This window comes from Juglans regia, chromosome 12 (assembly GCF_001411555.2).
Source record: "Juglans regia cultivar Chandler chromosome 12, Walnut 2.0, whole genome shotgun sequence".
NCBI classification, from domain to species: Eukaryota; Viridiplantae; Streptophyta; class Magnoliopsida; order Fagales; family Juglandaceae; genus Juglans; species Juglans regia.
In genome coordinates, this window is record NC_049912.1 from 23,384,437 (window position 1) to 23,524,670 (window position 140,234).

Below are 140,234 nucleotides of genomic sequence, written 5' to 3' on the forward strand. Positions count from 1 at the left end.
GGGACAAGTTGTGATTTCACAAGCAACAATGAGGGAGAATGTTCCGTTAATGCTCCATCTCATTATTCCGGCTGGAAGAAATTATGGAAATTACAGATTCCAAATGTAGTAAAAGTGTTTTCTTGGAGGGCTCTTAAGGATATATGGGCTTCCCACTCTACATAATCTGAAAAAAAAAAAAAAAAAGGTGGCAACAGCACATATGTGTGCAATCTCTGTCAGAATAAACTCGAGGATACAAGTCATTCACTTGTTTTATGTTCTCTGTTGAGGCCCTATTGGAAGAAGCAGTTCGGTTTTCTGGATTTAGATGGTGAGCAAGAAGATTATACAAACTAGTACTTCAGGAAGCTTACAAAAATTCTTCCTCATGGCTTGGGCTTTTTGGCACAGAAGAAATCTGTACTTATATCAAGGAATTATTCAAAGTCCTGCACTCTCTCTAGAACATGCTCTAACTCTCTACAGAGAATGTGATGAATCCCACTCAAGCACTAGCTATGAATTATAAGTGGCATCCCCCTCCAGCTGCAGTGCTAAAATTAAACACTAATGGTGCTATTTTGGCAGATTTATCTTCATCAGGCATTGGTGCGACCTTAAGAGATTCTCATGAAAAAGTATTACTGTCAGCAAGTGGTAGGGAGAATGAGGTACAAGATCCAATTGAAGTTTAATTGCTTGCCATCTTGAGGGGTATGCAGTTATGCATTCCAATGGGTATTTCAGAACTAATTGTGGAATATCATGATTCTCTACTAAGTGTACAAGCAATTCAAAGCATGGAGGAACCTATGTCAATGCAGGGTAACCTGATATATGCTACGGAGGACTTAGGAGACGTTTGGATTCAAAGATGACTTGAGATGAGTTGAGATAGATTGTGAATAGTAATGAGATGAGTTGTGAATAGTAGTGAGATTTGTGAATAATAATGAATAGTAGTGAGATGAGTTGAGATGAGCTGAGATAAGTTGCGAATCCAAACATCTCCTTAATGAAGCAGCTTCCTAAGGTCTCCTTTCAACATACTAATCGATTGTCAAATGGAGCTGCGGATGGGTTGGCTAAGCATGCACGGTTTCAGAGTACTTTAGCAGTTTGGGGGGATCATATCCCTAATCCTATTGCTCAAATTGTTGAGTCTGAAATGGTGTAATCTGTTTTCTGTTTTTTTATTACATAGTTTATGCATATTAGCTATGTAATTTGATTTACAATTTAACTGATGAATATAGTTATGGTTTTCATCCAAAAGAAAAAGTATTCTTACTAGGAAAATATTTGAGTCACAAAATTATTACACAAAAATAAATTCACAAACTGACGTGATTTGATGTGGTACATCAGATTGTAAAGTTACTTTTATTGTAAAGTACTAAATCTAACGAATCTCATAAAGTCACGTTAATGTATGAATTTATTTTTATATAATTTTTTTATATATATAACAGTTCTTCTCTTATAAACGTCCTCAACCCTAATTGCTAGGTAGCTAATAAAAAAAGGATTGTTGTATTGTTGGGCTCTGGCCTGTTATCGGGATATTCATTTGTGGACTGATGTAGGCCTTAGGCCCATAAGGGTATGGGTCAATCCATTTACAGATTAATGAAGAGATCAATTCAGCTTCTACGTTTACCCTATATATGTAAGTGACAATTGGCCCGCTGTGTAGTAAGGTATTTTTAAATATTTTTAGATATTATATGTTCAAGCATTTCATTCTTAAATATCACTCAAATATAAAGTATTTTTTAATTTTAAATCTTCACTTTTTTATCTAATAATTATTCAAAAGTAAAACCCAATACAACTTTGTCGAATAAAAAAAAAACAACACGATATTTTTAAATTTTAAAACAAAAATTATATTAAAAAATTACATTCAAATAATTTTTTAATTTTTTAATATTTTTATTTAATTTTTTCTCTCTTCCAAAACCCAATAAAATATTTTTAACTCAAATCATTTCACTATTATTTACAAACTGTTAATTACTATTCACAAATATTAATTGTGAGATATTCTAAAAGTCAGAACCCATCACTTAGGCTACGTTTGGATGCTGAGATGAATTGAGTTGAGTTGTGAATAGTAGTATTTTGTGAGTCCCATTATGAATAGGTTGAGATGAGTTTAACTTTTTAGGTTGAAATGTATAAAGTATGATGCAATGAGTTTAACTTTTTTTTATGGAAAGTTAAAAAAATAGTGAATCTCATCAATGATTGATTTGAGATGGATTGAATTTGGCTTAACATCAAACACAACCTTAGTCTACTGAAAATTCAAAATAGAAGGAATACATAGTAGTAGACTAGTAGTAGTATATATCCTTTTTGCATTCACAGACACTCTAATAATTTCAAACATACGCGCATGCAATATAAAAATGCAAGCTAATAGATCACAAGTAAGATCATAAGGAAAAGAGAAAAGCTGGTCTGTCCAAGTGCAATGCAAATAGACACATTGCAAAACCCAAACACCCACAACAAATTATTTAATATCTTCAATTAAAAAAAATTTACAAGAATATCGATCAACAATACCCTAAGAGGAAAAGCATACATTTCCTTCGATCTTTTTGTTTTTGGGCATATCTCTCTTTCTGGGCTTCCAAGTAGTAAATGACACGGACAATATTAATAACAATGACAGATACAACTAATTAATAAAAAAAGAGCAACAGGGCATATTGCATGACGGCCTGACCTATCGTTCTAAAAGAAAATCAAAATACAAAAGACATAAATTAAGAATGGCCTAACCAAACATAGACATGATCTCACACTTACTAACAACAAAATAAATAGAGCAGAAAACATTCTCTGAATATTCCTCATTCTATGTTCTCACAGTGCATATTACAGGGAGCCTTGCACCTCTTATATAAACATGAGGGCAGTGAGTGCGTAGTGTAGAAAAATAAAGAAAGACTACAGAAGTTTGTTACAACAAAATCAATGAGAAAAGGAAAGAAAATGTAGAAACTTCTAGAGCTGCTAAGGTGGATTATCCAGCTTGGATTTTTTTGAATATGCATCTTCTTGAATAAGGGTGTCAATCACATAAGACTCAACCTTAAGGTGAAAAATCGATCAGATACTAATGGTTTAGTGAAAACATCTTCTGCTAGTTGATCTTTGTTGCTGCAGAATTGAACTTGAAGGGTTTTTGCTGCTACTCGATCTCTGACAAAGTGAAAGTCCACATCCATATGCTTGGTACGTGAGTGGTGGACATGATTTGAGGTTAAGTATGTGGCTCCTAAGTCATCACACCACAGAACAGGTGGATGGAATAGTGAGAAGCCAAATTCCTTGAGTAAAGTTTGTAACCATACAAGTTCTGCAGTTGTATTGGCCAGAGACTTGTATTCAGTCTCACTGCTTGATAGCTACAGTATGTTGCTTGCGAAAACTCCAAGAAATCAAATGATTACCCAAAAATATACAAAATCCACCTGTAGACCTCCTATCATCAGGGCATCTAGCCCAGCATGCATGAAGAACAAAACTAGATTTTTTTTTTAGAGAAATAAGCCATGATTAATGGTGGACTTGAGATACGTAGGTATTCTTTTTACTGTTGTCCAATGAGTGTTTTTGGGTTCATGCATAAATTGGCTGACTTTATTGACTGCAAAGGAGACATCAGGTCTGGTTAAGGAAAGGTACTAGAGGCTGCCTACAGTGCTCCTAAAAAGTGTAATATCTTCAAAGGAAGGCAAGTCAAATTTGGAGAGTTTGGTTGAGGCAGACATGGGAGAGGAGATTGGATTAGCACCAAGTGTATTGGTTTTCTTTAACAAGTCAGAGATATATTTTCTTTGAGAAATGAGTAAACCATCATTAAGATAATTAAGCTCTAATCCAAGAAAATAAGACAGTAAACCCAAATCTGTGACATGAAAAACTTGACCCGAAGATTCAATTAAATGATCAACAGCAAAGTTAGAGGATGATATAATGATCATGTCATCAACATACACCAAAATGAAGATACAGAGATCACTTTTATGCAAAATAAATAATGATGGATCACCTTTAGAAGCCACAAAACCATAGTCCAGGAGCTTAGCTCCGAGAACCAAGCTATTGGAGCTTGCTTAAGGCCATAAATGGCCTTATTTAATTTGCACACAAAGTTAGGTCGCATAGGATCAATAAATCATTGCAGTTGTTGCATGAACACAATTTCATTAAGGGTACCATGAAGAAAAGCATTATGTATGTCAATTTGTCTAAGACACCAACTTCTAGAAACAACAAGAGATAACATTAAATAGATTTTGAGGGTTTTACCACAGGGCTGAAGGTCTCATTATAGTCAATATCGTGCTGTTGATGGAAACCCTTTGTAACAAGTCGTGCTTTCCTCCTTTCAATGGAGCCATTGGGTCGCAACTTAGTTTAAAAAACCCACCTACAACCAACAATATTAGACACAGAGGAAGGAGGGACAAAGGTCCAGGTGTTTGTTTTTACAAGGGCTTCAAATTCTTTGGTTATGGCAGATTTCCATTCAGGAAATTTTGAGGCGATTATGAAGGAGGATGGTTCGTCAGGATCTAGAGCAATGGAAAGAAAATAGTGGTGTGTTGGATACGGGACAACCTTGTCCTTGGCAATGCGAGGGCGAGAGGAGTTGGTTTGAAAGCGAGTAATGATGGGGAACGAGGAGGAATTAAGAGAGGAGGAGAAGAGGGAGCCTGTGAGGGTGATTCGATGAGTGATCTAGAGGAAGTAAGGGAGTTAGGGTTTTCGTCGAGAGAATTTGGGGAAGAAAATGGTGTATTGTTTGGTTGAGTGTTTAGAACAGGAGATACGGGTGAATTAACAGTGTTTGGTTGTGTGGGCTGAATTTTAGAGAAGGTTATGGGCCTAGGAGAGAAAGAAGGAATGAACTCAGAGGGAGTTGGACGTGAAGGTGCTGGACCAAGTATTGAATTTGGAAAGCAAGGAAGAGATATGGTTGGTGGATTGGGTTGACGATTAGAAAAAGAGTCTATAGTCTTTTGATGTAGAAAATTGGTTTCATTAAAAACATCCTGTGAAATGTAAAGTTGATTTGAATTTTGATCAAGGCATTTGTATCCCTTGTGAGATGGACTATACCCAAGAAAAAGACATGATGTAGAACGAAAACTAAGTTTGTGACGATTATAAGGACGTAAATTAGGTCAACATTCACAACCAAAAACTTTTAAAAAAGAATAATCTGGGGGTTTGTAATAAACCATAAATAAGGTGAACGATTTTGCAAGATTGGTGTGAGGAGTAAATTAATGAGATATACAACGGTTTCAAAAGCATCATCCCAATAAGATAGAGGGAGAGATGCATGAGCTAAGAGTGCAAGACCGGTCTCAACAATATATCGATGTTTTCTCTCAACTAGACCGTTTTGTTGGTGTGTGTGGGGACAAGAAAAACGATGTGTGATGCCAAGAGTTTTGCAAAGGTTCATAAGAGGTCAAAATTCACCCCTATGTCCGTTTGAATGGAGATAATTTTGGAATTAAAAAATCTTTCAGCAAATGAAATAAAAGAAGTGAAAACATTAAGCACATCAAATTTATTTTTGAGTGGAAAGAGCCATGTAAATCTAGTAAAATGATCCACTATTAATAGATAGTATTTAAAACCATTTCTTGAAACAAAAGGGGTCAGGCCCTATACATTAACCCATAAAATATCTAGTGGCTTGACAGATTTTGTAGAGCCCATTTTAAAGGGTAACTGATGGGCCTTGGCCGAAGGACATTGAGAACAAACAAATGAGGGACTTGGGAAATAAGGCAAACATGTGGTGCTCATTATTCGAGCTACGGTTTCAAGAGATGGGTGGCCAAGTCTCTTGTGCCAACAACTCACGGAAGCTTTCTCGCCAATGTATGCTGATGGAGGAGCAGATTTTGAAGAAAATGGGAAATGATAGAGGCCATTGGTCAGCTGATGAGGGGCTTCCCGGTCAAATTGTCCTTTACCAAGAAGTGAGTTGCATGAAATTAAAAAAAGCAAGAATTGTCAACACAAAATTGGAAAACAAAAACCAGATTTTTTGTTATAGTCGGCACATGAAGAAGATTATGAAGTTTAGAAGAAGAAGAAGAAGAAGAAGAATGACGAGAAAGAGAGGAATCACCAATGTTTTGAATCGGTAGACCAGTTCCATTGCCAACCCGTATCTGTTCACTGCCACTATATGGTTCGGATGAGATGTTTAACTGAGATAAATCATGTGTCATATGGTGGGTAGCAGCATTATCTGGGTACCAAGTGGAATCTTGTATAGCCGAAGGTGATGTATAATTGGCAGAGAAAGAACGAGGGGGATCGTATTGGTATGCATGATCAAACCTGAAGTGGCATTAGAGGGCAACATGTCCAGGTTTATTGCAAACCTGACAAGTTGGACGACTTGATTGGTTATGGTAGGTCTGAAAATTGGGGCTGGAATTTTAAGACAACCTTCCTCTGTTTGAAGGGGACCTGCCTTGTCCTCTGCCATGACGGCCTCCATGATAGGAACCCCAGCTTCCACGTTGGTCACGGTGACTTAAGCTAAAGTTGACCGATGGTTCAAAAGGAGTTGACAGAGTTGTGCTTTCAGGCTGTATGACTCAGACGACTTTCATGAATAGGAAGAAGATGGTAAAGCTCATGAGAGGTGACAAGAGCATTTCTAGTAGTTATTGAGGTGACAAAGCTTTCATAGTTTGGACCAAGACCATTTAAGAGGTATGTAACAAACTCTTTATCAGAAATGGGACTATCTATGGCAACAAGGGTATCCACTAACATTTTTATTTTGCTAAAGTAATCAAAAATGGATTCTTCTCCACGACTTAAGTTTGCAAGTTGAAAACGTATTTGGAAATCTTTGGCCTGAGAATGAGAACTAAACATTCTTTCAAGAGAGAGCCAGAGGTCTCGTGATGTTCCTGCAGAAATCACATGAACAATAAGAGATTCACTTAATGATGAAAACAGAATGCTTAAAATAAATTGATCAGTCTGCTGCCATGAGAGATAGGCAGGATTGATCTTTAGAGCAGAGTTTGTTTCAGAGGGAAGCATTTTGGGAGGGGAAGGTTGTGTTCCATCGACAAATGAGTAGAGGTCTTGGCCTCTTAGATAAGTAGAGATCTGCACTTTCCATAGTAGATAGTTTTCAGAGATAAGTTTAAGTGTGATTAGATGGAAAAATGAGGAAGGAATAGAGGTTGATGATGGAGAGCTTTGAGCCATGATGAAAAAGGAAGGAAAAAAAAAAGGAAGAGGATAAGAGAGACTGCTATTCTTAGCAGTTCTGATACCATAACAACAAAATAAAAAGAGCAGAAAACATTCTCTAATATTCCTCATTCTATAATCTCACAGTGCATATTACAAGGAACCTTGCACCTCTTATATATAGACATGAGGGCAGTAAGTGTGTAGTGCAGAAAAATAAAGATAAACTGCAGAATTTTGTTACAACAGAATCAATCAGAAAAGGAAAGAAAATGTAGAAACTTCTAGAGTTGCTGAGGAGGATTATCCAGCTTGGATTTTTGAATCTGCATCTTCTTGAATAAGGTTGATATATACTTACTAACTTTCAATACCCTATCCTGCGCCGCCCATGCATGCTCATAAACTTCCCAATTCCATTCCATGCATATTTGTTCTAGCTACGTACGTGAGTACGCGGTCATGCATGAATCAAAATCCAAGACCCTCAATCTAGTCCTACGTTGATTTTGCGTGCTCCCATGATCAGCATGCATGCAAAAGCAAATCTCTTTGTTCGTTAACTGATCGAGACTCTTCCGTTCAGATAAAGCATACATTGTCGGCCGAGGTATTCCGGCGGATGCGCTCGCTGGCACTACCTTTCTTCCTCGACCCGACAGTCGACCCACCCGTCGGTTGATGATCTCCACCGCAAACGATCTGACATTGACACCCGCATATGTTGCTGAAGCACGAGAACAATCCATTGCCGCTGTCGGTGTTACGCCGCGAGTGTCGATTCTCACTGGACCTTATGCTCGAGAACTCATTGCCCCGGTCGTACACCGGCGGGAGCTCCGTCCGCCACCTCTCCAGCTTCGACTGTAGCCCCTCCACGCTCTCATCCATACTGGGCGCCCCGCCAATGATCGAGCTCCCTTCCTCGTCCAGTCGTTGCACCTTCGCCATCTCCGCCGCAACCTCCGACGGAGAAGGACCCAGTTCAGACTCCGTCAAGAACGCCCTCGTCGACCTGCGTGGGGTGGTGGCATATTCCATCGCCGTCGACCTTCGCGGCGTTGCGTACTCCAATAGCCCGTTGAACTTGTGGAAGGATTTCGCCCGCATGGGCGTAGCGGTAGCACTAGCGCGGGGGTGGACCGGGGTCGCACGTGGATGCTTTGGAGTCGCACGTGCGTGACTGGGAGTCATACGTGGGTGCATGGGAGTTGTGGCTTTTCTCGGGGCCCCGAAATCCAAGTCGAAACCCGATTTCTCAAGAGTGCTCAGTCTCACCTTTGGTTTCTCCACCTCCGACTCAGACGAGTTGTCGATTTCTTTCACGGGGTTTGCGTTTAATACCACCCGTTTCGGCGTCGGATACACATCTGCAGCTACTTCCGACGAGCTGTGCACAGAACTCGGTCTGCCATTACTAGCCTTTTCCCGGCCTTTCTTCGGTGTTGGATCCCATCCAACTTCCGAGCCGCTGATTACCGAGCTTGATCTCCCGTAAGGTTTTGCGAGTTTACCCATGTTTGGAGCTTCCATGCCATAAACTTCGGAGCCACTAATGATGGAGCTGTACTCTATTTTGTTCTTGTTCTTCCTACGCCTTCCGACTTCCGAGCCGCTGATCAACGAACTTGCTTTGGACCATATTTTCTTTTTCTTTGGACCCACTTCAGAGCCGTTGACCATGGAGCTCGAATTTAGATTGGATTTCTGTTGGACCGCCCGAAATTCTGACGTCCGGAGATCTGATGCGATCATGGAGCTGGTGTCACTCTTGGTGCGCCTTATCGAAGGCTTCGAAACTGCCGTCTGAAGAGAACCGTTGCCTTGAAGATGGGAGTCCTCCTCGCCCATCAGATGGCGATATCCCACAGCCCCCGAGGAGTTGAGCTGAGAGTACAACGGCATGCTCCTCATGGAACTGTTGAGAATCCCCACGCCGATATTCAGAATCCCCTGTGGCCGACCCGATGGCCTCCGGACCTGCAGAGCCACGAACCTCATTCCGACCTTTACCTGGTTGTTGTTTTGGTTGTGCGACTGGGGAAGGTTCGGGATGAGATTACCGACGAGGACACGGACGGTGCCCACGTGGACGTCTCGGAACCAGTGGAGGGCGTAAATCTCAATCATGACTGCGGAGGTGTCGGAGTGGAGGAACTCGTCGTCGACGCGGAAGACGAACTTGTCGTTCCAGGTGGGGTTGTTATCGCCCTGAGAGTCCACCCGGGTCGAAAGTTTCCGGTCCGAATGGACCCACGCCACAGCGTACGTCCGCATGGAACGCGATACATTTGCGAGGTCTTGTGCCGATATGAGATTGAGTTCCAGGAGCTGGAACGGTGCTAAAATGGTTGACATAATATATGAGTTATATATATGTACTGTTGAAAAGGATCTCAGAGAAACAAATCAAATATTGTTCTTTGTTGGGCAGGGAATATGAAAGTAGAGAAGGTGTTGGGGTTGCCGTGAGCAGCGGAGTCCGCTCGATCGCCGGCGTCCGATCGAGAGGAAGACGACGACGTCGGCGAGGGAGGGATATTTGATGGGCATGAAATTAAGTCAGGGAGAGAACGTGCATGGCATTTTGAGAGCTGGGAAAAGAGAGAGAGAGAGAGAGAGAGAGGGAGGGAGGCCGATCAATAAGGGTAGCTAAGCGATGAGAATTAATTAGGGGACAGCAGAAAGAACGGAGTTTGGTTGGTTACCATTGACCAGAGAGTTTAATTTGTTTTTTGCTGTTTGATTGGTCGTGAGTCAATTTCCCAACTGCATTATGGTTTGCATTCGAGGGTTGCTTAATTTAGGAAGAGGGTGGTCGGGTTAAGGTCTATATATATTAAGCCACCTAATTCTCATGCAGCAGCCACTGCAACAGATCATTGCTCCCATAAGCGTGAGCAGCACTCAAATATCCTAACAGATCATTTCACAAGGAATCTTCCATGCATGCACAAATGAGGATATATATGGCACTTCTCTCATATCTAGAAGATCATTCTCATATAACCAACTGAGTAATTGTACACCGTATGATCAAAATTGTAATCAGATTGTTCTCCTTGGTATTAAATATGGATTGAAAATGCAATGTAAAAGTGTGAATGAGATATACAAGAAATACGAATGAAAGAGCTTTGCCTCCATTGAGACTTTTCTTCGAATACTTAGTGTGCTTGTTTCTTTAGCTTCTGCCATAAACTCATTAAGGTCTAATCATCTTATTAATTTTTTTTTCATGTTTGGTAACATGAGAGAATGTGGCTGATATAGATCATCTGGTTTTGTTTGGCAAGCATAAAAAAAAAAAAATTGTCTATTTTTGTGAAAAAATAAGGTTAAAAACTTAATATAAAGAATTTCACTACAAGAAAAAAATTTATTTAATTTGTAGCTTGTTATAATATTCTGCGAAAATGATCATTTTTTATCCAAATGAGTCAATTTTCATTGTAAAAGTCATTGTCGTCGCAAATAATTCATCATAACTACCTTTTTTTTTTTTTTTTTGTAGTGTTTATAAGATATCAGTGGGTAGAAATAAACATTTTGTCAATGAATACCTGAATACAAATAAGTTGGTTTAATTTGAAAGTACCAATAATTTATATTATTGAAGAAATCTATATATCATGGTCAGTGAGCTTCGAGTATGTTTCCTCTGTAAAGGAAGATTGAGAAAAAGTTTTCAAAATGGGACACACACACACACACATATATATATATATATATATATATATATATATATATAGGGACTTTATATCTAGCCAATCCAAGAAAAAAAAATGGGGCAGTCCTACTGATCGTAGTTTAAGGTTGCTGTAATATTATGTCTATTTTAAAAAATTAAGAATTTTTTATACGATTCAAGAATTGCCAATTATAAAGGTTGATAATTGAAAGAATATTTTTTTAGTGCTTAAAGTCTTATCTAAATTAAGAAATTAAAGAAAGAAGTATGTTGATGCCATGTTTCGCAGTCCGAGCAACTTCACAATTCCCGTTCAGATCCTACAAGAACAAGAGAAATGGGAGCTCGGGGTGATGAGAAGCACCTCCGATACTTAAGTCAGTGCAAGTTTTTGGGAGTTTAGAAAAGTATATATAGAGACCCTCAAGTCCGGCCGCCCAGGGGGGGTGTCGTGCCATCTACAGGCCTGTCATGCCTGATCGTCGCCACTCCGACCAACCTAGACCCAGGTCGTGGCGTGTTCACCCTGCCCATCATTAAATGTGGCGTGGTTTTGATCTGGCACGCCCACTCTCCATGCCTGCCCGGCCGTCGATAACCTAAGGCAGTGACCACTCCTGCCCTTGCATACACGGCTTGTTGGTTAGTAGAAGTGTCAGGCTTTCTGACTGAGTAGTTTGTATTTCATGCGTGATTCATCACCACTCCTTTATGGACCTCCTGGTCTGGTCTCGCCCTTCAGGACCGATCCCTCCTATCCTTTCATATCGATTCCTTTTTGTCGGGCTATCCCGAGACCCATTGGTGCCTCATGGGCTGGGCCTGCGTGTGTTTCAGCCCAACACGGGGAGCAGCCTCCCTCACAAAGTAAATAGATGAATTAATGGAAAGGAGTTTTAAGTGGGAAAAGTCATTAAAAAAAAATAGTGAATGAATTGATCACCATGTTATAAAATCACAACAATTTATGATCTACTTTTGTAACTTAAAAATGTTAAGCCATCATTGGAGACATCAATTGCAGGAGCATGTGAAATAATTGGATGGTCGGAAAACTTAAAGAGGGAGACCAAACATCTTCAAAATAACTGATAATGCTCGTATCATGTTCCTCTTTTTTCTTTCCTTTTTTAAAAAAAAAAAAAAAAGATCCTGAAGATGTGATATTAAATGTATCAGCGTAGAGAGGAACTTACATGCTCTTGTAGAATATGGTTTTGAGGGAAGCCATGAAATTGCATAATGTTTGAATGTCTAGGATTTTATGATCGGAAAAATGTTGACAAAAGGCTGAAGTTTGTGCTCAGAAAAGCACACTGTGCTGATTTGAAAACCCCTTGGATCTGATCTGCAAACACAGTCACGTTCTCAAGCCGAATTACTGCAAGAAGAGGATACGAAGATGGAATGATGAATATGGAATATGGGATAATTGAGATCAAAACATGCTTTTCAAAGATAAAAATGATGCATAGATCGAATTGTTATTAGGTACTTTGAGATTATGAACACGTCGTATCAAAGTTAAATGCTTATATAAGCAATTTCAACTAACTGCTTGACATGTTAGGATAAGATGGAAGTTTATGAGAATATCTAATAATTTCATATCCTGTACATATTGGAATATTTTAGTACAACACAAAAGGGTCGAGGATAAGCTTAAATGATTAGCATAGAGACCAAACCATCATTCAGAACATCCTTCGTTTAGGAGCCATTCCAACATTTCTACTAACAATGAGAAATACTTCGGAGAAAAATAAAAGAAAAATATAAATAAATCTCATAAAAATAAACTCACAAATTAATATATTTGATATAATACGTTAGATTGTAAAGATAATTAGGTATTATATAAAACCATATAAGTTTATCAGTTTATTTTTATAAAATATTTTTGTCCCACTTCTTTAAAAACCGTCTTAGTGGGCCAATTTCGGATTAATATTGCTATGCACAGTCGCCTCGTACAGACGGCGTGCAGTCGGCTGACGTGGCGTTATGCCACGTCAACTGATTTAAAAAAAAAACAAAAAAAAAAAAAAACAAAACAACGAAGATGAAAAGCAGACTGGGATGAGAAATCATTTTCCCGCTTCGTTTTCGTCCGTGAGCCGTGCGAGACCAGAAGGAGACCAGACAATCGATCCTGCTTCGGCCTTCTTCGTCGTTTTGGTCTGCAGTTGAAATCGAACGTCGTTGGGTGCCCAAAGCTACCCCGGTCTGCGTTGGGCTGGGTCAAGGCGGAGCGCCGTTTGGGCTAACTTGGTGGGCTTCGTTTGGGTCAGGTTCGTGGGCCATCATCCCGGGTCAGATAACTGGGCCAGCTTTTCGGGTCAGCTTCGTGGGTCAGCTTCGTGGGTCGGTTTCGTGGGTCAGCTTCGTGGGTCATCTTCGTCCCCAAACTGTCGCACCGTGGGTCATCTTCATCTGTGAATATGAAATTTTCACTTTGCATTTTGATTAAATGTTTTGGTTTGCTGATAAACAATTAACCATGTTATGATTTAGTTGTTTTTATTCTTCCATTATTGTTGTGATTTAGCTGATTTTTTTCTTCCACAGCTTGGTTTTTTTCATCCAATTCATGTTGTGATTTAGTTGTTTTTTTTTTTCATTGCTGTTGTGATTTATTTAGCTGTTTTTTTCTTCCACAGTTTCCTTTTTTTCTTCCGTTGCCGGTGATTTAGCTGTTTTTTCTTCCACAGCTTGGTTTTTTTCTTCCACAACATATAGTGATTTAGTTAGTTTTTTTTTTTCATGTTGTGATTTAGATTTGATATTGTTAAATACAAGATTTTTGCATTGCATAGAGTTAGATATGTGAAAATTTGTTAGCTGAAAAATTAATTTCCTTGTTAAATATTGTGGTTTAATTATTATGAGAACAAAGGCCCAATGAAATATCGTGTGTTTTTCGTGGAAGATTAGTTCTAGCTGCTAATTTGTTAAATTAACAAATTAAATTAGTCTAGTTTGTTTTTACAGATAAAATGAGATTATTAAAACAAACGAGGCGCGGTTCTTCTATGTTACAACCTAGCTTGAAACACACCACTACAAAATGCATTGACTAAGCCATACTCCAAACTCATAAATTTTTCCATATGACATCAATCTTTTCAATCAAACAACTCAGATTTTTTTTTTCAAGATATTCATAGTCACTAAAATCATAATCCTTGGTGCATACTTCATAAAACGTGTATGGTAATGTGATATGTTCATAGAATGTACTTGACCTAAAGCTTACATTTAAAATAAATAAATAAATAAATTGGGTTGTTAATTAGTTAATTTAATGCATACTTAACTTGCATCAAACGACATTTAAGTGCATTCATATAAAAGGTGACAAATTCCCATTACCTATTGACTGAAGAAATTAGAAGAGTTTGAATTGATTAATATATTTGTATTTGCAAGCATCAAAGATATATAATTTACTCTGTATGCATGGACGTTAATTAATTAGGCCCAATAAATCATGTCTGTCATGTGTAAATCTTATGTGATGCTAAGCAAATTTTGATTAGTTTATTTTTTTCCTTTTAAGAAATATGTACAATATTAGTCTTCACTCTTGGTTGATTAAAGTAATTTTCCTGATAACTTATCAAAGACTGACTTTGGATATTGAACAACTTGTACAGGGTATGGGAAAAGGAGAAGAACACCCATCTCCGTTAACACCATCTAGCTCAAATCCGTCAAACTCAGTATGCTATTTCCAGATTTAAAATTCTTAATTGCGGCTCAATGTTTAAAATCCTAATTAATATTATTATTATTATTTTTATGTTAGGACATCTCTCAAAGCGGTCTACTAAACTATCAACATTACATGCACGGTTACTTTGGACCAGTGCCTGCATGGTCACCAGCTTTCTTGCCATATCCAGATGGAACCAATAATCCAAGCAACATTCAGGTAGTTTTTCAACTTCCTTCTTAATTTTTAGTTATAAGATAATTAATTTTGAAACAAATTAAATGTTTTAATTTTTTTGTTTTAAGCAAAACGTTGGTTACTCATTTCAATTTGGGATGGGACCTTCGAGGCCATTTATCGCTAGAAGCTCTGCAACGAGTACAGAAGTTGGTCAAGAAGATAGACCTGATTGTCTACAAACTGAAGTGCCATGTACTTCTGCTAGAGTAGATGAAGAAATTTTGTTGGATAGATCAGATGAACGGGAAACTGACGATGGCACTACCGGTACACCACAGGTAGTGCCATCGTCAGATGGTGATGATATCATTGAGGAACCAAAATCGGGGATGGAGTTCAATTTGTTTGAAGATTTGTTCAGCTATTATAAGCTTTATGGTAAAAAATGTGGATTTGGGGTGATGACACAAAGGAGTGAAAGGTCAGAGGATCAGAGTGTGAGATATGTGACCCTCGGTTGTGCACGGGGAGGGAAGGCCCGAATTAAGAGTTCTAATCTCGCCAACCCACGTCCGACGGGAAAAACGGACTGTAAGGCAAGAATTAATGCCTTAAGAGTCGAGGGAAAGATGCGGTTGACAACAGTGCACAATACACATAATCATGGCCTCAGCCCAATGAAATCCCGCTTCTTTCGATGTAACAGAGAAGTGAGTGAGTCTGTTAAAAGAGTCCTAGACACAAACGACTTAGCTGGCATCCGATTGAATAAGAGTTACGGATCTCTTGTCGTTGGAGCGGGTGGCTTTGAGAACCTCCCATTTTTGGAAAAGGATTGTCACAATTACATTGACAAAGCACGACATCTACGACTTGGTGCAGGTGGTGCTGGAGCACTTCAAGATTATTTTATGAGGATGCAGTACAAGAATAACGGATTTTTTGCATTGATGGATTTAGACGATGATGGGAGGTTAAAAAATATTTTTTGGGCAGATCCACGTAGTCGGGCAGCCTACCAGTATTTTGGAGATGTAGTTACATTTGACACCATATACCTGACGAATAGGTATGGGATGCCATTTGCACCATTTGTTGGTGTAAACCACCACGGCCAGTCGATTCTTTTGGGAGCTGGGTTGATTTCCAGTGAGGACACGGAGACCTTTACATGGTTATTCCAAACCTGGTTGCAGTGTATGGATGGTATAGCTCCAAAGGCTATTATTACCGATCAAGACAGAGCAATGAAAAATGCAATTGCTATTGTCTTCCCAGAAACTCGACATAGGTTATGCCTATGGCATATACTGAAGAAAGTTCCTGAGAAACTTGGGTCATATGCTGCATATAGAAGTGGGCTGAAAACTCAACTGATGAAATGTGTGTACGACACACAAACTATTGAGGATTTTGAGAAATGTTGGGCCGAGTTTATTAATACATATGACTTAAATGACAATGCATGGTTGAACAGTTTATATGCGGAGCGTGAGAATTGGGTACCAGTTTTCCTGAAAGAGCATTTTTGGGCTGGAATGAGTACAACCCAGCGCAGCGAGAGTATGAATGCTTTTTTTGATGGTTATGTTCATTCAAAGACAAACTTGAAGGAATTTGTCGACCAGTTTGACAACGCGCTGAAGAAGAAAATTGAGAATGAAAATCATGCAGAATTTCAGTCATTTAGCCAGGTCATTCCCTGCATATCTAGATCTCCAATTGAAAAGAAATTCCAAGAGTTGTACACTAACGCAAAATTCAGGGAAGTTCAGCAGCAAGTAATAGGTGTGCTCGATTTGGATCTATCTCTACTTACATCAGATGGTTTAAAGAAGAATTATTTGGCAGAAGATGAAGTTCGTATTGAGGAGTTCACTAAAATGGTTACATATTCAGTGGATTTTAGTGAAGAAGACTGCAATGCTAAGTGTTCATGTGGGTTATTTCAGATGAGGGGGATTCTGTGTAGGCATATTTTGGCCGTATTCAAATCTAACGGTATAAAAACATTGCCACACTGGTACATTCTAGACCGATGGAGGAAGGACATTAAGAGGAGATACACGTTAAACCGCACTAGCTATGATGCAGGGGATAAGAGGCCAAATGGTAATAGATATTCAATTCTGTTGAATATGTGTTATGGGATGATTACATATGCGGCGGATTCTAATGAGCAATTCGAAGATGCAAAGAAGAGGATACAAGAGATGACTGAATGTTATCGAGAGCAAACACGCAACAGATCTTTGACCCAAACAGGTTTAGTCTATTTATCTTCTTTATTGAAGAAAAATTACTTAATTCCTACTTATGAATTCTAAGAAAAAAAAAAGTACTTAATTTCTGTTGTTTTAATGATGTCATACTTAAACATTTCTTTGCCTATAACAGATTCGAATGCTGGTTATATGACAATGGACACAACTACAGTTGCTGGTTCACAACAAGTCAAGAGTCCACTTGTTGTCAGAGGGAAAGGAAGACCCCCATCTCTGAGAAGAGCATCCAGGATGGAGACAAACATACGAAAGGTGAAAGCCAAACAGAAGAAAGCTCAAGCCAGGGGGAAAGCCAAACAGGTGAATGTTTTAACATTGGGATAATTAAAAATAACCGTTTGATTCCTTTAACGTGTGAATGTCTTGTAGTTTTATAATGTAAACTTATAAAAAGTTTTTTTAATTGTTACGTTATTTATTAGGGAGATGAGAGTTCCAATGTTGGAGATACACTAGTCATTGGCAGGCGCAGGAATTTATTTGGGCAATCTGAAGTGGATATCACCAATCCTGAACAAGTACAGGTATCATAAATACATCTATTTATAAGCGAAATAATGATTTTGCCCAAATTCAAATGGTAACTTTTCATCCATTCACAATTTACTAAGTGTTTTGTTATTTATAAACAGACTGTTATAGACAGCTCTGTAATTGACAGTAGTGGAATCCAACACCAACAAACAGTGATGGGTAGCCAAGAAAGTGTAATGTTTCTAAACTTAACACAATTTAATTGTAATATTTAAATGACATTAATATTTTCATATTAATGTTAACAGATTTTTTTGGGGTCGATGGCACACGACCGGACCGCATTTTGATCCACCCTCCAAAGAGCAAGTTAGAACTATGATGCAGGTACATTCCCATGTAATACATTTTTTTTTATTTTATTCAATCAGTATTTGAAATAGCTTGGTTCACAACCATTAAACGACCAATAATTTCTGCTCTTCTTTGATTCAATGGATCCACATATCTAATGCTTGGTTCACGCACATCACATGAGCTTCTTCTTGCTCTTTCCAGATCATACATACTTGAATTTTAGCCCACAAATAGCTTTCACGAACGGGCCAACTTACTGGGTACTCTTATTAATTTTTGGGGAGGTTTTAATATATAGATACCTTTGTTATGGTCTTATTGTTTAAATATGGAAGAAAATAAAGTTGAATTTTGTGATGGATGAACTTTTGGGGGGTTAGCATTTTTGGAGAGGTTTAATTTTTCAATGTGAAGAGCTAGTCCTTGTTCTGAATCTTTTTTAATTTTTATTATATGAAGGGTTCACTGCAGAGCAAGAATCAATGTCCATGGATGTGATACGGAAAGCATTTCAAGCAACAGAAGAGGGTTTTATGTCTCTTGTTACCAAACAATGGTCATTGAAGCCACAAATTGCAGCCGTTGGGTCATGTGCTCTAGTTGGTGTTATTTGTAGTGGAACCCTTTACATTGCCAACCTTGGTGATTCCCGTATAGAGTGGTGAAGGCAACAGGGGAGGTTAATGTATTGATTATGCATGTATAGACCCCGTAAGACAGGAGCTGCATTCTTTGCATCCAGATGACTCACAGATTGTAGTATTGAAGCATAATGTATTGAACCATTTATGCATGCTAAGTGGCATTGACTTGTATTTATTTTGTAAGTATTTTCTACGAAGGAAGGTTTTAATTTAATTGTTGCAGGTTTTTGTAATTATATTGTAAGTAGGAAGGTTGGTGGTACCAGTTTTTGTAACTTTGTTATATTCACATAGCTTCAAAAGAATTGCTATTTCACGGTTATTTATACCTGGGTGTGCAGATATTATTGTTACTTATATTAATATTAGTAGTGAAACAAGAAGTTTGAGTAAGTCCCTAATTGCCATGCCCGAAATTGCCATGCTACAGGTTTCAAACTCAAATGGTCAATTGGATTTGGTTGTTGGCCAACCAGTGCTTGAAATGCTTATTCACGTACATACAATTCAGGTGGCTTTTTCAATTAAATAACTTCTAAGGCCTTATATTAATTATACAAATCTAATTATACAAATTAAATAACTTATAACACCTTAAATAACACTTAACTAATAATTCAGTTTTGATTTACAGCACTAAATAACTAATAACTTATAACACTAACTAACTAATAACACTTAACCTACAACTTCCGAATAAGATGTAACATAAACCACTACCAAAGGTATAAATAGCAAAAAATAACTACAACAACAGCAAAGTACATCCGAGATAACGTGCGTGAACGCCTTAGGGCAGCTTCTCTCTCAAGAAGCACCGACTCCTTTTTCCGGACCTCCTCAGATATTGTATATAGCACCATCTCTATCTTCTTGATGTCATCCACTATCTTAAGGAGCTCAGTTACTTTATTTTCGATATCACTAAGTCTCTTTTGGAGCTCTTCCTCGGTTTTCCTTGACACTTCATTTTTTTTTTCTTCTAGCTCTATGTCTTGCTCACTATCTGCCCACTTGAAATAATTACAGTGTGGTAATCCCTTATATTTGCACAGAAAAACAATTCAAATGTTAGACGTACGTAATATTAATCAATTCAATATACTAATATAAAAAATCAAGTCCTGTAAATACCTTCGTGTTGTACTTTGGACACCCTAAGAAGGGTCGTCCAGGATTTGCCTTAGTATTTGAGTATCTCAAATTAGCTTCCACGTCACAGAAGCATAAGGGCGATGCCAAAGTACGTTTGCCAAAGGATGAAGAAGACAGTGATGATGACGACATTCTAACATAAACCAGAATCACAAATGAAAGGCACACATATCAAAAGACACACATAAAGGGAAGCACTGAAAAAAAAAAGCACGACGCATAGCAAGAATGAACTAGCAGTCACGTCCAACAGTAAAATGAACTGATGGTTGATCGACTAGCATGCATCCATTTATTAATCCAACCAGATCGAACAAAAAGGATCAGATCAAATCAACAAGATATATATTATGCATCTCATTTACTTATAAAAAATATATATATTATGCATCTCATTTATATTATTTTTTCTCACCTTTTTAGCAAGAGTACTGTTTAATGATTTGCATAACTTAGCGACCAAGCTGATGAGAACAATCTTTAATTTGATGATCATAATCAGCATGCATGCATGTAGTCTTGTACAATTATTAGCAAACATGCATGTCAGGAATCTCAAGACATTCATTGCATTTTAGGGGTAGATCATGATCATCAGTACCTACTTTCTTTCGTATATAATTAAAGTTACTCATATATATATATATATATATATATGTATCATGTTTTTATTTCTAATTCACATGCACCAATAATAAAATAATATTAAGTGCGTTGTAGCATCTTAAAACTCATGTCTTTGAATTGGAAATTAATCAAATATGTTGATCGAAATATGCATTCATGGATGGAGGCCAATCATGCATGAATTTCTAAAAATATCATCATGATAATATATATGAGTACTACTTGAATGAATAATTTGTAAAGACCCGTACATCCTATCAAGAATTGTCATTATCATTATTAATTTTCTTATCAAGGGATATAAGTAATAATTTCCTTGAATTTCGAAGTCTAATGTGTCCTACCATGCATGCATGCATATAGACCAAAGAAATTAATGTTTTCTTAAATCAATGACTCCAATACATACATGAAATCCAAATACCACAACAAATTCTAAATATCATGAGAAGCGTAATAAAATATGATCTTAGAACAACAAGAGAAAAAAATTAAACATTAATTACTCCAACAAGCAGGAAGAACTAAAGACCCAAAATAACATCTCTTAGTATTAAAAAAAAGTTGGTGGATATATCCATGCGCAGGATGCTATCTAACAGTCCTATAGACCATTGAGCCAAATCCCATACTCTCCTTACAAGTCATCTTGCACAGAGCTTGAAACTTCTCAAACATTCAAGTGGACAATTTAAGAGCATAACTTGAGATGTTTACCCTATCATGTGTAACTATAGTGCCCATCAGATGCAGTGTCTTACCACAAAGCCAATAACAAGAAACATATTAAGTTTGCACCAACTGTGAGCAATCTATAACACCAGTCAGCATTGCATGAATAAATGTCATGCTCTACCCAAAAAAACATACCAAACTCTTACTTAATATTTTGATATTTGCCAAATAGGATTTTTCTAAACTAAAAACTCGATAAAAAAAAAACATAATACAAAAGGAATTAAAATGATGTGTACTTGCCTTCAACCTGGACCGGACAGGGGCGACTCTCTTCCGTCTTCCTTAATGAGCTGGGTCACGGCTAGGATTTCAAGATGAGGGAAAGGGGCTGATTAGGGTTAGGGTTAGGGTTAGGGTTAGGGGTTGGCTGGGTTAGGGCTAGGGTTTCGGGATGAGGGATATTGGCTAGAGTTAGGGTTTTGGGTTGAAGGGGATGGGCTGGGTTTGGGTTTGGGTTTGGGTTAGGAGGGAGGGAGGAAGGAAGGAATCGGAGTGGAAGGGCTTCGCCTTGCCGCGTCGCAACACAGAGACGAATGGGCTAGAGTGGAAATCAAACCCGATGGGCTTCTGGCGCTGGATCTTCGCCTGGTTGCGCCGCGCCGCGACACAGAGACGATGTGCAACAATGGAAGGGCTTCAACTGGTGGGGTGAGAAACGGAGAGGAAGGGCTGCGATGGGCTACACAGAGACGATGTGCTACAATGGAAGGGCTTCGACTGGTGGGGTGAGAAACGGAGAGGAAGGGCTGTGGTGGGCTTCAACTGGTGGGGTGGGAAACAAAGAGGTTCACGGAGAGAGGAAGGGGGATTGGGTCGAAGACTCTCGAAACACAGAAGGAATTGGAAATGGGGAAATGGGGGGAAATGCAAACGGCGAAAACATGAAAAATTGAAAACGACGCCGTTTTCAATTTTCCACGTCAGCCGTTTGCATGGCGACTGCACGAGGCCGCTTGCAGCTAGAGTTTTTCATTTCCGATATCGTGTCGCTCAAATATCGCTTCAGCAAAAGCGAATCAACTGATAAAAGGGTTGCAAGGTGAAGAGAATAATAATAATGTAAAGACCATAGAAATAATTAATAAATGAATAAATCAATTCAACAAGCTTCAGGATCAGTAAGACAAACAATGCTAGATTCACCGGATTAAGAGCTCAAAACTGCAAACACATTGCCGTTAAATTATAATAATTTCCTGGTAGAGAAAAATTAAGTATCAAGGGACCCTTGGACGAGATATGTGATTCATACTGCAAAACATCTAAACATGGCCGACTCCTGAAAATATCGATATCATAAATTTCCAACCGACAACAGTGAATGTGCGAAGCTGCATGTTTATCGAAACTTCACTCTTCTTGTTCGAAAATTCTAATTAAATGGCTCTTGGGGAATTTGTCCACTTCTTGATACTTGGTGTCCTGGCAACCCCCTCTCTGGCCGGGGACCTGGCCGATAGAAACCATTTCCTCTTGGTTTGTTGTAGTCCCGGTCAACTCCGTCATAACCACTTCCCCTACCAAAATTCCGAGATCCAAAACGCCCCCTGGGTGCCTCTGCTTGGTAGCTAACCCTGCCCCTGCCCCTCCCTGTTCATAAAAGTTTACAATTAACTGATGTTATGTTTAGAGATTGTGATTTGCTGAAAGCAACAAGGCACGAATATTTCTTTTATCAGTGATTATAATTTATACATGCTATGATAAATTTCAAAAATTCTCTTTTTTATCTTTTTATTAGTAACAAAGCACGAATATTTCAAATGTTATTATTTCAGGCTATTATAAATTTACCAAAAGCAAAGCTCAAATGTTTCTTTTTAAAAAGAAAAAAGTAACAAAGCTTGAATATTTCTAAATTACGTTCTAAAGGCCAGGTGAGATACCATCATCAAGATAGTTACACTATGATGCAGAAAAGCATAATATGGCAAGCAAAACTAATGCAAAAGACATTGTCTATTGGCAACAAATTGCAGCTATTTGGATGATGGTCCTTATTTGCCTTATGTGTATTTGGAGGGAAAGAAATGACTGGAACTTCGATGACAAGAATCGTTCCATGGAGGATCTCAAAAGTTTCTTTTTCAAGACTTTATTTCTTTGGACAACAGCTATAGATTTCAATGGGACTTATGTTCATGACTTGCATCTATTTCGGTGATATCCCATATTAACTAATGTGTAGATGGTGTATTGGATGTCACATTCCTTGGGAGGTAGAAATTATTGCTCTTTATAATAACTCCAATGAGGCTCCAATTGTACAATTGACTATTTTTTTGGAATATGGGCCTAGATGTGGCTTGGGCTTACTTGGGGTGTTACAATTTCTTCTTCATCCGACCTAGGCGGTTACTCTTGTATATGTCTTGTGTACTCGAGCTTCACCTAGACATTCATCCTTAATAATATTCTTACTTATAAAAAAAAAGGCCACACCCAAAGTTCACTAGATCACTTGTGATCCACAGAAACTTTTTAGTAAATCACAAAAATCACAGTAAAATTTAAATAGCATGCCCCACCCAAAAAAAAAAAAAAATTGAAATCCTGCAGGTGATGCCAGACACCTCAGGTTTCACCTCATCAAATCTATAGCTCACCATCAGGAATGTAGTATTGATGCAATAATTCATAAATGAAAGGACTTGGGGCCATTTTGAGACATAAGTAGGAAGACAACAAAATACATACTTGTTCCCCGAGATGGAATATTGCTGTTCGGTCTCCGCTCTTCAATGTATACTTGTCGTCCAGCAATTTGAACAGAACCCGCCTACAGACATATAAATCGAATAGACTTTAACACAACAAAAAAGATACACAAATCCAACAAAATTATGGAAATTCCTTATTTTTACAAGTAATAAGATGCATAAAAAATAAAAAAATAAAAAAGAAGAACAAGAACAAAAAAGGGAAATCCCCAAAAACAAAACATCTTTATCTGGAAAATAAAGAATTTTAATCATAGAAATTAAGGATCTTGATATAGATTAGATTAATGAATTTTGGAAGTTTAAGACACTCAAAAAAAAATATATATATATATACACATACATAGTATCTGAAAGCTGATGCAAATTGAGAATTGGAACATCGTCGACCAAGTTGAGAACATGCCAGAACTATGCTCACTTCAGAAGATAAATTTAAAGCTTTTTTTCATGTATAGTATATGAATTCGTGATAAAAAAAAAGTATTATTTATCACGGATTCTCTAAAAATATCCAGACCTTGACAGCATTCTGAACACCAGTCAAATCTTCAAATTCAACAAAGGCATAGCAAACACCAACATCCTGCACATAATAAATATTTTGCTTCATATCATTGATGCTTGTAGGCAATAAAACAGCTGATAAAGATGCAAAGGAGATGAACCTTGCGACTTCTTATGACCACACCCTCATCACTGAGTTTACCAAAATTCTTGAATTCCTCCTCCACTTCAGAAGCAGAAACAGAAGGTGGCAAGTTTCTCACATAAACAGACTTGATTTCGTCTACAAATATCCACACATAAAATCAAATAAATCTCCAAAAATTTTTTTTTTTTTTGGTATAAATGCTGCAAAAATATCACTGAAGGCAATGGCAAACAGATGAGGTCTTATCCAATTTCGCAAGAAAGGAACTTCGAAAAATAATAAGAAAATCTTGGAAGTGCATTTGGAAAAGTAAGGTGCCACCTAAGATTGCTTTCTTTGGATGGACTGTATCTCTTGGGAAAATTTAGACTATGGACAATTTGAGAACTTGTCATAACGGATTGGTGTTATATGTGTAAGAAGAGTGGGGAGTCGGTGGATCACTTTTTACTTCACTGTGAGGTAGAAAGGATGTTATGGGTGGAGATTGTTAATAGAATGGCTATTGCAAGGGTGATGCCCAAAAGGGTGGTTGATTTGTTTGCCTGTTGGCAAAGGAATAGGGTCAATTCACATATTGCGGATGTATGGAGAATGGTTCCTCTATGTATCATGTGATGTCTATGGATTGAAAAGAATGGTTGAAGCTTTGAAGATAAGGAACGTTCTCTAGATGAGCTTAGAAGTTTCTTCTTCCATACTTTATTTCTTTAAGCCTCAGCTCGTGTTTTTAATGGAGCATGCTCAAATGATTTTCTTGTACCATTTTCTAGCTCCTAATTTGTAACTAGGTGTATGTTGTTTGTATACAACCTGTGTACTTGGGCTATGCCTATTTACTAGTTTTAATAAAATGTTATTTTACTTGTAAAAAAAAATAAGAAAATCTGATACTCTTATGCTGTAACGGAAATGCATAATAGGAGTATTAGAAAGCAAACCTTCATCTTCCACCGTGGGTACCTCCTCTGGCACCTCTGCTACAAACCTTTCAAATGTATTTGTTGGCACAACCAATTGCTGAGTGGTGGGCTGTGATGCATGATCCCACTCTGAAGTAAGAGGTGCACTTTTGTTAGCAGAAGGCTGTGAAGCAACTATTTGTGCAGGTTGTCCCTTGGCTACTCGTAACTTCGAAAAAAAAAAGCAAAAACAATCAGTCCCGTGTGGAAATGGATCCTCATAATGAGTATTAAATATATTTAGTACATACAATAGAAGCATAAGTGTGCTTTTGGGGCTCTCCAACAGGTTCCTCGACTGCAGAAGGCAGTTGGTCTACAGCATTCAGAGTATTGTGAAGTAAACCATTTGCCTCTTCCGCAGCATTGTACTCCAGAATGTCTTCAGAATCAGGGACTTGCTGCAATCGTTGATTTGCAAAACTATAATCGTCAACTATACCATTTTCTTTTACTTCTGTAGGAGCCACAAACTCTCTTGCCTGGACTTCGCCACCAAGCAAATAATTGGACACTGCCACAACCATCATTTTAATTCACTCAATTATTGGATGGAGGAAAATTTTCTAGTATCTCTACAAATGAAGGTTACCAAAGCAGTTCCTTATCGGATATTGGTCATGCATACACAATTTTATATTGAACTGTAGCCAGAAACTTTACAATTTAAAGTAAAAACTACAACAAGCAGTATAAGCCTCATTACTAATCATATCTGGCACATCAACAACAACAGAATTCATGGTATTTCATTATCAAATTTTGTGTAAGCATAAAAGCAAGCTCAACATGTATACCTACAGAGATTTCATACAATGATTTTTCTGATACAATCAAAAACTTCTTTCCGTTGTCAATTAATTGAACCATAGGATTGTGATCATTACAACCTAAGACGATGAGAACCCTTCATCCCCACAAATTAGGTAGAGCGACCATTACCTGGATCTGAAATAGCGGTAGGAGCATTTAATTTGGAATCGAGTTTACTCTGGGCTAATAACACTGCCGAATGGTGGTGAATTGGTTCATCATCAACAAAGTGAAAAATGTCATTAAGCACAAAATAGCCTTTTTCCTGAGGCGCAAGGAAAAATGTCTGCACAAAGTTCCTCTTTCCACTGAAATCCTTAATTTGCACTGAACCCGAAACCATCACAAGAACACCTCCATTCCAAGATTCCAGAGAATTTGCCATCTTGATTTCAATTCCAGTATAACCAAGTGACATAGCAAGTGCATGGATTTGCTGCCAAAAGAAATAAAATTAGGCAAAGTAAAATAAGAGCTCTATTAATTGTTCAGCCATAAATGACACAGAAAACAAAAAGGGGGTATCAGAACAGAGAAATAGAATCGCGAGAGAATATAGCCCATTAATATGGAATTGTTATTAAATCAGGGAAACACTAGTGGGAGTAAAAATTATCAGCTACAAAGTCAAGTAAAACTAGTACCATTTAATATCACAGCTTCCAGGAAATTTCAGTACTAACTAATCATTATGATGAATCAATTACTTCAGGAATGAAAGTTGGTAAATGAGTACGTGGCACATTTGAATACAGCCAAACAAAAGCTCTTTAAAAATTAGCAATTTTGTCCCTCTGTTAGCTGGATGCCTGGACCAAATGATAAAACAGGAATTGATGGCATATGGTCATGACATACTATTCTATTTTTCATTGCATGACATATTACTGCTACTAAATGTCCAGAGTTTTCTCGATATTTATATAACCAATGCATTCACCATTGTAAAAGAAAAAAAAATGGTTGGATCAAACATTTGTAGAGTTCATCTCCATAATGCCAACTCCAAGCACCTCAACAGATTAAACGATACCACATAAAGGGACAACATACCCGCATTGGACGTTATCACTGATTCTAAAAATCATGTAACATACCAGGGACTAATTCTAAAAAAATCGAAAGAAAAATAAGATTATAGTTAAACACAAACAACCCAGTAATACCAGTTACAATATATTTCATTCTAAAACAAGAAAGAAAATATAAAACCCAAAATATAAATTGGAAGGAAATGACAAAAAAAAAAAAAAAACAGAGAGCGAGAAAAGAGAACAGTAGAGCATACAAGCATTGCAGTGGCGGTCTCGCGTGTGTTGCCGTCGATACGAAGCATGGTACTGGACTCGGAATAGAACTGGTATACAAAGTCGGGTTGGTGCTGCAAAACCTGGTAGTACTGCCCCACAAAATAGGTCCCCACCTGACCCATTTACCACCGCCATTAGAGAGAGAAGATTAAAACCCAGAGAGAGAGAGAGAGAGAGAGAGAAGGCTAAGAGATAGCAGGTACCTGATTAGCAGTGACCGGAATGGTAAACGGCGAGGCCATTTTCGAAACCCCCAAAAACCCTAAATGAGAAAAAGAAGCAGCTTCCGAATCGGAACCCTAGAAGAAGATCCAATACCCCCTCGCCCCTGAAGATCTGAAACACACACCACCACAAAACAAAACCTTACATGGTATTCTAAGATTGGCAAACAGAGCACGTACAGAAATACAATATCAGTCAATACAAACATAGAGATCTAAGAGATGGCTGTGCTTTAGAGAGAGAGAGAGAAGATTACCTTGAGAGAGAGTGAAAGATATTGGGGAGGATTTTTCTCTCCAGGGGTTGTGCTTTTTGTGCTTTTGCTGGGTTTTGTTGTTCGTGTTATTGTATCCATCTGTACGCACGCCATTTTCTTCTTTTCTTTTTTTACTTTTTTTTTATTATTTTATTTTATTTATTATAAAGTTTCTTTCTTAATTTCTTTTTTCGGTAAGTTTTTATTTATAACTTTGACTACTCTACTACTAGACTAATCATATTCTGTTATTTAAAAATTATTAAAATTAATGGACAATGCTATTCGGACGAGAGAGTGGATTGATGAGTGTAAATTTATTTTTTTATTTTATTTTTTATATTTTTTCTATATTTTTAAAAATACAAATTTATTAATAATTATTTTCTTAATTATTAAATAAAAAAATATAATTGATAAGATTGTCGGTTACAATTCTTAGTTCAAGAAGCATTTTTCAAAATTAATATGTATATAAATCATTTTTATTAAATAATATATTACGATAGGATGAAAGTACCATGTTATTGTATCTTAAAAGGTACTACTAGACTACCGAGATAGTTTGAGAGTTTCTATCAAGAAATACAAAATGCACTTTTTTTTATGGTTTTTCAAGTATTTTTTAAATCACTTTATATATATTTTTTTAAAAAATCATAAATTCATTTAAAAATATTTCCTTAAAAAAAATCAATAGCTTTTATGGGATCTATCCTCAGTGAATGCATCATTTTCTATCATAAAAATATCAAATAAAAATTAAAAATTGAAGAATTTTAAAAGATTACTCATCAAATATATTTTCCTAAATAAAAGGGTGAAGTAATTTGGTACACTTATTTAGAAAATGATCATAAAACAATATGGATACAGAAAATAAAAGCAATCTCTTTAGAAATTTTTTAGGGAATATGAGAATAAGGAAAATATTCTTTATAAAATTAGAAGATTGTCCTATATATTCGAATTTGTGTAATGCTATACCAAAGAAAGACACAGAATTTTGGATGATTTTGATCAAAAGGGAAATCATTGTTTTGGGTGAAAGAGATTTTTATGGAGTTACGTCACAAATCCATGCCTTTTTCCCAACACTCGTGCACGATAATGTTGAATCTTTTTGCATAAGCATATTCACGAACGTTCCACAAAAACTAGCATGCTAATGTGTCTGCTTTGCCAACAACAACGTGACAGAATGCCCAAAAAACAGCTAACAACATTGGACACAAACACTAACCATTGATCATTAGTTTCTTTGGTTTATTTTCATTGATTGCTTGAACTTTGAAGATGTTATATCTTTATTAAGAGTTCTACTATATATAATTACTTTTATGTATTTGTTGTGCACTCAACTGATATGATTGATCAAAATAATTATTTTATGTACTGCACATTAAATTTTTGCTTCGTTAATCATGGGGCCAAAACAAAAGAATTAGGTGTTTAATTTAAAAAGTAATCTCTATCATTCCATAAAGATAGTAGAAGGATAATGAATCCTACTAGTCTTTGCAAAAAAGTAGTACCTGTACCACTCCTTTCTACACGAACTGCCTTTTGTACACGTGTAATTTGTGATGAATACAAGATTATTGGAAGTTGGACGTGACATCATTTTTATTGCAAAAATTTATATATTTTTTTTTTCAATTTTTACTAATTTGCAAGCCTGTCGTATTAGCCATTACAAACGTTGTTTCATGACCATGTGTTTATTACTAACACATTTGTGTCTGCTGTATCCATAACAACATTAAAAAAACCACAATAATCACTGATCAATAGTCTGCTTTTCTCTCCTGACTTTGTTGAAGAGAAGCTTAATTTATTTACCTTTCGTAAATGCTGCTGACCCAACACAAAATTAACATTGGCATTTGGCAATGTTGGGCAGCAGCTAGCAGCACTATTTCCTTGCTTCCATTTAAGCTAGCATATGCTTATTCATATGTAGCTGTGTTTGGTAATCAGACTACTTCACTACTATTCATAAACAATTCACTACTAATATTTACAAAGTATTAACTATTATTTACAGATCATCTCAACATCCAAACGTAACCATTTGTGAATGAAACCCATGTAAAATCAAGCTTAACAATACTTAAGGTTTACAGAGATGGCACAATAATAAGCGAAAATGGGCCCCTCATACTAATTACTATAATAAGATTTCCAATTTCTTAGATACAATACTTGTTTGGCCAGGATAAGGAACCCACAAATGTTCTTATGCAGTTGTTGCTATACAGCCTCATCTGTCATGCATGAGTCGATGATAATGATACTTGGTATTTTTTTATCAGCTATGCAGAACGTGATCACGATTAGCATTAGCACAAACCATCATTTGATTTCACAATCACAGATTCTGATAGCCAAATAGCACATCCTTTTCATTTCTTGAGCACCATTGGACTTGGAAGTTTGATCATTAACCTGCCTTTAATTAATACTCTGCTGTTCATCTTATGATCTTTTTCCTTGAGCCAGGCTTACACGCATTGCTCTTCCTTCTAGCTCCTATGACGCCAACAAATAAATAACAGAGCAATTTGTAACACCAAAATATGAATGTGCAAGAGATTCAGGAAAGATGTGGGGAAAGAGAGACTAATTACCGCTCCATTAAGAGATTCGAGTGCAGCTTCCATCTCTGATTTTGTGGAGTAGCATACAAAACCGTAACCACGCGACCTTCCTGTCTCTCCATCAATCAGAACCCTTGCTCCGACCACATTTCCGTGCTTCTGAAATGCTTGTGTCAAACTCTCCGACGTGACTGACCAGGATAGATTTCCAACAAAAAGCTTATGATCAGTTTCTGGATATAAAGGGTCTTTAGGTTTAGGTTTGTCCGAAAAATTCACCCTCAAGGTTCGGCCCATATATTCCTGTGACAAACAAATTCTTCTGGTGAAACAGAAAGAAAGAAAAAAAAGAAAGAAGAACTGAAACAATCAAATTATTTGTGCCTCAAGAATGGGAGGTTTGGATAGTGAGTTGAGATGAAACGAGACTTGAAAGTTGAATAAAATATTATTAAAATATAGATTTTTAATATTATTTTTGTTTCGAGATTTGAAAAAGTTAGATTGTTTATTACGTTTTATTTAAATAAAAAAGTTGTAATAATTAGATGAGTTGATTATCCAAACAAAGCCTTAATAATACACGGATATATGTATGCATAAAAACACATGAAAAGACACACAATTTCTTACTTTTCCATCCAGATTTTGAAGAACAGCATCACAATCTTCAGCACTACTCATGGTCACAAATGCAAATCCTCTGCTTCTCCCAGTGTACCTGTCATACAGAACCTATAACAATTTGTATCAATCAGTAAGGACATAGTGAAACTAATACATAGGTATCCCAGTGCTGGTGTTATCAAACTAAAACAAGAGAAGAAACAACTGTATGGATTGAGGGTCCTCAGAAGGCATTTGATGAGGACTTGCAGCATTAAATTTCCATCTTGACCAGGTTGAAGTTGAAAACACCAGTTGTCTCAAAAGTTTAAGCTAATAGATAGGGTTATTTAATTATTTAAATTATATCTTAACGTCCTTCTCCAATCCTTGTTGAATATTTAAGAAAATTCCACTCATTCCACTTCACAACCAGAAAACCATGACAGAGATCTATTTACTCCTGTTCTCTTAAAAAGACCAGGAGCAAATCATTGAGATGAGACGAGAGGAATATATATAGCACTTGTTATTGCATGCCACTAGCTTTATATGCAAGAGGGAACCGATCACATTCACAAACTAGTCTCTTTCTCCCGTCATTGCATGCCACTAGCTTTATATATAGCACTTGTTACAGAATGAACAAAAATTCGTTAAGAAACTACTACAGCAGCACTGTATCTATTTTCAAACTGAGGCATGATCTGATTAGGCTAATAAACGAGATAGAACAAGCTTGTTGGGTCCTAAATACTAAGAAAATACGCACGCCGATTACCTCAATTAGCTCTGGGCTTCCAAAGTCCTGAATAATGCCAGCAAGCTGAGCACTGTCCACACTATAAGGCAGATTCCCAAAGTAAAGCTTAGTGTTCACAGGACTTTCAGCCTCTCCATCCAACACTTCCTCTCCCAACCCTTCTTCTAAATCAGCTGTCACTGCCACCTCTTCCTGAGCAACAGCAGCTGAAAACCTCAGAAGCCGCCACTTGCTCGAGATGCCGCAGACTGAAAGCTGTTCGAGCCTGAAAGAACTAGATATGGATGCTAACATGCGGGTTGATGAAATTCTGATTTGAGGAGGGTGAGATGGGCAGTGCTTAGAGCGGATACATTTGAGGGTGTGGAAGGATGAAGAGAAAGATGAGCCCACAGACGAGGCTGCAGTGGCTGCCATGGTTCGGGAACTAAGTTCTTGTACTGAGGTTCGTGGTGGTGGTTTTCTTGGATTGGGGGGGGTTGGGGGGAGTGGAAAGGCTGCATAGATAGTGAGCAACAAGAGCGAGGGATGATGGCAGTCGTGTAAAGCCATGTAAGCTAAGCTGATGTGGGCAAATTGTGTCCAGTGAGGATATATGGGGGGATAAGGTGAGACCAAACTAGATCAGACTTTTATATCTGTAATGGGCTTTTCTGTCAGGGTCTGGCTTACCGGTGGGTCTAATGAAATCCATGAAGGTGTCTTTTTTTAATAAAAAAAAATCATCTTACGTTTTATAATCTTTAGTTACACTTCATAATTAATTATTTTTTTAAGTGACACGTATATAACATCATTTGAAATGTGCTATATTAGCCAATGTGACGATTAGTGACAAAATGTAGAATGAAGAGTAGCGATCCTATTTTTTTTAAATAGTTTTATTATATATAATCACTTTTACGTGCTCTACTGATGTGATTAGCTAAATGAGTTATTTTATATTAAAAAAAGTGACGCAGTCAATCACATTAGTAGAGTGCATAAAAAATACACAAAAATGACTGCACATAGAATTTTTATTTTTTAAAATACATTTTTACCTCTAATTTATCAAATGTTACTCATTGTAAAATTACTTTATTACATTTTTAAACTACCAAGATTTGGAAAAAAAAAAAAAATCTGCTTTCAATTTATCAGATTTTATGCACTCTAAATTGACTATCCATTTTGAATGGAAAGTTAATATTGTGGTGTTTAAAAAGTGTATTGATTTTTTTTTTTAACAAAAAAATAAAAAAAAAGTTTCCCTTCATTGGTGATAATCCTTATGCATGCCAATTGTCAAAGATCTCTATCTCTTTCCCAATCTAAATCCTAGAATTCAGGTAGAAACTTTAGAAAATCTGAGTTCAATATTAAAGATGAGCAACAAGAGCATAGGAGTGAAACATGGTTGCCTATAATTCAACAGAAGAGACAGGTGACAAATGATTCTTGCATTTACCCTTGTATAATCGGATAAGATTTAACTTAAGTTGTATTCAATCTCGAAGTGAGAGCTTACAAGTTTGAATGAATCTCTGTGTATTGAACTTCAAATAATTAAAAAGTGCATCATTTAAATTGACAAGCCCTTTTACTCGCACTATCCTGTGTTAGCAATGGTTTGCTGCATCTGCTAGCAACAATTTCATGCGTAGAATGTAATTGTTTCACATTCGAAGGAACGCCTGTGATTTTCATTACTGCACTTACATTGCCATCCCCAGTAATTAAACAACAGCAAGCCCATATGGACAGTAACCTAATTTTTTACTCAATATGAGCACGAGTAATGCGAGTAATGCTACATACAGTCGTGAAGTGCGCAAGCGATGTGCAATCACTTTGAAAAATAATAGGATCCACTATTAAAAAATTAATTTCTTTTAATGTGAATCTCGTGTTTATTCTTTTTTTTTCAAAGTAATTGTACGGCACTTGCGCACTCACGACTGCAATTATCATTTCTTTATAAGCACAGATTAATCAGTATCAATACTAACTTCTTGGTAAATTTTAATAGAGTTTATGACTATTCACAACAATATTTAGTGAGTATGATATAAATTGTACACTCCTTGGAATTCATACACTGGAATTAAAGGAAAGATTGGGGGGTGGGGGGGAGATTGAAGCTCCTGATGCAGAACTCTGCCTCTCATGTGAAGAAGGAAGAGAGAGAGCATGTTCCATTCTAGAAAGGAAAGAAAACCCATATACGAGTATAAATCACTGAAATATGAGTACTAATCCGCTGGCAACTAATCTAATGGTTCTAAGTTCCCATAGAGCTTGGTTTCACAGTTCTAAGATATTTTTTCTGACTTGGAACTGATAACGCCGACCCTTTCTTTCCTCTAAGGTTGCTCTTACCATCGTCAGCATCCTTGGAAATCCTCGTGTTAAAAGGACTTTCAGCGATGGTGCTCGAGATAGCCTTACAGTGCACATGGCTGCTTTGAACCAAGTTAGGATTCTTCAAAGCTGAAGGTTGCTTCACTTTTTTACTCCTATTCTTGTTTCCAATCGTCACATCATTATCTGATTACAAAATTACCAAATCCTAAGAGTTAAAACTTTTTTCCAATAAGAATATAGACTGCAAGTTCGAATCTTGTCCGTGTGTGTGGATGTTGTGACAGTAAGAAGTGCATTATAATATAAGTGATGCAGTAGTTTCAACTTTTAGATTCAATAAGATAATTCTTTCTCTACCTAATATATACTGATTGCATAAAAATACACATTTTATAACTCAGTTCCATCTGTGAAGAGCGAAACATCCTTTTTTTTTTTTAACCTCGGCTTGTCCATCTAGCCAAAGATTCTTCCCAACATCATGAGTTCATCATTGCATGGAATTCATTGATTATAAAATAAACCAATAGTTTGTTCCAATGAAGTCTTCTTACAAGGTCTCTATCAGTGCAATGAAACAAGAAACCTTCATGATTTTGAGATGTCACTATGCTCTATCAAAATGAAGTAAATGGAAACGTGAATGATTATTATGTGCTGCAACCACAGAAGAATGCATTCTAAAGTTGATTCTGTTTGAACATGGAAGTCATTATGGTGATAACAATCTTCTTGTGCTGCAAACCCAAAGTCTACTAAAATTTTTTAGAAGCTTTCTCCCAATATGGTCAACTCAAAGATTTTATAAAAATAGAATAACGATCATTACAAGAACTGCCAAAAGTAAGATAGTCATCTCCAAATATATTATAAGTTTTCCTACTCTAATATATTTTTTTAACATTTCCTATCATTTCATTTAGGAGTACTTATTCCAATAAGGTCTATATGAAGTTCTTGAGCGCATACCTCAGGGCATTGATCATCACTTAGCCCGATTGCAATAGATAAATAAGAAAAGGAAAACATACGATTATAATGAAATAGTTAAGTGAAATTACCTGGACTAGATAAAATGGCACGTGGACGCAGGATTGAACTGGCCCTATCATTTATTTTATCATCCTTGTCAATTTTCTTATCATTCTTCCCTACTCCTGTTAAGCAAAAGATTCAGATGTCATAACTACGAGATATGTCTATGCAAGAATATACAAGTGATTTTTTTCTCTCCAAAATTTATCAGAGCAAAACAAACCTTCAGATTCAGAAATTGTTGGCATAGGTGCATTCGGTACATAAGAGATTGGAATTTTTGCTACACATAGTGGAGATAAGTCTTCATGCTCCACTTTCAAAAGGAAAAATGGGAGAGGAATGAAACGGATAAGAAGTTAAGGATTACAGAAGTATAAAACCAGCCAATCAGTATACACGAAGGAAATACAGATAAAAAATAATAACATCACCATGGCAATAAATGTTCTTAAATAATAATAACACTGCTGTAATACTGTTGCAGTTGCAAAAGCGAACCCATCTTTTAAAGTCTACAATTATTCGTATCAAGCATCGACCAACCCCATAAATAATCAACAGTTCATCCTGAAATCAGTGTCATTTGAACCAAACAAACTTTTCTTCCAACTTGAAAGGACAACATATCACAAGGATAGATGCATCAAAGCTTCATAACAGGAGTAAACCACAAAAAGATATTCATCAAAACGATCAATCTCCCGATGATAGGTTGCACTCGTCAACCTAATGTTCATTTCATGTGCTCCAAATCTTCAGTCACGCAACAGGGTGTCACTAATCCATAATAAAGCACTCCTGACCTAACAACACATACAGTTTCCTTTTGTAAGACAAATTATTCTGTGATTCTGGTTAAATAGGAGAAGCCCAAGGCATGTTATACACTTGAACATCACAGTTCCTTACAGCCAAAGGTAAAACCTTCTCAAGAATCAAACACTTTAAAAAGAGGAAAAAACTTAGAAATCTCATCATCAGGATGAGGATATATATTGCACTTGCCTTTGGCGTTCTAGAAAAAACAATTTTACTTTTTCCTTGTATTCGAAGTGATTGAGCATTCCAATCTAGCCTAGGACTGAGATGCTGTTGACAGAAAATGAATTTACAGGACCTGTGGCTGTAAGTCACTCAGACCAAGTTCCTTTCCCTGTTTGTTTTCTACTCCCTGCACTACTGATTCTCTGGTAAATTTGCATTGTGTTAAATGAGATGTCAACCAATTAGATCCTTACACATGTCAAGTGAAATAAAAGCTGAACTTGAAGAAGTCATATACATGGAACCACCTGAAGGCTTCACTACAGAAACCACAAGGAATCAAGTGTGTTTACTAAAGAAATCACTTGATGGACTTAAACAATCCCCAAGACAGTGGTATAAAATGTTTGATTCCGACATGATTCAAAATGGTTTAAATAGAAGCAACTATGACAGTTGTGTATATTACAAGCAACATGAAGGAAATCCAATATATCTATTACTATATGTGGATGACATGCTCATTGCTTGTAAGGATAAAAACCAAATTGTTAAAGTCAAATGCACACTGAAATCAGAACTCGAGATGAAGGACTTGGACCCAGCAAAGAGGATTTTGGGAATGGAGATAGTAAGGGAAAGGGAGAAAAGGCTTTTCTACCTATCTCAAAAATTATACATTTCAAAAGTTATCAACAAGTTTGAAATGAATCAAGTAAAAACAGTCAACACTCCTATTGGACACATACTAAACTGTCAGTTACTCAAATACCATAAACAGATGAGGATAAAGAATTTATGAAGAAAATCCCTTATGCTAACATGGTGGGAAGCATCATGTATGCCATGGTATGCACTAGGCCTGATCTAACTTATGCAGTTAGCTTAGTTAGCAGGTTTATGAGCAATCCAGGAAAGCCACATTGGCATGCTATCAAAAGTGTTTTTCAATACTTATCTGGTACAAGGTGTTTGGGGCTAAAATTTGAAGAAAACAAGCAAGTAGGTTCTGAATTATAAGGGTTTGTTGATTCAGATTATGAAGGAAATTTGGATACAAGGAAATCCTTAACTGGTTTTGTGTTCACTATTTTTGGAGGAGGTATCAATTGGAAGGCAAACCTACAGCCAGTGGTAGCCTTATCAACAACTAAGGCTGAATATATTGCTATGACCGAGGTAATAAAAAAGGCTATATGGCTAAAAGGAATATCTCATGAATTAGACATGATTAATGGCAGTGTCACAATTTACTGTGATAAACAGAGCACTATATATCTAGCCAAGAATCATGTTTATCATGAGAGATTCAAACATATAGATGTCAGATTACATTTCGTGAGGGATATCTCATATCCGCTGGGGAGATTGGGGTGGAAAAGGTTCCTACTGAAGATAATCCTTCTGATATGATGACAAAATCATTACCTACAATCAAGTTTAGGCACTGTCTAAGCTTAATTAATATAGGAAATTGTTAAGTACCCATTAGGGGGAACTTGTGGGAACAGCCAAGAGGGAGAAGTCAGCTTACAAGGACTAAATGCTTGCCAAGGTGGAGATTTGTTAAATGAGATGTCAACCAATTAGATCCATACACATGTCAAGTGAAATAAAAGCTTGCAGCCAATGTAAAAACTCGAGAGAAAACAGACTGCTTTGAGGTGGAGGACAAGCTATATAAGAGGTTCTCTGTAATTCATTAAAACACAATGTAATGCAGCAAGTGATACAGGGAGGGAAAAGAGAGAAAACACGAGTGATATTATCTTGTAATACTCTAATATGTACTTTAATGATTTCTGCAATAAAGAAAGGCTCCTAGCTGCTCCTGCCGTGGATGTAGATCATTAGGATTGAACCACGTAATTCTCTTGTGTATTTTTCTATTGCTTTTAATTGTTTAAGTTTTCTGTGGAGTTCTTGGCAATCTTGGCAATATAGTTCAATTCTGCAAACCAATACAGAGGTGACAGAATTATAACACATTGCATTCCCACAAGTGTTAATTTTATTTTTCTTCCCCCAAACATGCCAAAACCCGGGCCCAGTTCAAACGCAGGATGTTTCCAAACAGAATACTAACCACCCAAGTTACCCCCCTCTTTTCTTTCTTTCTTTCTGTAAATTACGCTCGAAATGCAACTTATAGCATAATAACCCAAAATAGCATTTTCAGACGGAACAATTTATTTGATCGATCAATAATTACATACAATCCCGTCTATCTTTGACGAGTACTACTGAGACCGAGCAGATACTGATTTAATCTTTGAAAGCCCATTGAAGAGTTTAATCGAACAAGAAAAAAAAATCAATGACAGTAAAAACTAGAGCAACAGGCTCAATTGATTTAGCAGAAAACACGATAAAACAAACAAGATGATAACTCAAATTTCACCCCGATAATCAATTTTAACATGGAGAGTCTAAAATTCAGGACAACCAAAAATCTGAATCAACCGTGGCAGCAGAACATGTAGTTTAACAAGGTAACCAATCGTAAATATAAAAACCAAAAACTAAAACATGCTTGGAGCAAGAAGTACCTGGAAAACAAGAATCATCATTCAAAGGAAACAAAGAACTTCCCTTAGGATCATCTTGTTCGTTCTGTTCCTTCACCTTCACCTTCGGATACACTTCATGGTCCCCGAAAAAGAAAAACACAAAAAGAGAAGAACCCACTTAAATACACGATTAAAATATCACAACAAACATGGCAAAACCAAGAAAATAAGAACAATGATAAGAAGACGAAGATTAAAACAAAACAAGAAACCACTTCTGTCTTCCATTTCTGTCGTTGCTGAAATTCCGGAGCTTCTTCAGCTATTTTAAGAAAACCATGAAAAGGAGAAGAAAACACGGAAAGTATGTGTTTTGCGATGCAGACGGCCGTAATGTTGGGAACGACTTTTTTTCTACGAGAGTTCGATGGACGTCGGAGCAAAGGGTCGCAAATAGTAAGGAATGTGCAATTGGTTGGGTCAAAAAGTACACTTGGCAAGTCGGTGACTTCTCGGAATCAGATACGCCTCCGAAACGGAACACGTCATGTCAACACCTTTGGCAAGTAGTTCCGTGTCCACTCCAATCCTTTTGACTCCAATTTAGATTTGAGTCGTGGTATACGAGTCTCCGATTGAAAAATTCTTTCTCACTAGTCACCAATTATTTTTTTACATTTTATAAAAAACATATATATATATATATATCTATAAAAAAATACTCATATACCTTATAAAAAAAATTATAGATGTGGGATATAAAAATAAATACTAACTGATATATAGTATTTGATATTAAATAATTTTTTAATATATTTTTAGAGATTTTTTTTAAAAAAAATTCACAAATTTATTTAAAAATACTTCTTTAACAATTAAGTAAAAAAAAAATATAATAAAACATCAATAGGTGACTTGAAAGTTTTTCTCACAAAAAGATTAAAGTCGAATTTAATAACAAAATTTATGATTATAATAAATTAAATTAAATGGAGCCTCTCATCAATACTGCTTATTAGGCCCTCTTTATAAGTCTTTCATAGTTGGAAAATTGAATATGCAGTACTGCCAACAAATTGGTATAGAGCCTAAATTCGATTTACATTTTATTTGCAATATTATTTTTAAACTTTTCTTACAAATTATAAATCAAATCGTACTATATTATTAATCTAAAAGATGTGTCCTCTCACTAAGCCATAAATAAAATATTTCTTACATCATATCTAAAATGTCATTACCAATTATTTTAAATTTTTAACTTTGTTTATTATTATTTAAGAGAATAATGTTTAGTATAAGCTTTAAATGTACCTTGCACAAGACTTTTACAAAAATATGGATCACACCCAGTGGCAGAACTAATAATTTTGTTTAGGGAGCTAACTTTTCTATCACACAAGATGTTTTATGTAAAATAAAAAATATTACAAAATTATAAAATATAATTGTATATAAAATTAAATCTTAATAATTTGTGTAGAAAAATAAAAGGCCAGATCAAAATTATTAACTGAGGTGGCAGTTTGACGTGAGTTTTGTATGGCTTTTCTGGAAAAGTAAAAGAAAAAATTGAAATGGATAATGTCAGAGCTCTAGATGTGTTTTTATATATTTTTTTAAAATTATTTTTTATATTTTTTTAACAATTTTAAATATTTTTAAAAAATAAAAAAAGTCTAGAATATTATTAAAAAATATTTTATTAATCACAAAATAAAATAAAAAATTACTTTTTACTTTTTAATTAAAAAAATGTTTTTAATGATATTGTAAATTTATTTTATTTTTTAAAATTATTAAAAAAATTATATAAAAAATAACCTAAAAATTACATCTAAAAATTCATGTATAGCTCGCAGCGGGAGCCCCAGCGGGAGCCGTAGCATCGTCCAATTGAAATTGCATAGCCAGGACTTTGCGACTTGTCTGATGTCTCTGGGAGGGTTTATTAGAACGACTAGGGCTTTCGGCTGATGTGGCGCAGGTTGAGATTCGCATGGAACGTCCGGCGAGGATTTTCCTCCGCAGTACGGCGGCGTATTGAGGACGAGGGGGATTGGTCTTATTCCTCCGAGTGGTGGGGGGCCGACTCCGACGGTCACACCGTTTTCCGTTCCATTTCCGACAAAGGAAACGGCGTCGTCTCCGTCGTCGCTTACCCTTCCTCTCAACCTGTGAGCTTTTCTCTCTCTCTCTCTCTCTCTGAATTTGTTACCATGGTGCTTAGAGCACTGATGTAAATATTTTCAACGGTACTATTGGTAAATAATATGCAGAGTGATTTGCACTGGCCTGAAATGGAGAGATGGTTACAGCGAAGGCAGATAGAGGTACTTCCGGTATGTGAACGCGGGGGGCGTTTAAGGATACTCGGGTACCAATGGCGGGCGCTTCGTTTTAATGATGATACTCGCCAAAGCACTGCCAAAGTGATGGCTGCTTACCGGGAATCGGAGCCCGGTTCCGTGTGCCTAATGCAGCAGCCACATTGCCTGGCTGTTCCATGTAAATCAAATTCCTCCAACTGATTTTACGCCTTTGTGTGTGTGTGTGTGTGTGCGCGTGCGTGTGTGTTTGTGATATGCTGTTGGAGAACTGCCAGAGAAAGAACGCTGTGAATTGCATCAGGTTGCGTTTAAGTTAGTTCTTTATGTGCTGTATGATGTTAGTGTAACAGGTAGTTCACACCTCGGCATTTTGGGTGGGTGAAATATAGGGCTGAGAGCCACCATTAGCTCGAATAAACATCTATGATCTCGTATGTTGTAGAACTGTTTGGTATTGAGGAAGTTGTTAGAGCATACTTGGGAGGTTTTCAAAGAGGGATAGGGCTAGCTGGAATGCTAAATAGCTTGATAAGTTGATGTTGTAGGAGAACAGAGCGTACTTTAAAGCAATTGATTGAAAAAAATGTGGTAGTGGAACGTTTTGGGGGTTATGTTGGCATCCCTAGCTTTGGAGGATTCTCATGGGAGTCCAATTTTTCTCAACCTTTTGGATGATTTTTTTTTTAAACTTGTAAAGAGAGAAAAGGAAAAAAAACAGTTTCAAGCCAATTATAAGGGACCTTGTAGAGATGGTGTACTTTAAATAAACAAAGTTTCATTTCTGTTCATCCCATCGCATGGCTGATCACTTCAGTACCTGACGGATACCATTTATCTTCTTTTTCTCGTTCTAGCATGTAGATTGTATCTTTTCTGCACATTTTGTTTACATGTAGCATTTATATGTGCACCTTGTTGAACCCTAATCAATGGCACCTATGAAAGCTTTTACTTCCACAAAGATCACGTTTATATTCTCTGGAAAAGTGAAAGGGAAATAGAAGAAACCTATCTGATACATTGGGGGTCAGTAATAGTTTGGATGAGTTAAAGCTATACAGGACCCAGTCTTGGGATATGCTGGGGATCCCTTTTGACTAGTCTTGTCTTGCCTCTTCTTCAAAAAAAAAAAGGCATTCAATTTGAGTGATCACTGATTAAGGTCAAGTCTCTGTTCAACTCCAGAGATCCTTGACTTGGGAATCTTGGGATGCCATAACTATGGGTTTGTTTATCTATTGACACCAACTGTTCAAATACTTTTTTGTGTGAAATGCATGAGCGTTTCTATGTACCAGTTATTGTGCGAGGAGAAACCTCACTTGTAGAAAGTAGTATATGACATTGAATCATATTAGTTTCTTGAATGGGTGCAATTTCTTCTGATGGCAATCATTAGATGTGCCATCTGTTGTTTGGTCTTTAGCTACACTTAAGTAATGGATATCATATTGTCAATGACTCAATATATAACTTATCAAAAATAGATCCGACGCCCCAGTTTGTTATGTTGAAAAAATTTTCAATTGAAGCAGTTGATCCTCACAACAACACTTATTATTTTACTTTATTGTTGTGGATGTTGAGGTAACATCTTGATCTCTGCCGAAGAGGAACAAAAGAGTAACCGTTTGATGTCTGAATGCCATTTTGCAGATCTAAAGAGTATGCTATCAGCTGGGTTGGCTACCATAGCATCCTGTAGTTATGATATAATAGAAAAGGCGGTGCATGGTAAGAAAACTATGAACATCTTATGCATTGGTCATGGAGGGGGAAGCTTACCATTATTTTTGGCTAGTAAAATTAAAGGTGAGAATCTATCACCTAATCATTCTGTATAATTTTCTTCTATTATTATTATAGGTATTTTGAAAGATTTTGAACAATAAGTGACTTTTTACTTCACTGTTCTGGGAGTCAATCATCTGCTTTTCCTTTTTCTAGGAAGATGCGCGATGATTTCTTCACTTATTGTTAGGGGAAATATGGTCATTCTAAGATTTGTAAAATCTTTAAGTCTATTCTTCTGTATGGTATGTGGATAATTTGGTGAGAAAGGAACTGTTGGAGTTTTTAAAGGGTGAACATATGATGATACATGTGTTCTTGAAAACTTTGTGTAATCGGAGGTCTGCATTAAGCATCGTTTATTCCACATCTTTTGTAAAATTTGATGATCTGTTAAATGTTTTACTGTGATTTCTTAGGAGTTATTCTTCATGTACAACTTATGAAAAAAATTCTCATGTACACACACACAGGTGACCTTTCTTGAAAATAGTGAGTATATATCTCTTTCCTCCTTTGCTTTTGGCATCCAATGTTGCTGTAGAGAAAGCTGAAAACTCAGATGCTCCTTTGGAAATGACTTTTGCATTCGCATACTTGTGTTATCTTTTTGGAATGCAATCACTTGCTACAGTAGTATCATGCAACTTCCCTTATAAACAGTTTATTAAACGAAAAACTTCCCTTATAAAACTTGGAATGCCAATCCTAATATGTCTTCCATCTTTCTATGGTTGGCTTTTGGGCAGAAATCTCAATCTTCTTGCCCATATTAGCAAATCTATGTATAATTTAGTGATTTCTTTGTCCAATATCTGATTTTTTTTTTATTGAATTATTGGTTGCTGTTTTGCTAAAACGTTACTTGGAATTCTTGTTCCTGCAGGTGCTTTGATTCACGTGGTTGAAATTGACCCCCTTGTTATCTCAGCCTCAATCAAAGCTATGGGTTTTCCTGCTTTCTCAGTCATGACCCAATCAGGTCAGCGTGTCTTCTCCAAACCTAATGCCATTGATGAAGTTCTGTGGAAAGGCATCCATGAGAAGCTATACCTCTATGAATCAGACGCTGAGAATTTTGTCCTTGACAACAACAATCTATATGATATGATCTTCATTGATGCTTATGATGGTGATGACATCTTCCCTCGCAAGCTGTGGGACCCAAATTCCCCATTTCTAAAAGCTCTCAGTAATCAACTTCACCCGGAACATGGCACTGTTGTGGTGAACCTTCATTCAGATTCTGACCTTCTGAACCCCGATGGTTCTGTTCCATCTGTTCTTGAGCAAATTTTGCCGATGGGGAAGTACGTTTCCAGAATCGCCAGAGCATACAAGGATGTACTGGTAGGAACTGGGAAAGAAGGTTCTGGTTGGGGTTTTACTGTTTCGGTTCCTTGGGTGTGCAATACATCTTTAGTTGTATGCAGAGGTTTACAAAAGAGTGGTGGGCATCTTAACAGGGATTTTTTTATGAACACTATCATATCAAAATCCCTTGAAGTGGAAAATCTTCTGGACTTACCTTTCTCATGCTTGCAGTATATAAAGAGAGGTTTAGTATTAATTGATTGAGCTGTGAACAGCCTTAAGTTATTAGTCTCATCTTGGCATTCTTAGCATACTGCGAATGCCCCCATCTCTCTCTCTCTCTCTCTCTGTGCTAAAAGAATACCATGGTATGCTATCTATCTTACATTCAAAATGAGGTTTTTATTTTGATAGAGAAAGGCCATAGGCTACCAACCTACCAGAATAAAGTCCCCTCTCTAATGCATAAAATCAGGACCTAGAAAAGAAAATAAAAACCAGTAACTTTTCAACCCTATTGACATCTTTTTAAGGGGAAAAAAAGCGTTTGAGCGAATTTATTTTTTTTATTTTTTAAATGAGAACAGATTCTTTAATGTCAAAAATTGGATTGGGAGAAAAGGAAGCTTTAAAACGTCTTTTAATTTTTTTTTTTTTTTTTTGAATTTTCATATCTACAGTGGGAGAGATATTTCAAATGAAAATTTTATATTAAAATACCCAAAAAATTTTGTTTTAAACTTAGGCCGCTCTTGGATGGTAAAATGAAATGAGATAATTTTAATCAATATTTAAATAAAATATTATTTTTAAATATTATTATTATTTAAAAAATTAAAAAAATTAAATTATTTATTATATTTTATATAAAAATTAAAAAAAATAAATAATAATGATAAGATATAAGAAGATAAAATCAGATGAATCCCTCTCTCTTCATACACTGGCAAGGCATTGGCAAAGCAGAGAGTCAAGGCCCCAAAACCCTCTACTCTTGGAATATCCATCCCCCTTATCTTTTCCACGTACACTTGGGGACACTGAAATGACATCGCCGCACGGCGAAAAGCGAGCCTCTACGACGAGCAACGACCAGTCCGTCATTTCTAGGGTCTCACGCAGGGTGTCTCAGTCACCGATCCTCCACCAGACGAAGCGAGCCGCCTCCGACGCCGCTTTCGTGTCCAAGAAGCTGATTCGCAGCACCGGCAGGGCCGCCTGGATTGCCGGTACCACCTTCCTCATCTTGGTTGTCCCGCTCATCATCGAGATGGACCGCGAGCAGCAGCTCAATGACCTTGAGCTCCAGCAGGCCAGCCTCCTCGGCACCTCCAAATGACTCCGCTTCCCTCGCCTCAGGTCAGCTCGGCTAGGAGAGGGGGGATTTCTGGGGTTTAAGTTTTGGAATTGAATGCGACGTGACATTTGCTTTGCAATTTTGAGAATCAGTGTTTGTCATACTTGAGCGATTGTAACTGGATTCTCTTCAATTGCTTTGCCCTTTTTTTTTAATTGGATGCCGCAGTTATTAGGGTCATTCTTCCCTCCTTTTGGTTAATTCGATCTGGTTTGGAACTTTGGTGAATGGTGACTCTATGATATGGCGTTTGGTTGGCGAGAAACCAGAAAAAGAAACATTCCAATCAACATTTTTAAAGGAAATCTTCTTCTGATCCAAATTCCAAATGAGGGACAACATTCTCAGTCTTCCGTAATTCTTAATTTTGCACTATAAATTGTTTCGAAGCAATGGCTTGTTGACAAAAGTTGAACCTTTACAATTGTTCAAATACGATGTTAACTCAGTAAATGGGGAATTGCAGTATGATAGACCTGAGTGTTTTCCATATGATGCTTTTGCGGATTTCTCATGGAAATAGACTATAGATTGGGTTCATCAAATTATTTTATATGCAATTATGCTTAAGACTCTGTTAACAGTTTGTTCTTGCTGATGCTACGTGCTTTGGAGATTTAAAGGTTTTGCTTTTAACACTATTTGAAAGAATTAGGAGTGTCGCATCCTGAAAGAGTTGTATAGAAGTCCTTTGCTTAGTGGTTAAAAGCCAATAACAAGGATAGATACGTTCAGGCAAATGGTGGTATTCTGAGTGTTTTGATTATTTGGGTGAAATTATACCAAAATACGTTTTATTTGTGCTTCACAGCTAGCAGGGCATGCAGACCATTCCAGTGAGGTTTGGATAGCGAGTTGAGATGAGATGAGTTGAAATAAAAGTTAAAAGTTGAATAAAATATTATTAAAATATTATTTTTTAATATTATTATTGTTTTAAAATTTGAAAAAGTTAAATTGTTTATTGCATTTTGTGTGAAAATTTAAAAAAATTGTAATGATTAATTGAGATGAGTTGAAACCATCTTTGTATCCAAACCTATTAACCCCTTAATAATTTTGCTTGAAATTCATTGACTAGGGAATTAGTTAAGATGAAACCCGTTTAACTTTAGTATTATGTAGTTGCTACAGCCACATTTGGATCCAGAGCTCTGAAAGTACTGATTAGTGCCATTTGCTTTTGCAGTATACCTATATGTTATTCCTTTTGATTACATGAAGAATTGCTGTGTTGCATACTTGAATTGTTTTTGCATTCAACTTTATGGCCTAAACACTTTAGAAATGATTTTATGCAATTTATGTAATATCCCATCATCAGTATAAGAAGGTGATGAATAGGGTTTTAAAGAGAAGTTCCTGTTTATAATGATTTCAACAGACTCTAATTATAACATTGATTACTCCATAAAATGCTTTCCTTCAACAAGTGTAACCAGTGACAGTAAGAATTAACACGAGGAACAACATTTCTCTTTGATCAATCATTTGCTACATCCATCAAATGTAAAACTATCCAAGTTTTCATCATCATATATCATACATTTTCTATGAATCACCACTTCGTTAGTTGTTAGAGTTCAAATCTAAAGCATAAATGCCTGATGAACTTAGAACAAGAATGGTAGCAGAGGTACAATTAATTTACAACTCATTTTACTGACTGGGCAATGTGGTAATGTCATATTAAATTGTATTTAAATTTTGAATTCTCAACTGATTTGAATATCAAATTTCCCATAAACACTATACGTATTTTAAAGAGCTATAAAAAAAAGTGGTAATTACGATTTTATCCATATTATCCAGCAAGTAAATTTAGCATTTGATCACAAGTAACCCGAGTCTTTTTATCCATATTATCCATATTAGTGCATGCCGTGGATTCGAGTCTTTTTAATTTGTTGAAATATGTGTGTATTAACTGTGAAGTGTTGATTTTCACACTAATAACGATCAGAGAAATTAGTATTCAATACAACCTAATTGAGTCTAAACCCCAAAATCCAGTTTTTAGCTTCTGATAATAAACCAATGACTGATTAAGGCAATTCAATGCATGAGATGCCAAACTGGTGAAAGTGACTGATTAAGGCAATTCATTTTCAAGATGGGGGCTTCTGTGCAGTGACTTGCTCTAAAAGAATTCAGTATCATTATCAGAACGACTTGTTAAAGACATAGACCATGCGTGGGAGAGAAGGATTGCAACTTTGCTAAAAAGCTGTGAATAAAATAGACAAACCATTAATCTAGAGAAGAGGGCAAAGAGACAAACACCCACATCGCTAGAGGGATCACAAAACAGTCATTCCTACAACTTTCACTTTTGTGAAAATTTTTCTTTGAATTCATGCCCTACTTGCTTTCCTTCTTAACAAATTCTTCCCAAACCGTAAGAACCAAGAATATTAAACCACTTTGCCTCTCTCTCTCTCACTCTCACATATTCACCTCCAAAACCCATTTCCTTTTGACCAAAAACAAAAAATAATGATGTAGAAAGAATCTACCTGGAAAGAACTTTGCCTCTTTGGAACCCCATCTCCTATCAAAAATCTGCACAAAACAACATATTCCAGCTGTATCAGCGTTAGTAGCAGAAAAGATAAAGAAGATCCCCCACATTTTCCACGTACCATCATGTTTTTTCATCAAATTCCTGGCAAAAAGTAGACAAATTACTAGAAATCCCACTCCTGCTGCTCCTCCCAATATTATCGCCACCGTCTTACCTGTACTTCCCTCTGTTTCAGCATTAAAATAAACACACATCCCGCATTTTTAATACTAATAAATTATTAATACTGGACTAAAAACTAAGAAGCCCTGTATACTCATGGATTCATTAGTAGAGAGAGAATGAAAAAGACCCACTAAATAGAGATTACAGAAAGAAAGAGAAAAGTGCCAACTTTACCTGAAGAAGAGGAGGAATAAGATGAGGAGGAAGAGGAGGAGGATGAAGAAGATGATCTCCTGGGAACCCCATTAGGATAGTAATCATAGCTCATAAAGCATTTATGCAGATAGATTTGGCCGGAAATAGAGCTCCCACATTCAACCTGAGCTCTCTGCACAGCGCTCTTCACACACTCCCCACAATCTGTGTTCCCCAAATCCCCCTCACACTGAGCCAACAAATACACGGCTTCGAAGCTAGTAGTGTAGAACCCGTGGCCGCTAACCACGCCGTTTTCCAGCACCTGTAACGCAGCGTCTCTCCTTTCCTCGAACCCACTTCCGGCCACGTTTGTTGCCCCGCAGGTCTTGTAGAGCAACTGGAAGCCTGAAATCTGAGCAAACCCTGAAACCTCATAGAGAATGTAGCAGCCATATAGCTGGACTCTGGCGGCTATGGCTTTGCCACAAAGACTATCTGCCATTTGGGGAAGTTTGCTCACACAGTTGTAGCAATCAGCATTGCTAAGGTCCCCTCTGCATTGGAAGAGACCAGAGATGGTGGCTTGACCACTGCCAGAGGTGGTCTTGAAGAACCTGGCCTTGGAGGACTGCGAAACCAGGGAACCAAAGAGGGATGAGAGGGACTGGGAGTAAACCCCAGTTGGATCTGAAAAGGCCTGCTTTGCACAGCCCTTGTAGACCAAGGCTGTGTTGTCAGAAGCAGATTCAGCGAATGGGATAGGCTCAAGACTGGTAAACAAAACCAGAGAGATAAGTAAAAGGGAAAAGGGTTTTGAGAGAGAACCCATTTGAGGTAGTGTTGATGTATCAAATCATGGCAGGTTTTCGGACCGCGGGGGGGAGGTTGCTAGGTAAACTTGAGAGATTGTGGGTTTATTTATGTGGTGCTTGGGATTTTTTTCTTTACTTCCCCTTTGGACTGTCCGATCTCTTTAGATGAGCAGAGGTCTAAAGAGAGGGTTGGGGGGATGTGGCTTTGCCTTTTCTCCACAGAGTGATGGTGTAGAAATGATGGACATAAAATAATATTTTTTATGGAATGGTGAACTATTTGTTTGGTTTAATAATGTAATAACTAATATTTCAAGAGAATGAGAACAAAATGGTTTGAATAATATTTGAATGCTTCAATGAGAAGAGATATATTCTCCATCCAACGGAAGGTGAGGAGGGTGTGAATGGAAAAAGGAATCTGACTTTGGGGGAGAGGAGTGAATGCAGTTTGACTGAAGTACATCATACTTGCTACTTAGGTATGGTTTGAAACTTGTTTTAAAAGTATTTAGAGCAGATGAAACCTTTGGGGTCCAAGAAACAGGGACCGCTATTCAGATTTGGAGCCTGGCATCTGCAGTCTGCACGAGAGTTTATGGCTTTGGGAAAATTTCCACTTCAGGACAAGAACATGAGTGTATATGTATAGCTGGAACTGTTACCAAACCTTTCTTGATTCTCTTTTTGTTCGTTCATTCTGAAAGAGGTGTCCAACAAAAGCCATTTTTTTTTCCACTTAACACAAACAAGAAAAAGGGTTCTATTTTTAAATTGGATATGTACAGGTAAATGTATTTTCTTGGTCTGTAAATACAACGTGGTGGGCCTTCGAATAGAATGAGAAAAGTAACACTCTGTAATGGCAAGAGGACAAAAGAATGCAGTTAAAATTACTTTGTTTTACTCTGCTGTTTTATATCGATGGTTTGGACCAGTGCTGTATTAAATAAAATGATTGAGGTATGGCCAAAAAAAAGGAGCGGACGTTTAGCTGTACTAGCCATTCTAACATCATATTCTTTTTCTGTCTCCTCTTATTTAGCTGTTCTTATCAATAAAATACTTAAATAGTAGGATGGAAGTGGGATAAGGTGGAAATCCATTCCCTTAAAAACAAAAATAAAGCTCATAATCAGGCTCGGGATAATACACTGGTTATCTGCTACTGTCTGCCTGCCCCTTAACTTCGGTGCAAAGCATGCAAAATGGAGCAATGAATCTTAGGAAGAAAAAATAGTTTATTGCCAAATAGAATTATTCTACCAAATAATTGGAAAAAATGTCGGTCTCTTGTGAGATTCCAAGTCCGAAGAGGCAGCATAGGTGTGTTTGGTGTAATTTACAACAGCTCATAGTGGAGGTGCTGATGCCTTCAATGCCATCAAGAGCTGCCTTCAATGGCGTCACGTGATGTGGTTATGGAGTTGCCTAACTAGCCTTCTTATTGTGCTGGAGCTTTCGAAATGGGGGAAACACATTGAGATAGAAAAGCATGTCCTCAAGTTTGAGCTTAAGGACGAAAGAGATAGATATGTGAGATGAGACATACAACATATTGCAAGATCTACTTCATATATCTATCTTTTAAACACTTAAGGTTCGAACTTAAGAAGATCTCAATCTTATTGGGATATCGGGATCACAAATTAGCTATTTGTTAGTTTATAGACGATTTTTTTCATAGAATGGTCTCACTTATTATTGATGTAACACATTTTAAGTGGTTTTATTTGTCAACATTTAGTATGAAACTACTAAAATGCACCGCCAAGTTATCAACCAATGTTACTAAAAAATTACTAATCCAAAATGTGGATTATATATTTTTTTTTTTCTTAAGCAAGCAAATATATCATTCAAATAATAGAAAACGAGATACATGAGGAATGGGTGAGGCCCCCAACAAACACCCCATTATAACAACCACAATGCTAGAGTGAAGAAAAAAAAAGTGGGTCTTAGGACCAAAAATATGGTCCCCTCCCAAACCCTGCAAAGAGGGCATCGTTTGAAATGACGGTTTTTTGCAATTTGCACAATTGTGCGAACTATGAAGCCACTGCTAGAGGCGGTGGGAGTTGAAAATGCATTGCGGTTTGTTGTCTTGAAATATTTCTTGAAAAGATTCGTATTCCCTTCCTCAAGATCATCGGTTAAAGAAAACGGAAACATAATAGAAAGACCAACATTAAATGGACTAGACTACAATGGACCAAATTTTTTCACACACACCTGTGGTGGCGCGTGGAGTGTCGGTGGTTGTGAGATGGAGTGGGGCAGATTTGGAAGATCTTGAGGTGGAGAATCTACTGGTGCAGCACGTGTAGCCAGCAGATGCATCATGGCACGACAGCCTGTGAAGGCCACACGTGAAGCAAACCGCATGTGAGCGTCACGTGTAGAGATTTTCGCCGCAGTTCCACTTCGTCTCGATAGATTGGGGGCTGGGGAGTTGCGTGGTGGGGCGCATGTTGATAGTCGGTTCCCAAAGTGTGGTAGATCTTACCAAAACCAAACCGGTGAAAAAAAAACAACAACAACAACACTACCACAAAAATATATACACATAATAGTACTAGAAAATGAATGGAGAGGAGGATGGGAGTCAAGGCTCCACCCTCTTCTCCAGCGAAAACACTCGAAAATGATGATTAGTTTTTTTTTTAGAGAGAATGAAGATCTTCTCTTTTTAACTTTTATGAGGAAGCACACAGACGTAGTTAAAATGAAAATTATCTAACTTTTAAGATCAATTAGTATTTTCCTCAAAACTAATCACAATTTTTCTGGCCTGAAAACCCCACCCAACTCACTAATAACTACTAATCAGATCCCTTTCCTACAAGTGTGTGTGCTTAGAATTATAGAAATCAAGCCTATTTATTTAGATAATCCTCAGTTTTGAGGAAAATACTAATTGATCGTAACACAGCAGTGATGAGTTTACGGCAAGGGCTTAACAACACCACAGATAAATTGGAAAAGAAACAAAATATGACCTTTTTAAAAAAAATGATAAAAGTACAACGCTTTTTGCAAACATCTTATAATTTTGTTTTTCGATAAAATGAAATTTTGTAGAATAATGATATTTCTCTAATTATTTAAAATAAATGCTTTTAGAATATTTATATAAAAAAAATAGTGTATTTGGATTCAAAAAATGCAAGTAATTGATTTGAACGAGTAAATGAAGGAAAATGATACACATACAATATTTTTCATAATTATTTATATAATTTTATTTTAAATGATAAATATGATCGTTTTATAAAATATCTCAATTTAAAATATGATTAAATAAATAATTATACAAAGAAATGGATGTATATTATTGGTAGAATATTTTGAACGGATGAGGAAAGCGAATCAAATAGGAATTATGGGAAAATACTGATCAAACTGATGCATCTCAATGCAGCATTCTGTCTTTTTTTCGGTTTAATATTAAAAAAATGGTAAAATGTAATTGATGCTGCTATTCAGCCAGTTTGCTCACCCAAACTTACCATTAATATAATTGTATTTTGTTCTTTTTCTTTCAAATATTTTTTTATAAAAATACATAAATTTATAAATAATCACTTCTTTAATTATTAAAAAAATAAAATAAGATATCCTGACGATAGCTTTAAAAAAACAAACTCGGACCAAATATCATTTTCCAAATGTAATATCGGCCGTATGCTTGGGTACCCGTAGCTAGGGTTATAATTGAGCCAAGCCGAGCCGCTCTTTGGCTTGTCGAGCTTAGTTTGATTCAAAATACTCGAGCTAGAGTCCGAGTTCGAGATTTTTATTTATTATTTGTTCAAGCTCGGCTCAGTAAATTAAATTCCCAACTTGAGCTTGAGTTCAGCTTGAATTGTTTATTTTTTTTATTTTTTGAATAAGATTTAATAATTAATAAATTAGATAGATATAAACAAAAAATCTGATATTGAATTAGTACAACTAACAAGTAGAACCTCTATTGATATATAAAATGTATAAATAATTAATATATAACTAGTTGATATTTATCCATAATAACAATATATTATATGCCTACATAAATTATTAATACATATACATAATATGATAGCATATATATATTTCATATATGGTTCCCACATACTAACATATGAAATTATTAAATCTTATCAACTAATTATTATACAAATTATAAAATATAAGTATGAAGTATATTTAATATATAGACATAAGTAATTAGGTATATATTATATATTTAATTATAAAAATACTATGCTTATATTATTAGCGGATACATATATATACATATATATATAGGTGTATGTATATATTTATCAATATATGAATGAGTTTTAATAGAGTCGACTCGAGCATACACGAACATGTCTTAACGAGCTTTAATCGAGTTGAATCAAATTTTGTCGAGTATGTATCATTTATTAATCGAACAGATATCTATTTTTATGGATGAATTTTTTTTTTTACGAGTCAAATTCGATTCGAGTTTAATCAGACGAATACCAAACCAGCAAAAAAGACATTCATTTACGGCACTACCCGTAGCACCCTTGGAATATACCGTGGACAATGCTGCGACAAATGCAAGAGCCCACAATGAAAGAGGCGACGAGTCATGCGTCGAACATAAGGACTCGTATAAACATATAACTCCCCGAAGTCCCAGAATAAGAAATTCCCAATCAAAGTTCAAACTTCGTTGGTTTCATTACTTTCTGCCACTCCCATCACTCGTCCCTCTCCCCACCGAGTCTCAAGTCTTTCCTTCCCTTTTGGATTCCTCTTGCTTTCTCAAACTTTCCCTCTTCACGAAACGGGAAAAAGTAGAAACGTTAACACCCATATAAGAGCACGTGAGAGATTCACATTGTCTCTCCTCTTCAAAGGTAAAAAAAACTCATGATGTACACGTTTAAAGAGAAAGTGACGGACAGGTTCACCCGTTTCTTCGCCGACTCGTCCTCGTCCTCGTCCTCGTCTCCATCTCAGGTAATATCGATTTTATGTGGTACATAAAAAGTTGAGCTTGATTGTGGTTCTGGTTCCCCGTAAAACTTAGATCTGGGTGTCTTAGAGAATTTTAGTTCCTTCAGTTGACATTGAATTCTGGTGACTTACAATTGAATGATTGGGGTCTTATGTGGAACGGCAATTTTTTTTTTTAATTATCAAGGTCACTGCAAAAAAAGGTGGGCAATTTTTGTTATTGGAGTTTTTGTTCAGAAAACACTATTGGAATGCTAATTACATAGTTAACTTCGTTTTCTAATATTCCTAGTGGATGTGGCTGGTTTTCTCTCATATTTCTATTTGAATTGTACGTGCAAATTCTCAATTCATGATGATATGAAGTTTTTATATATGTAGGCCAGGCCTTATTCTGAAGGCGAGAAAACCTTTTCTTCATATTTTTCCTACATTAACCCTTCAGCTGGATTTGATCGATCCATATCAAACAAGCATCAAAATGATCTCAAATCAATTCAAGAACACCCTGCTCTATATAGAACTGCAAACTCTGTTGCTCTAGATGAATCCTTGGAAGACTGTGCGAAAAGTAGTCCAGTATGTGACAAGAAAGTAACAACAATTACTCAAGATGACTATGTAGACCCGGCTTCTGGCAGGAGCACTAGTGGGTCTGAAGTGTTTGAAGAGGCTACTAACCGACACAGCCCACGGAAGACTTTTCCGTGTCTCATGGATGAATCTGTTTTTATTTCCACAGATTTGTATGAATTCTTGCTGTCTTCCTTGCCTAATATTGTGAAAGGGTGCCAATGGATGTTGTTGTACAGGTCAGTCTTGCTGAAAACCTTATATACTCTACACTAAATGCAATTTTTGTTCTTGTAGTTGTCTTGATTCAATATTGAATATTTCAAATGAAGGGCAGTACGTTGAAACATGGTATATCACTGCGTACACTAATTCGCAAGAGTGCTGATCTTTCTGGTCCATGTTTGCTGGTATGTTGATATCTGTTTCCAATGAGATCCTGTAAGTGGTGATACTAATTTGAGATCCACCAGTCTTCACGGTACTCACTCGTTTCATTTAGATTGTTGGTGACAGGCAAGGTGCTGTGTTTGGTGGGCTGCTAGATTGCCCCTTGAAGCCTACAGCGAAGAGAAAATATCAAGTAAGTTAACATGCTTTCACCTTTGTTGATGTTAATCTTTCATAGATTTCTTCTTGATGAATGGGTATCTCCTTATTTCATCTGGGTTTGGCACTTTGGCTCTCTATTTTTCCCCCTTTCAATATTCTATCTTCGTATTTCACTCATCTGGGTTTGGCACTTTGGCTCTCTACTTTATCCCCTTTCAATATTTGAAGGATGATTGTGTACTTCTTTCTGTTTTTGGTGATAGGGAACAAACCAAACATTTGTATTTACGACCATATATGGTGAACCGAGATTATTTAGACCAACAGGTAAGGACCTTGATAATCAATGTTTTAAATACCGTACTGTACCGGCCACTGGTCTGGTACAGGTATTATATATATTTCGTACCGGCCTATATTTTGGCCTGTACCGGCTTGAATTTCGGCTCGTACCAGTCGATATTTCGGCCTTTGATTTTTTTTTTTTTTTCGTTTTTTCAAACTACAAGCTCATTTTTTTACCCCTAATTCAGACTAGACTATTTATAATTTATATATATGTATTTATATATAATTTATTCATATATAGACTATTATTTTGGAATATAATTTATATATATATTTTTATATATAATTTATTCATATATCGACTATCTCGACACAGTACCGGTATCAAAATATTTCATTCTAGTGCCTTGACCGGTACGGTATTCAAAACTTTGCCTTGATTTAGTCATATGTGTAATGCTTGCTCTTTGTGGGAAGATGTGGCAATCTAGTCAGAGGAAGAGTTTTTTTTTTTATGGTCAAGAAAAGAGATGAGGGCATAGCAGCGACTCACGTTTGAGTAGGTTGTAGAGCCAACTATTATTTGGCTGCTTGTTTGGACGCCTCAATGTTTGATAATGGGAACACAATAGACCCAATTCAATATGTGGTCAATTTAGATCTGTTGATGTCGTGTTTCGTATCCTGGACAACTCGTTGATTCCACTCGCTGACCTACAAGATCCACTAAGATGAGGGCTCGAGGTGGTGAGGGATACCCCTAATGCCTAAGTTAGATTAAGCTTCTTGTGAGAATTGCCCTTGTAGAAAGTATTCGAGAGAGTCAGTCCCCCTTACTTGAGCTTGGGGATGGGTTTATATACCTTGGTGGGGTGGTCCCGAGTACCTCCTGTCCATCGTGCAGGGAACGTATCGAGCGCTACACTACATGCCAATTGTTGTCATGTCGTATTGTGCGGGACTTTGTCTTACTCTCATGTCTGTCCTTTGTGGCAGGAGTGGGGATGGTGCACCCACCATCGCAGCCTTAGGGACAGATGGGTGGTAGGCTCCGGACATTGTCTATTGTCCCTTCTGACCAGTGTGGCGTGGTGTGTCCTTTGTCTGGTTGCATGAGTAGCGGTTCGCACAGGTGAAATGGTTGCCTCCCTCTTCTCCTATGCACGTACCCCATGGGCCCCGCTTGGCCTTTCTTCTGGAGTGGACTGCCCACCTATCAAACGGGCTCTCGTGGCCCAGCACAAGAGGGTGGAAAGCATCCTTCCCAAGACCTTCATTTGAACTTGGCTTTCTATGGCAATCTTCAGCTGCTACGTTAATTGGTAACAAGAAGTTTTTGAAAATTCTCACTGTCAATCCAAACATCTTTACACCAAAATAATCTAAAAGAAAATATTCGTTAAACATCATACCTCGATTTCCATAACAAACAAAAACCAAACCAGCTTTCACAAAACTAAAAAACTGTAGAAGTTTTCTCTCCAAATAAATGTCTAATGGGTGGTGCTTTCCAATCCCAATAAAATCAGGGCTTGAAACCTTCTTCAATCCAAACATATTTTATTGATCCCACCATTTCCACAGAAACCCCATAAAAAAGTCGTCTTTAAAAAATTTCTTAAAAAAATTAGCAACTTACAAAAAAAGCTTACATCTAAGGGTTGTTCCTTTAACAGGTGCCTGTATTGAAGCTCTTTACCATATTGATGTGATGAGAAATTCATCAGCATCGGGTGGGAAAAATAATCAGAGTCTGGAATGGACCATATAGTACACCTTCCAATCAAAGAAAAAAAAGTGTTACAATGCGTGAGAATCCTTTGTTGCCCCTTTCTTATGCTGAAACTGATGCCAAACTTTTTGTATATAGGAGCCAATCGATATTACCACTTATGTATGGATGACTTGCTAGCATTTGGTGGTGGTGGCAACTTCGCCCTGTGCTTGGATGGAGATCTGTAAGTTGCTTATTTTAATGTTCTTTTTTGAATTTCACGTCTTGTCTAATGGATGAGAACAAATACTCAAGAGTCTCTTCTCACGCTTGTGAACTACTTTTATCTGAAAAGGTTAAGTGGAACCAGTGGACCGTGCCAAACATTTGGGAATTTGTGCTTGGCTCATAACGAAGAGTTTGAGTTAAAGAATGTTGAGGTAATGCCTGCTTTTTAATCACCTTGTCTTATATACTGTATCTTAAGAAAGTTGAAGTATTTGCTGCTACTGTCCATTTCAACCTGCTTCATACTCACTTGTCTTGTCAAACTCACTATCCTGGCATCTGGTTGTAGCTGATGTGAACTGAATAGAAAATTAACTAGGATCCGTCAAACCCGATAATCAGTAAAATTTTTGGTGATATCAGAAGTATAGGTAAAATAATAGCTGTTCTTAGGGTGTTCATTTAAGACTGGGTCAAATGAAGTGGAGCCCCAGTACATCAGCATAAGTTTGCTAAAATTAGTAAGACGGATATACATACATACGTCTTCGAACCATGTAGAATTTTATTTAACGAAAGAAAATACAAGTTACATAACTAAGTTTTTGCTCTTTTGATTGTTTCTTCTATTTTACAAGCCTCTATTTCGCATCTGCAAATTTAACTTGCACTCTTTGTTTTAATTATGTCCCTTGATATTAATGGAAGTCTTGTCTATGTGCAGCTATGGGGTTTTACACATGCATCGCGTTACCTTACCTAGCACAAGGCTCTTTCTCAATAATATTCTTAATTCATTTACCTCAAATTTGGTCGGCTCCTTGCTGATGCTATAATGATATATATATATGAGATGAGGGATTGTTCATTTGTTGAAGTATAGAATCGTAAAATTAACGTTAAATAAAATATTGTTAAAATATTAATTTTTAATTTTATCATTGTTTTAAGATTTGAAAAGATTGAATTATTTATTATTTTTTGTGAGAATTTAAAAAAATTATAATGATGAGATAAAATAAATTAAGATCACTTCTCAATCAAAACGGGACCTAAAAATTGCTTTTCTTGTAATATTATTGGGATGTTTGATTAATGTCCGAATGAATCATCTTTTCTGTGTGGAAAAATTTTGCAGATCTATCAGTATTATAAATGTTGCAAGTTCGAACCGGCAGATCTTTGAGGCTCAAACAATGTGTTCTTAGGAACAAGTTCAAAATGTTCTGATCACCGGAATCAGAATGAATGCAGTTGTAGGAAATGCTTCTCTAATAAATTACGTGCCCACTCTAAAGCATTCACTCAACTTCGAAATTGTCATCCCACGTTGTAAATAATGACTGCCATGCATTACACACATTCAATAATTGATCAACAAGCTGTCCCTAGTTGCTCATTCTAGTCAGTGTACCAAATTACAACCAAAAAATGTATGAACCGAGAACAGTTCTGAATATACCGTCGCGTCCGCCACCCACAATCGAACATACAAAAGATAGAATGCTAACGTTGGCCAAAAAGCTATTCCAAAGCGGCAAAATCTGATTACAAAAAAATTGGAGAAAAAAGAAAGAAAGAAAGGGAAATGATACATGAGGTGAGATGGGGCACCAACTTTAGAAAGTGATGATGACAATTAATCAAGGGCCGACAAATATGAGTGTCTCCAGAGCTCAGTTGAGACCGCATCTCGCAACATTGACGCAGAATGCTCAAGGGTACTCTTTGCTCAACGGAGAGGAATGTGGCAATAGTTTCTACACCATATAATTGAAGAATTCTACCACCCATTTCCTCAGCCAATAAATTACACCTAGAAGAAGTAACAGCAACCTCAAGAAATACCAAGACTTCCACTTCCCACTTACGGCTTACTTGAAAGTGCCTTAAGATTCTAATGGACCATCCTCACCGGGTAGGCCGAAAATGCGGAGGTTTCTATCCATCGATCCTACTGCCATATATTTCGCATCTGGCCCAAATTTTGCACAAGCTGCTTTACCTGTAATCAGAGCTGAGTATATTTATCACCAAGGATTAGCAAAGTAAAAGCCACTAATAATACATCTGGGACAAAATTCAATAACCTGTGCCAGACAAATCAGGAAAAGTTTTGATACAATTCCATTCCGACTTAACATTTGCAACTTGGTAAACTCTGCAGAAGTCACAATCCCCAAATTAGTTTCCATGGCTGCAAAAATTATACAAACTACAAAAGCAAAATAACATTTAGCTCCAAAAGATGGCTTGGGTTTAGCTCTTAGTCTGCAGTTCAAGTCGTTGAAAAAAAAAAAAAAAAAAACTCTGGTTGAAGGGTGGCATGAATTTGTGAAAATGCTGTAAACAAGATAGTACGAATCTTAAAACTCAGGTAAACACGGACGTCAGATTCATCACATGAACTTCCTAACTGTTAGCTAAGTTGGCATGAATTTGTAAAAATGATGTAACGTGGGCCCAACTATCCTCCAATTCATATTTTTTCCCTTTCTTTTTTTGATAAGTAACTATCCTTACAATGTGAAGCTGTCATGTAAGGAGAACTGGTTCAACCTTCTACACGTGGTAGTGACCTTAATACTCTTCCCACCAAAGACGAATAATGGTGGAAGTGGCATTAAGGCCATTAATGAGGGAGGAGAATAAATGGGGCAGCAGGAACTCCTGGCATCCCATGATTTTCCTTCGAGAAATGCTCTCCTTCGTCCTGAATTTTTTCATCCCCAGTCACACAAGTTATGTGGCATATATTAAGTGGTTGATATATGAAACCACTTAAAATCTACCACATCAACAAGTGTGACTCCAAATGATAAGCTCTAGGATGAAGATTAGCATTCCTCCTTTCCTTCCAATTCCTTTAAACAAAGGCAGTTTGTACAAACGACAGAAAAGCAAACATCAAAATAGTCCAAGCTTTTTCAATAGTAGATAGAATCAATAAAAATATAGATGACTTCCATACTAATGAAATTGGATCGAGTTTTATTCAATTAAGTCAGTGAAATCTTTAACTAAACCCATGGTTGAGTTTTCAAACACCCACCTTATATCCGATCCAGCTATTGCAAGGTAACTTCCACTACTGTCAAACTCCACTGCAAGCAGAAAAAGAGCTTCATAAATATTTCTTCAAGACTTCTATTATATTATATCAGCAAACAGAACGAATAAGTCAAGGATTATAATATCTCCCATTCAATCACAAGGCATGGATCAGAAAGGGATAAGACAGTAATAATTTATCAACACAATTCTTGATCTCTACATAGAGCCATCTATTTTGGGCATGGAAATATTAGAACTAGAATTACATACCAGAGTTTGTTGGGGTGTCTGAATCATATGGAGCAAATGTCCGGAAGTTCCTTAATTTTCGTAAATCCCACAGCTTAACACCATCATGAGCTGCAGTCTGTCCATTTCAAAAATGAAATTAAAACACGACATGTCCAACCCTCTATGCACTTGGAGTATTTCATTTGGAGAAATAGTTACCGCAAGGAAGTAGCCATTTTCAGAGAAAGATATTGAAGTTACAGCCCCAACATGTCCATCAAATCTGGCAACATTTGCCTGTAAACAAAATATAGGAACAATCAGAAAAAAAATGAAGAAAATTGAGGTAGAAAGCCACACAAAGAGTTCTACCTGACTTTTCACATCCCAAATTTTAACAACAGCTTCAGAAGTGCCTGTTCCAAGAATTAGACCATCAGGATGAAATGCTGCAGAAGTATAGCCATTAGAATCTGAGGCATCCACAACCTGCAGAACTAAACATCATAAGATTTACTCACCAAAAAAATGGAGTTGAAAGGGATACATGACAAATAGTTATAAGGTTTTTGGAGATTGCTGAAAGCATTTCAAACTAACTCTTTATTCTGTTTTTTTTTTTTTTTTTTTTTGACAGGTATTAACTGATGCCTACAGGGAGGTTTGGGGCCTCAGATGCGACACAAAATTCTCATCTAATCTTATTCCATCCTATTCCCAAACATAATTCAAATACAAAATTTTCAAACTAATCATTACAACTTTTTCAAACTGATCATTAACTTTTTCAAACTTTCAAATAAAAAACAATTCCAACTTTTTCAAATCCCCAAACAAAATAATATTATAAAACTATATTCTTAGAATATTTTAACTTTATAATATTTTTTATTCAATTTTTTCTCTTCTTTCCCAAAACCCAAAAAATACTCAACTCAAACTATATCACTACTATTCACAAACTATCTTACTACTATTCACAAAATTCTCATATCATCTCACTCCCCAAACCAGCCTCTTTTTCTTAGTCATTTAAGCAATTGATAGATGATTTTGTGGGTATTCGCTCCATTGATCAAGTCGATGCAACAGGCTGTCAACTTATAGATACATATCATTCCTACCATTCACAGTTCTAGAGGTTACTAGATCAGGGGGGTGCGCTCAGTTGGGGAGAGAGAGAGAGAGAGAGAGAGAGAGAGTTGGACCTGTGTCAGACATAATCCAGAAGAAAGTTCATAAAAGCACCATGTGCTATCAAGAGAAGCAGTCACAAAGTAGTTATTTGTTGCATGGACTGTAATTGCTTGCACCTGAGAAAATAAAAGGAATATCACTACTGAATTACAAAAGAGCACAATAATAGAATAGTAATTAACAACTGACAGTTGTAGTCATGATATCACATATTTCAGAAATCCTAGATTAATTGTGATGACCATATACGAGTATCATGTTCCAGTGACAATTTAATACAATAGACTAGATTGTCAAGTCAAGACTTATTTTTTTACAAGTAATTTATGTTATTAATACGATAGAATACTAGGCAAAGAGCTAGGGCATAGGACGATTGTCAAGTCGAGACTTTAAGAAAGAACAGAAGAATTCAGACATCAAGCTGGTTGGAAGAGGATGTACTTATCTAAAGGGGGCCGGGTGACTCATAAAAAGTACTCTGTCTAACTTACCAACTTATTTCCTTTCCTTATTTCCACTCCCTGTTAAGGTGGCTCATCGCCTGGAGAAAATTCAACGGGATTTCCTATGGGGAGGGATCAAAGATGAGTTTAAATTTCACTTGGTGAAATGGGCCACAATTTGTTCCCCTATCAAAGAAGGAGGTTTAGGTATACGGAATTTGAGAACTTTCAATCAAGCCTTGCTTGGCAAATGGTTATGGAGATATCACTAAGAACGGGAGGCCTTGTGGCGAACCGTTATTGCTTTGAAGCACGGGGAATCTTGGGGAGGGTGGTGTTCTAATGAGGTGAGTGGACCTCATGGAGTTGGGCTTTGGAAACACATTAGAAGAGGGTGGGACACATATGCAGCACTTACTTGCTTCAAAGTCGGCAACGGATCTAAGGTAAAGTTTTGGCATGACTTTTGGTGTGGTGATCGGACGCTCAAGGATGTTTATCCACAAGTTTATAGCCTAGCAAGAAGGAAAGAAGCTTCTATCGCAGATCTGATTATCTCTTCCAATGGCTCTTCCCAATGGAACCTCACTTTTCATAGAGATGCACAAGATTGGGAGATGGACGACCTTTCGGCCTTTTTTGATTTTGTGTATGCCACTAGTGTGTTGGGGGAAGGAGAAGACAAGATATGTTGGCGTCCATCTAAGAAGGGAGTGTTCACAGCTCGCTCTTTCTACCACTACTTAAACTTGCACAACTCAGTCCCATTCCCATGGAAAAGCATTTGGAAGACAAAGGCACCTCTAAAGGCAGCTTTTTTTGTATGGACAGCATCTTTGGGGAAGATTCTTACCATAGATAACCTAAGGAAACGTGGCATTATCGCTATAAATTGGTGTTACATGTGTAAGAAGAGTGGTGAGTCCGTTGACCATCTATTACTACATTGTGAGGTTGCCATGACTTTATGGACAGATGTCTTAGCACGGGTGGGATTAGCGTGGGTGATGCCGGAAAGGGTGTGTGATTTTTTAGCCTCTTGGAGAGGTATTAGGGGAAACACTCAAATTGCATCCATATGGAAGATGTTACCTATTTGTCTATGGTGGTGCATTTGGAGGGAGCGGAATGCAAGATGCTTTGAAGATCAAGAAAGATCAATGGAGGAGCTTAGAATTTTGTTTTTCAATACTTTACTCCATTGGTCGATTGTAATTGATTTTCATGGCAGGTCTTTTCATGAGTTTCTTGTATCTCTAAGCTAGACATTGTGATCGTGTTCATGTATATGTCCCGTGTACTTGGACACTCTTTGTCTCCCTTTTGATCAATAAAAATTTGTTTACCGATCAAAAAAAAGAATGGACTGAGAAAATTCTACTTCTGATTCCCAAAGAGCAGAGTAAAAGCATCAAGTATAATGAGGCATGTAACACACGATGTAGAAATTGGTAACGGAACACGATCAAGAGAGTGAAAGCTTTTTACCTCGGCAGTATGATCCTTTAAGATGTGTCTACAGTTATGGTTCCCATCATCAGACTCTTGCCACAAACGTACAGTCTTCAACATATAAAAAGAACAGTTCAGGGATAGAAAACAAACATCAAAGTGACAGAAACAGAAGTACATAGAGACTATTAAATCAATTCTTAAACATTCATCGCATAATTTTACAACAAGACACAGCAGGAAGCACCAGAGAGTCCTAACAGAATTTGTGAGACATACTGGAATGGATCTTTTTTTTATAAGAAAGAAAATTTTATTAATTCGAATGAAATAGGCGAAGCCCATGTATACAGGAAGTATATAAAAGGAAACACCTAAATACATTCTAAGCAGAAAACAACAACAGAAAATCACAAGCAGAAGATCTGTAATCACTAAAGCAGAAAACCAAAGCAATAAAGAGTGCACAAAAAAATTCCAAAGTTCCTCCAAAGTACGCTCCTTATCATTGAAACAACGCTCATTCCTTTCCATCCAATACACCACAAAGGAACCATCTTCCAAACTGCATCCACTTGAGAGCAACCATGAAGCCCTTGCCACCTCACAATGCAAAAGTAAATGATCTACAGATTCCCCACCAATCCATAACAATAAAACCACATTTCCTCAAATTATCCGTCATCAAAATTTTCCCAAGAGAGAGAGTCCATATAAAAAAGCGACTTTGGAAGGGATCTTTATTAACCATATTCATTTATTAATTGGCAAGTGGAATGATTATATTCAATCAGGAAAAACAAAAAGAGTACAGACGCTGCAAGAAAATGCTTGCTTAGGTTGTGTTTGGTTGTTGAACCAAACTCAACTCATCTCAAACCAATTATTGATGGGACCCACTACTTTTTCAACTTCCCATAAAAAAATTAAACTCATCTCAACCTAATTCATACATTTTAACCTAAAAAGTTAAACTTATCTCAATGGGAGCCACAAAATACTACTATTCACAACTCAACTCAACTCATCTCATCTCAACATCCAAACATTTTCACCACAAAAATCAACCAGAAGAAATGAACTTTCAAAATATACTGGTTAAAAAAAAAAAAGTCGTGATGACAGTGCAAGCAGACCTTAAACCTTCGCTTGCAGCCATCCATATCAGAACCTACCGATATCCTTTTGGTAGTATTTAAAGAAAAAGTTCAGGCTCTCCACAAACATCAAAGCACATATAGGAGGGGAGTTCTGTAGTCAAATTGTGTTTATGCTCCATCATGTTTCATTAGGAGGGGACTCCTCCCCCACATGTTGTTTGGTAGAAGAGAAGGACAAGTGAAAAGGAGCAAATGAAGGTAAGACATCACGTTCCGATTTAAACGGTTTAAAGTGAGGACAAAACTGATATTTTACACATTTACAGCCTGGTGGGTTCAAGAGAGTTTTGCTGCCCCTCTCCCAATTTTTTGCTCATACCAAACTTAAGGATTTTACCCCTTCATCCAATCCCTTTTAATCGTTTTTATGATCTATCATAGAGTAGACTGTCAAAATGCAGTATTCTGTTCAGAAGACATGCAACCTCTTAACTACAAATTCACTCCACTGGTGAAGCAAAAATAAAATTCCAAGAATATTCATAATTAAAATTGGAAAAGAAAATGCATGTCAATTTAAAGATTCATGACTGTTGAACTTGATTCCCACAAAGCTAAATGCATACCTTGTCAGCTGAGGCAGTTAAGAATAAATCACCCCGAGCAACAAATTTTAAACTGGTAACCTATGAAACACAATGTCTAATCAGCCAACAGATCTTAATGACCAGAAAGCCCGAGCAAATGAATAAAACTTAAAAGCAATTGAACCTTTTTAGCATGACCACTGAGTGTTGATAAGATCTGCCCTGATGATCGATCAAAAAGTACTGCATTTGTGTCAAGCCCTCCAGTTGCAATTATGTCCTAGAAAATAGAAAGAAATGCTTTTATCAGTGCCAGAATCGTACTTGATCAATATGAACACCATCTAGAATGCAAATCATTGTTAAAGCACCAGAGTGTTGAATTACAAATAGCATAGGAATTAAAAATAAAACAACAGAACCAAATGAAGCCAAAGGATAGTTTGGAACTCCCCAAGTTCCAAATACCTACTGCAGACGTGGTAGTTCCAGCAATCATACAAATGCATTTGTGAAACAAATTAACAAACTCTTCAACTGGAATCTTAGGAAAAAATAAGATAACAATATGGCAAACAAGTGAGGAGCTGGCAAAATAAGGGGTCAAACGTCATTCAGGGTAGGGAATTTTCATGTCCAACCCATTGCTCAAGCAATCTGGGTTCATAATTTTCATCAACTGGCCCTGGAATTTTTTACTCAATGGGATGCTTTTGGACCACTAACTTGAGAGGACAACACACGCAAAATGGGGATTCATGTGATGATGGTAATTGTTACCACATCCCCACATGCAATAATAAAAATCTATATTCTAACCATACTGTATAAAACATGCAATAACCTTCTGTAGCTGTTAGAAGTGACATGGTCTGAGTCATCTGCCATAGAATTTTTTGGCTTAAAGAACCAAGTTTTTATTTTAACGAGTAATGAGATTTTATTGATGAAAACAAAATGCACATCCCATGTACAAGGGGCGCATACAAAAGAGACACCTAGATAGGATTTGAAGAGATACAAGAAAACCATTATTTATTTATTTATTTTTATAGGTAAACGAGATACAAGAAAACCATTATGAGCACCATATTCCTTAAAGTTCAGAAGATGATCAGCATTACAGTCATGAGTGACAATATGAGCTGGAGAGGGTCATTTCCATCTCTGCCACTAACTGTGTTGGTTCATAACTTTTAGCACATAGGACATGAAAGAATGCAATATACAAAATTCCGACCCATTATATACATCAGAAACAGTAAAGCACAAGAATTGAAAGGGTAAATAAATGACCAGATAACAAATTAAGGAATTTGATGTTGCAAGCTCAAGTATCTATCACCGTATCACCTAAGCCACTTTCTAGATGAATAATTTGGAACAATTGATAAATACTTTTCTCTTCTCAGTTCCTATATTTAATATTTTTTTCTACCTTTTCTTTCCTGGTAACAGTTTTAGCAACATGATCATAATTGACAATAGTAAGACAACAATGCAATAAACATAAAAGGGAACACATGCAAAGAAATAGAAACAGAAGACCAGTACAAGAATTAGTTGAGACTTTCCAAGACAATCAAGCAACAACTCAGCATCAGCACCTAGGAAGTGCATGTTGGAGAACTTACTCCAATGAACTAAGAATGCAACAATAAGATAAGCACAAACAAAATTAGATCGTAGTGAATGCTGTACCTTTTCAAAATGGATATCAAGAGACACAATGCCTGGTTTGCTTGTTTTGTGGAGCGGATGACTAGAAATCTGAGTATACCTTTCCAGAGCATCAATGGTAGCCACTGTTGGAGGTATCTGAAAAGAAACCAAATAGGAAAAGGGGAGGGGGGGAGGGGGGGGAGGAGAAGAACACAGTAATTAGTAATTGACAAATTTTGATAGGTCAATTTTCTTAAGGGCGCAAAGGGGCACTACTAATTACTTGGTGTATGTTTGGTAAGATGGAAGGGGGCAGAGAAAGGAAAGGACAATTATTTTCCTGTTGGATGTTTAATTGCTTTATGGAAATGGAGAGAAAAAACGGGTCCCCACAATTATAAAACATTGAAATAAACTCCTCTCCACTTCCTTCCATTTCCTCCTTATTTGAAGCAAATTGGTGGGCCCAGCGGAAAAGGGAGTCTCCATCCTCCAATTCTTTTCCCTCAACTCTTTTCCTTTCATTCCCCTTCCCCCAAAACCAAAACATACAGTGTAAGGAATGAAAGACTGATAAGAGAGAGAATATTCCTTTAACAAATCGGTTAGTACTGAAATAAAAACAATCTCTGTGATATTACATCAAAACAACCAATACCTGGCGCTTTTTGCGCTGCTGTGAAAGAGCTGCATTACAGTCAGTCAGTTCAGCAATAATACTGGCAGATATACCAGGTCGTATTCTCTTTCCACCAGGGCCAAACTCCTCATCCTCAGCAGCTATAACAGCAATGATAGAGCTCCAGTTGGCTATCTTTTAAGTTAATGTGAAAAGAAAATCAACCAAGAATCACATAGAGGAGCCATCTACCTCTTTTACCATTGCTCATCACAGGAGCGTTTGCTGTAACTACCGCAGATGCTGACATGGGTATCTGCCTATCAGCCTGAGCAAGCAATGACCTCGCTTCATCCCTTTCTTTTTTAAGTCTTGCAATCACACGGCAAGCAGCATCATGCTGCCCATATATGACAAATTTAACCAACCAAATTTTAGATAACCATGAAAGGGATAGATGCATGTTTGAATCAATAATTTACAATGGGGAAAAAAAAAAAGAAGATAAGAGAAGCATATGCAATGAAATGTCAACCCGTAACTATTAAGAAGTAACTGTGAGAGATTGGGAAAGATTTAACAAACAAAAAAATCCAAATGCATTGAAGCTAAAACTCACATCCACTTTTTTCTCCTTTTCACAAACTCTTCCCTAGCAGGGAATAGTCTCACAAAATAACCTCAAAGAAGTGTGGCATGTTCTGTATTATCATCTGGTGAAATGTTTTTTAACAACAAATATTCCGAGAAGAATGAAACGCATGGGTGAAAAAAGTAAGCACACCTCCCAAAAGCTCCTTTTGCACAAAAAATAAATAAATAAAAACATTTCTCACATGACAATAACCAACAACTGCGAAAAATGTTTGTGTAGCTTGGGATCAATGAAGTTTGAATTCCACATGTCAAAAACAAACTCTCATAATAAACCAACTCCGGAAGATTTTTCCTAATAAGTATCAAATCCAAAATATTTTTAATAAGTAAATTTTAAAAAAAAGGAACTCAATGTGGGTGGGAAGGAAAACAATTAAAGTATATTACAAATATCATTATCAAAATACAGTGAGAAGAAGAGAATAAGAACTTCACATCGAAGTTTAAATGCATAGCACCAAAGCAGCTACACCTCCCAAAAAAACCTTTTTATATGCCAATGGTCAATAATCATGGGATAGATTTTGAGATTGTCATTTGAGAACTAAGGAGGCTCAGTTTGAAGCCACTATTAACTGCTAACAACTACGAATATAATAACAAAACCAGCTCCTGTAAAGACCCAAGGAAGGCCCAAGCCATATCAAGGCCTATAGTACAAAAGAACTAGTCAAGGTTATATATAATAGGAGCCCATTAGAACCATTATAAAAGATGGCAACTTCCATCTCCAAAGCAATGTGGTATCCAATTCACCACCTTCCTATACTAAATCCGACCTATTACAACCTTTCCTCCTTAAATGCCCAACGTCCTTTTCGAACCATTTCATCATTGGTGGCACGGCCCAAGCCTCACACCTCTGGTTGGGTTTGGCTTTGATACAATCTTCCCTCCTCAACGGGCCATCCAATCATAAGTGGCACAGCTCAATCCCACACTTTAATTGGGTTTGGATCTAATATCATTTATAACGACCCAATTGGAGTCAATTGAAATCATTATAAAGGGTATTAACTTCTCGCTATCAAGCAATTTGGGATCTCATCAACCACTTTCTTATACTCAATGCGGAGTACTACAATCTTCCCCCCAAAATCATTGATGGGACTCCTCAAATCTAACACTCTTGGTTGGGTTTGGCTATGACACAATTAGTAACAACCCAAGGAAAATCCAAACCATATTTAGGCCTATACTCTAAAAGGACTAGTCAAGTTTATGATTGGAGTCCACTGGAATGATTATAAAGGCTTAAACTTCTCTCTCAAGCAATGTGGGATCTCATTTACCACCTTTCTATAGACAATCCATGGTATTACAAATCCACAAAAGATTTTACTAACATCATCAAATCTAAGAAGGATATTAGGAGCAAACAAGAAGGATTAGTTTTGAACTTTGGTTCCACACAAAAATTTGAGGCCTCTGTAAGATGTACATACTATCATGTACATATTATAATTAAGGTATTATAATTAAGGCCTTCACAAAATCTTTGATGACAAAATCATCAAAGTATTATAATTAAGGCCTTCACAAAATCTTTGATGACAAAATCATCAAGGATTTTGATATTTTGTCATCAAAATGGGTCACTCTTGTATATTGTGTACTTGAGCTATGCCTATTTATATCCTCAATATAGTCCTTGTTTTACTGATAAAAAAAATCTTTGATGACAAAATTGCATAATGTTTTTTTTTTTTTTACAAGTATATAAGCATTCAAGAAAAAAGTAAATAAAAATGAAGGAAACAAAATATACCTCAAAAGATATTAAAACATTCTACCAAAATAAAAAGATTAAATAAAAACTATAGTGAGCATATAACCAGCTGCTGATACCTGGTATAGAGCATGACTTAGCTCTTGCCTCGCTGTATGTAGTTGTTGTTCCAATGCGAAATTGGATAGCATCAAACCATCCCATTCCTATATGCACAGAGAGAAGGAAGAAATACATTGTGGTCTAACAATAGACAACCAATTACCAATATTTAAATTGTTCCTTAAATGATATAACCGAAGTGCAAAACACGTGAAGTTATCCCCACAAGATTTATCCTTGTCTGGATTTTTACGGCACTTAAAAAAGTCATCCCATAAAATAAACTAATACGTGACTTATCCATAAACATTTACGTCTTAAATTTGGGCTAGGATTCAAAATGTTTGTCACAATATAGTTATGGGATAGTGATGGTGGCATGTCATTAGTGCAGTGATGGTGGTGTTGATAGTGGTGGCCACACTAATGTGTTGTTGGTGAAAGCGTTAGACATAAAGCGCAAATGCCATCTAGAACCTGAGCCTGACTCAAGTAAAACACAAATTTTTAAAAATGATGAATAATAACCAAAAATAGGAGATATTAACTTAATTTACTAGAGTATTATGAAACATGACTATCAATTAATCAACTAATTACAAAATATTTAAATATAAAACTTAATATGATTCTCTTATACTTTACTAAATATACACGTCAATGACATTTGATAACCATAATCAAATTATAGAATATGGTTGAATAAAAATTTACCAAAAAGGCCATGACCAAAAAAACTCAAAAGAGTTGTAGGTATTCACTTCCATGCTAACATAAGCAATCAAATATCCATCCAAATAGAAAGCTAGAAATCCAACTTGGACTATTATATCGGGTTCAAAACATATCCATCACATATGACAACATATGGCACCATGGTGCATAAATGGTCTTCAATATCAACTAAATATTTAAGAATGCCTGTTTACTTGATTTTCTAGTCTTGAAGTGACATTATTCTTTTCAGAAAAAGTCCAATAGTGCATGTTCCTGCACTTTAAGCTTACACAACAAGCACCAAGACATGCGCTTTTTGTAAGTGAAGAGCTTCAGCCTTGGCACTTTGCACTTGAGCGTGCTTTAACCAACACTGCACTAATGGTGATAGTGAAAGTTGTGGAAATAATGTTTTAGAAACGACATTGAGATGTTGGTTGCAAGAACAACAATAACAATGGAAATGGCATCACACAATCAATATTGTAATGGCGAGCTTGAAGTGATGGTGTTAGAAACAAAGAAAATTGCGACAAAATCAACATAAATTGTTGTTGACCAGGGTAACACCTGATTTTTGTCTTATTAAAATTTTTCTTATTTATCAAAAAAAGTCCATCACACGTGTGACCAATGTTATCAGGTTCCGAGAAAAGGAATTGGTGATATGATGTCAATTAGCATGTACAAACCTTCTCACCATATAAACAAATTACAGAGCAAACTTTATGACAATGATAAATTGATACAATGAAGAAACACAATCTAATGAAACAGCACTGTATTTAAAAATGGAAAAAACTGACCAGAGTTTGCAGCATATAAAGCTATTAAAGAAGTGACATGATAAAAATATGATCATAGACTGAAGCCCATACATTCTGGAACATTCCGAGCATGCCAGGTATGCTAGCAGCTTGTAGAGGTCTGGGCTTTACTATCTGCATGGGAAGCCACCAAGAATGCATCAGTGCATTATAAATGTAATAAACAGCAAGAGTCTTAACTACCTTAGCTGGTACAATCTCTCAGTCCCAACTATACAAACTTCCCATGACGTTAAAATAAGAAAACATACCATCTTTATAAGCATACCTTGCCTGTCGCGATTGGAACAATGTCATCCAGTGTAAGTGGTTCCCCCGTAATTGGGCATTTTCCAAAATCCTATTCAATAAATAAATAAAGAAGCAGGTCTTCATCAAACATGGTACTGGAATTGGACAGAAAGATTAACTAATTAGTGAAAATTAGTTCAGAAATGATTTAGAAGGCATAAATCAAGATTTTTTGCACCAACAATTGAGTACAAAAAAATAAAACTAATGAATTCCATGTGTTTTCAAAAAAAAAAAATGGAAGTTCTATACATTCCAACAAGTCCTGGGAAAAGGAAGGAGAAAAAAGATTTAAAAATAAAATATTTCTGCATTTCATCAGGTAGATCAAGAAAATAAAAATGAACAGGTTTTGGGCTGACAATTTTAGTGGGAACTAGGGAAATCGTAAACGAGCTCTGTGAATCATAAGCGTATTATCACAAAATCCCAGGTTGCCTTCCAAATACCAATTAAAGGAAAAATGAGGCACTGAGTCTTGCTTATACCGAGATACTGTTCTCCAAATGGCTATAAATAATAAGAAACAATCGACCTAACGATTAAAAAAAAAAAGACATTAAGTTAATTGGGTAAATGACTTTTATCACCAAGGTTCTAGTACAATTATAAATTACGATGCAAAGCCCTTCCCAAGCTGCTAAGTATAAGCCAACACTCAGTACGAACAGTTCGGTTTGCTCAATTAAAACTTCCTCTTCTTTTTCGTATGTCTTGCTTTCCTGTTCCCAAAATCCAGAAAATCTAATTTGCTTCTATAATTTATTCTCGACTATTTCTGAGAGACGAAGCAGATAGAAACGAAGAAGCAAACAGAAACCCTAGGATGAGGAAAGAGAAATGAACATACCGAGATGTGCCTCTCGATTAACCGCTTCTCGTATAGAAGTCCAGATTTCTTCGACACCACGGGCTGTTCCGGCACCTCGCCGGAGACTGTACGGTAATAGTAGAAAGAACAAATAACAGATATCAGAAAAGAATAACCAAAATAGCACTGAATACCAGAAGGAGACCGAAGAACTGGGAGAAAGAGGATTACTTGAGCAGTTCATTGTAGGGGAGAGAGCTAGGGTTTTCGCTTTGAGCTACCGTTGCCTGATACGAGGGGAACTAATTACTAAACTAGAAGACTGTGAGAGCCGAAAGGGAATTGAGAGCAAGAAAGAGTGTTTTGTAGAATAGGGATGGCCGACAAATAAAATAAAAATGTAGAACCCAGAATTGGGCTGCGCTAAACTTAGGACTTGGACCGATTCTAGCCCAGAACCCATATTAACGCATTTTCCAACTATTATTTTGTACAAAGTTTTTCATCAAATTTTTTTTTACCATAAATCAGGTTAGAATTAATTTATACAACTTATATGTGTTTTTTTATCATATGATAAGCACATATTTTGTTAAAATGATAATGATAGGTTTAATACCTCCTACCACTCATTTATTATTTCATAGTATATTTAAAATTTTTATTTTTTTATTATTTTCTTTTAAGTATTTTCTTAAATTCCTTAATCATTAAGAAAAAAAATATACAATTTTATTTATAGTCAACTCCTTAACCACTAAGTTAAAAAAAATTATAAAAAATAAAATGAGTAGTAATAAAATGGTAGGAGTTAAGGTAGGAGTTAATAAGCCAATCATTATTATTGTCAAAATTCTAAGTTAATAAAGCTTCATATGTTCATTTATTGAAAACGTGCTTAAAAGACACGTGGCAATCTTTTAAATAAGTTAAACAAAATTATCAATAATCAAAATATTTTATTCATAAAAATAGGTAAAACAGATAGAGAGTATACATAAGAAATACTTAACTAGATATTCTTAAGCATTTTAAGAATATTTTACTATTATTTATTATTTTTTACTATTATTTAATATTTTATTATTATTATTCACAGAATATCTCATTATCCGAACGTAATCTTAGTCTATTACAAACAATGGCATTGAGAACAATGTTTCCATCCATGAGAAGAATGTTTTAAAGAAAAGGACTTCCAGCCCATCCATTATCTTCTCACAATTTTCGAAGTTTCTATAATTTCGTTCCTGCCTTAATAAGTTGGAAAGTATTTTCCTCCATACGAAAAATCTGTCCTATTTTCGAAGAGTAATACTAAACCCGTAATCATTGGTTAGTTTTGAAGAATAAATACATCAAATTCATGTCTTTACAGTTGTAAGTGTGTTGATACTAATTCGAGATCATGCACTAATTATTTCGCTAGATCAGTGATTATTAGGTAATTTTGAAATATGAATATTTGATATTTACATCTTATCACAAGATTTTATATCATTATAAGTTAATGATTATTACTTTTATTTGGCAACACTAGTACGAGATTCATTCATTATTATCCACTTTTTTCTTTTAGACTTTATATGTATTTTCGATGAGCAAACATTTCATTAATTAAAAAAAGAAATACAAATTTAATGGAGGATCCCAATAAATATCACGCGGCTATATAAATATTGCAGGGTTCTATTATAGGTGTCTATATATCTTTCACTCTAAATTCTATATTCTGGATTGAAGTCGAGCCAAACCCCGGCGCATTTACTTGTGTTGAAATAGTAATAGACAAAAGCCTTCTAAATTTGTCTATTAATTTATCTAGATAGAAGTAATTATATCACAATCTTTCTAATTATGGTCATCCGTGAATTCCTCGATAATCAAATGCAATCTAAAATATATTCTTATTAACAAGTGTTTATTTGGAGATTTAAAAAAAAAAAACCTAAAAGATATAATGGAATGGAGTTTTTATATCCAGTCGGGCTTGGGCCACTCCACTAAAGCCCACAGCTCATGACTGGCGAGCCAGGAGATGATAGGGAAGAGGCCCAAGCCGACCCAAGAAAGGAGAAACATGTGGCACTCACTCAAACTTGATGCATTAATAAAAGAAAGACCGGTTTAGATCTTGTCTCTTGCAGTATCGGTTGCATTAAATGCGATGTCAAATGGACGGTACTAGATTTAAGTTCTTGTTGTTAACAGGAATGACAACATTAAATGTTACACCATGTCGTCCAAAATGGGAGTGAACATTACAACGATAGAAGGATCAATGATTCTTCTAGGGATTTAGTATAAATACAAAAATGTTGGTAACATAAGGAGGTTATGAACTCTCTTAATTTTTCCTCTCTTTTCTCCATAAAAGATGCAATCTGACTTTGCATTAGAGGTGTTACAGACAGATCCGACCACCACTATTTCCTCCCTTACAAGCATACAAAGCGTCGTTAGAACTAGTGGTTACAAAACACACCTTAACATATAGTATGATCATTTCTAAAACTATAGATTAATCATGAATTATCCTTGTGCCCGGCCTCGATCAATTGCCTCCCAGCTTGTTCCTAAATGTTTAATAAAAATATTTTAAATATGGGAAAAAAGATTAGCCATTGCATGTCAAAACAAAAAGTTTAGCTATTCATGATGACATAATTACAACAACGAGAACAAGTGCAAGTGCATTAATCAATATATAGAGAGCCATTAGGCCAAGTCATCAATGATCTCCAGACTAATTAAATCGTCGTATAGTACGTACCCGTGAAAAGTGGCGGATTGATGCGCGGTCGAAAACATTGGCATATATAATGTTTTGTAGGCGCCGTGTGAATAGAGGGACGGGGCACACCTGCGCATAGAATGCCAGCTTGCTATATATATAGTCAGCCAATCATCCAATTTATCGATCGATGCTAGACTCTGTTTTCTCATGCATGCATAGTACAGTGAAACATAATTAATCTTAGAGTCCAAGCAATTAAGCATATATTTGATTTGTCATTGTTGGGAGGGTTTTCATCTCATCATCCAATATTCGAATATTGCCAAAACAGGAGAAAAATGGTAGTTCTTTAGGAAGATTAATGATCCGCGCGCAATATGCATGCTGCATGCATGCATTTCCAGATATGGTAAAACGATCCGAGGTAATTAGTTGCAGAACTCTAACATGACTACGTACATGCACCGTACAAGCATAGCGCAAACCGAAAAAAGTGGGGGTGATCGATCCAACGGCTTTTCTCACAAGGAAAATATCTGAGGGATTCATGTGCTAAGTACGAAAAGAGATAGGAAAGATTGTTGAAAATAGCTCGATAATTAACGCTAAAAGCAGGCCAGGAAGACTTTATATATTTTCGTGGGTGCATGGGTATCGTATACGTACGTAGTTGTATTGTATTGGGAATGAGCTAAGACCACTCCAATGCTCCCTTTCGCCATGCATAAATTACATCGGATAAGCTAGTACGAGAATAATGTATATAAATAGGGAACGGATACGCCCAATACATTAGAAACTCATTGCCCATGGATAAAGACGGTTTCGATCAATTCATTCAACAAGATCCGTTCGGATCGGACCAGGATGAATGGGATTGGTCTTACCTCTCGCTCGGATAAGTGTCGATCGGATTCGCCAGCTTTAAGTTCGAGCCTTGTTCTGTCTCATGATCTTTATTCTTTCTTACTCATTTCTAGATTCACGCGACCATATATAAGGTATTTAATTTGCTTTCTTCGGAAAATTCATCTTGGTATAATTATTCATTCAAGTGGAATTAGTAGCTAAGCATATTTAATTTCGTAAGGTGTTGCGACAACAGCTAGGTATATAGCTAGCTTGCTTGACATGCTCAACAACAAAAAGAAAAATGATTTAATTAGTTTATACAGAGAGATTTCATATTGTAAAATTATTTTTTATTATAAAATAGATTTAACACAACATATAAAATCATATCGATTTATAAATTTACTTTTATAAAAAATAGTTGTAGCGTTTCTCCAAAAAAAAACTTGCGACTTCTAACTATTCTCTATGTTTAGGTAGTTGCCACTACATGTAACAAATCATGTTTATGACAAATCAAGCCAAATCAAGCAATTTGTTTATATTTTAGACATTTCTAAAGATAAATTGGGTAGCGCCAGTTTTTTAACTTTTATAACAATTTTATAAAGAGAAATGTTTTAGTTTCAAAAAATATTTTCTAAAAATAAATTCACCAATTAACTTGACCTGATGTGGTACGTTAAATTATAAATTAATTGATTTTATTATAAAGTTGATATAATATATCATATAAATTCATATAAATTTATTTTTATTAAATTTTTTTCTGATCGTGGCACACTGGCACTATAATATATATGCAGTTGAGTGAAGTTAGTAATTGGGACCTGCCCCGTGTTGATGGAATACATACTACTGATACTCCGGATTATAAGGATGTCTTGTTAACTTTCACGTCGGTATATTTATGATGAGGAACGACATATTATATGCATAGAATTTTCCAAACTCCGACGGTAGAATAACTCAACTCATAAACAAATGAAGTGAGCCATTCAATACACGTAACAACCACTTCATGTAAAGCTCACTTCATATTTTTATATTGGTAGGTTTTGGGCGTAAAATGAGACAAAAAATTTTTATTTAATCTTATTTCATTCCATTCGATCTTATTTTCAAACATAATTTAAATATAAAATTTTCAAACTAATCATTACGATTTGTTCAAATTAATCATTTCACCCTGATTTGGATTGGAATCTCATCTCATCATTACAATTTTTATAAATTCTCACACAAAATATAATAAACAATTTAATTTTTTTAAATCTTAAAATAATAATAATATTAAAAATAATATTCTATTAATATTTTAGTCATCTCATATCAACTCATCTTTAAATCCAAACGGGACCTTTAACTTTTTCAAATTTTCAAATTTTTAAATAAAAAAAAAATTCCAACTTTTTTAAATATTTAAATAAAAATAATATTATAAAATAATATTTTAATTTTATAATATTTTTTATTCAATTTTTTCTTTCTATTTTTTTAAAATTTTAAAAATATTTAACTCAAATTATCTTATTATTATTTATAAATTATCTTATTATTATTTATAAAATTTTCATTTTATCTCCTTCTACAAACGAGATCATTTTTATTGTGCAATATGAACTGGTCTTTATTCAAAACTAATTCCCACCACTATGAAAGTGAAACCAAGAAGCAGGCGACAAACTGGTCAAATCCCAGATGTTATATCATATATTCAACTATGATTTACTAAAATAATAATAATAATAATAATAATAATAATAAAAAGTCAAAAAGAAAACAATTGAGGTTATCCTTGCTAAAAATCTACTACTATTCAAACTCCGCCAGGAATGGTAAAGGCCCGGTCAAAAAATTTTCAGTAGGCAGGTAGTTACATGCCACTTCAGCACTCTTGGCCACGTGTCATCATCATTCACCCTCAAGTGAGTTTACTCTTGCACGCGTTTGATTAGTGAGAGTTAAACTCAATTGTATTTAAATATTGAACTGAATTTAGTTAAATTAAATTATTTATAAATAATAATAAATTAAGTAATTGAGTAAAGAGATTTTAAATTAAAAAATATTATAGGTTTCACGTATAAAAAATTTTAAATTGGGATGAATTTAATAATTTGAGAGTTGAATATTTAAATGTTAGATTCAACTTAAAATTAAACTGAACTCAATTGAATTTAGCTGAATTTAAGAACCAAACGTAACCTTACACTAGCATATGTTTAATTAGTGAGAATTTTAAGAATTCTTAAAAAGAAAAAAAAATAGGAAAAACAAATTGAGAAGTATTTTGGAAAAATATAAAATATATTGTGCATAAAGGTATTTCAAAGTTATTGAGTAAAATATTTATGAGATTTTTTTTTTTTTTTGTAAAAGCTATTTTGGACTTTATGATTTTCAGAAAAATACAAAAACTCTTGGTTGTTGATTAGATATTTGGATTTTTGGATGGAATTTTAAAAAAATGGAAAAATGAAAATACATACCCTTAATATATATTAGTTTCTCCCGAACAACCTTGGTAAAAAAAACTGCCACGTGGACATGTGGGTAGCTAGGGAGGGAACTGGCGGTCCACCGCGAACTTCGGATTGACCCTTCCACATAATGCTAATTGCCAAGTACGGACGCTCCATACCTCCTCCGCCTCTGTCTATATCTGCAACTTCTTGCCACCCCATATCTTCTTCCATTTTCCAACCTAAGCTCCAACGTCTTCTCTCTCTCTCTCTCTCTCTCTCTCTCTCTCTCTCTCTCTCTCTCTCTCTCTCTCTCTCTCTCTCTCTCTCTCTCTCTCTCTCTCATCAAAACCAAAAAAAACCCAAAACTCATGCCGAAATCACTCTCTCTGAAGCGCGTTGCTCTCTCTCTGCTTTTTTTGTCGTTCGGTTTTATTTTTTTTGTTTAGAAAGTAATATGTGTTTTATTGTTTTGGATAAGGCATGTATATATAAATATATGTATAGTCCGAGGCATGGGGCGTGCGTGGGTGCGAGGTCGACGCTATACATTACATGTTTTCCATCGCTGTTTTAGGAGGTTGAGAGGAAATTAACATCCTCGATCGGGGTTTCGCCGGCTGGCTAAAAGGTGGTACGTACGTGCGTACGATGTTTCAGGACGTGGTTCATCCAGTACCAGAGCAGCAGCTTCCCAGCCTCGTAAGGTTTCTTGACCTTGAACGTACAAAGTCTTGATCATTGATTCATTTGTCATGCACGTTCCCCATGCATGCATTCGTTCAAGTATTCTTTTTGGGTGGTGAAAATCGATCATGACCCTTTTTCCTCGTGTTTTCCTTTTGTCTTTCGTAATCACATGCATGTTATTTATAAATCTCTCATAAAAATTCATAAAATTATTTGTTCGTCACGTTAAATTGCTCGACATATCATGAGAAGCTACGCTTTAGGATTCGGCCTCCATGTTCTTATTTTCGCACTTGACGTTTTTCTTTTCAACTTTGCATTAATATTCACGTATCGTATTTGATTTATAAATTTGATCTCGTTAATAATAGTTCAGTTCTGCATTGTCAAATGGAACCAAATTCCCCCCTTCCATTCTCCATTTAGAGTTTTGTAATATTAATGCATGTCATCGTCTGCTCGATCTGCCCGACGTCTTCTCATCTGAATTTGTCATTCATTGAGGGGAGGTTTGGACAGTGAAAGTCTTTTAACTCATCTCATCTAATTTAATTATTACAATTTTTTTAAATTTTAATATAATAATAATATTAAAAATAATATTCTAACGATATTTTATTTAACTTTCAACTTTTATCTCATAAACTCTACTTATCTCATGATCTCAACTCACTATCCAAACATCTCTTAATATATACATAGTGCATGTACGTACCATATACATTCCCAAAATCTTTTGTCGTTCCTATTTTTTAAAGAGATATAAGCTCCAAAATCGTTCTGCTAAATATGTACGTGGGGAATCTGAGATCATATATATATATATATATATATATATATATATATATACGGATTGCTTTACACTGGTTTAGTATTTATATTGGCCGTTTGAGCTTGAGTCGGAGGGAAAGAAAGAAAGAAACTTGCGACAACATTCACTCAAAGACAATATTTCAATCTCGTGTCCAACCATATATATATATATGCTCAGTACCAAACTGTCATTGTCCAAGCTGGGCACCATCGTAGCTGTAGTAATCTGATCTTGAATTTCCTGTACGTAGCTAGTTAATGTCAGGTGTTGTGGTAATATATATGTAGCTTTTCACGCTTCTCTTTTTATAAACTTTTCTAATTACGATTCTTTTGTTCAGTTGGCCGAGAGATGTAAGCTGGCACTGCCACTTAGACAAGCTTTATGCATGGACAGCATTAGGGGTTCTTTTAAGTGCCTTTTAAATTCCCAGTGTTTGTTCAAACTGGGCTATATATTTCTATATGTTGCACAAAAGCAGCATACCATGAGCTTCCTTCTTTGTTTATGTCGATATTGATTTCTAGCCAATATTTGGTAACTTAGTTCCCACATATCACATGGAACACAAATGCGCATCTTTTTCTACTTTGCACAAAAAATCCACCATGAGATCGACCTTCATTTTGCAGAACTTATATATATATATATGTTTGTTTACATTATATTCGACACAGAATATTTGTCAATGGCTACCACAATTAACTAGGGATGACGTGCCATTGAGCAGAGATAGACAGGGAACGTCTCTGCTCTTAGAGATATGCAGCACTCCTTAGAGGCCTCACCTCTGATGTCTGTCTGCAATCTAAAACTCATCGGGAATAGAGAATATTAGTTTTCAGTTTTGATCTTCGTTCTCAAATCATTGCAATTTGATTCATATCCTTACATATAGATATGAAGAATGATGCGTCTACTTTGCTTAAGATGAAGGTCCATCGTATATATAAGTCTCAGAATAAATGTTAAGGTCTACAGATGTTGCAGACTTGCAGTTAATCGTAGTCATGGTGTTGATATTTCTTTCCCCATGTTTTGCAGGATGAGATTTCGAGCCCCCTCAGTGCTCAAATTTTTGATTTTGCAGACCTAGAACTTTTCCATGATCAGACCATACAGAATTCTGAGGGTACTTCTAGCTCGAACTGCTGTTATGAAGAGAACTCTTCCTATGCCACTAATCTTTCCTTACCTACAAATGCAGACAATAAGTTCAACAGCTACGAAGAAAACAATGGAAATCCTAACACAACCTCCAACCCTGCCACCAACACCATCACTAGTACCACCACAGCCACCATCACTCTCAACAATAGTAGCAATCTGTCTGTAATCTTTGATTCCCAGGAGGAAATTGACAATGAAATAAGTGCCTCCATCGATTTTTCTGCAACGCCTTCCTTCTCTGTTTCACCGTTTCTCTCAATTCAACATGAGCAGTTCGATTTCTCTTCAGTGCAGCCTCAGATTCCTATATCAGATGTTGTTGTTGAGGGGCTTTCACAGTACCCTGCTGACCCAGTTGCACCTCTTCTGGGGGCTTCCTTACCGGCTCATGTTTTCGAAGAGGATTGTTTGTCCTCAGTGCCATCTTATGTGCCTTTGAACCCGTCATCTCCTTCTTGTTCTTTTCTTGGCCCTGCCTTAGGAACATACATGCCTGCTGGGTCCATGAATGCTGCTGCATTATCCGCTGACAGTTCTGGGATTTTCGGCGGAAGCATCCTCATGGGTTCTGAGCTGAAACCACAAGAATTGGATTGCCAGGGTGACAATGGTGGAATTTACTACCCAGATTCCATGCAGCGGGTTTTCAACCCTGGAGACCTTCAGGTAATATAGCATGCAGTTCTGTTGTAGCTTATACATTTCTTATCTTCTGCTCCAAAGGAACTAAAAGTAACAGCTTGCTTGGATATTTCAGTGTTGAATACATCGAATTATCAAGTTAACTCTTTAGTGAACATGTACTATCGTGAAATCACTACTTATCACAAGTTGTTGATAGAAAGAGATAGATTTTATTATTTATTTTATATTTTAAGACTTCCCCTCACGTATAGGTTAAACTCTCCCTCAATAGGTGGTTCAATAAGTGGAATGTTTAATTAAATATGATAGAATGTGGAATCATGATTCGAATTCAAGACTTCTATTCTGATACCATATGAAATCACCTATTATCTCAAAAGTTTAAACCGATAGAAATATATAAATTTTATTATTTATTTTATATCTTAACAACCGTAAAACAACATTTAGGATTGAAGATTTTCAATATTAAAACAATATAATGGCCTTCTTACCAAAATTAAGATCTTTAGCTCATGTTAATACATGTTGTTGCTCCTATCCTCGGACTAAAGATTGAAACTTTCTAATTAATTTAGAAGGCGGTGCAGGTAACTGGGGTGTTGCATTTAGTTCCTTATCTTGTACTTCGGGGATCCTAATTGAGTGCTAATCCAATAGCAAAGAGAATTAGATTTAAGATCAGGACCTTTATGGAATGAGTATAAATTTATCTGCTGTTTTTCTTTTCTATTAAAAATGGGACTTTTGTTTATATAGCTTCTCCATTTTTCTATAAAGGCACTCAGCGCAGAGAGTCAGCGATTGGTAGGTAAGGTTGGAAGCTCTAGTACTCCATTGGCATCGGAGATTTCAAGTTTGGAAGATTCAACTTACAAAGTAGGAAAACTCTCCGTCGAGCAGAGGAAAGAGAAGATCCATAGGTACCTGAAGAAGAGGAATGAGAGGAACTTCAGCAAGAAAATAAAGGCGCTCTCTCTCTCTCTCTCTCTCTCTCTCTCTCTCATGCACAAAAAAAAAAAAAAAAAAAACCTAGGCATTGATCACCACTATCATATGCACATCATTGTCTTAAAATTTGAGTTCTTAATGGTCGTCTATACACATATATATGCAGTATGCCTGCCGCAAAACACTAGCAGACAGCCGACCCCGAGTCAGAGGAAGATTTGCAAAGAATGATGACTTTGGGGAAGCTAATAGGCTTGCTTGTAGCAATCATGAAGAGGATGATGAGGATGAAGTAAGATTTATTAAGCATGTTAGCTAGAAAAAAAAAAAAATCTTGCATAAATAACTTTCTCACCCACGATTCTTATATTATGTACATGCAGGTAGTAGTTGTGAAGGACGAAGATGATCATCTGGTTGATTCTTCAGATATCTTCACTCATATAAGTGGAGTGAACTCCTTCAAATGCAACTATCCAATTCAATCCTGGATATGACAGATAGGTTTTGGGATATCAAATATTTTTACAATTTTGCAGGACCCTGATCTTTTGGCCTGGATGCATCTATCTATCCAGTTCATTTAGGATACTAAAAAATAAAAAATAAAAATAACTGGGTCATTATATATTTATAGAATATATGGAGGAGTCAGGATCATATAAAGCAAATAACAAAGTAGTTTTTTTGGGGTACATACTATATTCCTCTTGTTGTACTAACAACTTTAAAACCCAAAAGTTGTGCAATTCCAGATGGCAAACTTGATTGCTGGAAATGGTACTAAAGAGAGCAAGTTTAAGTGTGTATGTATTAAGCTTCTGGACTCTGTGCATCTAAACCCCATATTCATGACAAGGTTGTTCTTTTTTCCATGTACAGAGTGCATTAAATTGACAGTGAGATCATGCATGCTCAAATAAACTTTCATACATCTTTTTTTTTAGGGTCGGCCGAAACGAGCCAACCCTGTAGGATTCCACAAATTATGTCGGCCATATGTCTTGACAGCCATACAGCACTCACCAGTCGAGGGGGAGCGTTCTTTATGTACAGATAAACATGATATGGGCTCCATTTTTCTGCTCAAAAACTAGAGTTGCACAGACCCTTTAGGATTCCTTTATGCTCAAAAACTATTTTAAACACGAGAAACCAACTCAAATCCATTAGTAAGGAAGAGGAGATAGGGATTAGTTGATTGTCCTTCTGGGACACTGTATTTGACAAGTTATAAATGATATTCGTAATCATAAAATGTATAGATGCCGCACACTCTTTTTAAAAAAAGTAAATAAATATGAGATTCACGTGAAAATTTTAATTTTTTAATAATTAATCTCACTTTTTTTCAAAAATAAGACACGACATTTATACAATCCATAACTATGTATCAAGCTTCATTTGTAACTTAAAATTATTTCAACTCATCTCAATTTATCATTATAATTTTTTCAAATCTCAACATAAAATATAATAAAAAATTTAACTTTTTTAAATTTTAAAATAATAATAATAAATAAAAATATTTTATTTATCTCAACTCAATTTAACTCCATCAATATTCAAACCCACCTAACATTACTACTGACAAATGCTGCCCAGAAAGCTAGATGGCATTTTGAAGAGCAAAACAACAAAAATGTTTATGTTTTTTAATGAGTTGTTGGTTGGACGGCTCCTATGAAAACAGAGCTTTTCTTTGTCAAAATCAAGATTCAGGATCACCCATTGAGCCTGCAATGGTCCAACAATTGAAGATTGAGTTGGTCCCACTTCCATAACTTTGTACGTCAGGATGTGAAAATTGCCGGGAATTCTGGATTTGAAAAAGGAATTCTAATTGTACACGAAACAGCTATACTCGTATTGGCCGAAAGCAATCAAGGTAAGAAAATAAATTGACATTTTAACATTTCAAAATGATTTTTTTAATATATTTTCTAATTGGATCATACATTCCAAACGTATCTTTTGAAGATTATGATACATTTTTATTAATTTTTTTTAAGTAGACTTATCGTTTAGGTAAAATTTTATAATCCTCAATCATATCAATAGGGATGATGGTTAACAGTTAATCATTAAAATAAAAAAAACTATTTAAAAATTTAAGATTAAATACAACATTCTTCTTGATTTTTATCACTTTTAAAAAATAACTTAATCATATATATATAACATATATATATATATACACGATCATCATGATTATTTGCCATAGCTAGTCTTGAAAAGAAAATCATTCATCAAGATTTTTGCATCATTTAAAAAAGAAAGACACTTCTGCTGTAAAGCAAATGATCATTTGTTCTTCTTCAAAGGATTAGTATGAACATAGTGGTTTTGGGTTCAGGAAATCATTCGACTTTGACAAACTCCACATACAAAACATATCATCGTCAGCATGCATACATATGCCATGTAGACTGATGCTGCACTTGGAGTGTAAAGGGTTCCTTGCAGTAGAGTGAGCACGAAGGCTCACTTTTGAAGGAACCAAATTCAACCCATTATAGAAATTTCATCTAGAATTGACCTCCCGGCCACCTCTTTAATCAAAACTGAAAAGAAAACTTTTCTCAATTATTGTACAAATGCATCGCACACATGAACATGATCGATTGTTTTTTGTTGTTTTGTCACGTTGGTTGCACTTTAATTATATATGTTTATATTACGTTTTGTTTTCTTGTGTTTGCGTGTTGAAGTGGATATAATTATATTGGTATTGTGTTGACTATATGCAGCCTAATTGGTTAGGATAGGAATAGGGTTTGATTTTTTTATTTCAGTTATTTTATATACAGTCGGTAGATACAACTAGCGTGCAGTCGTTCATGTCACGTCAGATTTAAAATGAATTATTTATTCTTTCTCTAAATGCACATGTTCTCTCTCATCAGCGCTCTCTCACTCTCATCAACTCTTTCTATCTCTCTCCCATCAGTTATCTCTCTTATCAACTCGATCTCTCTCTTATGAGCTCGATTTTTCTCTCTCATCAGCTCAATCTCTCTCTCCTCAGCTCTCTCTCATCAACTCAGTCTCTCTCATCAAATGTCTCCATGTCAGTCCCGTTTGTAAAAATTGGCATCATGAACTATGCAAAATAGAAGCCAAAGACAAATCAAGATTTTCAAACTGCTCGTTCATGCAATGAATTTATAGAAAGTAATTTTACATATAATCGTGAAGTATGTAAACATTTTGAAAAATAGTAGAGTCCACTATTAAAAAATTAAATTTTTTTTCATGTAGATCCCATATTTTATTCATTTTTTTCAATACGATTACGCGGTGGTTACACAAATCATAGTTGCAAATATATTTTCTCTTTCACAAGTACTTTATGCTCTACTAAGAAATAATTTTAGATGAAATATGAAAGTTAAAAATTAAAAAAAAATATATTGTTATAATATTATATTTTAATAATATTATTATTTTAAAATTTTTAAAAATTAATTATTTATTATATTTTATGTAATAATTTAAAAAAATTATAATAATAAAATGAAAGACAATCTAAATCTAAATGGAGGCTTAAATGTTAAGAGTATGGGCCGGTGTAGCACGAGGATGGCTACCGACCTGATTCTTTTATTCATTTTTTATATCTTTAAATAGTTTTTTTGTAAAATTCATAATATTATTTTAAAAATATTTCACTAACTATCAAGTAAAAAATAAATAAATAAAAAATCATTAGGATCCATCTTGGAATTCTCGGTGAGTTTAAAATTATTCTTAAACTCATTGAGAATAAAACATCTCATAATATAATAAATTATTTCATCTCATCTCATTTTATATATAATTTCAAAACAAAATTATCTTATATTATATAATCATTACAATTTTTTTAAATTTTTATATAAAATATAATAAAAAATATATTTATTTTTAAATTTTAAAATAAAAATAATATTATAAAAAATATTTTATTTAGTTTTTAATAAAATATTTCGTCTCATTGACCAAATGACGCCTAGTATTTCAGATAGGGTAGTGCTACAGCTCCCGCTGGGGGCTCTTGCTGGGGACTGCAGCATGTATTTACCATTTACATGTATTTTTTTTTCAAGTTGTTTTTTAGATAAATTTTTTAATATTTTTAAAATATAAATAAATTTAGAACATCATTAAAAATAATATCTTAATCAAAAAGTAAAAAAAAGAAATTATTAAAAAATACTTCCTTAATCATAAAGTAAAATAAAAATTATAAAAAATATTTTTTATTTTACTTCGTAATTAAGAAAGTATTGTTCAATAGTATTATGAATTTTTTTATAAATGATGATGCTAGAGCCACCACTGGGAGCTCCCGCTGGCTCTAACATAGTATTTTTTCATGTATTTTTTAAAGTTATTTTTTATATAGATGTTTTTAATACTTTTTAATATTTTAAAATTTTAAAATAAATTTAAAGCATCATTAAAAAATATTTTTTTAACCAGAAAGTAAAAAAAAAAGTTATTAAAAAATACTTATTTATAAAAAATATTTTAATATTTTAATTCGTGATTAAAAAAGTATTTTTTAATAATTTAATAAATTTTTTATTTTTTTAAAATATTAAAAAAATCTATATAAAATAAAAAACAAAAAAAAAAACATATAAAAAAATACGAACCCCATCGGAGCATTATTCTTTCAGGTAATAGCGACTTAACATTTTCCTCTGCAATAATATTTGAATTTGACGCCGCAAACAATAAATAAGCAGCAGCGGAGAATATTAGAAATTGCTTCGATCTCAAATTAATCTCTAACTCATTTCAATTTATTATTATAATTTTTTTAAATTTTAATATAAAATATAATAAATAATTCAATTTTTTCAAATTCTAAAATAATAATAATATTAAAAAATAATATTCTAACAATATTTTATCATCTCAACTCAACTCAACTCAACTCAACTCACTTCAACATCCAAACACAATTTAAATCCAATAACAGCTTTAAATTGGTCTGGTTGGCGGAATCTCAGAGGTGTAGAGTTCGATATCCCTCCCCAAATAAAAAAAAAATAAATAAATAAATTGTGATGTGGGTCAGGTATGTGTAGACCGTATCTACCTCAAGATCACTTCCTACTTTTTACAATTGAAATATTTTCTGACAATGACTAAACTATCCTTTATTTTAAAATATAATTATATAATATATTGTAAAAAGTTACGTATATTTATTATTTTTCATTTAAATTAGCCTGAGATTTCCTTTCAATCCAATCCAAGTTTCTTATGATTCATTATAAAAAAGGAATAAGTATTTCATGAATACGATTAAGAAAATAGTATTTCACGAATATGTGACATGTATATGATATTTTTTTAAAATTTAAGGAGCCGAAGACCCAAAATAAAAATAATTTGCTTCTTCCAGGTGGCCCTTCGTTCTTTGGCTTTAGTGGAGACCTGTAGCTATCGTGCAAACCAGCTCACTTTTATCTCCAAAATTCTTTTTTATTTTTTTAAATATTTTTTAAGTTTTTTAATTTTGGGTGCAACTGCCAAACTGAAAATGGATTTTGTAATACGCTTCGTATTTTGTATTGGCCTAAAAACATGCAAGAATAATATAAAATGGAAAGTAGGGTCCCTTCCCTTCACGAGAATCCGGATTTGGGGGCCGAGGAGGCACCTAAAGGCTACTAGTTTGATATTTAAAAATCTAACTCATAAATCATTAAATTAATTTCAATTTAAAATTTTTTTATACGCGTGATTGATAATTTTTTTTAATTAAATATATTTTTAAATTCGTTTCACCGTCTTAATTTATTACTATTTATAAATAACTTACTATTTCTAAACTGGGGGTAAGAAACGTGGCTGACAACCCCATTTCATCACCCACTACGCCACTCGTTTCTCTCTGTTCAGGTAGTTTCTCACACAATCACACTCTCTTGCCATCTTGCGTTCCTGGAAATTAGAATGATCGTTTTCTTCAAATTAAAATAGAAAAGAAAAAGCTTTAGAAGCTAATATTAGAGCTTATACTTCTTTTCGTGTGCTAATTTCGTTTCCTACTCTTCGCCTTTTCTTCTCTTTTCCTTCTACCGTTTGACATTTTACGGGGGTTTCTTTGTTTGTTTTGGGGGGGGAGGATAACGAGAACAAGCTCGAAGTTTGAGGATTAAAAGAGTGTTGGCATGTTGGGAATCACCTGCTTCTCTTCTGGTTGAAAGTGGGTCTGTCATCTGTGTTTTTGTCTGTCTTTTTGACTAGGGTCGTATTGGTTCTTCTTGGATCCAATCTTTGAGGTAAGAAAAAGTTGCTATTTTTTAATTCGTTCTATTATTATTTTTTATCCTGTCTGCAGCTTGTGCTGGGTTTTTGGTTATGGTGCATTTATTATTGTTTTTTCAGTCACTTTGTGGCTTTATGGCATTTAGTACTGATTTTGTTTCGTGGGTATCCTGAATATATTTGTTTTTCTTTGTTTGTTGGGTTTTTTGTTATAGTTTTTTATTTTTCTTTTGTAATTTTATGGCTTTATTCCAATCTTCTTCTTCTTCTTTTATTTTTTTGCGTTTTACTGAATACACTTAAATCTTTTTTTTTTCTGCGTTCTTTCTGGGGTCTTGGAAAGATATAGTGCTGTTTTAGGAGGTGTTCGTGTGTTGAGCTTAGCTCGGTGGTACCAACTAACGTCGAGGAATTCCTTGAATGTAATTTCAGTGGCCTACCATTTCATTTGAACACGAATGAAGTTCTTGCGTGCGTGTGTAGCATCGAGGAATTCTTCGAATGTAATTTCAGTTTCCTACCATTTCACTTGAATGGAATTCTTGTATGTGAGTATGGGTGATTATTTGAGGTTTGTATATCTGCATGTATTTCCACCAATTGTTCCTCATCTTTTCTTGTTTATTAATCTCTGTTTAATTCACTCAACTAACAGTTTATTTGTTATCCTATTCATATAAGTAACGTGAAGTAGTAAGGTTTCTTAATTTGTTCTTTTTCCCCTTTCGAACTAGAAACTAATTTTGTTACAACGAGAAAGGGAAAGTTGGAAGTTGCTTGTTATTTCATATGATGTTCGTATCTTGAGAAATAAATCAAAATAAATTACCGATGGAATGCTTCTGTTTGGATATAATAAACTGCTTGTCATGATTTGTGACAGCCTATCTCGTTGGATCTCGAAGATGGAAACTAGAGTCGTCCTACATTAATGTGCTTTAGTTCATTGGATCGGAGGATGGATCACACATTTGTTAATGCCTGTGAAGATGGCTGGGGAAAGGAACGTTCAATGCATATTTTGGGCAATGACAGGGAATTATCCGGAGAAGATGGTCTGGATTTTTCTCAGTCAAAATCAAAAAGGTTGGTGAAAAGGGTAAATTCAGGCCATGCTATTATTTTGAAGTTTAAGCAAGCTCAATTGTGCAGAAGTTGCAATCGAGGTACTTTTGGCTTGGACAGTAGGATTCCAAAGCATTTGGTAAGCATAGACGAGAAATATCTTCGTCGTTGCTTGGAATTGATTAATATCAATGCATCAAAAGTGGCGTGGTGCAAGGCATCTAATCAGGCTAAAATTAGAAGCAGAGATGCATATGATTCTCCCAGTTTCATTTTTGAATGTCCTTTGGAATCTGGGACTGGAGGTGTAGTTGTCAGCCCTGCAGGACGATGGATTGTAGGTACAATCATGGGAAGTAAGAGTATGCAGAACATATTGAAGAGCCCGTTATTTCACCAATTCAGTGCCTTAGATAGCAATGCTAATTTCAGAAGATCAAACTTGAATGACGTCAAAGGCTCAATATGCTATGATATTATGAACTCTCCCAGTGGTTTAAGTATATCTTCACCGCAGAAACCAAAAAAGAAAATTCCACTGACGGGAAGCCATAAAAATGGATCTGATAGTGAGCACAAAAGGGTTGTTTCTGTGTCAAGCACAAACTCTATTTGTTCTGATCAGCCTTCTCCTTCTCCTTCTCCTTCTCCTTCTGCCTTTGTTTGTCAGGGGATGCTTCAATGTACATGGAAGGGTGGGCTTCCTCATTTTGTATTTTCTACAGATGATCAGAGGGAGGTCTATGTAGCAAACTTGTGGAAGGTTGGGTCGACAGATGATAAAGCTGTGGACTATATATACTCATTCTATTCAAGAAAGGATGGCCAGAAGGACCATGGAGTTTGTGATAACTTAGTTGGTAATATGAAGGTATCAGCTTCTCTCACCCACTGTCTGGACAATTCTAAAATCAGGGAGACTGAGTTCGTTTTGTATGGTGGTGATGAACATTGTGGCATAGAGGCAAACGCTTCAAGCCTCAATCAGAGAAAGAACAAAGGGTTCCCAAAGAAAGTGGTGCAAGTGTTCAGAACGAGTCACTCATCCAAACATAAAACAATGTCCAAGTCTGGTGGATCCAGTACCATACCGGAAAATTGCTTTTTGGAGTTATGCGGAGATACAGGAAGCAACCTGGAAGCACTTGGTATGGACGGTAAGTTTGAAAATCATTTTCTGCCAAAATCTGAATTGGCTGCCATTGTTGTGAAAGACTATGTCCATGACAATCATCAAGAGGAAATTGGAGGTTGGGGCTTGAAATTTCTCAGGAAATTTGGGTCTAGGAAAAAGATCGATTCTCTGGAAGCTTCAGTACATTGTGAAAGTCACGCTCGAAATATTGGCGATTGCTCTACAACCATGGACATTCTAATCCCAGCAGGTCTGCATGGTGGTCCAAGAACCAAAAACTGTGGCCCTTCTAGTCTTAGTGAAAGATGGAGATCTGGTGGACACTGTGACTGTGGGGGCTGGGACATCGGGTGCCCTTTGACAATACTTGAATCTAGATCGAGCAAGGATAGAATTTTGCCCGAAGTTGAGACGCAGGAGGAGTGCAAGCCATTTGATTTATTTAAACAGGTGCGTTAATATCCTTGTGTTCTTTTGCTTGTATATGATTTAAAATTGCAAGTACTATGTCTGTCACTAATAGCTTGAAGCTGTAGCTACCATAGAGTTTGCTTTTGCCACACTGTATTACTCTATTATTCTCTTTCTGTTGTGAGATTTTCATGATCAAGGTTAGAAATTATTTGAAATTAGCAAGGTACATATTTTTTCTTAGTTTTGCAGTATTCTATTGACTGAGAAAGAAAGATGACATACTTCCAAAGAGTTAGCTTGTCATAGAGAGATTTTAAGGGGATAGTTTTTCATATTTCTATCCGTCGACTTCATATATGTGCCATATTTAGACACGCATAGTATAACTGTGTCCAATCTTCAAATTTTCAGGGTTCACAGCATCCCTCTCCCACCTTGAGGATGGTAAATGTTCATGATGGTTTGTATTTCATTCATTTTCAACCAATTCTATCAGCTCTGCAGTCTTTCTCGATTGCAGTAGCAATTATCCACACGCGGAGTCCCGCTCTCCAACCCAAATATGTACAAGACTAAAAGTAGCAAGGTCCAGGTTTGGTGTTTATGTAATAGTTGTACCCTTTCTCTATTACAGTAGTAAGTCAATTTTAGTATCTATAAATGATGAATCGAGATATTTGTAACTTTCTCTTGATTCAGAGTAATAAGGAGAAGATGGTGATAGGGAATGGGTATTCATTCATATTGTAGGTTAGTTGGTACTGAAATGGTTAACTTTATATTTTTATTCGTAGACCAAAAACTCCTGTAATCTGCTCCTTTATATGAAATCTACAAGCTTTTGGTGTAATGTTTGGTTCAAAATCATCTGGATGACCACTGGATTATAATGAGATTTGGTGGACACGATCTACAGATCTGGAACCGATGCTGAAAAACGATGTTATGGTTTGAGGGGTACTTCAAATTTCTTGAAAATGTCTGGTCGATGACCTTTAACAATGCATTATTTTTCCATTCACAGTGTTTGAAACTTTGACGGATGGAATTGACCATTTCTGCTCTCCTCAAACATGAACAGTCATCTTGGTGGGCTTAAATTCTTCTTTTTTCGGCTTTTCAGTCATGTGAATCTGTGATACTGGTCCCAGGGGAAGACTCGTTCAAATAAAAGGATTGGCAAGAAATTTTCCTTTTTTCACGAACTTCAATTTCAAGAATAAAAGTTTAAAATGTATCTCATTATTATCCAATCAATATAATAGAAAAAAATATATTTGTAATACAACTGTCGTGTAATGATTTTAAAAAAATTGAATAAAAAAGTTAATTTTTTAATAATAATTTTTTTTTTTAAAAACGATTATGCGATATTTATGCACTTCACGATTATACGTATGTATAATCAAACTTAAATTTTTTGAACAATCGGTATTTTAATGTAGGACCAAAATAACGGTTCAAGATTCCTTGAAGCAATTGAAGATTTGAATACAATGCATAGGAAGTAGTTGACTAATCCTGGCAACTTAATGATGAAATAGTGGTGAACTTTATTATAAGATAAATATTTAGCCATGAATAAATTTTATAAAAGTAAATTTATAAATTAATGTGACTTAATGTGGTACGTCAGATTGTAAATTTATTTATATTATAAAATAAATCTAATATATCACATGAAGTTATGTCAATTTGTGAATTTATTTTGATGAGATACTAAGATGATTTCAGATGATTTAAGTTAATTTATAAATAATAGTATTTTATAGATTCTATTGAGATTTGTTTAAATATAGATAAATTGAAATATGTGTTTAAATGTATAAAATATGTTGAGATATTTTATGTTTAATTTTTTTATATGCAGTTAAAAAAATAATAGATCTTCTCAATAATTGGTTTAAGATGGATGGAAATGAGTTTCTGTTCCGAACATATACAGTCTGCTAGTGAGTTTCCCTCTCTGTAAGAGTGCCAAAACTCAAAAGAGAGATGGAAGCATTGCCCAAACATAGTTCCATATCTTAAAAGGAGGTTGATTAGAGTTTTTTATAACCACTTTGACAGCTAGGAGGGAGTCCGTTTCAATTAATAATTCCGCAATATTAAGCGGATGAGTGGCTCTACATGGGGATCCCGACAGTGCAATTTTTGTTTTATATGTATTTTTTTTAACACGTTTAAATATTTAAAAATAAAATTCACATCATTAAAACATATTTCCTTAATCACTAAATATAAAAAAAAAAACATAAATAGACATCTAACAGCTTGCGTTTCTGGAATGTCTGTCGATGCTCATAACTTTAATCTACCAACTAAGCGAACTATAAAGAACTTCAGATCTTGACTTATACAACGGACATCTTGATGTTAACTTATAAACTGACGTAATTTAATATAAAATATTAATCTATTTTACATTGTCAAAAAATTTACTATTTAACATTTCATGTCAAGTCAGGTTAATTTAAAATTCAATTTTACAAAATAGTGACTATCTTTCTAGATTATTAGAGTATTAGTAGTGGATTCAATAAAGTTTGGTCAAAATTTAGTTAGAGAATTCACTTTTATAAATTTAATTATCACTTTTCAACAATACTAAATAACAAACTCTCTAAATCTATCACTATTTTATTAAAATATTGATTTTGAAATTTTCATTTATTTTAATTTTAATTGTAATTTGAATATTTATTTGTTGTTAATAAAGTATACATTAATTTTTTAATGTTGATATTATATTTTAAAATAAAAAATTAGCATCAACTAATAATAATATTGTAGAACTATAACTTTAAGCACTCCAGTAAGATGATGCCACGTCATTGAAATGATGACTGATGGAGACTGGCTGACTTCTGTGGTTGAATTTGAGATTTGGGTACTTTATGCTTTTGAGGCGAAGATGATTTTCTGAAATTGTGATCTCGCGAGACACGAATAGCACACGGGAGAGGAAATTTTTTATGTCAAAATAATATTTGACCAGCAACTTAGACTCAACAAATTTGACTAGTAAAAATGATCAAAGCTAAAAGTACTATAACTTTGTTAAATTCATCACAATGAATTTTTATACAATCTACTTAAATTTTGACTAAAATATAATTTTGTTAAATTTATTACTAGTGCTCTTAATCGATCAAAATAATGGCCCATGATTAGAAAAAAAAAAAGATCAAAATAATGGCCCATTGTAAGAATCGGAGGCCCTGAGCCCAGTATTTAGTACAAATTCCGGTAGCCCACATCCCACTCATCGATACTGTCGCAAAGATCAAAGGGCGTTTTGGAATTTAAAAATGAGTAATTCTATATACAACCGTGAAGTGCGTAACCGCCGCGTAATCGCTTTGAAAAAGAGTGGGGTCCACTATTAAAAAATTAATTTTTTTTCATGTGGGTCCCATATTTTATTCATTTTTTTCAAAGCGATTACGCGACGGTTACGCAATTCACGGTTGTAAGTATATTTTCTCTTTAAGAATTAACACTTGTGACCTTACAAAAGCCCTAGACAGCCACCTATATAAACGAGCCCAAAAACCCTAATCTCCTTCTCAGTCTTCTCTTCAGCGGGCAAAAATGTCGAAGCGAGGTGAGTACGCCGCTGCGCTCTGCTTCTTTTCTTATATCAATTACATTTCCATTTGTTTCTCTGATTGATTGCCGAGAAAGCTTCATGGATAGGATGAGGGGGGGGATCCATTTTTTCTGCTGTTTTTTTTTTTTTTTTCATGGACCAATAAAATGATAGCATGCAATTTAAGTATTTGCATTTTTATTGATTCTTCGTGCTTTTTTTGGCCAATAAACTTCGGCACTTTAGAGTCCGGCTTTCCTTTTATTTTCCTTGGCGATCCTGGGTACCGAACAAGGGGTAACGGCAATATTATCTGTATGTTGACTAACCATGTGAGAAGTTAAAGATCCCATTCTTTCTTGAGGAGGCCTAATAAAACTAATTCAAGCCAAAATTTTAATGTTGCCTTTGTCATTTCATTTTCTCCAATTTCTCTCGGCGGCCAAATGGATTCTAGTTGAAACTGTTTGTCTTTTTTGGATAATGTTGTGGATGATTTGGATCACGAGTTTTGTGGGATCTATTTGGTTTCGGAGAAACTGTAGGACCTTTTTTTTTCCTTTAATCTCCTGTCTTCCATACAAGGGTAACTCAAGCTACGCACACGAATTGAGTTTACAGCATATCTCAAGCCCGAGCTTTGACTAGCAGATAAATTTTATGTTACCTTGTTATTTAATTTTTTTAGCTTTCTAGGCAGCGAAACAGATGCTTATTGAAATTTTTAATCTTGCTGGATATGGTAGCGGATGCTTTGGAACATGGCGTGTGGGATCTGTTTGGCTGCAGAAAAACTGTTGAAAAAAGGAAATGAAGTAGGCCGACTATAGGATTTTCATACTAATTTGTCACAATAAAATGGAAAAGCATTTAAAAATTAAAGTGGGGATTTTCCTCTGTTATGAATTCAAATAGAATAGCACATAATGAATTGTCGGTGCATTTCTGGTTTAGGACGTGGAGGATCAGCAGGTAACAAGTTCAGGATGTCACTGGGTCTACCAGTGGCTGCAACAGTGAACTGTGCCGATAACACCGGGGCAAAAAACTTGTATATTATCTCGGTGAAGGGAATCAAGGGTCGCCTGAACCGGTTGCCATCTGCTTGCGTTGGAGACATGGTGATGGCCACTGTGAAGAAAGGGAAGCCTGATCTCAGGAAGAAGGTTCTGCCTGCAGTTATTGTGAGGCAGCGTAAGCCATGGCGCCGAAAGGATGGGGTCTTCATGTATTTTGAAGGTAATTACTTTTGTTTTAGTTAGATTGTCGTTCTTGTAATGTGGCCGTACTCTTGTTAATCATTTTGCTGTTTCTACTAATAGCTATGACTTATTCTTGGTTCAGTGCATATTTGGCTGCATGATAACTGGTTTATGAATGGTTTGCTTCCTGACCAACCACATTTTTTAGCCCATTCCTAAGCATTGTTTGATGCTGTCTCTATTAACTTGCTGCAATATCATAATGAGTGCTAAAACCTAAGACCAGAGTGAAATTTCTGACGTTAAATATAAGAAAACAGATTAAATATATTGTATTTGTGTATTTTTTTGTTAGATCCGTGCAAAATGTATTTTGTAATCTTGCCAGACATTAGTCAGGTATCTTCCTTAATATACCACGGTAGATACAGTTACGAGTCTGGAAAATTTATTGTGTCCATCGTTGCAGATCTTGCTGAACTTTTTGTGCATGCATCTGCTCCATTTGGGCCCGACATATAACTATAAGGCTTTGAGTTACAGCTTATTTACTATTCTAGTGCTCATTATGCATCAAGCCAAGCATCAATTGAGCTAGTCTTGGCTCAAAACCCTCCATGCATGTGTGAGTTAAATTATTCTCTTCCATATCCTGGTCCCATGGTAGTAAACTTTTACCTTTTACATTCAAAATCTTTATCCCATAGTAGTAAACTTTGATCACTTAAATTCAAAGTGTTGGTGACAAGGCATATGGCACAACATCCTTGAAAGGTCAAAGTTTACTACCATGAGATCAAGTAGTAAAACTTCGACCACTTGCATAAAACTTCCAATAAGGATGCCTGTGCCAACTTTCCATTAAGGATGTTATGCCATTTGCCTTGCCACCAACACTTTGAATGTTAACAGGCCATTCTACCTGTTTTGAATTGGTTTTTCTTATGCTCAGATGGTACCGGTCTTTTGTTGTTCTTATTACAATACAGTTTTTTCATCGAGATACTATTTTCTTTGGCAGATAATGCTGGTGTGATTGTGAATCCAAAGGGAGAAATGAAAGGTATGGCTTTATCTCACTAACTGGCGATCATGTATTTGTTGAATGTCCATGGGATGGTTTATTTTTCTGGGTCAGGTTGGGTGGGTGAATGCTAGTCGTTCATGTCAAATGTGTTCAGTAATGTCTCATACATGGTTACTTCCTTTTTAATTTTGAGCTTAGTTTTAACTTGGTCCGACTGATTTTTGTTTTATATTTTAGGGTCTGCAATTACCGGTCCTATTGGGAAGGAATGTGCTGATCTATGGCCGAGGATTGCAAGTGCAGCTAATGCCATCGTTTAAGAGAGTTTATGTTATCTTTGTTTCTCCTTCCGAAATTTTAATCTCAATATTTTTATAGAAGCAGAGAGCTTTCCTAGATTGACTGGATTTTGTTATGAGGATATTTTGAGAATGGTGAAAACCTCATGGAGTCTATGTTTGGATTATGATATTATTTCCAGTATTAGTTTGCCGAAATTTAACGCTGTGGTAAGGTGAGAGCATATTTCTTATGCTTATTGTGCCCATTTCTTTAATTATTCCAACCCCATCCTCATAAAACTAGATATGTGCTCCTTGTACGCTGAAAAAGAAAACTTGATGTCTCATTCTCATCCCTTGCGAGGACATACACAGTCGCCCACTTCAGCCTTGTTGCAATCCTGTAAGCAGCTCTCCCAAACCTTGTACGAGTATTTCACAACAGCAAGCATTTTAAACATGAGATTAAAGATGAAAACGGTTCAATTGAATGTGATAATAACCATTCGAAGATGTCCAATTCAACTCTCGATTCCCCAACAAATGTACCAGCATATTTTTTAGGAGAAATGCTTCATATATAAATTAAGGATGGTACCAGCATATTTTCTTTTCAATATGTTTTTTAATATTCTTAATCGTTAAGAAAGAAATTACACAACTCCATTAATAGTCATTTTCTAAAAAAAAAAAATCAAAATACTCGAGTGGTAATTTTTAGGGGTTACACTAGTTATTTTCCATAAACTAATATCACAAAAGTAATCTCACTATGTCATTTTTTGTAAATTATAAGTTTTATTTTTATGAGATTTTTTATAGATAAATATTATTCAAATAATAATAAGAATCCCTAATACTATTGAAATACAATAATAATAAATATAAAAGTAAATTTTAAATTCTACAAAATTCTTAAAGTTTTTAGAAGTTGAAGAATTAAAATGTTAATATATATTACAAAAAATAAAATAAAAAGGCAGAAACACTCTTGGAGGTCGTGGTGGTGGATGCCTCATGAAGGCATTTTTTGGTTATATAATATTTCGAAAATCTTGGAAAATCAAATTAAAAACTATTTTATTATTTCTGATTTCTATTCTAATGATATGAATGGCATATGTATTATTCTTCATGTTACACATTGTCGATAAAATATAATAAAAATATAAAGATATATGAAAGAATTTAATTAATATATCTTTTTTAAATATAAAGATAAAAATACAAAAAATGAGAAATCAAAATGATTTTACAAAAGAAAAACTTTAGAGACTGATTATAAAATTTTTAAAAAAATCTACACATTATCGTTACACCACGTAACTATTTTGATTTTTTATCATTTTATCTTTTTTTTTTAATAATTATGTGATGTAAGAACGATGAATATAATAATTCAATTAGTTTAATAAAAATAAAAATAAAAAATAAAAAATAAAAATATAAATATGTACTATGTGTAATGTATGACTGTGTAGCACAACTTTACAATTAATCGTAAAGTTTTCATACCGAATTTGGCCCATCTTGCCTAAGAATATAATATAAGGCTCAAGCACGCTATCCCAGGAACCCAATGGGTATAGAGACCTAAAATCAAGTCAAGTCCAACAAACGCGTAAGGAGTGTGTGAGAGATTTGGTTAGAGGCGGAGCGAGAGATAAAAAAAATAGGAGAGGATAAATGGCGACCGAGTCCGACTTAGCGATGGAGGCACAGACGGAGGCTGTGACGTCGGAGGAGACAGTGATGAAACAGCCGCACAGGTTGGAGAGGAAGTGGACGTTCTGGTTCGACAACCAATCCAAGCCCAAGCAAGGCGCTGCCTGGGGCACCTCTCTACGCAAACTCTACACCTTCGACACCGTCGAAGAGTTCTGGTGGTAGACATTCCAACTTCAACCTCTGTCTCTCTCTGTCTCTCTGTCTCTCTGTCTTGCTTGCATATGCCTTGATAAAACTTTGATCTTAATCTCCATATCGTGATTTATTATTGATTTGAGCTAATTCTCTTCGTTTTTTCCCGCTTGCTTGCTGAGAAAATTGGGTTGGAAAATTGGGTAAAAATGATCAAATGTTGAGTATTGTGATATGGGTTGATACGGTTTACATGGACTTGAAAATATTTTGCCTCGAACAACCAAATAGGTTTTTTTTTTTTTTTTCCTTGGAAAGCCAAATACTTAAAATAGGTGTAGTTTACTGGAGGCTTTTCAATTTGTCATTTGTCATTCAATGGAATTTATTCTTTTTTCAAAGTATTTATTTTCCCTCACATTTCTCTATAATCGTATGGATGGTTTCTTGCTTCCTTTATGTGTACGTATGCATGTACACAGATAATAATCAAATCAAGAATCCTGATTTGATTTCATAATCATCAAATCAACTGATTTGGTTTTGATAATGATCAAATTAAGAGATTTGATTTTCATTATGACGAATATATTGAACTATGTAGTTTGTCTATACATAGGGACCAATACTTTTTATCAAACACAATTAAGAATAGAAAAGATGTAGCCCTCAAAATTTCTGCTCTCATTATCGCTCCCTCGTTTTCTTCTTTCAGTTTCTATTTTGTTATGTATTTTCTATCATGGAATTAGAGCTCTTGGCTAATGCCAGATTTGATCCTATGGATTATTTCTTTTAATTTTCTTTCGCTAGCTTTACCTCTCAAATTCTTCATTGCCGTTAAAATATGTTTTGTCTAAAATCAATGCATTTAAAGTATCTTTATTAGCTGTGTCTTTTACTTTTTGAGTTTTGGTTTGTTGTGAGTATTGTTTGAAGCACCATACCATCCATTTTTTGGATTTTTGATTTTGGTCCGGCCATATGTAGCCCATTGTTGTCTCAATCTTTCAACCTATTGTTAGCCATTTGTTGGCTTTGGCTGGCTGTTGTCAACCCATTGTTGGCCATAACTCCAGATTTGATATTCTAGATACCATTCACTTCATCACCAATGTCACTTTCATAATCTCATCAGCGAACAATCAGTGGATATAAGGGTTACACTCAAATTTCTAACTCAAGATTTCAAAATTCTCCACCTTGAGTTTGAGGGAGATGTTGGAGATAATACTTAATAAAAAATTGATTTGATTATTATCCTGATATATTGAAGATAATATTAAATAAAGAATTTGATTTGATTTTATAATGATCAAATCAATTGAATTGATTTTTATAATTATCAAATCAATATCTTTGATTTTTATTATGATGAAAATATTTATCTTATTTTCTCTATGTAATTTGCGTATTAATAGGGATTAATGCTTTGTATTCAATTACACATGAAAATAGCAAAGATGTAGCCATCAAAGTCTCTCTCTCTTTCTTTTTCATCTTCTTTTCTATTATATTATATATATTTTCTATCATGATAGAAAATATAAAATAAAATAGAAACTGAAAGAAGAAAATGAGTGGAAGAGAATGAGTTTGAATACAAAGTATTGATCCATATGTATAGGGAAATTTCATAGAGATGAGATAAGGTAAATATCTTCATCATAATGAAAATCAAATCTCTAGATTTAATTATAAGAACCAAATTAATTGATGTAATATTATTTTCAACATCCTCTCAAACTCAAGGTGGAGAATTTTGAAATCTTTAGTTTGAAATTTGAGTGCTGCTTTCATATCCGTTGATTGATCGCTGATAAGATTATGAAAATGACGTTGGTGATGAAGTGACTTGTATCTGGAACATCAAATCTAGAGTTGTGGTCAATAATTGGTTGCTAATGGGCCAAAGTCAACAAAGGGCTAATACCAAAAGATTGATCCGACAATGGGCTACATATGACCTTGGTCAACTACAGGACCAAAATAAAAAGCCAAAAATGGGTCTGGAGCATTAAACAATCCTCACAACATACTAAAACCCAATGATAAGGGCTCATAGATAATAAAGATACTTCAAAAGCATGAACTTGAGACGAAACATGGTTGAACGTCAATGAAAATTTTGTGAGAGGTAAAAGCGGAAGAACTTTAAGGAAATAGTCTTTAGGATCAAGCCTAGCATTAGCCAATGGCTCTGATATCATGATAGAAAATATAATATAATGGAGAAGAAAGGAGAGAGAGACTTTGAGGACTACATCTTTCCTATTCTCAAGTGTAATTGAATACAAAGCATTGGTTCCTATTTATAGGGAAATTACATCGAGATGAGTTAAGATAAATATCTTCAACATAAAAAAAATCAAATATCTTGATTTAATAATTAGAAAAATCAAATCAGTTGATTTAATAATTATAAAATCAAATCAGGATAATAATCAAATCAAATTCTTAATTTGATATCATATATTTTTTTTTATATGTAATATCATCTTCAATATATCAGAATAATAATCAAATCAATTATTGATTTGATATTATCTCAAACATATATGTATATAGTATCATATTTATTGAACTCTTACTTATTAGAAAAAAAATTTCTTGAACACTCAATAAAATTTCCCGTTCCCATGTTATTTAGTTTCTTGATTTTTTTTTTTTCGTAGAAAGGAATTGATCAATATAATTTTTCTCCAAAAATAATTTTCCTATTTCTTGAACAAGTTAAAAGTTAAATACCTGATTCTCTTCTTTCAAGTTAAAGCTTCATCACTTTCTGCAGTTTGTATGATCAGATATTCAAGCCCAGCAAGTTCCCTGCAAATGCAGATTTTCACTTGTTCAAAGCCGGGACTGAACCTAAATGGGAAGATCCCGAGTGTGCTAATGGAGGAAAGTGGTCCATTCCTGCCAATAAAAAGGCTAACCTTGATAGCATGTGGCTAGAAACTGTAATTATCTCCCTCTTCCAGTCATTTTCCTTTCGAAAGCTTAATTTGGAATTCATGGGTAACGGGTCATGCTAGTATAGAAATTATGGGAATCATGGTAATTTATGGAGTTTTATTAATCTTATTGGATAGTTGATGGCCTTGATTGGAGAGCAATTTGATGATGCTGATGAGATCTGTGGTGTGGTTGCTAGTGTGCGCCAGAGGCAGGACAAACTTGCGTTATGGACCAAGACAGCAGCAAATGAAGCTGCCCAGGTCTAGTTTCCTTCATATATATTGATTCCAAGAGTCGTTTTTCTATTGTTTTAGTTCTAGGAGGTCATTCCCTTCTCAATTAAATAGATGACCCATGAAGGGAACTTGTTTGATTCTTATCTGTCTTTGTTTTGGGGTGGGGTGGGGTGGGGTTGATTGTGAGTCTGCATGTTTAAGGAACACCTTGGCACATATGAAGCTTGTTTATTATTATTTTTCCTCTGAGCTGAAAGAGAGATTCATTCGGCAGATTTATGGTAGTTACTAGTTCTATCTCTCTCTCTCTCTCTGTGAAGTTTCATTTTGCTGCCTTGTGTAAACTTGTGAGAGATTTGACGTGCATGACATGTTTCATTCATTTGTGAGTTTTATTTGCTGGCTTCTGATGATAATAGATTTGTAGTATTTCGTACTCTGTATCAACACTTCAGAGTAGTACAGTCTTTATCCTGGCTCCTGCTTTCTGCTTATGTTTAGTTTTTTCTGTTCTGGTTAAAATGTCTTTGTTTTACATGTTTAATTTTACTGAAAAAATATAGTATGTATTTCATATAATCATGTTTAAAAAAATATTTGTATGGGGCTTAAGAAGCAGAACCATGTAATTATTAACTCTTTCTTGAAGGATGGTTTCAGCCTTAAGATCTCCATTTGTTTCTTGTGGGTAGCAGGACAGTTCCTTTCTATCTCCCTGTAAATTGAGAATGAGTATTCTATATAACATACTGGTTGCCTTACCCGTGCAAGACTAGATGGACACTGCACCTTCTTAAGAGTTTTACCTTACCCGTGCAAAACTGAAGCGAACTTCACTTCGCTTCAGTTTTCTCCTTAATTGCTCTATTCTTGAACCATAAAAAAGAATGTTTATTTTATGTAGATGAGCATTGGGAGGAAGTGGAGGGAGGTCGTTGACGTCACTGATAAAATGACTTACAGCTTCCATGTAAGTTCTGTGCAGTGTTATCAAATTGTTAGCATGGATGCCTATTTATATTTAATCTATTGGTATCTCTGACTGGTTTGGTTGTTGCAGGATGATTCTAAAAGGGAGAGATCAGCCAAAGCTCGATACAATCTGTGATTGTGCAATTAATTTGCTGTGCGATTTTCTTCTCTCAGTTGTGGGAGTGATGAAGAAGACCAATGAAATTGCTTTGATGTTATTTTTGTTAGGATTGTTGGTATATATTTCCTAAAGTGAGCTGTGTTTGAGGGTCGTATATACGATATGGTTTTTCATATATTGCTCCATGTGATTGCTATATTCACTACTGGCTGTTTTGTCATGCTAGGACTCAACTTGCGAACGATAATAGAAATTGCGTTTTGCTCTCTTCCTCCTATGATTTAAAAAAAAAGAAAAGGAAAACTAAGAGAAAAGTTGACAATTCCTTTCTAGATTTGATGTTGATCAGCATTTTTTATGCATAGATGTCTTTGCTGCTTATGTTATGATATGGGAAGAAAAGATAAACTCTGGTATGACTAATATTAAGATCCATGACGCTTAATCCCAGAAGTGTGGGAAATGGAGAGATTCTCTTTATTGATGGATTAATAGTCTGTCAAGGTTCTCCTAATACTTCCGATCTTGCCAATTTCACAAAGTCGTTAAATTCTAAATCATAGTTCAACCAAATCTTTCAAAACATCCCATACAATGTCTCGTTTTCAAAGAGGAGCGCGGTATTTCAATCTTATTTTCCATACAGCAAATGGCATAACTGGCAGAGAGGGGTTGGCTGGCGGCTAACTCACAACCCATGTCCCTGCAGTGTCAAGCCTATGGATCTCACAGACTGGTTGGTATGACAAACTGTTTGATGGCTGAATTATGGACTTCAAAAGATGCAATTGCATTAGTCTTATCGATGGGAATCTGTAGTACAGAGTTTATGCTTCACCCAAAGCTTACGATATTGCACATTCTTCTAGTTCATAGATACAAAAAAAGGCCTAAAATGTATGCTGAATGTATACGGTATCGATTCTACTTGTTTCATTTACTATAGACCTAAGCCCTAAAAATGTGATTATATCAGGTCTGATCCAATTAATGGTCAGTCTGCTCTTGGGGGTTAACCCTCCCACATTACTGCCTTTATGGGACATTTTTATTCCGACAATCAAAGAAATAATATTACTGCTAACTGAAAAGTGGAATATTTGACGTAGTAATACATGCCAAATCTAAGCAACTATGATCTTAAACCATTCTTTTTGACTGAACAAAATGCATCTCATGCAAGGAATCCTAGTCGTTCTCCATTCTTCTTGGCCAGTCGGATCAGGCCTTGTCTTTGCTTTGCATCTGCTCCAATTGACTTGCAGAATTCAGTAATCACCTGAAATCGTGTTTTGAAAATTAAGTCTAAGCAATAATAATGATATTGGGCGTAGCAATAATCCAGCTGCGTTGCAGGAAGTCCATATAATCAGGAATAAAAAGAAAGAAAGAGAATACTACAAAACATCAATGGCAGAAACTGTAAACAGCTCCCTAAATATGTGGAAGAGTGATGATACCTGCGAGTGCAAAGCAATTGCCTTTCCTCTAAGCTGATTGAATCGCTTCTTGCCGATGATATTACGAGTCACAACAACAATCGGCGCAAAGAGACCCTTTCCTTCATTGACGTTTTTCATCATGGGCCGCGCTCTCACCGGTTTCCCAACTCGAACATGGTTTGGTACTGACTTGGCTAGCATAGCATAATCGTCCCCAGCCATTGAAGTTCTCCAGCTTCCATGGAAGGAGGAACACAAACTTCCCTTCAACCCAGTTGCAGATATCGAAGTAGCCATCGGAACACACAAACACCAGCAGCAGATTCCCAAAGGTTATCTCAAAGAGAATTGGAGGCAGGCTCTTTTTCCCCTTGCTGGTTAGAACTACGAACCTGTGATAGATGTTTTAGATGGGTTTTTATTTGCTTGTGGAGGGAATGTTGTTACGGTGTAATTTTGAGAGCCTTTGCTTTTTTATTGGATGGCAAGTGAAAGAGAGTCCAAGAAGCATTAGCAGCCACACATACTGGTGGCTTGGAATCTAGTTTTGAACACTACTGTGACTTGTGTTACTTATAGTTCTCTCTTTGGGCCCCGCCCCCCATCTGCCACCCTTTTACAAGCCGTTCAAAATCAATTAGGAAGCATTTCGATGCTTAAATATTCAGCAAGAAAGAGTAGAACATTTTTTTTTTTTTTTTGAAAATATTGGACGATGCAAAATGGGGGACGAATTCAATATTTCTACCTTGACTGTTGCAATGAGTTAGGTAGCCATTCCAAAGATTCATTTCACATTTCACATTTCACATTCCTAGTTCCTACCACTTGCATGTGAAGAACATGCTTGTGAGCTGCCATCAACGGAGTCTGCAATGTGCCAATGAAGAAAGTACTAGCTTTCAACCTTTGATGAGTGTGACATTGGAAGGTTCTGAGAATAGCTAGTTTCGATTTTGTTTCTGTTTGGTCGCGTAGAAAAAATGCTTGTCTCATAAGCATGTTCCTCCCCGAGTTTTTATTTTGGCCTTGGGATTAAGAATCAGAGGAAAAATATTTTTTATTTTTTGAAAAGTTATGTTTTTTTGGGAACTTGTTGGCCTAGGAGTTTATTACAATTTTTGGGGACCAAAGTATTTTTTTTGGGAACTAATAAAACCTAGTTTAAAGAGTGATACAAGAAAGGGAAATGATAGATAGTTCACATGACACATGAGAAGCCTTTGAATTAATGTTTAAATTGACTTATTAAGGAGTGGTATACAATTATGATTTTAAAACCATGTGAAAATGCATTGTGAAGACTCGAACCAGGCAAGGCAATCGAGGCGGCCTCGTTTAGGGAGAGGGCGACTGACAGTGGGGATTGGGAGGGAGAGGCTCTCCCGCTTACTATGAGGGAAAAATCTATTCTTCAGCTTTTGATTTTAACACACCATCCACACTTGCCACGCTGACACGTTGGAAAAGACCAAAAAATTTACATTTTGAGAAATGAAAAATTGTCTGAAAGGCTACTCCCATTCCCCATTCCTGTAACTGCTTCCCCTCGTTATGTTTTGGAGGAGAAGCATATGGGTTTGGAGTAGGCGAATATGGATTTTTAGTAGAAGCATAGGGGTTTGGGGGGAAAGCGTAGGGGTTTGGAGCAGAAGAATTTGGAGGTAGCATTCTGAAATGAAGAGAGGTAAGGAATCATTGGCTCATATGGATTTGAATGGATAGGGAGTGCTGGAAGCGTATATGGGAGTAGAGACCCGAAAAATGGAGTTAGCAGAGATCTATAATAAGCCTAAAAATAAAAATAAAATTACTTTAATATTAACAGTAACGTGGAAAAATTAAAAAAAAATTATACTTTTCTCACATTTGTAGAATTTTGTCATTTGACCTTTCACTTAAAGATGTTTTCGATGGGTGGTTTAAATGTTGTTTATTTTGTCTTTTGCCCGTAATGCTTTTTGGCCAAGGAATTGCAACAAGCGATTTTTTTAAGATACTGATATGTACATTGAACTTAACAAATGAAATTAAACGAAGCATAAATGCAATGCAAAAAATTTGAAACTAGGGAACCCGAAGTTTTTGCTGTCCTCACAAGATAATAAAACCATAACAAAAATCTCATTTTGTGGAAAAGAAAGAAATCAAACATGACCACAGACAAAAATAAATGCCTTCAATTCAAACACAAACAAGAACTGCTATATCTATAAAAGAATTATATAAAATAATCTCATAAATTAACGTGACTTCATCTGATCTATTAGATCTATTTTATAATAAAAATAACTTTACAATCTGATTAACCACATAAAACAATATCAGTTTGTGAGATTGCTTTTGTGTAATTTTTTTGTGATTAAAGTATTTTCCACATATAAATGCATAAAAATGTATCTAACAATCAGATAAATGCATAAAAATTTTATTACATACACAAACAATTTAAAAATACAAATAGATAAAAAACTTTGCAAAACCTTCAAAATGCAAATATAAAAAATTTTGAAATACAAAGTAGATGAAATGCACAGCTTCGGTTGAACTGCTTCAGCTTTACTTCACATTTGTGGGAAAGGAAATGCATGGCTTCGATTTCAACACAGAAGGAAGGAAGGAAACTTTTGTCACATACTTAATGAACACTTGCCATATTTACAAGTGATTGGAAGAAAAATCTAATTTGGAGCCAAACTCCGTCTGATTTATTCTTCTCCCTCTTTCTTGGGAAAAATAATTTTGTTTAGAAAAATAATTAATGTTTTCGTATTTTTAAATTTTTTCCAAGTTTTAAATGAGAATTTATTTTTGTTGGTTGACTCTACCGCTATCGCTCTCAGTTCCAGGAGTTGAGAGCTACCGTTAGTTATATTATTTTTTTTTTTTATATGTATTTTTTAATATTTTTAAATAATTTTTTAAAATATAAAAAATTATAATATTATTAAAAAATACTTTTTTAATTATTAAGTAAAAAAACATAAAATAAAAAATGACAGCGATAACTCTAAATAAGTGGTAATAGTAGCCTTTTTCTTTTGTGTTTTACATTTTAACGTTTTTCTTTTGTTTTCTTTAATTTTGGGTTTCGTTTTTCTTAACCAAAATAAGAATTGGAAACAGAAAAAAAAGGTCAAACAGCCACTCTCCTGATCGATCGTCAGCTCCTCATCGGGTAACAAAGAAATTGCAATGGTGTATTCGATTGCCTCGTTGCTTGTAAGAGAAAGAAAGGAAAAACCGGAGGAAAAATAAACGAGAAAAACAGTAGCACATACACAAATGGCATCACTGGCAACCCATTTCTCGGCCTTTCTCCTCCTCTTCCCCGTAGGCCTCCGCCGCCTCCACTTCTCCTCCTCTCTCTACCTCAAAAACCCATCTCTCTACCGCTCCAAAACGTGGTATTTCTCCGAACCCAGATGGAAAAACCTCGATTTCTACACCCTCATCATCGCCCTCCCCATTGCCTCCTTCTCCGAAATCTTCATCTTCTTGACCTTCTCCGGTCACCCCACCTACCGATTCTCATTTTTCCAGCAATCAGTGACACTTTTTCTCTTCTGGGCATTGATCGTTCTCGTCATCCTTCGTGAATCCACAGACCCTTTGCTTATAAATGAAGGTTTTGTATTCTTATTCGCTGGAATTTCGTTTCTTGTCGAATATTCAGTGATCGGGAAGGGAATTACGGGTGTCTCTGGCGCTGTGTATGATTTGTTAGGTGCGTTGACGATCCTTTGCGCAGGTTCTTCCTTGTATTTATCGGTCAACCCTTCGGCGTTCTTCGCCGAGTTTTTGTTATCATCAGGATTGGTTTTCAAGGGTACTTGGGTGTTACAGACCGGCTTGTCTTTGTACACCGATGTATTTGGTTTAAAAGGGTGCAAAAAAATGTCCGTATTGTCGGCTCAGGGGAATGCTGATGTGCAATGTGATCTTCAGGAGGATAGGTTAAGGGGTGTTGCTCTGATGAATTTGCTATTTACTGGGCATGCAATCCTGGTCTTGGCTGTTAGCATTGTGTTGTTTGGGTTGCTATCGAGTAACCGGACTTTGAGGTGTGGCGAGGCAAGCGGGCCGTTGCTAATGGAGCTCGAGTCCGAGACAATGTCGAAGCGTGCACATCCCGAGCTTGAGATGGACTGAGATATATGGTCTTTTTTGCTTTTTTTAGGTGCAAAAGAATTGGTCTAAGGGGGGGATTAGGGCCTGTTCATTCTCTACAGGTAGGCATTGTTCAATCTTCTGTTTACTTATTATTGGCACATAGAATTTTCTTGTCTTGTCCATTTCTCACGAAAAGGCAATCGATATTTACCATACATAGCAGTTATAGTTTTGAATAATGTTAGTTGCAATACGATTGTTGCAGACTCATTGAGTTGCATTGAGTTTTTCAGTATGTGCATATTCATGATGACGGGTCATGTACATACAATTGAAGGAAGGTTCAGGACAAGAACGACATAGGTTGCCTAAAGGCTGGAACTATTGTTCGGCACCAAACCTGACTTTATGCTTAAACCCTGATTGTTATTAAATTTGTCTTGTGAACCTGATGAAAATCGTATGGTGTGAGTGTGTTGCCAGTATCGATATCCACATCCACTAGAATGTCTGCCTTTTTGTTTCCAAGAGCTTCTTGCTTTTGTGTGACACTAAAAAAGGGCCATGCTTGTCCAATTTCATATATATGGTGCTGGATGCAATGGCCTTTGCCTATAGAGCACGAGAACAGAGCTGTCCAAGGGTTTTTTTTTTTGTGAATAAATCTGATCCTTTGTCTTTTTAAAAATTATATATTAAAAAAAAAATTATATAAGTTTCCATCAAATATTTTTTTCCCTTTTTTGCTACAAACATCTTTTAGAATATCATGAGAAATTGGTATGGATTTTCATTTTCATTTCCACTTCTCACTATTTCTCATTTTACTTCTCCATTAACTTAATGTAATGTTGTCTTGAGATTATAGGAAGATCATTTTCATTCTTTTGGTAATTTGTGTAGAGAAGCGCATGGATGAACGTAACTGTCAATTATAAAGCCAAATTTACATTCTTTCTTGTCCTGCTAATTATATGTTACGGAAACATTCTGGAAACAAACTGAAATTATGACTCGTGTTGCAATTTGGGAGTCGGACTTGAGAGCAAAGACATGATTTGAAGTAAATTTTGGTCGCACTAGATTCAGTTGATTTTAGATCGTGCAATGCTTCCTTTTTTGTTTTTTGATAAGTAATTGTGCAATGCTTCCTGTAGGCTATATATACTGTTAAGTCTAAAATTGTGTTAGTATATTCAGTGGGTAAAGCACTAGTAGATGTTAAGTTTAAGTCAAAACCTATTGAGTTATGTCACCCAAAGATTGAAGACATATTTCTCATTCTCTTGAAGACAATGATAAGGGGAAGTTTGGAATGAGACATGAAATTCTCAAAACTTTCAAAATTTCTCATAATTTCATTCCCAAACATCACTCAAACACAAAGCACTTCAATTTCAAATTTCCAACTTTTTCATCTAATCATTATTCAAGCACAAAAACTAATACAACTTTTACAAATTTCAAAACAAAACACAAAACTCAATACAACTTTTACAAACTTCAAAACAAAAATAATATTAAAAAATAATATTCAAACATTTTTTTAACTTTATAATATTTTTATTCAACTTTTTCTCATTTCTTTCCCAAAACCCAATAAAACATCTTAACTCGAACCATTTCACAACTATTCACAGAATTTTGAGATACTGCAATTGTCCAAACGAGCCCTAAGACTAGCGTATTAATTTCAATCATTTAGGATTGTAAGTGAGGTTGGGAACAAGAAAATTAACCTTAGGAGGTTAAGATGGACGACTACCCATAACCTAGAATTCTGTCACAAAACATTTATTTCGTTTGAGAACTTCGTATTACCGCCTGCACTGCAGATATCTGTGCAATAACCTTTACAGCATCAGGCACAATAAAACACGTATAAATTACAATTATTCCAGTCTTAGCTTAAGCACTCAGTCTTAACTTAAGCATTTTGCTAATTCTTCCGATATTAATTTGTTTGTGAATAACCATTCACTTGCAGAAAGGAAAATTATTCCAGTCTTAGCTTAAGCATTCAGTCTTAGCTTAAGCATTTTGCTAATTCTTCCAATATTAATTTGTTACTGAATAACCATTCACTTGCAGAAAGGAAATGATTTATTTTAAGTAGGCTTCAAATACTTGAAGATCGTATAGGTTTTTAAACAGAAGTATGTATCTCGTTCTAGCTTCTTCCTGCTAACATGCTTGTGAATGTATCATTGTTTCTTGTATTTTACAAGGAGATTATGTCGGTTTGCTTCTAGTAGATCAGTATTTTTGGACGCTAAGAATTGTCTACCCAATCCTGAAATAGCAAGATTGGCATGATAAGCAAGCAAATAATCATACGATATTTTCTTGGAGCTTTAAATTTTTCTACTTGATGCATATGGAGGTGTGTGCTCTTTCTTGTTTTGTCTTAGATTTTGTTTTATGATGTATTCCCTCAATTCAGATATACTAGCCAGTTTATTTATCTTCTAACCAGTTTATTTATCTTCTAATTATTTTAAGCTCATCTGAATATTTTATAACCCACCTCATCATATCCCCTCTGTTAACCTGTCCAAATGCTACTATATACCTTTTTGTGAAAATATCTTCTAGTTTGACTAGTAGTGTCTAGTAGCATGGCATTTTGTCTTTGTGCTCTGCATGTTTGCTAAGATAATTAATAAGTGGGAAACAAAGCCACAGAAAATGCATATTAGAGTAAGCTGGTATCCGTCTTTTGCTGATTCAACAATGTCCACATCATCAGAACTAGTTCCCTATACCATGTCAAGAGTGTAATGGAAAGCCCATCTGATAGCAGGGCACCTTTAGACAGAAAATGGGGTGGATATTGACAAGTAGGTATGGTGTGGATCTGGAGCTGAAGACGGTTAAATATTATTTGTCAGAACTTCAAAAGCCCATTTACTTGCCAGCTGACAACACTAACGAAAATAACACAATTTTTTCACTGCAAAACATGCCTCTTCTCCCACTTAAATCGGTTTCTGAAAATCACAATTCAAATCCTAACTCTTGCTCTGCAGCTCTAGGATGTAGTTTGTATTACTGGCTTCACACATCACGAGATGGTCCTGTTAAACCTCAATACTCGAGTGATCTGCGGAGTAGAAAAGTCTCGACTTCTGAAATTGGATTCATGATGAAATACCATGTCCTTGTTAAGATGTATAATAAAATTGTTTAGCGATTTCTGCACACTGTAGCACAGGTTCTAATTAAGCTCACCAATCAACATGAAGTTTGGCAATTAGAATTACCAGGTTTGATGCCACGTGATGATGATTCCAATGTAGCATTTCGTGGCTACAATGAGTAATTTTTTTGTTTGTTTCATTGATGTGCCACACCGTCTCTCCTTTCATAGCATAGAGTTCTGTGGTTTGCCAGTAGACTAGGAAATATTGATATGGCTTACCACTCACTGCAACTCCTATAGATTAGCTCAAATGGAAATGACTTTGGGCTTGATCCCTTAGGTTTAAGGTTCAGACTCTTGGGTGGTAAACTTCAAACAATTGTTAGAAGTTATGTCCCATTAGTGAAAAGCCGAAAGCCGATGATTTATTTGATCACTGTAAATGTGGGTGCAGTATACAGGTCTGAGATTTATTCAGGCTAAGTAAAAGACATGCTTCTTTATGTGATCATCGAGTAACGTTACATATAGTCGTGGAGTTCGTAAGCGCTATATAATTATCTTAAAAAAAAATAAAGTCTACTATTAAAAAATTAGTTTTTTTTATATGTATTCCGTATTTACTCATTTTTTTCAAAGAAATTACATAGCGTTTACGTAGTCCATGATTACAAATATAATTTCTCTTGTAAGAATATGTAGGCTGTAGTCATCAACTATTATGATAATGGAAGCATACAGTTTCTTCCCACCTCCTACCAATAAATTAATGGAGGATATTCCATTTCTTGTCCACATGGAAAGCACATCTTTCTGTCTGCCAGATTTCCCCTGCAATCATAATTTCCTACAGCTCCCACGTTTAGAAGGGCAATTTTCTATCATAATGAGTGATATTTTTTTTAAGATCGGTTATTTCCGGTGTCACCTTTTCCTAGTGAAGATCTGAACTTGAATTATGCTTCCTAAACTTGCTGGTGATTTGATTGTGAATGGCATTTTCGTGGTGAGTGAAATTATTATCGACCCAAGGTCAAAGAAGTTGGTGACTTGATGACAGGGAACTTTTCAATTCTTCCGTGTTTCAGCAGTAATATATTGTTCTATGAAGCTAAGGTCCAAAATATGAAAGAAAGAGGTATTTACACGACTCTACCACCCAGTCAATATGGAAGAATGTCATGTCCAGTTATTGACTTTACGTAACCCTCTCCCAATGATTTAAAGCAATAAATTAGGTTGAATAATCAAGGCTAAAGGTATTCATAGCGGCTGTTATTTAGCAGTAATATTTATTTCAGAATAATTGTATCTCAGATATCAGCTTGATGCAGCAGCCTATCTGAGTTCTCTGTTTATCTTAGATATTAATCATGAGGAGGGGGGGATGGATTTCTGCACGTTATTTCAATGCAGAGGAAACTCAGTATCAAAATTAGTAAACATGTACGGTTGAGCAACAGTACTGATCTAGAAAATTCTCAAGTTCTTATCCGAATTTGAAAATCACAAGTGATAGAAAAATAGACAGAAAATGAGTTGTACAATATTTATTTATCTCTTTTTTGGTGTGTTTGATTGTTAAAATCAACTCAATTCATTTCAAATTAATCATCTATTTTTTCAATTTTTTATAAAAAAAGTTAAATCCATCTCAACATATTTTATACATTAAAATACATATATTAATTTATTTACATTAAAATACATCTTAATAAAATCTATAAAATATTACTATTTATAGATCAACTTAGATCATCTGAGATCACTATAATATCTAAACGCATTTTAAATCTTAAAAGTTGGATGCAAAATTGAGGGTTTCATCCAACTAGTCCACTTTACTGAGAAGTGAGGGCCATAGAAGGCACCAAGAGCTCCACTAACCAACACCTTTTTCAGCCTCTTTCGGCTGGAAAACAGACAATTGGGCTAATCTTTAGTAGCCTTCAGTGCCTGGAGACGCTCTGCTCTTTCAAAAAATTCCATAATCAGAAATGCCCGACTCTTTCTCTCTCTCCAGAAATGGGTGAAAGTGGAAGTAAACTGAAAGATATTTTTTGGGGTTCTTGAACATTGATCAGTAGAATGTAAGTTCAATGTTGCAATCACGTTTTAGCAACATTTGAATTGAAGCAAGTAGTTAGCTAGTTTCATCTTATTTTTGGATCACTGTATAGAGACCAATATTTTCAGGAACATGCATTGATTCGGAGTTGATTTGCAGAACGTGACATTTTTTTTTTGTCTACTTCATATTTTGTTTCATCATGAAATATGAACATCATCGCTGGAACGAAAATAACCACTCAAAGACAACGAGACATTTCGTACGTGTCATCTTCGTACTTTTTGTCCAGAATGATTTCCGAACACGTTCCAATCTTTCATTTGGAAACGTCTTTGTTGAAGTCCGCAAAAGGACACTTTTTTTTTTTAAAGTAATGATATTATTGACTGTCGTGCACTCTTTTTTTTTTTTTTTTTAATTCGGGTGAGGTTGAATTTCAAACCATTTTAATTCATTAATTTTAATATAAAATATAATAAATAATTTAATTTTTTTAATTTTAAAATAATAATAATAATATTAAAAACTAATATTCTAACAATATTTTATCATCTTAATTCAACTCAACTTATTTCAACATCTAAATACATCCAAATGAGTGAATATAAATTTTGTATAAAAAAATTAATTTTTTTTTAAAGAGAAATATACTATATTTATATAATTCATAATTACTTTTCATTTGGATTCGAAGAAGAGTTGAGATGAATTGTGAATAATAGTAAAATGAATTACAAATAATAGTAAAATTTGTAAGTTAAAATTGATGAATATTAATAAATAATAATAAGATGAGTTGAGATGAATTGTGAATTTAAACCGGATATAATCATGCGAAGATCCCGACAATCTCTTGGGAAAAGCAATTCGGGGTTTGAATGAGCGTGACTCTCCTTGTGAAGTTTGCCTTTTTTCCAACAAGAGGAAAGAGGAGGGAAGAAGTTAATTGATTCCTATGCTGCATTTTAGAATGCACCTAACCAATAAAACAAGCTGGGAATTGGTCCACAAGCAAGCTAAGTAGGTCCTTCACCACAAAGACCTAAAAATGTAATCCCTTATCTCGGATTGTCTATTATCTCTATGATCTAGGGTTAATTTAGGTACTAGAGAATACTCTATTATTATTTATTATTTTATTATTTATTACTATTCACTATTATTTAATATTTTATCATTATTTTTTATATTATTATTTATAAAATATCTAAGATCAATACCTTACTATTTAAACACAATCTAAATACGCTGACCAGACATAGACAACGTACAAGTAACGTAGTACTCATAAAAAGATAGAATATTATTTGTGCGTTAAGGCCTAGGATTGTTGTTCAATATTGGAGCGTCCGAGTGCTGAGGTTGTTCCCACGATTGAATTTAATTAGAATTTGGAAACTGGGACTTAGATTTCTGAATTATAATAATAAAAAAAGAGCTTAGTTTTGTTGGAATTGAAGAACAAACATAAATATCAGGTTGACCAATGCAAAAGAATGAATAAATAATAAGATTTATAAAATAATTAGTAACGTGGCAAATACATTGCTTCAGCTCTTAAATATCTTATATATATGATAGGTCATACTAGGTTCGTAATTCTTGTCTATTTTTTTTTATTGAATTAAAAAATATTATTTTTCCCACATTCTTACTAACGTTTAAAATAAGTTCACAATATCTCAAACTATTTTATTGTTCTAAGAGATAATTCAAAACCATTTTTCAAAGCAATAAAATAACACGATATTAAATATTTGATAAAAGAAAAAAAAATAAAAATTAAAAAAAATGTAGTGTATAAAAATTGTATAGATTTTTTGTATTATATATAGATAGATGCATGTGATATCTGGTTACATATATACCTGATCATGAAAAGCAGCACTGTAGAATATTATAATATAACTTAAACTACTAAAGACTTAAGGGTGAGTTTGGATATTCAGTAATATGAGATAAGATGTTTTGTTGAAAGTTAAATAAAATATTGTTATAATATAATTTTAAAATATAATTTTTATTTTAAAAATTAAAAAAATTGAATTATTTATTATATTTTTATATGAAAATTTAAAAAAATCATAATTATGAGATGAGATGAGATAAAAATATTTTATACATCCAAACTCGGCCTTAATTTTAAATACAACTAAAGATTTAGGAGGCGTTTGGATTTACAACTCATCTCAGCTCATCTCAACTCATCTCATTACTATTCAGCAATTTTAACTCACAAATTTCATTACTATTCACAATTCATCTTATTACTATTCACAATCCATCTCAACTCATCTTCAAATCCAAACATCTCCTTAAGAACCCACCAGCAATAAGCTTGCATACAACGTTAATGGTGATATTAGAAACGTACGTACAAACTGATCAGAAATCATTCTCCAACAATAAGTGGCCTTTAATGTTTTTAGTCAATTATATATACGGAGGGCTTTCTTCGGACAGGTTTGGAGGATTATATAAGAATTTTGTATTTTATTTTAAAGTTTAAAATATTATATTTTTATATTATTATTATTTTAAAATTTAAAAAATATGTATTAAGATTTGAAAAAGTTGAATTATTTATTATATTTTATATAAAGATTTAAAAAAAATATAATGATGAGATAAGATGAGATGAAATAAAAATTTTATATTTTATCTTGTACTCCAAACCTGCCATTCATGTGCATTTATTATCATATTACTATCACATAGACTTGCCTGTAGAGAATAAAATATCCCAAGTCAAACCAGGCAGCTTACAATTAACGTTGTCCATAGATTTATTTATTTTTAAAATTTTTCTCTCGCTTTCTGTAAAGAGAAAAGGTTAATTTATCTGTGTTTGATAATTTACTCATAACCTATTAGTTTAATTAATAACCCTCGTCCTCATTTTCTTGATGATAGCCACTAGGGCTTGTTTAGATTTAAAACTTATTTCATCTTATTTTATCTTTATAATTTTTTTAAATTCTCATATAAAATATATTATACCTCAATTTCAATACCAACAAATTTTTCACGAGTTACTCTATCAATTCGAGCTCTGTCTCCACACGGTTTGTTGAGTATACCAAGTAAATAATTTAGAGTAACACTCAAATGCCCACAATCTAGACGTCTTTTATGGAGATGACTAGTTTTGAGAGAGCGGTTCATTTTAGGAGAGATATTTTTTAGAGGTACCATTTGATCATTTCCATCCGCAACCGACAATTGAACCGTAATGGCCGGCCATTAAAATTCATGAAGTGGTTGTTACTTAAATTTAAGTACTACACCAGGTCGTAAAGTCATGCATTACTGCCTCTTGATGAAGATGAAGGGGTTGCCCACTATGAGAACACCTTTATTCAAGTATGAATCACCATTTTCAAATGCATGCATCAATCAGTACACTTGAAATTTCACTAATATCAAATTCTAAACCTAAAAATGTGCATGTTAATAGTAACATCATATCCATTTAAGGTATCTTGATTTAATAATAAGGAATCATCATCCTCCCATATCATGTTTCAATAGTAAAATCTCATAAGCATATCATGATCATGTACTCGACACAGAATTTTATTAAAAAAAAAAATTAAAATACTAACATTTTTTAATATTATAGAAGCCGTGTTGAGTTTATAAAACAAATATTGCAAGTAGATATTTTTTTTTGTAAATACACGTGTCATGCACAGACTTCAAGACTTTTATGAAATGAATATTAAATTATTCTTAGATTAGTATTAAACAAGAATAGAATCATCCAATTTCGTAAAGAGCCTGTCACGATCCATTACAGTAACCCCCACCCTGAAAATCCACTGTCATACTGTTACAACGATAATAACTAACGGTAAGCCAATTCTAGCCGTCTATCAGAAATATTCCCCCGACACACTATGATCTATTCCAATTTTGACTACAGCATAAATCTTTTTTCCTTTTTTTTTCACTCCATATCCAATCAGAAAAGTAAACGCTCTCCATTTTCTTCCCATTTCAGATTAATAGCAATAATAAATGGAGTATCATCCCTCCCTCAAATTTTGAGGGGATTTTTTTTTCTTAATCCAATCGAGTTGTTAGTTTCTGAGAGCTGTCTGATCTGTCCTCCTACTCGTGGAAATCAAACTATATCGTTTGTTAGTTGTATTCGCACCAAAATCGTTACGAAACCATAAGTTTCCGTTAGTTTCTCGGGAACATCTCCCCTCGCTTACCCAATGATGGTTTTACTATTATCTCCTTAAGTTCAAATGTCATCAGTTTTCTCATTTACTCATTCTTTGATTTTGTCATTGCAAACTAAAGCTAGGATGAGCGTTGACCCCGTCTGCATTGGCAAACAGCTGTAGTTTATAGCCAGAATCACCTCCAAAATTTTCGATTTTCTGGCTACGGTTTGTGGATTATTGATTCTCAGGCAATTGGGTGTATTGGGTTTCTGCTGAATTGCGGAAATTCTCTGAACTTTCGATCAGGGATTCCTTCTCTGTTCTGTTTTTTATCGGAGCTAATTAGGGAAGATTTTGGGTTCTTGGTCGTGAGGATTGTATTATTCTTTTGATGGAGACGGACGCTAAGGTTGTTAGTGGCTCTAAAAGTAAGGCGCTAGGTGTTACAGACCTGCCGAAGGTTGAGGATCACCGTGTTAATGGAGAGGAGGATAGTGAGTCTAATTCGTTGTTGCCGCCTAGGCGAGGTGGAATGTCGAGAAATTCGGAGAAGACGCGGCTGAAGGTGCAGTGGAACGATAAGAATGGGAATAAACTCGCTGAGGTGATGGAATTCTATCCAAGGTAATATACACGGAGTCGTATACTTCAATATGTGTTTTTGGACAAAGTTTAATAATGTCTTAGTTGTTGTTAATGATTCACCTTGCTTGTTTGAGTATTGAATGTTTTGGTTTGGAAACTTATAGTAGCTAACTAGGGGTGTAACTTAAGATTCTATGAGCAACAGAGCTTCAGATGAAGAGAAAGGTAATGCCATTGATGTGTGATGATGGCTTTATGACTAGGAAAAAGACAACAATTTGGTTTGATGTGGGTTGATGAATTGTTGTATGAGCAAAGCTTGATTTATTTTAGTTACATGTTGTCGCTTCCTACTTCCCAGTCCGCTCTAATAATGGCAGGATCAACCAAACAACAGGACGAGCTAGGGCTGGGATCATACTGAATCAATTGGTATAAAACACAAATGGTCAGGAGAAAAACCCCTAGTCTTTAAACCAAGTCTTGATGTTGCATCATGTTTAATCGAATATACAGTTGAAGTTCATAATTGAATATTTGTTCTCACTGTATATAATCAGATATAAAACCAACCCTGGCACTTTGAATTAATGATCCATGGAAATTAAGAAGTTTGTTTCGTTGTAAACTACACAAGGCAGGACATTCTCTGTAGTCTGATCTCGAGAACATATGACATTTTGGGGCATTTTGTAGAAAGATAGAAGCTCACTTGAGTATATCAAGATGGAGTTGTTTGGGCTGTAAAGGGTGGGGCAAGAATTGAGTGGCTTACGTAGGGCAAAAAAGAGATGCATCAGGCTTTCTGAGATTCATGGATTTTACTTTGGCCTTTTATCGAACTTGTCAGTTGTCACTATTGTTGATTCTTTCATCACACTACCATGGCTTTGTGGTTTTTGAAGAGAATAATTTGCAAATTGGTGAATTGGAAAGCTGTACAAACGTTGTTTGAGCGAGCATAGTAGTAACCTTTGACTATTGCTATCTGATTCTACCAAGCAAGGGTGTCAAAGGATATATAAAAGGATATATACGTCTCGTACTAAAATACATTTTCAGAACATGAAGTTGATGAAGTTGAAATTTATAGTACTTGGTTGGACTGGTTTTATCATGCTCCACTTTTCTCTGCACTTGATTCTTTGTGTGAGATGGTGGATTTTGCTATTAGAAAGGCTAAAGCAGATGTGACATAAGTTTTGACATAAATAGAAATTATTGTCATTTTTCTATTATTCTGTATTTTGGACTGCCCAATGTATAACTGTTACCTTATTCAGTTAGCCCATACCTCTTTTCTTTTGCTATGAGAGAAGATTTTTTATTTTTTTATTTTCCACTGCTTCATCGCCTTAAGAACTAAATTAGAAGTAGGCAGTATCTATGCCCTACGGACTCCAGTTTTAATTCTGAAAGAAAATCATGACATATGCGATTAGCCATAAATGCTTGATTTGATTACATTAGTTTTTAATTATCTCTCATTCCTTGTCCCCTCTTGTTCCTGCAGTGATGCAAGTGACTCTGATGATGAGGATTCGGATTCTTGCATCTGTACCATAATGTAGATATCATTCAGTGCACCATTATCAAAACAATCTGCTGGATAAATTATTGGGAGCATGCATCCTCTTCAACTTTGATGATCATAGAGCAAATTGGCTTCCTCTCATCTCATCTTGCTGTTGGAAGGATAGATCAAAAGGTCCAAAGCTGCAGAGTCTCATGTTTGGCATGATTCGTTTGCTATTCATCAAAGCAAAGTCTAAGACCATTCCTTAGGCGAGATTTTGGTGAGTTTCATAGAATCATATGCAAACTCTTTTGACAGTGAATCTCCTTCCCATTACAAAATATGATGAGGATGATATCTATAATGCTTTCAGTGGCTTGCCATTTATTCGATGAATCAAGCTTTTTGATGCGTTGCCGTGTACATTTATTATATTGTAGAATATACAGACGAAATAAATATTCATATAATTATCAGGTTAATGAAATGGCAGATACCTCAATTTTATCTACTTCTTTTCCTTGGCATTTAAATTCTTCATGACTCAATGCTTGATTATCACCACGTCTACAAAATTATTCTGCCGAGACAGTTTTATTTTTAACCAGCATCTCTTGGTGCATTTAACGTGCAAAATACCTTAGAACATGTGTTATACATGTGAGTTCTTCAGTCAGTGTGGCTTGGAACATGTGTTAAAATGTGTTAAGTTGTAGCTATAGATATAGTGTATGTCAATTATTTTCAAATTTAGACTCATGAACTTCCATAATTTTAAATGCATCAATTTTACTTCTTTAGAATCCCCAGAATCAATCATATCCCATGCATATACGTACTGTCTACATCTTGGAATATATACCTTGTCTACTCCATAACTTGAGCATTTCCTTCACTATATGCTCCATAATTAGTCATACAGAATTTAATACCTGCATCCTCATGGTCCACTCACTAATAGATATAACGAACACAAAAGTGGCGCAGATGCTCTTTTGCATGGATTCCTAATCTGGCACAGATGAGTTTAGCATGGAACCGTAATCCCATTGATCATCACCATGAGTCTATGATGGTCTGTTTGTGGGAACTAGTACTTCCAGATATAATTATTCCCACATACAGGACTCTGTTTTCCACCATCAATCCTCATTCTTTTAACCTTACAGGTCTGATTATCAATATCTAACTCATGAACAGAACTAGCAAACCCGCCAAGCCAGTAATTTTAATTCATGGGCAGTCAATTGACTCCCGCTTATGACACTGATTGTAAAATCACTCCTCTCTTTGCAATTGATACGACACTGATACAGCTCTAGTTATTGTTGCTATTATTAATTTGCCAGTGTGTGACCTGTAGCCGGATGATTATTCCTCAAGTCTTGTTGACGTTAATCACTTGTACTGAATGGTTCCATTCGATATCACTCTCTCCTACAAACAGTAAGACATATAAGAGACAGCCAAAGCCCACTGACATGGTACTATAGTGAGAAACACAAAACAAGCGGAAGATGATCAAAGAATGAGAAACACAAACGCAAGCAAAACGCCAGATTGTTGAACACCCTGTCTAAAATAGCCAAGAAAGATAACTCCCCGTGGCTGTGCTGCTATGATAATTTGCATCATTGTATGAAAATCAGCAATGTTTACCAGTTTCCTTTCTTGATAGGTGTATAGAAGTAGGTTGAGTTTGAGTTTTATATCCCTGTTCGATACGACCATCTCCCGTGAGGACCTGATGTGTGAGATTCTGCAGGCGTTTAATCTGGCTGATCTCTAGAATTTGTCTACCTTCTCTTTTTCTACTTGGATTGGATCCAGCAGACATATTTCTCTTCACTAAAATGGCCTCACGAGCAGTGGATTATGGTCGAAGACCTCTTGGACTTTGGTAAAACCAACCAGTTTGGAAGGCTGGCATCAACAGCAATTTCTTGCATTTGAGGCTCGACTGCCCGCCCTGGATTGGAGAAAGGCCGTGGATCTATGCATGGCTTTAAACTAAATGGTAGTGTGGCACTGTGGTTGTTCCTTCGATTCGTTGATCTCCTTCCTCTGGCTCTCAGGTTGTGCTACTCTCTCTTTGAATGCTTTCCATTGGGATATGTTCTCTATTGGCTCCTATCCCGAGTATTTTGATGCAAGCCCATTGACTCAAATATTAAAATTATCATTTATTCCAAAAATTTAAACTGATAAAAATGGATAGATTTTATTATTGAAAAATACTTGTTGCAAGTGTCTGGTACAAACGGCGTGCAAACGGAATTGACATGGAGACACTTAATGAGAGAGACCAAGCTGATGAGAGAGAGACTGACCTGAGGAGCGAGAGATAGAGAGAATTGATGAGAGAGAGATAGCTGATGAGAGAGAACATGTGTGTTTAGAGAAAGAGTAAACAATTCATTTTAAATCTGACGTGGTATGAACGACTGCACACTGGTTGTATCTAACGATTATATATAGAAGAACTATTTATTATTTTATATCTTAATACTCATTCTCACTTGTGGGTCATACTTTTTCTTAATGAGTAGACCCAACAAGTGAAATATTTAATTAAATAAGATAGAGTGTAGAGTTTGGGTTCGAATTCAAGATTTCTACTCTGATATTTTGTATAAAAAAATTAATTTTTTAATAATAAATTTTATATTTTTTAAGAGAAATATACCATATTTATATAATTCATAATTACTTTTCATTTGGATTCGAAAAAGAGTTGAGATGAATTGTGAATAATAGTAAAATGAATTACAAATAATAGTAAAATTTGTAAGTTAAAGTTGATGAATATTAATAAATAATAATAAGATGAGTTGAGATGAATTGTGAATTTAAACCGGATATAATCATGCGAAGATCCCGACAATCTCTTGGGAAAAGCAATTCGGGGTTTGAATGAGCGTGACTTGCCCAACAAGAGGAAAGAGGAGGGAAGAAGTTAATTGATTCCTATGCTGCATTTTAGAATGCACCTAACCAATAAAACAAGCTGGGAATTGGTCCACAAGCAAGCTAAGTAGGTCCTTCACCACAAAGACCTAAAAATGTAATCCCTTATCTCGGATTGTCTATTATCTCTATGATCTAGGGTTAATTTAGGTACTAGAGAATACTCTATTATTATTTATTATGTTTTTATTATTTTTTTATTTATTACTATTCACTATTATTTAATATTTTATCATTATTTTTTATATTATTATTTATAAAATATCTAAGATCAATACCTTACTATTTAAACACAATCTAAATACGCTGACCAGACATAGACAACGTACAAGTAACGTAGTACTCATAAAAAGATAGAATATTATTTGTGCGTTAAGGCCTAGGATTGTTGTTCAATATTGGAGCGTCCGATTGCTGAGGTTGTTCGCACGACTGCCCGCCCTGGATTGGAGAAAGGCCGTGGATCTATGCATGGCTTTAAACTAAAGAGCTTTGCTACACAACCTCCACCACACTCTACACTCCACACTTTTTTAAATTTTTTAAATTTTTAATATTTTTTTAAAATTTTTTTTTGAGTTTATTCTTTTTAAATTATTTCAAATTTTTTATTCATTATTCATATAATAAATATTTAATAAAAGAAAAAAATAATAAAAATTAAAAATAATGTAAAGTGTAGAGGTTGTGTGAATAGTAAGAGGTTGAGTATATTTTTTGTAAACTAAATGGTAGTGTGGCACTGTGGTTATTCCTTCGATTCGCTGATCTCCTTCCTGGCTCTCAGGTGGTGCTACTCTTTCTTTGACTGCTTTCCATTGGGATATGTTCTCTATTAGCTCCTATCCCGAGTATTTTGATGCAAGCCCATTGACTCAAGTACCGTGAAATCATTACTTACCTCAAAATTTTAAGATGATATAAATGGATAGATTTTATTATTGAAAAACGATTGTTGCAAGTGCCTGGTGTAAATGGCGTGCAAACGGAGCTGACGTGAAAACACTTGATGAGAGAGAGATCGAGCTGATGAGAGAGAGTTGATGGAGCTGATGAGAGAAAAAGATCGAGCTGATGAGAGAGAGAGCGCTAATGAGAGAGAGAGATGACCCGATGAGCGAGTGATAGAGAGAGTTGATGAGAGAGAATATGTGCGTTTAGAGAAATAGTAAACAATTCATTTTAAATCTGATGTGGCATGGACGACTACACGTCGATTGTATCTAACGAATGTATATAGAAGAACTATTTATTATTTTATATCTTAATATTCGCCCTCACTTGTGGGTCAGACTTTCTCTCAATGAGTAGGTCCAATAAGTAAAATATTTAATTAAATGAGATAGAATATAGAGTCAGGATTCGAATTCAGAACTTTTATTTTGATATCATATGAAATCACTATTTATCTTTAAAAATAGATAGATTTTATTATTTTATATCTTAACAAGTACAGTGACTTTTGTAACGAAATGACGGATTACATTGATGGTTTTATACTTTGTCAATTGATTAAAAGAAACTCTCTTATGTGATTCCATCTTTGGAAGACTCCAACAGCCAAGAAACCTCTTCATGAATTTGATCACGAACAATATCATTGTCTCCATAGCATTCTTCATTCCCACTGCAATCGTTCTCATCGTTGTCATCATCGTAATCATCATCATTATCTTGATCGACTTCCTCACATGCCTTTTCCTCATCATAGCTTCCTCTGAAATTTTGTTACCTATAATTTGAGGGCTACGAGTCGAGAAAAACTCTTCCCAACATAATAGATGCAAGCATAATCTCACTGATTCTATTCTTTGCTGTGCTCAAAATTCTCTCCTCTCACACTCTACCACACTGGTATATTTGGATATTGAGGTGATTTTAGATAATTTGTAAATAGTAATAAAAAAATAATAAAAAATAAAAAAAATATATTAAATAATAGTAAAAAATAATAGAATGATCTCACTACCCAAACATGCTTATGATCTATTACTTCTGCCTTGGCAACATATAAAAGAAAAGAAAATCAATCATCCTCCTAAAATAAATAAATTTCTTCACTTCGGAAAAAGAAAACTGAATGGGTGTTTGGAAAAATATTGAACTTGTTACTTTCTTTTAAATTAGTAAAATGGTTTAACCATCAAAATATAAAATAAATTCACAAATTGACATTATTTTTTATGATACATTAAATTATAAAATTGTGATTTATTTCTATAAAATATATTTGTGACCGTAATACTTTTTCTTTAAAATATATCGACAGAGAAATTAATTTTTATGGTAAGATTGTTTGGATGTTGAAGTGAGTTGAATTGAGATGATAAAATATTATTAGAATATTATTTTTTAATATTATTATCATTTTAAGATTTAAAAAAATTAAATCATTTATTATATTTTATATTAAAATTTGAAAAAATTATAATAATAAATTGAGATGAATTGGAATGATACTCACCCCGAATCTAACGATAATTAAACAAATCTAACTTTGTGTAGCATGAATTTCAACATCATTCGAAATAAAAAAATAAAATAATAATCAATTTCCACGTGCGTAACACGTGACAAAGAGACAGGAACCAACAGTTCCCGACGGAATAAGCGGAGAGTTCCAGCTCCTACAAAGGCTAAGCTACCTATATCCAAACGAATCCTAGCCGTCCAAACATATTACTTTGATATAGCTTTCGTAATTGACCATAAAAATCCACCCTCTCGAACGACTTCGAGGCGGCCACAAACCCTTCGTTCCAAGAATCCAAATCCTCGAACCAAAACCCTCCAAGAAAAGCTCCCAATACGTTAAGTTCACAGGCTGAGACAAGCCGAGCAAGTTAAGGGGCTATGGATTCAGATCAGGGGAAGCTATTCATAGGTGGGATCTCGTGGGAGACTACGGAGGAGAAGCTGAAGGATTACTTTGAGAACTACGGAGACGTGATGCAGACTGTGGTTATGAGGGACAAGACTACTGGCAGGCCCAGGGGTTTCGGCTTCGTGGTCTTTGCAGATCCTTCCGTTCTCGATAGGGTTCTCCAGGACAACCACACCATTGATGGCAGAACGGTGAGAAAAAGAAAGAGAGAGAAGGGGGAGCTCTTATATTCTCGCTTTATTTGGGCCTTTTTTGTTGTTTGGTTGATGGGATTTTGCTCTTTTCGATATGAGGTCACTGTTCATATATATTTAGTTTAATAATGTGGTGCAGTTGTGATGATTGAGATTCTGGTATTTTGGCTTTTTTGTGTTCATATTGGGTTATGGCGGTTCAGTTTAATTTACGCCCCTACTGATGCTTGTGTTGCTGTTTGAAGTTGAGCATGTTGGTTTTTGAAACTTTAATTGTTTTTGTTGGGAAATTTTGATTCTCTTTGATTTATGCTGCTACTGATTCTTTTTGTAATTGTTCGGTAAACTTTGAGTACCTGGATTTTGTTTATAGGAAGATCGTGGTTTACATGGTTTGTTACTGTCTCCGCTTCTATTGCTCTTGTTATTGGGGTTTGATTTCTTCTGAGTTTAATTCGCGTGGGATTGTTGTTCTGACTTCTATTTTGATGGTTTATGTTGTTTCTGAGCTTGTTTTGTTTGCTCATGTTGTTTTTCAGTTCACTTATGTTTTGGTGTTAGTTTTCATAGAAAATACTTATGGTTGCCATTTATGTTACTTTAATTTTTTTTTAGGGAAACAATGGTTTAGTTTATTTGTTATTGTTGCTGCTTATGTCTTTGGTGTCTTTGGGGGTTTGATGTTAATGATAATTTTGTTCCGTATTTTTTTAAGGTTTGTTGAATTATATGTTGATATCTAGGTCCACCCATATTTTTATTTCAGCTCTTATAAATTTTGACTAATGAGTTTCGGGTATGGAGGTATTTTTATTTGCTAGTTTTTCCAACTTTTAATTGGTACTTGTAAATTTGTTTGGTGGGCATTACTTGCAGCAAGTCTGTGTCAAAGATTGTTTTAGTTTTATTTATAGCTTCCGGCACCTTTGCTGTGTGACAACATTATAATGTCATGGTTACAATGGCTGATGCTTTGAGAATGGGATTCATCCTTTTTAGGTGCGGTTTGGATAGTGAGATGAGATGAGATGATTTTAGATGAAAGTTGAAAGTTGAATAAAATATTGTTAGAATATTATTTTTATTAATAGTTTTATTATTTTTTGATTTGAAAAAGTTGAATTATTTATTATATTTTGTGTGAAAATTTAGAAAAGTTGTAATGCTGAAATGAGATGAGATGAAACACTTTCACTATCCACTCTAGAAAGGAAAAAAAAAAAAAAAAGAAATATGAAATTTCAGATATTTAGAACCAATAAAGAACTTATCTTAGTTCGTAGCCTTTTTGAAGGATTTTACACACTCTTGTAAAAAATATGGATTTTATACTCATAATGTTATTTTCATTTTCTTGTCTGTGTTGACTGTTTATGTCCTTTGGTACACTAATTTAGTAGTAATGATCCTTTTGGTTGCAATATGATCCTATTACACTTGTTCTCATTTCTATGCAGCCCATAATTGTGATTATCTCAATTCTAAGCTTTTGATATATTTAATGGCTTATTTTTATGCTTGCACCTTATCATAAAAGTTGGCTCTTATATTTTTTTACTTTAGCATCACAGCATAAGTGCTTGTTTTATGGGTCTGCAGGTTGAGGCTAAGAGGGCATTATCGAGAGAGGAGCAGCAAACTTCTGCCAAAGCTGGGAATCCTAGTCTAGCTAGAAGTTCTGGGGGTGGTGGAACTTTCAGAACCAAGAAGATATTTGTTGGAGGATTGCCTGCCACTCTAAGTGAAGAAGGATTTCGTCAGCATTTTGAGACTTATGGCCATGTAACCGATGTAGTAGTCATGTATGACCAGAATACTGGACGACCTCGCGGGTTTGGGTTTATTACCTTTGACACTGAAGAAGCTGTTGATAGAGTTTTACACAAAAACTTCCATGATTTAGATGGTAAGCAAGTAGAAGTAAAGCGGGCTCTTCCTAAAGATGCGAATCCTGGTGGGGGTAGCCGTACAATGGGTGGTGGTGCTGGTGGTGGGGGTTCACTTGGTAGTGGTTATCAGAACTATGGGGCATCTGGTGGTAACCCGAATGCATATGATGGTCGAATGGAATCCAATAGGTACATGCAGCCACAGAGTACTGGAGGTGGTTTTGGTCCATATGGCTCCTCTGCATATAGCACACCTGGCTATGGATATGGTCCTGCCAATAATGGTATTAGTTATGGTGGTTATGCTGGTGCCAATACTGGGTATGGTGGACCTGCCGGTGCAGCATATGGAAACCCAAATGTTCCTAGTGCTGGCTTTGGAAGTGGTCCACCAGGCGCTCCCAGAAGTTCATGGAACACTCAATCTCCTACTGGATATGGTGCTCTGGGTTATGGTAATACTGCTGCTTGGGGTGCTCCAACTGGAAGCACTGGTGCTCCTAGTGGTGGCCCAGGCTCAGCACCTACAGGCCAGTCACCTAGTGGGGCCACTGGGTATGGGAATCAAAGTTATGGCTATGGTGGTTATGGTGGGAGTGATGGGTCTTATGGGAATCCTGGTGGATATGGTGCTGTTGGAGGGCGTTCTGGGAGTGTGCCAAATAACAATGCTGGTGGTCCAGGTGGAGGGGATATGCAAGGGAGTGGATACATGGGAAGTGGCTATGGTGATGCTAATGGTAATCCAGGGTATGGAAATGCAGCATGGAGATCTGAACAATCACAAACTTCTGGAAATTATGGTGCTCCTCAGGGGAATGGTCCTCATGGTGGGCAGGTTGCCTATGGTAGTGGATATGCCAGTGCTCAAGCCCGAACCCAACAACAGTAATTATTATGGCTAGAGATCCAACTGGATCACCATCTTTGTTTCTTTACTGTGAGAGGCTCGGAATTGTTTTCCATGCCAGGCAGCACAGGGAGTGGTGCAAGTTGAATGTCAACACCCTTGGGGACTGGTTGGATTGCTTGATTCCCTGTAGTTTGCAGTATCTATTTTCTAGTCTTTAATAAGTAGTAATTTTGAGGCGTACGAGACGGTCCTATTCAATATGTGCTTTTGAGTGTTGTCTTAAATTTGGCGTGCTTATAATTCTCTACAAGCTCATCTGGAATTTATCCTTAGTGTTTAAGCTGTGGTAGCTTATATAACCTTGCTATTGTTGGTTTGATTACATTTGGATGCTGTGTTGTTTACATTTTATTAGTGCTCCAGTTCTGCTTTCCATTTTGTCAAGCAAGAATAGATGCTCATGCATGATCTGATCTTGCTTGATTTGATCTGACAAGTAGGATTACAGAGTTGTGTGTAGTGAGGTCTTTTTAGCTAGTAGCAGTGGAGCTATGGCCACTTGGGTTGATCACTTCGTAATGGGTAGCGATAATCGTAGTGGTAGTTGACACTTTGACGATGGCATAATCATTTTCCTCCTGTATTTGCCCTTGTGTTGTACAGGAGAGATGCACGAGGTCTAAAGTGGAGTGAAGTGTCCACTCATGGCTGAACACGAGCATCGTTGTGGGGGCAGGGGGGGAGTGTTCCGCAAGGAAGGGAATTTGAGGACTTTGTTCAGTTGAAAAAACGGATTTGCCTGGGACAGGTCATTCTTCAGCCTGGTCATGCCAACACTGTCAAACATTGCAGATTCCAGGCTTTTCAAGTGATAAACTTCCTAATCTTCACCCAGGTGTGGAGGGACTGGAGGATTTTGTGAGGTCAACAGCACTCATGAATTCATTGTGACCTAGTTGGTTAGGATGATGCCTTTTGATTTAGAATACATCACGGTATTTGGTTTCAGATGTTCCCGAGTATCTGGGAATGTGTCTTTGTTAAAAACAGTTCATTGAAGTTTCAGAATGAAGTGAAGGAGTTCCAAAAACATTTTTGGCTAGTTGTTTCTAATACCATAGGCTAAAATCTATACAAATATTCTTCAATTTCGTTTATGCAGTATCCCAAAATAGTGTAGACAGGTGTGCTTTTGTCCAGCAGAAATACAGTCATTTTTTTCCTGTTGTTCATATTTTGCATTTTGTTTGGCTAGAAGCATGGATAATATGGTTTTGTACTTTCGTATGTAAGGGGAAGCTTTCTTGTGATGGGGCAGTTGGGTGACTGGCTGGCTGCCTTGGTGAAAGCAGGAGATTCTATTCCTGATAACATACATGTCTTCTATTTTCTTTCAGAAAGAGAAATGATTTGTACAAGTATAAATTTTGTTCATATTTCTATAAAATATATATATATATATTCTTTTTAATTGGGATTTTCCTTTTTACAAAAAGTATACACATGACTTGTCGATATGAGAGATTTGTACTTAGCATTAGTCACGTATGGATTTTTTCCCCTAGGGAAATATGGATATGCTTGGTGAGGGGGGGGATGACTGAAGTCCTTTAATGTTGTTTGAAAATGTCCTTGACTTTGTGGGGGTGAAACCTACATTGTCAATGCTAAGCGTCGGCTTGCGAGTGATGGCAATCAAAGATGTTAGGCATGTTTTAACATTGTCGAGCCGAGTACTCTTTCGGAACTTGTGGGGTTGGACTTGCATGTTTGTTTGGGTGCTTTCTTTGTAACATACTTGTGTACGTTGGACTGTGATCTTGCTCCAAAACATTTGAAAGGATTAGTCTGTCTCCTGCTTGTTGACCCAGAAGTAAATGGATGTGCATGGCATCTATATCATCCTTTCTCTTTATGGAATATTCTGCAATATGGTTAGGTTTTGACCGATTGGAACGTTTGAACATTTTTTGAAAAAAATTTAAAACTGATATTCAAGCTCAATTTGATTATGTTCCAACTTCACAGATTAATTAGTGCGATTTCATGGTAGTTATAGATTCTCAACCAAATTGATATTGATATTATGGTTGAACATTAATAATGGCAGTACTATCTATGGTCAAACGTATTAACAATTATTGTGTAAACAAACACAACAAGTAACTATGTTTGAATGTTTAATTACATCGTTCGAACATTAGAAAAACTTTCTTTTATTTTTTTTAAGCTTTTTGCTAAATATTGTCAGCAAGTCTTATTTTTAATGATGATTTTTTTATTTTCGTTAACTATTGTAGACTTGTAGTGACTCTCAACTTTCAAATTCGAATGAACATTGAACACCAATCGAAAGGGTGGTTGCTCAAATACATTCTGTTTTATAAATTTTTTTATTTTATTTTATTTTATAACTAATTATATCTTAAATTGAAGATATTTTTATAAAATGATATTATTTTTATACATTATTTTTAAAACAGAATTAATTACGTAAAAAGAGCGGCATGCATGTTTACCTGGCCTAGTTTTCTATCTTAAAAAATAAAAATTACGAGTATTATTTATTTATTTTATTAAATGGATAGTCTTCTCGAAAGTTTTAACTACCACGTGTCAAAATGTTTTAAATATAATATACTTTGTTATTTGAAAACAGAGATGAAATATATATGTGTGAGCTATTCTTAGTTGGAAGATGGTATTTTTATTTTATATTTGACAATATCTCACAAGACTATCGGAAGTAGCAATTTTCGGAACCCAGTTGCTATCTACGTACGTATAAACGTCCCACCTTTCCTTTGATCTCTCGTTTTCTTCGCACCAGAACATTGGCTTAATTTACCTGATCACAATTCCCATCTCTCTCTGTCTCCCCTACCTAATAACGTTCTCATATATACCATCAACACAACCACCATTAATGTCCCTTGCTTTAACAGATCATGCATAGCCTTTCTCCTACTCCCCACTCTCTCGCGCCGGATATCTGATCGGGGCGCCTACCCTTTTGCCATGAGCCACCACAAGCGCCGCGAGTCCCTACCTTCACCTCACATCGCCTCCAGGCCTGACTACCACGAGGCCGTACTCGAGGAGGACTTAGCCTGGTCATTGGGCAAGCTTGCCGGCATTGATCGCCATGACATCCGAGAAACTGCGTACGAAGTATTCTTCACGGCATGTCGGTCGTCCCCGGGGTTCGGTGGTCGTAATCCACTCACATTCTACTCGTCGAATAACCAAGAGAACAACGGGGACGGGTTGGGGATCAATGGGCCGAAACAGTATGGGGTGGTGATGAGCCCGACCAGCCGGGTGAAGCGTGCGTTGGGGTTGAAGACGCTGAAGCGCTCACCGTCGAAGAGGATGGCGTCGGGCATGGGGGGTAGTGGGAGTTTTGGCGGGTCGAATCCTTCGTCCCCAATCGCTCACGGTAGCCAGCTTGCCTTGTCGTTCACGGTGCCACATCCGATGAGATCACCAAGGCGGCCAATGACGTCGGCGGAGATCATGAGGCAACAGATGCGGGTGACGGAGCAAAGCGATATCCGACTTCGAAAGACACTGCTGAGGACCCTCATCGGCCAAGTATGTATTGTTTAGTCAGTATTTGATACGCAAGCATTTGATCATGCATGCCATGTATGTTTGCATGCTTTGTAGCTAACATTAAATCGTGAGATTGATCTACCATTGAGAATCATTTCTTAAAACTTTATACATTTCAACATGTCTTGGTCTCATCATACATGAAACAGGTGGGTAGGCGAGCGGAAACAATAATCCTCCCTTTAGAGCTCCTCCGCCACCTAAAGCCAGCGGAATTCAACGATTCCCGTGAGTACCATCTTTGGCAAAAGCGGCAGCTCAAAATCCTAGAGGCAGGGCTTCTCCTCCACCCTCCAATCCCTTTGGACAAATCAAACACCTTCGCCATGCGTCTGAGAGACATTGTACTTTCTGGAGAGAAAAAACCGATAGACACAGGGAAGAATTCCGACACCATGAGAACGCTTTGCGATTGCGTGATTGCATTATCATGGCGAAGTGCCAGTGGAACTCCCACAGATGTTTGCCACTGGGCTGATGGGTTCCCTCTCAATATCCACCTCTACATTGCTCTTCTTCAATCTGCTTTTGACATTAGGGATGAGACACTAGTCCTTGATGAGGTTGATGAGCTTTTCGAGCTAATCAAGAAGACTTGGTCAACATTGGGAATCACCCGACCTATGCACAATGTGTGTTTTACGTGGGTGCTCTTTCAACAATATGTCGTGACTGCACAGATAGAACCAGACCTTCTTTGTGCTTCCCATGCTATGCTGGTCGAAGTTGCAAACGATGCCAAGAGACCAAACAGAGAGCCCACATATGTCAAGATCCTGTCGTCAGTATTGACTTCGATGAAGGGTTGGGCAGAGAAGAGATTGCTTAATTACCACAACTATTTCCATCCGAGAAATGTTGGCCAAGTTGAAAACCTTCTTCCATTGGTGTTAACGGCCTCAAATATTTTAGGTAAAGATGTTATAATCACTGAAGGGGCAGAGCAAGAGGAAGGAGATCAGGTAACTTTGGTGGACTCGTCTGGGGATGGTGTTGATCACTATATTCGATCATCCTTGAAAAATGCATTTTACAAGGTTTGTAATTTTCCCATCTCTCAAGTTTGAAGTTAAATTTTTAGAACGATATATCGATCATCACACTCTTTGATTAATGACAACAGATAGTCGAAAGTGGGAATATTGTCAAAAGTGCCATCTCCGAAGAGAAACAAGATGCAAGTGAAGCTCTACTTCAATTAGCCAAGGAAACTGAGGATTTGGCATTGAAAGAGAGGGAAAGCTTTAGTCCCATACTCAAGAGATGGCACCCAACTGCAGTTGCAGTTGCTGCTGTGACGTTGCATAGTTGCTATGGATCTGTGCTGAAACAATACTTAGGCGGGGTATCCATGCTCACAACTGAGACAGTGGGGCTATTTCAGAGGACTGGAAAACTAGAAAAGTTTTTGGTCCAAATGGTAGTTGAAGACTCTGCTGAGTGTGCAGATGGAGGCAAAGCGATCGTGCGCGAGATGGTTCCATATGAAGTCGATTCAATTATATTGAACCTCTTGAAAAATTGGATGGATGAGAAGTTGAAGAAAGGGAAAGAGTGTATCCAAAGAGCAAAAGAGACCGAAGTAAGTTTCTTCACTTCTGATAAACATGGCAACGAAACTAAAGTTTTTGAAGAGTGAGGATTCCCTACGTTCAGTTCAGTGAAAGAGAGTTAATGGTTATAATTTGTGTTGCAGACATGGAATCCAAAATCCAAATCAGACCCGTATGCACAATCAGCTGTAGATTTAATGATGTTAGCCCAGGAAACTGCAAACGACTTCTTCGAAATCCCAATAGAAATTTCTGAAGATTCAATTCTAGATCTTGCTTATGGTTTGGAGAGTCAGTTCCAGGACTATGTTACATTTGTTGCATCATGTGGTAAGAAATTTCCTATTCGTTTCTTTTTCATTTGAAGAAATTCACGGGCCTAACTCATCTCATAAAACCAGTTATATAAGAGATGATTGCTTATTGCTTATAAATATGTCCAAGACCTTGTCCACAGCCAATGTGAGATTATTCCTCAACACCCTCCCTCACTGCAGGCCAATATTTTTTCTGGTCCTTGTCTCAGGATAAGTAGTGTGGGCCCCCATTTGTCCTGTTGCAGACTATGATACCATGAAAAAATTCACGGGCCTAACTCATCTCATAAAACCGGTTATATAAGAAATGATTGCTCATTGCTTATAAACACGTCCAAGACCTTGTCCATAGCCAATGTGAGATTATTTCTCAATACTAGGTGAGTTTGGATCCCAAACTCATCTCAACTTATCATTACAACTTTTTTAAATTCCAACACAAAATATAATAAACAATTCAACTTTTTCAAATTCCAAAATAATAATAATAATAATAAATAATATTCTAACAATATTTTATCATCTCAACTCAACTCACTTCAACATCCAAACACACCCTTAGCAACAATCTCTTAGTTATATTTTTGTTTAAACTTTTTTCCCTTGTTTCAGAGATTTTGGGTTTAGAAAATTCCTCCTCATCTATAAGTTATCAATTGATATTATCATCAACAACATCATAGAATACAGGGAACCTCTTTATTTGCGTTTCTCAATTTATGTCATCATCACGAGATTTCTGCTGTAGAAGTTATTGCAATTCTACAAGATATGTGTCATCTGAAGTTCTGCTTTCCCACTTCTAACAAATTATTTTCAGGTTCAAAACAGAGCTATATCCCCACACTTCCTGCTCTAACAAGATGTAATCGAGACTCAAAATTCCTCAAGCTGTGGAAAAAAGCAAGCCCATGCAATATTGGTGCGGAAGAATTACACAAAAGTAGAGTAAACGAAGGTTACCATCCTCGCCCATCAACCAGCAGAGGAACACAACGCCTCTACATCCGTCTCAATACCCTGCATTATCTTCTTTTCCACCTTCATTCCCTTGACAAAATCCTCTCCATCTCCCTCTCCCAACGGATCGTTCCTTCAACTCGCAAACATTTTGCCACCAGCCTGAGGTCCAATAATACCTCTTATTCATACTTTGAGCTGGCATGCTCATCCATCCAAGAAGCCAGCAAACATGTGTCAGATGTTGCTGCTCATCGCCTCATCTTCCTTGACTCAAAGTCTGTCTTCTATGATAGTCTCTATGTTGATGATGTAGCCAATGCACGGATCCGTCCAGCTTTGCGTATTTTGAAGCAGAATCTCACTCTCATGACTTCAATTCTCACAGACTGTGCCCAAGCCTTGGCAATAAGAGAAGTCATGAAGGCCTCGTTCAAGGCTTACCTTATGGTTTTGCTTGCTGGGGGAAGCTCTCGGGTGTTCTATTGGTCTGATCATGCGATGATTGAGGAGGATTTCAAGGGTTTGAAACGAGTTTTCTGCACTTGCGGAGAAGGATTGATTGCAGAGGAAGTGGTGGAGAGGGAAGCCAAGATAGTGGAAGGGGTGATAACATTGATGGGTCAATTTACTGAACAACTGGTGGAAGATTTTAATACTTTGACCTGTGAAACATGTGGAAGTGGAGTTGTGGATTCAGGGCAAAAGTTAGCAATGCCTCCAACAACGGGAAAATGGAATAGATCGGATCCCAATACAATATTAAGGGTGTTGTGCCACAGGAATGATAGTGTTGCAAATCAGTTCTTGAAGAGGACATTCCATTTAGCCAAGAGGAGATGAAGATAATTGTTGTAAATTCTGATTCTAATTAATTCCCACTTCTGATCATGTTCTTATGAAGGAAGAACACGTACCAAAATGTTTCTATCCACCAGTACTAGGCACAGCAAATATACATAAATTGTAATTTGTAGTAGACATTGGATTGATCCCAGAGAGGTTTCCTGTGATGTTTTTCTAGTAGAATCTAATTTGTTTTGGGTTTAATGCCGTGAAGATTTACTCTTACACGACCTTGTGCTACATAAAAAGTTAATTGTAACGTTATAGAAGTAAAGTACTATCAAAGATACACTTTTCTTAAAGCAAAGCTATACCAACATGCAAAGCCAACCCACAAAGTACAATATCGGCCTTAACTTCTGTATTCTTTTCTATGACCTCGATTCCTGATCTTGGTTCGAGACCCTCATGACTTTCATCCCCTGCAGTTCTTCCGTAAGCACTTTTATTGAATCCGAGATTTCGGCCTTATATACATAGAACTTAATCACTAGCAAGAAGAAAATGAAGTTGAGGATGTTTAATATGACGAAAAATGCATAATAATAATCAAGATGAGAAGCATTCAGGTTGTTTAGAATCCATCCATGGTGACCATGCGCCTTGGTTATGTCAGCAACTGTGGAAAGAAGGAAACTACTCAGAAAGTTTCCAACTCCTAGAGTAGTCATGGCATAGGAAGTCCCCAGACTCTTCATGCTTTCTGGTGCCTGGTCGTAGAAGAACTCAAGCTTTGCAACCTCTAAAAATGCGTCTGCTGTTCCCATCAGCACGAATTGGGGAAGTAATACGAATATGGTTAAAGGAACTTGTCCTTTATTTTCAACTAACCCATGATCTTTGGCCACACTGAGTCTATACTTCTCGGTCAGAGAGGCGATTACCATGATTATAATGTGGATAACAAGGCCAATGCCCATTCTTTGAAGGAGAGTGACGCCTCTTGGGTTTTTGGTCCACCTTTGCATAATCCGAACGAAATACTGATCATAGAGCACCACACTAACAAGCATGGATATGGTGACAAATCCGGCTAAACTTGCCGGTGGGATTTTAAAGCTGCCAATGGCTCTATCAAGGGTGGTACCTTGCTTGACGAAAAGAGTATTGATTTGTGCAACCATGGTGCTCGGTACAAACGTGGCAATCAAGATTGGGATCATTCGTATCATTTGTTTGGTCTCCTCTACTTGTGTAACTGAGCACAACATCCATGGACTGGTTGAGCCAGTTTTTACAGACGCTTTGGTAAGAAACCTGCAATTCCATGCAACATCAAGATAGATTAGGACAAATGCATGCTACCCGAGACCTAAGAGAGGGTAATGCCTAATATCTAGATTGAAATAGGTGGTTTCCAACCCCCAACCCGTAATTTCTTCATGGTATGTTAGATTATAAAATTCTTTTTGTTATAAAATAAATCTAACATTTCACATTCAGTTTATAATTAAGTTTTCACTACAAGAAAACTGCTTATTTGTGGTCATTTAATTCCAGCGAAATGATTATTTACAGTCAAAATGAGACTGTTTTGGTCACAAATAACATTTTCGCCGCAATTAAATGGCCACAAAAGCCCATTTTTCTTGTAGTGTTTCTTTAAGTAGTACTCTTGTTTGTAGACTTGGCCGGTATTTCTCCGGGTACACAATATATATATATATATATACACATACCTCAAGGTCGGTGTGGAGTCAATCCTGACCTTTCCTTTCTTTGCATACTCCTCCAACTCAAGCTCATAGAGCTCTTTGGGATCATTAGGGATATGCACCTTCCATTTCCTTAGAGCAGCCACAATGACCCTGGCCATCCTTGTGAAGGGACTTCCTGAGGGCACCTTGTGTCTATAGAAGGGAGTGCCAGCCAAGAAGATGATAATCGAAATTGCAAGTCCAAGTGTCGGAAGTCCATATCCTAAGGTCCATCCAACATTGTCTTGTATGTAGACAAGAACTGTGTTGGCAAAAAGTGTCCCAAAGAAGATGCTAAACATCCACCAATTGAAGAAAGACAGCTTGTGGGCCTTCTCCTTTGGGTCGAACTCATCGAATTGGTCTGCCCCAATGGTCGAGATGTTGGGTTTGGTTCCACCTGTTCCCACTGCTAAGGTATAGAGTGCACCATAAAACACTGCTAACTGTAACGTCGAGGCTTTTCTACAATTCTCGACGTCGGATTCTAAGCAACGAGGCGGTTTTAGGCTAGGAAGTGAAACTGCCAATGTTAGTATCAACATTCCCTGCATGCATGCCAATATATAGTAAAACAAAGTGAGAAATTTACTTTGTTACCCTCCCTTTTTTTAATGCAATATTTTTTATTAAAAATTACATGACTATATAACACTAAAATAAAAGGTGAATTAAAAAGACTGTTGCATGTATAATTTCTAGTTTCTTCAATTATTATTGTGTCATTTATAATTGTAATATTATTTTCATAAGA

The 140,234-nt window shown here is 35.6% G+C and overlaps 19 protein-coding genes and 1 non-coding gene across 25 annotated transcripts in view; 10 read left to right on the plus strand and 10 right to left on the minus strand.

Annotated features, from left to right (window-relative positions):
• Positions 1–7,300: 7,300 nt before the first annotated feature.
• Positions 7,301–9,877, minus strand: LOC108981079. Its single transcript, XM_018952154.2, has one exon. The coding sequence runs from the start codon at positions 9,601–9,603 to the stop codon at positions 7,828–7,830; it is 1,776 nt and encodes a 591-aa protein (XP_018807699.1). The 5' UTR covers positions 9,604–9,877; the 3' UTR covers positions 7,301–7,827.
• A 4,906-nt stretch (positions 9,878–14,783) lies between these two features.
• Positions 14,784–18,612, plus strand: LOC108980588 (protein FAR1-RELATED SEQUENCE 5-like). Its single transcript, XM_018951560.2, has 8 exons — positions 14,784–14,870; positions 14,957–15,713; positions 15,828–16,333; positions 16,433–17,096; positions 17,229–17,416; positions 17,539–17,640; positions 17,749–17,809; positions 18,407–18,612. The coding sequence occupies exons 1-8, from the start codon at positions 14,784–14,786 to the stop codon at positions 18,610–18,612; spliced, it is 2,571 nt and encodes an 856-aa protein (XP_018807105.2).
• Positions 18,613–19,147: 535 nt separating this feature from the next.
• On the minus strand, positions 19,148–20,078 carry LOC108981106. Its single transcript, XM_018952191.2, has 2 exons — positions 19,726–20,078; positions 19,148–19,631 (listed from the first exon to the last, which is right to left on the minus strand). The coding sequence occupies exons 1-2, from the start codon at positions 19,876–19,878 to the stop codon at positions 19,308–19,310; spliced, it is 477 nt and encodes a 158-aa protein (XP_018807736.1). The 5' UTR covers positions 19,879–20,078; the 3' UTR covers positions 19,148–19,307.
• Positions 20,079–22,171: 2,093 nt separating this feature from the next.
• Positions 22,172–28,138, minus strand: LOC108981086 (nuclear transport factor 2-like). Its single transcript, XM_018952166.2, has 10 exons — positions 28,053–28,138; positions 27,775–27,907; positions 27,550–27,684; positions 26,391–26,697; positions 25,700–25,962; positions 25,428–25,617; positions 24,500–24,621; positions 24,352–24,417; positions 23,809–23,890; positions 22,172–22,701 (listed from the first exon to the last, which is right to left on the minus strand). Exons 2-10 carry the CDS (start codon positions 27,811–27,813, stop codon positions 22,484–22,486), a joined length of 1,422 nt encoding a protein of 473 aa, XP_018807711.1. The 5' UTR covers positions 27,814–27,907; positions 28,053–28,138; the 3' UTR covers positions 22,172–22,483.
• Positions 28,139–30,042: 1,904 nt separating this feature from the next.
• Positions 30,043–32,620, minus strand: LOC108981095 (28 kDa ribonucleoprotein, chloroplastic-like). The gene is made up of 4 exons (XM_018952175.2): positions 32,040–32,620; positions 31,286–31,387; positions 30,683–30,955; positions 30,043–30,584 (listed from the first exon to the last, which is right to left on the minus strand). The coding sequence occupies exons 1-4, from the start codon at positions 32,571–32,573 to the stop codon at positions 30,531–30,533; spliced, it is 963 nt and encodes a 320-aa protein (XP_018807720.1). The 5' UTR covers positions 32,574–32,620; the 3' UTR covers positions 30,043–30,530.
• A 1,371-nt stretch (positions 32,621–33,991) lies between these two features.
• On the minus strand, positions 33,992–39,433 carry LOC108981113. 2 transcript variants are annotated; one of them, XM_018952204.2, is made up of 5 exons: positions 39,175–39,433; positions 38,939–39,031; positions 35,626–35,718; positions 35,429–35,524; positions 33,992–34,550 (listed from the first exon to the last, which is right to left on the minus strand). In XM_018952204.2, exons 1-5 carry the CDS (start codon positions 39,185–39,187, stop codon positions 34,285–34,287), a joined length of 561 nt encoding a protein of 186 aa, XP_018807749.1. In that variant the 5' UTR covers positions 39,188–39,433; the 3' UTR covers positions 33,992–34,284. The 2 variants fall into 2 exon arrangements, with proteins under 2 accessions (XP_018807749.1, XP_018807743.1); XM_018952198.2 differs by having other exon boundaries at positions 39,172–39,432.
• Positions 39,434–40,746: 1,313 nt separating this feature from the next.
• Positions 40,747–44,619, plus strand: LOC108981128. Its single transcript, XM_018952214.2, has 4 exons — positions 40,747–41,076; positions 41,179–41,407; positions 42,886–43,041; positions 43,907–44,619. Exons 1-4 carry the CDS (start codon positions 40,876–40,878, stop codon positions 44,596–44,598), a joined length of 1,278 nt encoding a protein of 425 aa, XP_018807759.1. The 5' UTR covers positions 40,747–40,875; the 3' UTR covers positions 44,599–44,619.
• A 3,269-nt stretch (positions 44,620–47,888) lies between these two features.
• On the minus strand, positions 47,889–49,672 carry LOC108981137 (plasmodesmata-located protein 2-like). The gene is made up of 3 exons (XM_018952219.2): positions 48,615–49,672; positions 48,334–48,441; positions 47,889–48,253 (listed from the first exon to the last, which is right to left on the minus strand). Exons 1-3 carry the CDS (start codon positions 49,405–49,407, stop codon positions 48,246–48,248), a joined length of 909 nt encoding a protein of 302 aa, XP_018807764.1. The 5' UTR covers positions 49,408–49,672; the 3' UTR covers positions 47,889–48,245.
• Positions 49,673–54,038: 4,366 nt separating this feature from the next.
• Positions 54,039–58,617, plus strand: LOC108981143 (oxidation resistance protein 1-like). Of its 2 annotated transcripts, XM_018952229.2 has the most exons (8): positions 54,042–54,373; positions 54,752–55,182; positions 55,281–55,353; positions 55,446–55,526; positions 55,759–55,822; positions 57,654–57,741; positions 57,853–57,937; positions 58,450–58,617. In XM_018952229.2, the coding sequence occupies exons 1-8, from the start codon at positions 54,284–54,286 to the stop codon at positions 58,486–58,488; spliced, it is 951 nt and encodes a 316-aa protein (XP_018807774.1). In that variant the 5' UTR covers positions 54,042–54,283; the 3' UTR covers positions 58,489–58,617. The 2 variants fall into 2 exon arrangements, with proteins under 2 accessions (XP_018807779.1, XP_018807774.1); XM_018952234.2 differs by lacking the exon at positions 55,759–55,822 and having other exon boundaries at positions 54,039–54,373; positions 55,460–55,526.
• Positions 58,618–59,058: 441 nt separating this feature from the next.
• LOC108981155 (pre-mRNA-processing factor 19-like) lies at positions 59,059–73,579 on the minus strand. Its single transcript, XM_018952243.2, has 18 exons — positions 73,439–73,579; positions 73,247–73,332; positions 72,374–72,445; positions 72,157–72,219; positions 70,579–70,665; positions 68,326–68,473; positions 68,113–68,234; positions 67,494–67,610; positions 65,977–66,072; positions 65,832–65,891; positions 64,142–64,216; positions 62,219–62,323; positions 61,383–61,499; positions 61,230–61,307; positions 61,050–61,146; positions 60,778–60,829; positions 59,816–59,886; positions 59,059–59,730 (listed from the first exon to the last, which is right to left on the minus strand). Exons 1-18 carry the CDS (start codon positions 73,449–73,451, stop codon positions 59,615–59,617), a joined length of 1,575 nt encoding a protein of 524 aa, XP_018807788.1. The 5' UTR covers positions 73,452–73,579; the 3' UTR covers positions 59,059–59,614.
• Positions 73,580–79,468: 5,889 nt separating this feature from the next.
• On the plus strand, positions 79,469–84,406 carry LOC108981163. 2 transcript variants are annotated; one of them, XM_018952252.2, is made up of 5 exons: positions 79,469–79,963; positions 81,810–82,601; positions 83,361–83,549; positions 83,698–83,823; positions 83,915–84,406. In XM_018952252.2, exons 1-5 carry the CDS (start codon positions 79,913–79,915, stop codon positions 84,026–84,028), a joined length of 1,272 nt encoding a protein of 423 aa, XP_018807797.1. In that variant the 5' UTR covers positions 79,469–79,912; the 3' UTR covers positions 84,029–84,406. The 2 variants fall into 2 exon arrangements, with proteins under 2 accessions (XP_018807797.1, XP_018807806.1); XM_018952261.2 differs by lacking the exon at positions 79,469–79,963 and adding an exon at positions 81,462–81,701.
• Positions 84,407–84,473: 67 nt separating this feature from the next.
• LOC118344075 lies at positions 84,474–84,647 on the minus strand. The gene has a single exon (XR_004797842.1). It is a non-coding gene; the product is annotated as a U11 spliceosomal RNA (small nuclear RNA).
• A 4,720-nt stretch (positions 84,648–89,367) lies between these two features.
• On the plus strand, positions 89,368–93,262 carry LOC108981178. Of its 3 annotated transcripts, none has more exons than XM_018952289.2 (3): positions 89,368–89,812; positions 90,682–92,448; positions 92,824–93,262. In XM_018952289.2, the coding sequence occupies exons 2-3, from the start codon at positions 90,730–90,732 to the stop codon at positions 92,986–92,988; spliced, it is 1,884 nt and encodes a 627-aa protein (XP_018807834.1). In that variant the 5' UTR covers positions 89,368–89,812; positions 90,682–90,729; the 3' UTR covers positions 92,989–93,262. The 3 variants fall into 3 exon arrangements, with proteins under 3 accessions (XP_018807834.1, XP_035539538.1, XP_035539537.1); XM_035683645.1 differs by having other exon boundaries at positions 89,368–89,429; XM_035683644.1 differs by lacking the exon at positions 89,368–89,812 and adding an exon at positions 90,022–90,301.
• Positions 93,263–95,909: 2,647 nt separating this feature from the next.
• On the plus strand, positions 95,910–98,765 carry LOC108981199 (60S ribosomal protein L23). The gene is made up of 4 exons (XM_018952297.2): positions 95,910–96,019; positions 96,959–97,243; positions 98,228–98,269; positions 98,471–98,765. Exons 1-4 carry the CDS (start codon positions 96,007–96,009, stop codon positions 98,551–98,553), a joined length of 423 nt encoding a protein of 140 aa, XP_018807842.1. The 5' UTR covers positions 95,910–96,006; the 3' UTR covers positions 98,554–98,765.
• Positions 98,766–100,088: 1,323 nt separating this feature from the next.
• On the plus strand, positions 100,089–104,932 carry LOC108981206 (eukaryotic translation initiation factor-like). Its single transcript, XM_018952308.2, has 5 exons — positions 100,089–100,400; positions 103,166–103,334; positions 103,467–103,592; positions 104,473–104,538; positions 104,629–104,932. The coding sequence occupies exons 1-5, from the start codon at positions 100,201–100,203 to the stop codon at positions 104,674–104,676; spliced, it is 609 nt and encodes a 202-aa protein (XP_018807853.1). The 5' UTR covers positions 100,089–100,200; the 3' UTR covers positions 104,677–104,932.
• A 503-nt stretch (positions 104,933–105,435) lies between these two features.
• LOC108981215 (protein PROTON GRADIENT REGULATION 5, chloroplastic-like) lies at positions 105,436–106,641 on the minus strand. Its single transcript, XM_018952320.2, has 2 exons — positions 106,122–106,641; positions 105,436–105,940 (listed from the first exon to the last, which is right to left on the minus strand). Exons 1-2 carry the CDS (start codon positions 106,398–106,400, stop codon positions 105,836–105,838), a joined length of 384 nt encoding a protein of 127 aa, XP_018807865.1. The 5' UTR covers positions 106,401–106,641; the 3' UTR covers positions 105,436–105,835.
• A 2,747-nt stretch (positions 106,642–109,388) lies between these two features.
• LOC108980595 lies at positions 109,389–110,255 on the plus strand. The gene has a single exon (XM_018951571.1). The coding sequence runs from the start codon at positions 109,389–109,391 to the stop codon at positions 110,253–110,255; it is 867 nt and encodes a 288-aa protein (XP_018807116.1).
• Positions 110,256–127,331: 17,076 nt separating this feature from the next.
• On the plus strand, positions 127,332–130,874 carry LOC108981229 (heterogeneous nuclear ribonucleoprotein 1-like). The gene is made up of 2 exons (XM_018952344.2): positions 127,332–127,747; positions 129,350–130,874. Exons 1-2 carry the CDS (start codon positions 127,526–127,528, stop codon positions 130,529–130,531), a joined length of 1,404 nt encoding a protein of 467 aa, XP_018807889.1. The 5' UTR covers positions 127,332–127,525; the 3' UTR covers positions 130,532–130,874.
• A 2,466-nt stretch (positions 130,875–133,340) lies between these two features.
• On the plus strand, positions 133,341–137,950 carry LOC108981240 (protein unc-13 homolog). Its single transcript, XM_018952352.2, has 5 exons — positions 133,341–134,086; positions 134,257–135,144; positions 135,231–135,689; positions 135,804–135,990; positions 136,798–137,950. The coding sequence occupies exons 1-5, from the start codon at positions 133,511–133,513 to the stop codon at positions 137,778–137,780; spliced, it is 3,093 nt and encodes a 1,030-aa protein (XP_018807897.2). The 5' UTR covers positions 133,341–133,510; the 3' UTR covers positions 137,781–137,950.
• LOC108981248 (protein NRT1/ PTR FAMILY 5.2-like) overlaps positions 137,914–140,234 on the minus strand; it is a 4,447-nt gene continuing 2,126 nt past the window's right edge. Inside the window, exons 3-4 of the mRNA XM_018952357.2 lie at positions 139,463–140,028; positions 137,914–139,040 (exon numbers count right to left, since the gene is read on the minus strand). Coding sequence (XP_018807902.2) covers positions 138,155–139,040; positions 139,463–140,028 — 1,452 coding nt within the window. The 3' untranslated portion in view covers positions 137,914–138,154. The remainder of the gene's footprint in view (positions 139,041–139,462; positions 140,029–140,234) is intronic.

Excerpts from the sequence above, each read along its gene's own strand:
- LOC108981155 (XM_018952243.2), bottom strand. Across the intron at positions 72,446-73,246 it reads TAATCGAGAGGCACATCTCG|GATTTTGGAAAATGCCCAAT; the intron begins GTATGTTCATTT and ends TTTATTGAATAG. Across the intron at positions 64,217-65,831 it reads TAACTGCCTCAGCTGACAAG|ACTGTACGTTTGTGGCAAGA; the intron begins GTATGCATTTAG and ends TATATGTTGAAG.
- LOC108980595 (XM_018951571.1), top strand. The coding sequence starts at position 109,389 with ATGGCATCACTGGCAACCCATTTCTCGGCCTTTCTCCTCCTCTTCCCC.
- LOC108981079 (XM_018952154.2), bottom strand. The coding sequence starts at position 9,603 with ATGTCAACCATTTTAGCACCGTTCCAGCTCCTGGAACTCAATCTCATA.
- LOC108980588 (XM_018951560.2), top strand. The coding sequence starts at position 14,784 with ATGCACGGTTACTTTGGACCAGTGCCTGCATGGTCACCAGCTTTCTTG. Across the intron at positions 15,714-15,827 it reads ACATCTACGACTTGGTGCAG|ATCCACGTAGTCGGGCAGCC; the intron begins GTGGTGCTGGAG and ends TTTTTTGGGCAG. Across the intron at positions 17,097-17,228 it reads CAGATCTTTGACCCAAACAG|ATTCGAATGCTGGTTATATG; the intron begins GTTTAGTCTATT and ends TGCCTATAACAG.
- LOC108981106 (XM_018952191.2), bottom strand. The coding sequence starts at position 19,878 with ATGTCGTCATCATCACTGTCTTCTTCATCCTTTGGCAAACGTACTTTG. Across the intron at positions 19,632-19,725 it reads GTCCAAAGTACAACACGAAG|GGATTACCACACTGTAATTA; the intron begins GTATTTACAGGA and ends TGCAAATATAAG.
- LOC108981178 (XM_018952289.2), top strand. The coding sequence starts at position 90,730 with ATGTGCTTTAGTTCATTGGATCGGAGGATGGATCACACATTTGTTAAT. Across the intron at positions 92,449-92,823 it reads CATTTGATTTATTTAAACAG|GGTTCACAGCATCCCTCTCC; the intron begins GTGCGTTAATAT and ends TCAAATTTTCAG.
- LOC108981199 (XM_018952297.2), top strand. Across the intron at positions 97,244-98,227 it reads GGTCTTCATGTATTTTGAAG|ATAATGCTGGTGTGATTGTG; the intron begins GTAATTACTTTT and ends TTTCTTTGGCAG. Across the intron at positions 98,270-98,470 it reads TCCAAAGGGAGAAATGAAAG|GGTCTGCAATTACCGGTCCT; the intron begins GTATGGCTTTAT and ends TTTATATTTTAG.
- LOC108981240 (XM_018952352.2), top strand. The coding sequence starts at position 133,511 with ATGAGCCACCACAAGCGCCGCGAGTCCCTACCTTCACCTCACATCGCC. Across the intron at positions 135,145-135,230 it reads TGAAAAATGCATTTTACAAG|ATAGTCGAAAGTGGGAATAT; the intron begins GTTTGTAATTTT and ends TAATGACAACAG. Across the intron at positions 135,991-136,797 it reads TACATTTGTTGCATCATGTG|GTTCAAAACAGAGCTATATC; the intron begins GTAAGAAATTTC and ends AATTATTTTCAG.
- LOC108981128 (XM_018952214.2), top strand. The coding sequence starts at position 40,876 with ATGTGGCGCAGGTTGAGATTCGCATGGAACGTCCGGCGAGGATTTTCC. Across the intron at positions 41,077-41,178 it reads CTTACCCTTCCTCTCAACCT|AGTGATTTGCACTGGCCTGA; the intron begins GTGAGCTTTTCT and ends AATAATATGCAG. Across the intron at positions 41,408-42,885 it reads ACATTGCCTGGCTGTTCCAT|ATCTAAAGAGTATGCTATCA; the intron begins GTAAATCAAATT and ends GCCATTTTGCAG.
- LOC108981137 (XM_018952219.2), bottom strand. The coding sequence starts at position 49,407 with ATGGGTTCTCTCTCAAAACCCTTTTCCCTTTTACTTATCTCTCTGGTT. Across the intron at positions 48,442-48,614 it reads TTATTCCTCCTCTTCTTCAG|AGGGAAGTACAGGTAAGACG; the intron begins GTAAAGTTGGCA and ends ATGCTGAAACAG.
- LOC108981143 (XM_018952229.2), top strand. The coding sequence starts at position 54,284 with ATGATGTACACGTTTAAAGAGAAAGTGACGGACAGGTTCACCCGTTTC. Across the intron at positions 54,374-54,751 it reads CGTCCTCGTCTCCATCTCAG|GCCAGGCCTTATTCTGAAGG; the intron begins GTAATATCGATT and ends TTATATATGTAG. Across the intron at positions 55,183-55,280 it reads CAATGGATGTTGTTGTACAG|TACGTTGAAACATGGTATAT; the intron begins GTCAGTCTTGCT and ends AATGAAGGGCAG.
- LOC108981086 (XM_018952166.2), bottom strand. The coding sequence starts at position 27,813 with ATGGCCTCGCCGTTTACCATTCCGGTCACTGCTAATCAG. Across the intron at positions 26,698-27,549 it reads AGACCGCCACTGCAATGCTT|CAAATCCATGCACTTGCTAT; the intron begins GTATGCTCTACT and ends TTCTTTTGGCAG. Across the intron at positions 25,963-26,390 it reads TACCGCTATTTCAGATCCAG|TGTCCAATTATTTGCTTGGT; the intron begins GTAATGGTCGCT and ends TGGTTGTGGCAG.
- LOC108981206 (XM_018952308.2), top strand. The coding sequence starts at position 100,201 with ATGGCGACCGAGTCCGACTTAGCGATGGAGGCACAGACGGAGGCTGTG. Across the intron at positions 100,401-103,165 it reads ACCGTCGAAGAGTTCTGGTG|TTTGTATGATCAGATATTCA; the intron begins GTAGACATTCCA and ends CACTTTCTGCAG. Across the intron at positions 103,593-104,472 it reads CAGCAAATGAAGCTGCCCAG|ATGAGCATTGGGAGGAAGTG; the intron begins GTCTAGTTTCCT and ends TATTTTATGTAG.
- LOC108981095 (XM_018952175.2), bottom strand. The coding sequence starts at position 32,573 with ATGGCTTTACACGACTGCCATCATCCCTCGCTCTTGTTGCTCACTATC. Across the intron at positions 31,388-32,039 it reads GAAGCCCAGAGCTAATTGAG|GTTCTGTATGACAGGTACAC; the intron begins GTAATCGGCGTG and ends AAATTGTTATAG. Across the intron at positions 30,585-30,682 it reads TCGAATCTCTTAATGGAGCG|GAGCTAGAAGGAAGAGCAAT; the intron begins GTAATTAGTCTC and ends TTGGCGTCATAG.
- LOC108981163 (XM_018952252.2), top strand. The coding sequence starts at position 79,913 with ATGTTTCAGGACGTGGTTCATCCAGTACCAGAGCAGCAGCTTCCCAGC. Across the intron at positions 79,964-81,809 it reads AGCAGCAGCTTCCCAGCCTC|GATGAGATTTCGAGCCCCCT; the intron begins GTAAGGTTTCTT and ends CATGTTTTGCAG. Across the intron at positions 82,602-83,360 it reads TCAACCCTGGAGACCTTCAG|GCACTCAGCGCAGAGAGTCA; the intron begins GTAATATAGCAT and ends TTTTCTATAAAG.
- LOC108981215 (XM_018952320.2), bottom strand. The coding sequence starts at position 106,400 with ATGGCTACTTCGATATCTGCAACTGGGTTGAAGGGAAGTTTGTGTTCC. Across the intron at positions 105,941-106,121 it reads CAATTGCTTTGCACTCGCAG|GTGATTACTGAATTCTGCAA; the intron begins GTATCATCACTC and ends ACACGATTTCAG.
- LOC108981113 (XM_018952198.2), bottom strand. Across the intron at positions 35,525-35,625 it reads AACAATTTCTGAATCTGAAG|GAGTAGGGAAGAATGATAAG; the intron begins GTTTGTTTTGCT and ends TTTGCTTAACAG. Across the intron at positions 34,551-35,428 it reads TGCCATTTTATCTAGTCCAG|ATAATGATGTGACGATTGGA; the intron begins GTAATTTCACTT and ends TTTTGTAATCAG.
- LOC108981229 (XM_018952344.2), top strand. The coding sequence starts at position 127,526 with ATGGATTCAGATCAGGGGAAGCTATTCATAGGTGGGATCTCGTGGGAG. Across the intron at positions 127,748-129,349 it reads ACACCATTGATGGCAGAACG|GTTGAGGCTAAGAGGGCATT; the intron begins GTGAGAAAAAGA and ends ATGGGTCTGCAG.